Source organism: Sturnira hondurensis, unplaced genomic scaffold (genome assembly GCF_014824575.4).
Source record: "Sturnira hondurensis isolate 20B ecotype Veracruz unplaced genomic scaffold, ASM1482457v3 Scaffold0021143, whole genome shotgun sequence".
Classification (NCBI taxonomy): domain Eukaryota; kingdom Metazoa; phylum Chordata; class Mammalia; order Chiroptera; family Phyllostomidae; genus Sturnira; species Sturnira hondurensis.
Window position 1 is genome coordinate 8197270 of NW_028093774.1, and position 132081 is coordinate 8329350.

The 132081-nt window shown below is 52.6% G+C and overlaps 2 protein-coding genes across 7 annotated transcripts; one reads left to right on the forward strand and one right to left on the reverse strand.

Moving 5' to 3' along the window:
* Window positions 1-1099: 1099 nt before the first annotated feature.
* Window positions 1100-28763, forward strand: GPR68 (G protein-coupled receptor 68). 3 transcript variants are annotated; one of them, XM_037031534.1, is made up of 3 exons: window positions 1100-1215; window positions 11210-11368; window positions 26380-28763. In XM_037031534.1, the coding sequence occupies exon 3, from the start codon at window positions 26510-26512 to the stop codon at window positions 27599-27601; it is 1092 nt and encodes a 363-aa protein (XP_036887429.1). In that variant the 5' UTR covers window positions 1100-1215; window positions 11210-11368; window positions 26380-26509; the 3' UTR covers window positions 27602-28763. The 3 variants fall into 3 exon arrangements, with proteins under 3 accessions (XP_036887429.1, XP_036887428.1, XP_036887430.1); XM_037031533.1 differs by lacking the exon at window positions 1100-1215 and adding an exon at window positions 10486-10695; XM_037031535.1 differs by lacking the exons at window positions 1100-1215; window positions 11210-11368 and adding an exon at window positions 18556-18980.
* A 3507-nt stretch (window positions 28764-32270) lies between these two features.
* On the reverse strand, window positions 32271-76325 carry DGLUCY (D-glutamate cyclase). Of its 4 annotated transcripts, XM_037031489.1 has the most exons (12): window positions 76185-76324; window positions 72927-73086; window positions 70997-71195; window positions 68315-68465; window positions 67270-67392; window positions 64526-64729; window positions 59604-59864; window positions 55656-55755; window positions 51890-52038; window positions 45124-45243; window positions 41466-41617; window positions 32620-32804 (listed from the first exon to the last, which is right to left on the reverse strand). In XM_037031489.1, exons 1-12 carry the CDS (start codon window positions 76285-76287, stop codon window positions 32655-32657), a joined length of 1872 nt encoding a protein of 623 aa, XP_036887384.1. In that variant the 5' UTR covers window positions 76288-76324; the 3' UTR covers window positions 32620-32654. The 4 variants fall into 4 exon arrangements, with proteins under 4 accessions (XP_036887382.1, XP_036887381.1, XP_036887383.1 ...); XM_037031487.1 differs by lacking the exon at window positions 41466-41617 and having other exon boundaries at window positions 32271-32804; window positions 72966-73086; window positions 76185-76325; XM_037031486.1 differs by lacking the exon at window positions 41466-41617 and having other exon boundaries at window positions 32271-32804; window positions 76185-76325.
* Window positions 76326-132081: the final 55756 nt, after the last annotated feature.

Genomic DNA, 132081 nt, shown 5'->3' on the forward strand with positions numbered 1-132081 from the left:
CGATGTCTGTGATGTAAATATTTTCACCACGTCCAAGTTCAAGCTGCCAAGATGGTGTCACCAACTACAGAGGTGGGAAGAGATGTGTGGTGTCACCCTGTTATACACTGTCACCTTCAGACAGATATGATAGCTATAAATAACCCCAAGAGACTAGATAATCATACAATAATTACAAGCAGCAAGGTTTGAGTATTTATTACCTTTGTTTTTAATATAAATCATTTAATAGCACTTTACGTAAGTTCGTTTTTAATGATGGCTGTGTTTAACATCTGGCTTGTGAAATTCCTGGAAACTCACCGGTCTGCTCTCGCAGCCAGAACAGTCTGGCTCCATCCAGCCCAGCACTCGGTCCTTTAGGGATGGGCTGGAAGGGAAGGGACAAATGAGAAGTGGGCAGAGAAGGTGCAGGCGGAGGGCCGAGCAGCTGGGCCCTGGGGGCTTCCGAACCGGGTCCTTGTCGGTTCACGTTGGCACAGCGAACTCCCCACACCAGGCGCACAGAGGCCACGTGGGCGTGTCTGGAGGCTGGACACTGCCCGGGCTTCTCTCTCTCCCATCCTCCCTCCTTGCCCTCCCCCAGTGGGCAGGGTGGGGAGAGAGGACCTGGGGAGACAGAGAGATCTGGGGCCTGGGGAGACCGGCACCCCCCCATGTGTGAGGCAGGAGCCTTGGAGGGCGGAGGCGCCTGGCAGGGCCGGGGAGGTGCCCGGGGAAAGCTCAGAAATGCCATCCCCTTTCCAGGCTCGAGCTTTCTGGCCCAGCCCACTGAGACAGGTTCACAGAGACGCTTCGTGCGTGCAGTCTGACCCGGCAGAGGCTAAACCATCTGCCTGCGCCTCTCCCTCCTCGCCCCCCCCCACCGCGAGACCCCAAATCAACAAGGGGGAGTAAGCCTCTGGGCCCCTCCGTGTTCCCCGCCGGAGAGCGATGGCCCTCACGGGCCCTGCGGGAAGCCGCATCCTCCCAAGTCCTCTGGGGCAGCTGCTCTGCGCCCGCCGGGAGCCCGCCCCTGCATTGCCTCCGGGTGGCGGCGGCGCGGTCAGCCGGAGCCACCCTGCACCACGCCCCCGACCGGCCTCGGTGCGGCCGCCGCCGCCACCGCCGCGTGGCCATCCTTCCCCTCGCGCTGGCTGGCAGGCCAGGTCGGGCGGGGCTCAGCCAGCGCGGTCCATCCGAAGCCGGGATTCTTGCACCCGGGACCTGAATGAGGTGAGTGTGCGGGGCAGCTCTGCTGGGGGAGAGGCTGGGTCAGTGGAAGTGTCAGCAGGGACGACAGTGGCCAGGTGGGGAGGCCCTCTGGGGAGGTGGGGAGACTGCGCCTACAGCAAGGCCGACTGCTCGATGTTCCTGGAGCGGAAAATTCAAAATCCAGCCCCTGGTACAAAGGCCTTTGTGGGGTGTGGAGGAGGAGAAGGGTGGGGGGGTAGGTTCCCAGTCATTCCAGGGTCCAAACTGATCCTGCTTTTGGTGTCCAGGGACCCACCAGCACTTGGGTGGCATTTGGGGGCACAGCAGGCCAGAGAGAGTTGTCCTGCCCAGGGTCTCTTGGGTGGGGGGCAGATCTCAAAAGTCCAACACTGCCCAGGATCCCTGGGGACAGGCCCTGACTTTCGGAGACGGCAACTGAAGCCCACAGAGCAGCACTGCCCTAGGGGTGCAGGGACCTAGCCCAAGACAGGCTCCCCTGGGCTCCATGGCCTCTGGGCAGGTTGAGGCAGTGCCCTCCTGCCCTGGGGGACGGGGCAAACGAACATCTAGGGACGCCTGCTGGTGCCTGGCACTCCTCCTGCGTTAGCCCCTTCAACTGTCTCCATCAGTCCCTTCCACTCATCCAGCACACGGGCCCCTTGGTGCCCTTCAACTTCAGCCCCCGCCTCCAGGATGCACAGGGCTCCCTTATCCACTGCATTAGGCACACCGGTCACTGCGAGCATTCCCAGGGCACCTCCTAGTCCCCTGTAGGTTTCAGTTTAGCAGTCTCCTCTTCCAGGAAGGCTACCCCGACTGCCCTCCACCCCATCAGGTGCTCTTGGACTTTGGGTTCCCACAGTATGGTCCAGTCATAGCTGTTGTCAGAGGATTGTAATTGCTGTGTTAATCCGAGTTTTCCCTTCTAAATCAGAGTTTCAAAAACTCCACATTCCCCGTTTCATTTTATTATATATGTAGGGCAAGAAGAAATTTCCCCCTACCTTCCTGAGTTCTTTAGGCTAGTCTGATAATGGAATCTGCATGAGACAGATTAACAAGAGAATGTAAAGGGTCTCTGTTGCCTTTGGCTCGAACTAACCCACATACCCCAGAGGAGGGAAGGAGAGAGGGATGCATGGGCCACAATGCAGCCGGCCACCACTGTGGTCCTCATGCTGCTGGTCACCTCTTCCCCCAGCCAGCCTGCCCTGGCCCTGATGCCCCCTGTGTCGCTGCCAGGGGGAACCATGCCACAAGCTCCCCACAGGTCCCCTGGGACCTCCCTGCTGCTGCACCCCTGACATGGGAGCCAGGGCTCCAGCACCATGTCCTCTGTGTCCCCTGAGCTCCCGACCCTCCTGGGTGCTCAGCTCCTCTCCTCCAGACCCACTTAGGCACCCATGACACGTGCATGTGTCTCCTGCCTTGCTCCAGCTTCCTTCCCTTCCTGTCCAAGAAGGCACTCGGAGCAGATTACTGTGTCCCGGGTCCAGTCAGCCCTGCCCCTTGCAGCAGCCCCGCTCCCAGCTCCATGAGAATTCTGTGGGACCTCGTAGCAGCTCAGTGCTCACCCTCTGATCCCACTCCGCCCTCCGTGCTACTGAATGTGTGTGTTGGGGTGGGAATTCGGATGTGGAAGTCCCAAAGGAGTGACCGGGCCCAGCGCTGAGGGGCACTTAGCGCCTCTTTGCCCGCCGCTGGGCCCAGGGGGGCATTCGGCGGCGAGAGGAAGAACCCTGCCTCCTCACTCGTGGCTGAATCACACTTAAGTTCACTCATGTGTCAGAGGCAATTGTGTTCCACTCCCAGAAGTGGAAACTGAGTGCCCCCTGCCACAAAAGATAATTAAATGAAAACAAAACATAGAACACCAAGCAGCGCTATTAAATTATAATTAATACCTGTTACAAAGGGAGATTAGCGAGAATTAAAGTCGTGCTCAAAATGGACAAGTATCCAACTGAGTGTTCTCCTCAGTGTAATAAGACAGATTAAGAAGGAATTGGGCTGGGAATAACAAGCTATATGGCTAAACTCCCCTCAGTCCTCACCTGCCGAGTGTAGAGCGCCACACGGAGCCCAAAGCAATACAAATCAAAGCTTTGGTTTACCTGCATCAGCTGAAGGGTCGCTTCCTCCAGGAAGCCCCTCCAGATGTGCCTCCCTTAACAAGCTGCACTCCTGCTGTCACACTTGTTATGTCTTATTGTAAAGGCACATTGGCTTCCACCACAGAGCGTAAGCTCTGTGAGAACAGCCACCAGGTCTGTCTCACTCAATTCACCATCCAGGTCCCCACGCCCAGGGCCTAGAGCCAGACGCTGGATGAGCAGATGAAGGAATGATGAACGAATGGCTGGGCCCCTTCCCACTGAGCCTTTCCTTCCTCCTCTTCCTCCTGGTCCAAACCCCATACCCTCCATCCTTCCAGGCCCTACCAAGGGTCCAGCTCCTCCAGGAGGCCTTATGTCAGCCAGCGGAGCCGGCCCTGAGCTCTCCTGCCCCGAACAGTCCATCTCTGGCCTGTGGCCAGGGGACATTCAGTTCCACGGCCAGGGTGTTTCTTCACCTCTCGGGGCAAGCAGTGCATGCGGCACAACCATGCCTCTGTCCCTGCTGTGGTGACTCACTGTGGTTCTTCCTTCAAGGATGCAGCCGTGTTGGGTCTTGGCAGCTGTACGAGTTCCTTTTGGTGGTTGTAACAAATTCCCGTAAACTTGGTGGCTTAAAACAATACGAATGTCAGCCCTGGCTGGGTGGCTCAGTTGGTTGGAGCATCGCCCCAAACACCCAAAGGTCGCAGGTTCCATTACCAGTCAGGGCTCCTGCAGAGGGCAACAGATTTCTCACATCGATGTCTCTCTCTCTCTCTCTCCCCCCACTCCTTTCCACTCTCTAAAATCAGTAAGTATATCGGCAGGCGAGGGTTTAAAAAAAACACAAGTTTATTACCTTACGGTTCTGGAGGCCAGAAGTGGGTCTCGGGGTGTTGGCTGAGTCTTTCATGGCAGCCGGAGGAGAGAACCCACTGTCTTCCCAGCTTCTAGAGGCGGCCCGTCTCTCTTGGCTTGTGGCCAACCCCCGTCTTCAAAGCCAACAGTGGCTGGTCACCCCTTCCCCGCCCTGCATCCTTCCAGTGCTCTCCCTTTAGGCCACGCGGTCATCGGGCCCACCTGCGTCATGCAGGATAATCTCCTTAACTTACCACATCTGCAAAGTCCCTTCTGCCANGAAGTGGGTCTCGGGGTGTTGGCACAGCTGAGTCTTTCATGGCGGCCGGAGGAGAGAACCCACTGTCTTCCCAGCTTCTAGAGGCGGCCCGTCTCTCTTGGCTTGTGGCCAACCCCCGTCTTCAAAGCCAACAGTGGCTGGTCACCCCTTCCCCGCCCTGCATCCTTCCAGTGCTCTCCCTTTAGGCCACGCGGTCATCGGGCCCACCTGCGTCATGCAGGATAATCTCCTTAACTTACCACATCTGCAAAGTCCCTTCTGCCATGTAAGGCGACACATTCACAGGTGCAGGCTAGGATGCATGGACATCTTTGAGGGGGCCGTTACTCTGGCTATCACAACAGTTGTCACAATAGCTGTCCCTCCCTGGTAGTCAGAGGGTGCCGTCACTGGCGGCACATTGACAACAGCTGGCATCCACTGAGCAGCCCCTTGGGGCCAGGAACTGCTCTGAGCTCACTACCCAGCACCCCAGGAGGCAGGGCCCTGCCGCCCTCCTCACATTACAGGTGGGGTGCTGAGAGGTGAGGTCGGTTGGCAGACGGCAGAGCTTGGATGGGAACCCAGGCAGTCTGCGGTCCCAGGCTACGCGGCCTTCCCAGCACCATTGCCACCCCCGAGGCACTAGCTCACGGCCTGGGAGCAGGCAGGGCGAGGCCTGAACCCGGCCCATGGGGAATTCCCCAGCGTTTCTGGACGAGGCCCTTGTCTGGTTCACCCAGTCCTTGCCAGTCCGCCCTACCACCCACCCCTGTGCGAGGCACCCACACTGATCCAGGGGGACCTCAGGGAGCTGCGAATGGTTCTCTCTGGAGGCTCCGGGCAGGCACGCCTGGAAGAGCTCCTGGGTGCTGGACACCACTCATTCCGCCTCTGTCCTCCACCAGCATCCACACACCAAAGAAACAGGAGCCCCTTGGCAGGCAAAGTTAACAGCACATTGAAGAAAATAAACCCCAGGCCCCAGCTCAGCATCACACAAGCCTGTATACCGGAGCCGGAGGCACACACAAGCCTTGCACAGGCCGGGGGTGAAGAGGCTACCCCAGCATTTGCTGAGCACTGCCTAGAACAGTTCTTAGAGGGTTCTTAAAATACTCATTAACTCACTGACTACTGTGAGATATTATTCCCAACTCCACAGATAAGGAAACTGAGGCACAGAGAGGTCATAACTTTCCGAAGTCACACAGCCAATGTAAAGAGCCAGGACTCCAACCATTCTCCACAAGCAGGAGACGAAGGCAGAGGCTGGTCAAGGCTGGCTGAGCAGCCCCAGCCTGGACCCCGCCACCCGGCCTTTGTCGGCCAAGCCCCGCTTTGTACCTTGCCAGCCCGACCGGCTCCCTTGGCACCTCCGAGGCTGCGCTCCTGGCTTCTATGCCAACCCACTTTCCTGAGAGCACCCTTATGTTTCATCCTTACACTGATCTTCCTTATTAACCTCACATTGTTTTTAAAAGATTTCATTTATTATTTATTTTTAGAGAGAAGGGAAGGGAAGGAGAAAGGAAAAGAAACATGGGTGTGCAAGAGATACATCAATGGCTGTCTCTAGCATGCCCCCAACTGGGGGACTGGCCTGCAACCCAGGCACGTGTCCTGACTGGGAACCAAACCAGTGACCTCTTGGTTTGTAGGCCAGTGTCCAATCCACTGAGCCACACCAGCCAGGGCCATTATTAACCCCATTTGAAAGAAGAAGAAATTGAGGCTCAGGGACACTACATAATTTGCCAGAGCTCTAACAACCAGAAAGCAACAGATTTGGGACTCAAGGCTAGACATTCAGATGTCACCTCCTCTCCCAGCTGCCTCAGCCTGAGCAAGCCCAGCCTGAAGGCCTCCTCAGCTCCCCAGGTGTGTGTGCTCATGCTGTACCTGGGCTTTAGCTGCCCCTCCACTAGCCCAGGAATTTCCTGCCTTCCCGTCCTCATTAGTCACGTCCGATCTGAGAGCAGTGGGTTGCCCTGAGTGGGAGCGGAAACACTGCCCCGTTAATCAGTCCAGTCTTCTGATTAATCAGCTCAGGCCCTCACCTGCTGGAGTGTGGTTAACACCAGATAAAAATCGTGGTCAGAAAAATCCTTCTTACTGCCTGAAACTGGCCTGGGAGGTGCTCGACCCCAGGGCGGGTATTTCTCAGAAGGAAAGTGTGCACCTGAACGAGGGCCAGGAAGCGCACAGGCAGGAAGCGCAGGGTGGGCTGCAGGCGGAGGCCTGGGGTTGTGGGGGAACAGAGATGAGCTGGTACCAGAGCCTAGTGAGGAAGTAGGATTCATTCCGTTTGGCGGATAAGGAGGGATTTCCTCTGAGGCTGGCCAGCTGTGCTCATTGGAAGACTGAACTGGGAAATCAGTAATTTTTGTTTTCCGGTGGAGCATCTGTGTGCTCTCTAAAGCACACGCACATCGTCTCCATCAGAGAGTTTGCAGGAAGTGGTAGGGCCACTTCCACAGAAGGTGGGGTCTAGGTGGAGAGCAAGGGGCACAGTCAAGCAGGGTGAGAGAGGGGAGGTCAGCACACGATGCTGTTCAGAGGTGTCCATATGGTTAAAAGAACCAGCTGGGACGGCGTGGTGCCCTGGGACTAGCTGGCGTGTGGAGGAGCGGTTACCATCCTGAGCCTGGGGGGAGGAGCAGGGAGGGCACTGCAGGAGTGGGACTGTGACAGGAGCTGGAGACTTCAGTAAAGGGTGGCAGCCAACCTGAAGCCACACTGGCAGGTGGATAAATACTCCATCGACCCCTCTCCCCTCCATCCTCCGATCCCAGTGAGCGCTTCCCATTGGCCAAGCCCAACAGAAGCCAGATGGCAAGGGGACCGGGCAACAGAGTCGACAGAGTAGGATGGGGAAGGGTGAAGAGTGGACCTGGGCGAGCCCATTGAAAGTCCTGGCACACGCTGGCCTGGACATCAACCTCTTTCACCCACCTCACAGCTGGCAAGAGCACCTGCCTTGTGCTTCCCCGGGCTCGACAGTGGGAAATGCAGATGCCATGGCCCAAACCCCACAGAGGCTGGATCAGAAGAAGTGACATCAATGCCACTCACAGTGTCTGGAGAAATTCTGACCATGTCTCTGCAGCCTTGCCCGGTGTGGGGGACGATTTTTGTGGGCAAGAAAGACAGTTATTAGTGTAGCGTCTCAAACCAGCATTCCATGAACACGGGCCATAATTCACCATTCTCTAGGTCCAGGAAGGTTCTGGAAAACAATCTGCACTTTGTTTTACCTTAGTGAGCTGTGTGTTGTTTAAAAGGCCAATGCCTGGTTTTGTTTACAAAATAACACATTCTGCTGCTCCTGCCAAGGACTGGACATCCTGACACCAAGACACACGGCAATGAAATGAACCTCTTTACTTGTCCAAATCTCAATTTTCCAAGGGAAAGCGTGGCCAGAGGTGTCAGGCCTGCAGTCCACAGGCCAATTCTGGAGCTTTAAGTAACTGGTATAGGCACCGTGCTGTTCTGTGTCCAAAAAGTGAAGCATGAGTGAAAACGGAGCTTGTTTGAGTGGAAGAGTATTGAGACTGTGAAAAATTCTAGATATGTTTGGGCACCTGTAAACAGAGACCGTCAGCTACAGAAAGACAGGCAGGGCCCTGGCTGGGTGGCTCCGTTGTTTGGAGCAGGGTCCCGTGCACCAAAAAGTTACAGCTTTGATTACCAGTCAGGACACATGCCTAGGTTACAGGTTCGGTCCCCAGTTGGGGTGCATACGGGAGGCAACTGACCAATGTTTCTCTCTCTCAAATCAATAAATATATTCTCAGGTGAGGATTGAAAAGAGAGAGAGAGGCAGGGAGACAGGGCCACCCAGTGCTGCGTAGTGTCCCCCTCCCTGGGCTGTATAATGTGACCGCCCTGGCAGGACTCATTTTGTAACAAGCGTTCCACAAGACAGGCACTGTACCCGAGTCAGAATTCTGGATCTAGCAACAGATGATGATGGGCTTTTGAACCCCAGCCCTCTTTCCTGGGGGGATGGGAGGAGCAGGGCAGGGTCACTGCAAGTGGCAGCTTCACAGTCAGGACTCCGTTCAGCCCTGGCTCAGGTGCTCAGGACCGAGCAGCCTGAGCTCTTCCACTGACCTCAGTTTCCTGATCTGTGAAGGTGCGAGAAGAAAACTACCTGTTGGGGTGAAAAGAGATGACTCATAAGCACTAAGGACACGTAAACATTCAACAGATAAGTGCTGTATATAAGAGAGCATTTATAGGACAGTAATAACAGCTAACATGTATTGAGCCCTAATATGTGCTGGGCGTTGAGCTAAGGGCTTTGCTTTATTTAACTCATCGAATCATCTCAGCCCCCCTCTGGAGCCGTGTCCTGTTTCACACACAAGGCACCCGGCACAGAGAGGTTTAGGGGCTTGTCCCAGGTCACCTTACTGTAGGTAGCAGAGGTGGGATTCAGACTCAGGCACTCTGGCTTTCAAAGCAAACTCTTTAACAACGACTTTCAGTTCAGCAACCTTTAAGAAGTACATGTGCATTTTTATGGCATGAGTAGTTAATCCAGAACACTCTATTTGTGAATATTTTGCAAGAAGGAGAAATTTCAAAACGAGGACCAGCAGAAGAGGCTGAGCCAGCCCCAGAGAAGCGCCTGCTGGGAGGTTGCTAGGCGAGTGCCCAGCAGGAAAAGCTAAGTTCCCTGCCTCCCCCATCCATCCGCTCCCTCTGCCTCCCCTGCTGGGGTATCTTCTGCCTTCTTGCCCACTGTCCATTTCCTTCCAGAGACCCCCACCTAGGGGCCCAGGCAGAAAGTGTGGACCTTTGAGCTGCCCAGAGGAGCCAGCAGAAAGTGAGGCGAAGATCTCTGTCTTTACCCCCACCCCGAAGCCCACACTCCAGCTGCCTCCGTCCCCAACCCCCAGCGATCTGTCCTGACAACCAACCACTCACTTCCCAAATGGGAATGGGCCCCGGCTCTGCACCAGGCACAGGTTGGGAATGAAGACCGTGCAGAGCGGCAGCTGTGGAGCAATGACCTCAGTGGGCAGTACAAAAAAATGCTGGGAAGGGAGTCAAGCAGCAAGGAGGGCTCAGCACAGATCGCTGGGGCCAAACACAAAGGCTCCAAAGGGGAAGTGACTTTCCCCGTCTTAAAACTGGGGCAGGATTTCAGGCGCTCCTGTGAGCGGAGAGGGACGCATGAGTATCTGCAGATGTGAAAGAGCAGAAGGTGCTGAGGGCACAGCTCTGGGTGGTTTAAGATAGGATGCAGGTGGTGATGATGGCTGTGGACTCACCTGCCTGAGTTTGAATCTCGGTGTTTCTACTTATTACCTGTGTGACTTTGGGAACTTCCTTGGCCCCTCTGTGCTTCATTCCCCCAGGTGAACAATGGGAATAATAATGGTGTCTACCTCACAATGTAGTGAGGATCAAATGAGTTCGTGCATTTAAATGCTTAGGACAGCACCCAGCACGGAGCACTCACACACTGGGAGTTGTGAGTGTTGTTACTATTATCTGCGAGCTCGTGGGGCAGAGGGGCCCTCGGGCTTCTGGGAGTTCTCAACAAAACCAGCAGGAAGTCCTGTCCTCAGTGCTGTCCCTGGCCACCTCTGCCGCAGGCACACTCGCACCTTGGGAGGCACCAGGGATCCAGGAGGCGGCAAACTGCCTCCTACCGAGGTGCAAAGAGGTGGAAAGGGCCTGAGCAGCAAGGGGGCACCGCCTTACTGAGTAGCTACGGATGTACTGAGGCTGAGAACACGGAGAAAAGATTGCTTCACGTAATCCTCCCCCAGCTTCGTACCTAGGGGTTCTGGATGTGGCTGGAGGACCCTCTGGTCCCTTCACAGCGAGGCCCAGTCGGAGTCCACTCTGGCAGCTGCAGAGCCTGTCCCGGGAGCAGGATGGTAGTTGGGGGCGGTAAGCGCCATGGCTGCAGGACAGGTCTGCACCAGCGGGGTTTTTCCGGCCGGCGCCTAGCCCATGGCCTGCGGTCAGGGTGAAAGGCGGGGCTCAGAACGGCAAAGCCGAGTGCGCCGGTCGGGGGCGTGGGGGCGTGGGGGCGTGGGGGCGTGGGGGCGTGGGGGGTGGGGGATGCCGGGAATCACAGCACAACGAGGGCCCGCGGTCCAAGGAGTGGGAAGGCCGGGGCAGAAGCGGACCGCCAAGCAGCCCAGGTCACCCCTCACCCCGCCAGTAGCAAAAGATGAAATGCCCACCCAGCTTGCTGTGTCGGCCATAGGCGGGAACTCAGGCGACGAGCGGGGTGACTTCGGTTGGCCCCTCACCGCACAGGTATGTCTCCCCGAAGCCAGTCCTCTTTCTCTTGTCACTCTCTCGGCGGGGCCCCGGGCGCAGCAGGCCGGGGAAACTGAATGCGTGCAGTAGCCAGATCCCGGCGCCGACAGCCGGCTCTACGCCTTCCCCAGCTGGGCCCCGTGAGCGCGCGGAGAGAGCGCGGGCCTGTGGCCCCCAGGTGCGCGCGCGCGGGCCAGGTGCAGGAGCGTGTGCGTGTGCACGAGCCGAGCGGTGGCGGCCAAGTGCGGGCGCGCCGGGAGGGGGCCCAGCGGGTGCGGGGCGACGGCGGGCAGACGCGGCCGCGCCGGCGCGCCCCCGTCGCTCTTCCGGAGGGGTGTGTGCGCTGTGGCTGTCGCCTGGTTTAGCAGCCACCCCCTGGGCTGGCTCCGCGGCCACCTGGTAATTACTTCCAAAAAATTGATACATAAAATAAGACATTACCCAGAGCTCCGCGGCACAGGTGACCCAAACATTTTCTTCCCGGCCCTCAAATCCGTGGGTTCCCTCTTAGGACAAGAGCAGCTGGTCCGGCAAAGGGCCCTGATTCCGGAGACTCCAACGAGCGCCTCTGCAGCAGAGGGAGGACAGAGCTGCCCCGCGATTGGCCGCAGGAGCGCCGGGTGGGCTCGCTGGTTGGCAGACCCCCTGGCCAGCCATCGTGCGGACCCAGGTAATCCTCAAGCCGGCGAGCGATGATGCTGCGTCGAAAGGGCGCAGGCAGGCTCTTCGGTTTTTTAGCGGTGGGCAGCGGAGAAGCTTGGAGCCAGTGGCTTGGGGCCGGTCACTTGCTGGGTCTGGGCCCCCGTGAAATGGAGATAAATACTAGCTACGGCCACCTCACACAGGGGGGTGTGAAGACAAAACGGATGTGAGGACAAAACATGTGAGAATGGTCGGAACTATACAAATCTGGGATAATGTGGTCATGCTTTGCTTAACACTGTCCCCCTTCAGCTTCCAAAACAAGGCAGGGGGGAAAGGAACTGAGTTGAACAGAGGAAGCGGGGCTGGAGCATTGCGCTTACATTACACTATGGGTGCATTAGACGCTATCTGCCCTTGAGAGTTCCGTTCCAGAACCACATGGCTTGGGTCCAAATCTTGGCTCTTCTACTTATTAGAGCTTTCAACTTGAGATGATCCCCTACCCTCTTTTGAAGCTTCAGTGTCGCCTGTGATGGGCATGATAGTAGAGCCCACTGCCTAGGGTGGTTAGGGGACCATGCTGATAAAGGTCTTGCCCTGAACGCCTAGCAGTGCCCCCTAGAGGTTAGCTGTGCGTGTTCTTCATACTCTCAGTATGTTGCGCCCTTCCCGGTACCACGCACTCTGTAGGGAGAGAAACAGTGGAAAACAGGTTTCATCCTTCCTGGCTGGCTGGTCTCAAACAAGATACCTCACTTTTCTGGGTATCTCATGGGAAAAATGGAGATGATTATACACACCTTGCGAAGTTATTATAAAAATTAAAATCACATAACCTTATGAATGAATACAACACATAAGCCCTTCAGTGATTTTGGAGGAAAATAATATGTTCCAGTTATCCAGCTATCCATAATATCTCTGTTATGTTATCTATTGCTGCATAACACACCATTTCAGAAGGTAGTGGCTTAAAATAGCAGCGCTCATGTATTTTGCTCATGAATCTGTGACTTGGGCAGGGCTGGGGGGGACGACTTAAGTCTGCTCCTTGCAACATCCGCTGAGACGGTCCTGCTGGGGTGGGAGGATCTTCCAAGATCACACATGTGATATGTCAGTTGATCCTGGCCTCACTGGGGCTGTTAGCCAGGGCCTCAGCTTCTCTCAATGTGGGGCACTCTGGGAAGCCTCCTGGGCTTCCTCCCAGTGGGACCCCCCCAGGTTTTAAGAGCAACATCCCAAGACACAGGAGGTGGGAGCTGCCAGTCTCTTTAGAGCTGGACTCAGAAGCTGGTGCAGTGTGGCTTCCACGTTATTCTTCTGGTCAAGTCGCCCCAGAGCCCACCTAGATTCAAGGGGAGGGGACTTCACACCCACCTCTCAATGAGAAGAGCATCAGAGGATTTCCAACCATCTTGAATCTACTGAACTTGAAAGTCTTCCCCTTTTGCTTCCCCCCCCAACCCCCGGGTGCCATGGCAACAAGTTACGTCATCTTTGCTAGAAAACCAGCTGAGATACAAATATGCCTGCCCGGTCAGGATCAGTTTCTCTGGTGCAGACACCTGGCACGATGGCTTCTCCAGTGTCTATCTCCCTGGAACCACGAGGCTTCAGTCCCCAGCTCTGTCAAACCCAGGCCTATGAAACGAGAGAAAGAAGCCAGGGAGAGGGTAATTTGGATTCGGAAAGCTGGATTAAAATCCATTGCAGGTGGCCCCGGCTGAGTGTAGCGAGCATCTCTGCAGCTCTTAGTTCCCTGGAGGAGTCTGTTTGTTTCTCAGGAGGACCACTGCCTGGGTGTTTGGAGTGGCTGTTGTCATACATTAGCAGGTCATTAATTGACGGGTTGGAACACTCAGGGTGGGAAGGCGGGAAGGCAGGCCCGTGGGGGCAGCAGGCCTACGGTCACCATGGCAACCTTCAGGCCTATGATTTGCGCTTCCGGCAGCAGAGCAGAAAGGATGCCCCAAGCTGCTTGAACCTCCTCAGACAGACCACAGACTCTCCAGAGAGAAACCAGCATCTCTCTTTTAGCAGTAGGTTTCCATTGCAATGCCCTTTCACACAGAGCTACCCACTCACACGCTCAGAGTCAAAACCAACCAGCCCTCTTCCTGTGGCCTCCTCCCATATCCTGACTGTCTCCCCAAGTTCATGAGCTCCTAACTTCAGTGTCAACCACACTGGCCTTCCAGGCAGGCTGCAGAGGTAAATGGAGTTTAGGCTCATGGATTCATTCCTACATTCAACACATTTTTGCTGTGCATTTATTTTGGCAGAGAACCGTTCTCCCTGGCAGAGAACAAAACAGGTCCATGTGCTTCTTCTGGGTGGAGCTTGCTGTGTACAGGGGAAAGATGGGCATTGACAGATAATTGTACAGATTCCAGTGCATTGCATTGGCAATGGTTAAAATACGATGAATCTGGCCCTGGCCCGTGTGGCTCAGTTGGTCAGAGTGTCCTCCCATGGTCGAAAGGTTGCAGGTTTGATTCCCAGTCAGGGCACATGCCTGGATTGGGGGTCCAATCCCCAGTCCAAGCGTGTTAAGATCCTCAGTCTGGATGTGTATGGGAGGCAGCTGATCAATGCTTCTCTCTCTCGTCGATGTCTGAAGCAATTAAAAATGTCCTCAGGTGAGGTTGTGTGTGTGTATGTGTATGTATAGTCTGTCCAGAAGTTATCCAGTCATATGAATGAATAAGTAGAGACTTTATTGAAGAAGATACAAGAAACATTGTATATAGGACAGTGACGCCTCAGTCCCCTTCAAAGTAGGCACCTTGAGACCTCACACAGTTCTCCCAATCACCATCAGCTGTCCCATTGTATTTTCCTGAATCTCATCAATGGTCTAAAATCTCTTCCCTTTCACACATGACTTTAGCTTTGGAAAAATCCAGGAGTTGCAGGGCACCAAATCTGGGCTTTGTGAGTGCGGCTGAGTCACCTGGATGATTTGATGTTTCACAAAAAAACTCTTCACAAGACATGCGGAGTGGGTATGTCATCATGATGAAGCTGCCAATCACCAGTTGCCCATAGCTGGGGCCTTTTGAATCATCCAAAGAGTTTCCATGGAGAAATGTTCAAGCTTAATGCAGAAAACTTGATGCAGATTTGTTGCTCTATTTACTCAGCCATTTTGGATGTGATGGCCACACAGTGCACATGCTCACTCAACAGCCTCTACCACCCCCCCACTGACTAGTACAGCAAAGTCATTGTCCTGTATGCGCACTCCAATCCACTCGCCTCGGCTGCCAGGGTACATCGATGTTGTGCAAACCATTCTTGTCATGTTAACAATGGCTGGACTTTTTCTGGACAGGCTATATATACACATTTACACACATATGTATTAAAATACAATTATTTTGGACCTTGACTTGAACCCCAGCTCTGCCACTTACCGGGCAGGCCCAGTGCGAGCACAAGGGTCTTTAAAGGGGGAAGCTGGGGGCAGGACGTGTAGAGTCATAGGAGTGACCGTGGGAACAAAGGGCAGAGCGCAGCGATGTGAGAGGGATCGGTCGCTGCTGGCTTTGAAGACGAAGGGCCACAGGCCGAGGAATGCTGGAAGTCTTCAGAAGCTAAGAAAGGCACAGAAGTCCTCTTCTCCGTCAACTATCCAGAAGGAACACGGACCTGCTGACACAGGTTTTAGCCCAGTGGGGTCTACATTGGACTTTTTGACCACCGGATGGTGAGAGGAGAAATCTGCGTTGTCTGAAGCTGCTGGGTTCGTGGTGGTTTGCTCCAGCAGCAACAGGAAGCTGATGAGACACCCAGGAGCCCTGTCTCTGAGGTCAGACGGCTCTGCTGTTCTCAGCCCTGAGCCCCTGGGCAGATTGCCGGTGCTGCCCAAGTCACAGTCACCTCACCTGTAACACAGGGACAGCCCTGCCTCGCAGGGTCGATGCGCAGGTGGGAACAGGAAATGTTTGGAAAGCGGGCAGCACAGCACCAGGTACAAAGCACGTGCTCCCCAAAATGGCAAGGACTGTGCTCCTTGGTCCTAAGTTGCTCCCGCCTGTTCTCTAACCACAACAGGGCCACGGTGCCAGGCACTTTGGGAGGCTCTCTGCTGGCCCTTTCAGCCATCCTTAATTCCCACCTGGCCACTTCTGAACAGTGTGGCACCTTGTATCAGCACGTGCTGAAGTGTAAGGCCCAGGGAAAGTCCAGGTCGGCCTTCAAGACACAAGTCAACGGAGGCCCCTGCAGACAAATAGCAGATGGCTCATTATAGACACTCCTTGGGCTTGTCAGAGCCCTTGAGATGCCCTAAGGCCTGGCCCCCACCAGCTCCAAATCAGAGGAGTAGCCATGGGGGAGAAGGTAATGCGCTGTAACAAGCGTCTTGTGGAGTTGGCCGGCCCACCCTTCACCTTTTCTAGGGAGAGTCAGGCTGTGGGGTGGACCATGTAGCCTGAGGGAGAGGTGCTGCTACCACCATCCTCATCATCACTGCACCCTCACGAACACTCACTGAGGACCTACTAAGTGCCAGGCACTTGTTGGAGCTCATCTTTCTGACTGTTGCAGACATCCTTTGGCTATCCAGGAGTGCAGTTTCTCAAGGCCACATAGCCCGGCACTGGCAGCCCAGGGACTTGACCTCCACAGTCAGGCCCAGAGTCTCTGCTTTTAACCCCCAGCCTGTGAGCTCAGGGTTGTCACCATGTGCTTGTGCCTTGCGTGGTGCCCCCAACTCAGGGCAGACTCCAGAGTCCTCCCTGTGAGGACAAGGCCTGGGACTCTGTTGCCCTCAAAGTAGCCTGCAGAACATTCCAGAAAATCCTACCAGCAATTCAGAGCCCAGGTCCCTGGAGCAGATGTTTATTTGTGGGGTGGGGAGTAGGGAGCACAGACAGGGACACCCAGGGCTCAGGCAAGCCTTCTGGTCTGTCATCCCAGGGGGCGTCTGCCATGCTTCGTGACTGCTGTCCTGGGGCTGAGAGAGAGGCTAGGAAATGAACTTGGGGAGTGGGCTCAGCCCAGTATACACTCTTCTGTCTTCCCAGGAGGGAAGGGGGCACAGAGGTGGGCCTGGCAGCCCCTGGGAGGCTACCGCACCCCTCAGGGCTGGAGCGTCCTCGCCTGTCACTAAGGGTCCTTGTCTGCTCAGTGGCACCACCAAGGTTCTGGCACTTTGGGCCTAAGGAGAGAAGTTTAAACGGGGAGGTGGGCCGGGGAGCTTCTATTCAGGCTATGTTTTTTATTACAATCTCACTGCTTCTACTTAGGTGCAGGTTGACTCAGAGGTTTGGGGGACTCGAGGTTCTGCGTCTGTAGGTTGCCGCAGGCCACTGCCTGGTGCTTGTGTCTCAGCAGCTTCTCATCCTCCCTTCCTGTTTCAGGTTAGAGATGGAGCCCAACACCAAAGTCAAGCACAGCGTGGGTTGCTCTTTCTCTTACTCGGTGGGCCTTTCACAGCGCCCATGCACCCGGCCAGTTGGAATGAAACTGAGTGCGGCTTCCTCCCAGGTGCAGCCCCCCAGGGCCCAGTGGGGAGTGAAAGGGGGTCCCTTGCCCTGGAGAGGGGAAGGTTCCCCCTTGCAGATGAAGTGGTGCATACTGTTGGCAGAGGGGGCTGGACAGCCTGGGGCAGCTTGGGAGTCTTGGTGGGAAGGAGAGGACACAGTGTCCTCAGCCATTCTTCCAGGTACAGCGAGGGCGGAGGCTGCCTGTGTGTGCGTCGGCTGCCCTGTAGAGAGAGCCAGGGCGCTCTCCTTGGCCACTGGTCCTGGGGGAGCCAGGGATCCACCACGAAGTCAACCCTTCACTCCTAATCCATCCTTTTGTGTGATGTCGGGAAGAGCCAGCCGCTTCCACACTCAGAAACCCGTGTGTCTCTGTGAACACCGCCGCGCTGCGACAAGGCACAGCCTGTCGCTGTAACTCACATAGGAGACCACTGAAAAGGGCCCAGGCCCGCAGAGGGGTTTCTCCCGGGACCCCTACTGATATAGCCCCCCGACAGGAAGAGGGGCTATCACTGTCTAGAGCAACGTGTTCTCTAGAGAAGACAAGTCTTGCAGACCACAAAACAGAGTGGGGAACACGCACATCCTAGTGACCCCCCACCCCCGTGTGTGGTGGATGTTGACTCCCTGGTCCTAGTGGCGTACCCCGTGAGCAGCTTCAGAGGAGGGAGAGGGTCCTGCCAAAACGCGTGGCTCCTGCAGTGTGGCAGCAGGTTTTTAGAATCCCAGCTCCATCGCTTAGCTGTGAGACCCTGACCGAGAGCCTTCGCCTAGCTGGGCCTGGTTTCCTCCCTACCTGGATGGTGAGGAGGCTGGGCTAGGGAACCTCCAGGGACCCCATCCTCCCTGCTACGCTGACAGTTTAGCAAATGCTCCCAAGAGCCAGAAGACCCCATGACACCAGAGCCCCGTGCTTGCTCCCCGCTCGGGGCCACGCTGTGGAAAATCACTGATGCTGCCTTATTTAGGACCCGATGCCCTGGCTCCACTGGTCTGCAGAACAGGATCCAGCCCCCCTGTGACACGTACATCAGCATTTCTGCCCTTGGCTGCCCGCAAGCAGTGTCCAGGGTGCTTTGAAAGACCCAGGTGCTGCCGGCATATCTTCAGGAAGTGTGGTTTCATTCATCTAGGGTGAGGCCTGGCATCAGTATTATTTTTATAAGCTCTCCAGGTTTTTCTAAGGCACCTGGGACCCACTGACCCAGATGTTGGTTGCTGGTGGCTGGAGGGTAAGAGCCTGGGGCAGGAGTGGAAACAGTCAGCTTGCCCCTGTCCCTGCCTGTTGTCCTGCTGTTCTCTCTGGGGTCCACCATGTACTCGAGTTTCCTGAGCATCAGCCTGTCTGCGTTGCCCCTGTGAAGGCCCCTGGCGCTGGGGTTCAGTTGCCTGTGTCTCCTCTCCCAGGATCCTGTAGGTGCTCAGAGGGGGTTGATCGGTAGGGTTAGGGCACCCCACTTCTCCTGCATGCCCCCCAGTTCCCAAGGTCCCCTGTCCCTACTGCAGGCTTTAACATTCCCCGGAAGGTTGCTCAGTACGCCTCAGGCGTGTGGGAAGTAGACGGGGAGGGTGGAGGAAGTGGTCCCGCCACCCTCGTCCTGCAGCTGCCTGGCGGGCAAGTGTTCCTGGGTGGCTGCCAGCCTGACACTGGATCAGACTGACAAGTTCACATGATTCTGCCTCAGCCCAGGAACCAGCAGCCTCCAGCCGGGGTTTTCTAGAGGGAGCTGGGAGGTGTGGCTGCGGGAGATCGCTGGAGGGGGAGCGTGGGTCCTAACTGAGGGCTTGCTGGCAGGGCAAGGTGCTTCTCAACTCCTCCCTCGGGCCTCCCAGGAGCCTTTGGAGGAAGCTGAGCTGTTTGAGGTTTGGGGGCAGAGCTCAGCCGTGAACCAGAGCCACAGAGGCCCCAGGATTCCCGCTGGGGCAACTCCCTTTGGCTGCCGCTGTCTGCCTGTTCCTCACCGGCTGACAGGACATTGCCATCCTGGGTTCCAGAGGCTGAGCAGGTGGGGGTCAGCCAGGCTGTTTCCGAACATGACCATGGCCCATCAGAGGGCCAGGAAATCAGTCCAGTAGCTCAGGACCTGCCTGTAGGGAAACAAAATGGGATAGCTGTGATCAGAGTGCGTCGCAGACAGTGGGGTGAGTATTGCCTCAGGGAAGTTTGTTTCTGGGTGCTTGTGTGAGTGTGTAGAGCGTGTGTGCTGGGTCACAGCGTCCAGTGCATTTCTCGCTGTGGTTTGTGACCAGAAGAGCTCAAAGGCAGTGAGTTGGTGCCTCCGTGCCTGGGTTCTGGATTCAGATCCCCCTGGCTCACTGTGTGAACTTGACCAACTGCGTTAGCTTCTCTGGGCTGCAGGCTCTGTGACGGGGGTTGGCAGTGCCAGCCCCCACCCGAGTCACCGTGACTTTGTGAGCCCAGATGAAACTGAACTTGGAAACAGTTACCAGGCCTTTAGGCATGGAATTCTGTCTTCTTGTTGGTGGAGCAAGGCTACCTGGGGAAGTGACAGGGGCCAAGGAAAAATGCTCCCCGGTTTCTACTCCCACCCCAGGGGGAAGTATGCACAGCCTCAGAAACACACTCTTTTAGGAAACGGAACAACCTCGCTCAGGGAGTGTGGTGGTCCAACCAGATACAGGAAGAGGAGCTTGGCTGGCAGGAAACTCCCTGCTCTGCGGGCTCCCGCAAGCTGCGCCGCTTGGCCCCGTGAGTAATTGTCTGTGCGCCCGTGTGCACCCCGTGGAAGAGACAGTGACAGATTAGGTCACTGTCTGTCCCGGCCGCCCACCAGCACAGGCAACTCCTCCTGGCTTGAAACACGTGAAGGTTCTTATCTTGTGTCAAAGTGGCCCTTCCTCTCCTTCAGGGCTTAAGTTCCCTTGGTCACTCAAGTCCTCAGAGACACCTCTGTGCCAATGAGCCTTTGTCTAAAGACTTACCTCTGGGTGTCGGGCTGCCTGTGTGTAGTCTGTCTGTTTCTGAGCTGAGCGGTAAAGTGTCTGAAGTACGTGCAGTGGCTCCTTGTGTGGGTCCCTGCACTGGGGGAACCACAATGGGCGAACCAGGTTTCTTCACTAGGTGCCGAGGAAATGTTTGGCCGTGCAAAGCATCCTCCAGGTGCAGGGGGCTGGCCTGGGACTAAGCCTAGTGGCTCTCGTGGTGGCATCTCTAAGGACTGGAGCCTGGCGAAGCCTGGAGGTGGAGGGTGGTTGCTCAGGATGATCAGGACAGAGGGAGTGTGGTGTGAGGGCAAGTGTGGGTCGGTCTGAAGTCAGGACCTGGCTAAGCACACTGTACCGGTCGGGTCCGGAGCATGTCGGTCCATCTCTCTCTGAGCCTCGGTTTTGTCTCCTCGTCTGTAAAGAGGTCCAATGAGAGTGGGGCTGGGAGAGCCGTGCGTGGCCCAGGGAAGGCTCTCGGCAGATGGGGCTTGGCTCTCCCACCCCACCTCCATCTGCACATTTACAGATGCCTCATCTGTAAACTTTTGCCTCATCCACTGTGTCTTTGATTTCTGAAGAGCAAGATGCCTATGGAGTCTGGGCAGACAAGGGCCACCCCTGGCAAGGTGTAGTTTCCGCTTGGGGGTGCCTGTCCTCGGGGACTGGTGGCAGGGAGGGCTGGCCGTGACAAGGCCTTGGTGGATGAGCAGGACCTCTGAGCAGCTCAGGCAGCTGGAGCAGGAGGCTACAGAGATTCCTCCTTGTACCTTTTCTATTTCTGTTAATGAAACCTCCACTGTCCCAGGCCCGACTTCAACCCTCCCCCAACCCAGCCATCTGATAATCTGCCAACCCATCTGCCCACCCACTAACCCATCCCTCCATCCAGGTACCCGTCACCCATCCAGCTGTGCACACACCCACCCATTTGGCCATTCACACATCTGCCCACACATTCACTCATCCACCTGCCCCTCATCTGTTTGTCTGCCCGTCCGTCCACCCATCTCTTCACCCACCCATCCATGTAACACACCACTTTTGAGAGCTTATCAGGACTGAGCACCGAGGCCCATCTCAGATTTGTCCTTGACTGTTCTCTGCCACCCTCCTAGTTAGTGCTTAGTTACCACAGCTTCTTCTGGTCTCCTCGCGGGCCACGCCCTCCTCACACCTAGCTCCAGTCATGCCGAGCTACTCTCAGTTCCCAGACAGAGCCTGCTTTCCCTCTCCTGGATTTGATTTGTTGCCCAAGTTGCTTTCACAGGCAGAAGCTGCCCGCTGCTTGGGCAGCCCTTCCCCCTTCTCCCAGCCTGGGCACCGCATGCTGCTCAGGAAGGCTTTTCGGGCTGGGCTGGGTCGCTTCCACGGAACTCCCTTCAGTCCTGTGCCCTCCCTGGGCGCTGGTTGGCTTTTCTCCTCTCCCACTAGACTGAAAGCAACTTCAGCTGTACTAGGAGATGGTCAGTGCAGCACCCTTCCATGTTAGAGAGAATCCATAAGGATTTGCTGTGTGAATGAACAAGTGAATGGGGGAGTGGATGGCTGGATGGCTGGATAAATGGACAGATAGACAGACGGACCAATGAACAGACTGGTGGATGGTTGGAAAGCCATTAGAGGGGTGGAAGCAGGGTTTGGGATTTGGTTAGATTTTCGTTTCAGAGGGTGGTGAGATATAGACAGGGATCCCGATAGGGGGCCGAGGCACGGATTCCAGGGAGGAAGTCTCAACCGAGCCAATCTGGGGCGCAGGTCAGGGAGCTAAAGAGGAGGAGGTGGATGTGGGAAATGTTGAGGAGTAGGAAACGGCAGAGCCGGATAAGGAAGTGGATGCTGTGGATGAGGATGAGGGAAGGAGCTGAAGGCCAGCCGTGCAACTTGAGTGACCGGGCAGGCAGCAGACCAGTGGAGGGAAGGACAGAGGCAGGACGGGCCTCACTGAGCATGTCCTGTGTGGTGACAGGAAGCTGCCTGTGTCCACCTTCCACGCGGGAGGGTGGTGAGGTCGGTGAGGTTTGGGAGCGCTGAGAGTGTCAACGGGGTGGAGCCCCCAGAGGAGCCTCTCACACGGAGAGCGTGAGTGGAGGGGGAAGCACAAGCCAATGGTACATGTGAGCGAGGGGCGGTGACCAGTGAGCTCCACCGTCCACTGCCTCCAGCGGCCGTCACTTGGGTGAGTGACGAGATTGGAGACTCCCTGAGGGTGGGAGCTGCTGCTTCTGTACCCGGGCCCCCGTGTCTGGTCCGCTGCCGTGGGCCCTGCAGATGCTCCTCGGATGCATGCTGATTGGCACACAGAGGTGCTAGACTGTCGGGCGAGCCAGTCCCTCCCTTCTGGCCTCAGTGTCCTCATCCCCGAATGGGGGCAGTAATCAGGTTGCTGTGAAGACTGGGCAGGAGCGCAGATGTGAAATGCCCTGGGAGCTGTGAGAGGTCTCACAGAAACGGAGCAGAAGTCCAGTCACCGTGTTCTGAAATACAGCGCCCGTCCCTCTGTTTGGAAGACCTGAATCAGGCTGTCAGTTTCCCAAAACCTGTGTCCTGGTTCTGACCACAAGATTCCGTTGGGTCTTAAGTTCCCCTTGTAGCCACCTGTGCTCCCCAGCCTGGCACTCAGGTAGGACACTTAACCAGGAGCAAACCCCAGACCTTCTAGACCTTTCCAGTCCCTTGCTACTCGGTGTGGTTCATGGGCCAGCAGCCCCAGCATGAGCGGGGAGCTTGCATCAGATTCTCCAGCCTTGTCTCCGACCCACTGAGTCAGAAACTCCGGAGGTGGGGCCTCGTAATCTGCTGTAACAAACCCTCCGGGTGACTCAGCTGCACCCAAGGTCAAGAGGCACTGTTTAGAATGTCAAAACCCTCTTTTTGCTGGAAAGTGAACGCAGGAGGCACTTTAAACACAGTAAATGCTGCTTCTTTGCCCTGCGGGCCTGGCTATTTGTGACTTTGGTCACCAGACTTCACTTATTGTTGGCCTGGGAAAGCAGGAAATTGGAAGCCACGGGCCTGTGCCCCTGGCCACACTGCCTGGGGACACGCTCACACTGGTAAACAGCAGCTTGAGGGCCGGGGACTCCCAGGGGATTCTTAGGACCTGACGTGTCCTCGCGGTGACTCCGTTTGCCCTGTTTCACTGACGTATGGGGGCCTGTGCGTATGAACAGACGTCTTCTTCCTGCTGGTGGCTTGTATCTGGATTGCGGAGACCCTGAGGTCCAGCTGGGTGGCCCTGGGGACATTTTGGGGCCCCGGGCTGCCGTCGACTTCCTCATAGATAAGCCAGGTGACCTGCTGGCCCCACAGGTGTGGGCGTGGGATTCACGGACAGGAGAGCTGGCCACAGGAGGGCAGGTAGGGCCAGCTCCTGCCTGACGGGGCTGTTGGAGGAGCCGAGGGGTCACAGGTCTCAGCTGCCCCTTGCCCCCTTCCTCTAACTGTCAAAACATGACAGCAACACAAAACACACACAAAAAGAAAACCCTGTGCACGGTGGGTGGGAATGTAAAATGGTGCAGCCCCAATGGAAAACAGAAGGACAGTTCCTCAAAAAATTAAAAATAGAACTACCGTATGACCCAGCAATTCCATTTCTGGGCACACACTCCGACCCCCAAAGCAACTCTGAGAGCAGGCCCTCGGACAGGTGACTTGTGTGCCCAGGCTCGCGGCAGCGCTCTTCACAGCAGCCGGAAGGCAGATACCACCCAAGTGTCCACTGACAAGTGAGCGGAAGAACAAAACATGGAATATACACATAGGGAAATAACATTCAGCCTTAAATAGGGAGGAATTTCTGATGCATGTTACAGTGTGGACGAGCCTCGAGGACATGTGCTGCATTAAATAAGTCCGTCACAAAAAAAGACAAGTACTGTGTGACCCCACTTGTCTGAGGGACCTAGAGGGGTCATGTGCCCAGAGACAGGAGGCCAGGCAGGGGGTGCTGGGGGCTGGGGGCAGGAGGGAGTGGGAGTCCGTGTGGAGTGGGGCAGAGTCTCTCGGTGGAGAGGCTCTGGGGATGGGTGGCGGGTGGTGGTGGTCGTCCTTCCGTGTGCATGTCCTTAAGGCCAGAGAACTGTACACTTAAACACAGTCAGCGTGGTCAATTTTATGTCATGTACATTTCACCACAATTACAAACGATGATGGCAAGAGGCAGCCCCTCCACCACCATTGCTGAAACCCCAGGCCTGTGTCCTGGAGAGGACGGGGGTGGGCCTGACTGGGGGTCCTTGTTTTCTGGGGACTGAGGGGTGGAGGTGTCTCAGGTGGGGACTGGAGGTGGCAGGGAGGCAGGATGCGGAGCAAGGAGACCTGGATTCTAACACCAGCGCCTCCTTCCTCAGGCTGGCTTCAGCAGGTCACCCCACCCCCACCCCCGGGGACCTCGGTTTTCTCACCTGTAAGACAGGGAGGTAGCTTTCACGCGTTTGTCCAGAGGGATTCACGAGTGCATGTGGTGTGCCAGGCACTGTGCAAGGGGCATGAGGCCTCTGCCGGGGTGGACTTACGTTCTCCTGGAGGACACGGTCCACAATCAGACAGGGAAACACAGAGGACAAATGTCAGATGCCCATGGACACTCTGTGGAGCAGTGGTGGGATGGTGGGATGGTGGAGGAGGTCACTTTAAGCAGGGCATCCAGGGCAGGCCTCCCAGGGGAGGAGGTGGCATTTAATCTGGCAGCAAAGGCGGCAGCCCTGAGGGGAGGTAGAGGTGGGGCAAGGTGGGGCAGCAGCGGGGCTGGGTGACCGGGTGGCACAGGAAGCCGGCCACGTGGCTGGCGTGTGGTGGTGGGCGAGTTCCATCCTGTTCGGCCTTGCGTGCCCCGTGAGGAATGTGGGTTCTGCCACAGGTGTGGTAAGAAGCCGTCTCAGTGGGTTGTGAGCAACCCAAGGAAGAGGAGGGTCCGCTCTGCGTCCTGGCATCGCGTGGGTGACGGTCCGGGTGTGTGTGGGAGCCGGGGCGGGGGTGGGCTTGGGTGTGCAGAGGGCCGAGGGGAGTCCAGGTGAGAAGGGGCAGCTCTGGGTCAGACCCGTCTCCTGCCCATTTTAGAGACTTGATGAAGCTACAGACCCTTCCCCCAGGGAAAAAAACCGCACATGCTTATATAAGATTGAGCATTTGACTTCAGGGGAACCCCTCAAGTTCATCCTCCATGAACCCCAGGCAGGGAACAGCTGGACTGACGTCCCTGAGCCCCTTCCCGGCACACTGCACCCGCTTCCCACTGCTCCACGAGCTCTCAGGGGCTTCCCTTCTGGTGGGAGAGAACCAGCCTCACTGCGGTGGAGGGAGGGCGCAGGGCGGGGCCGATCTGCTGCCACCGCCAGGCTGCCAACTCAGACCCCACCCGTTCCGCGTCCCAAGCTGTGTTGTGGGCCATGCGTTCTCGGGGTGGGGGTGGAGGTAGGTTCTTGGACGGGGTGAAGAACCTTCGACATTACAGTGACTTGCCATTCCCCCGAAGGGCATGGTACGTGACCCATGAACATGGTGTTTGAGGTGTTAAAATTTCACCGGGGGGGGGGGAGGGGAGGGGGGAAATGTCTGAAAAGACTCGAGAGGATAATTGTGGGGAGGGGGGTTGAAAGAAATCATGATTTAGACACAGTCAGATTCTCCCCCTGAACAGGAAGTGTTAAATCAGCAGAGAAGCTCAAGCCTTTGACTCTGATGTGTTAGTTTATACAGGAGGCTCACAACCGAAAACCGTAGTCCATCTTGGTCAGCGGTGTTTGTGTGCACAGCCGCCTCTTGGCTAAGTTCTCAACAGCGTGAGAACACGAGTGGGAGAGACGACCGCCTCTCACTCCACCTCTTTGCCGGTAGAAAAGCAGTGCCACGCATTTTGACATCCGTCCTCTTCTGTGGCCCCGATACTGGCTCTGAGGACAGGCGGTTTTGTCCCCGGTGTACAGAGGAGGAAACTGAGGCTCAGAAAGGGTAACTGGCTGGCACGGCCTGTAAGCGGCTGGCTGTGGCCTGGTGCTCATGACCGTCGCTGCCTGGCCCTGTGTTGCCCCCCTCTGCTGGGTCCCCGAGCTCCGTGGAAGAGAGGAGGGTTAGCACCTGCTGAGAGATACCCAGGAATCCGGGCAGTGCCCGAGGGCAGCTTGGCCATTGTTTCCGGCCAGAGCACTGAGGGATGTGGGCAAGGCGGGGCCTCTTCTGCGCCAGGTGGAGAGGCCCCAGGAGGGACTGTGGCTTCGGCGTGACCTGGTACATTCTGGTGAGCAGGGGGGGGACAATGGGCACGGCGCTCGCTGCTGTGGAAGACAGTGGCTGGGCCCCCCCCCTGTCGCACGTGCAGCAGGTTGGAGTTGACCTTCACCTTCAGCTTTCCTTGGAGAGCTGGGCTCAGCAGGGGCTGTGCTCACAGGGCCAGGAATATAAACAAGAGCAGGAAGCCAGGGAAGGCAGATGGGGAGACCTAAGCCACGCTCTGAGGTTCTAGTCCAGTTGGAGCTGGTCGGCTGGGCCATCCTCTGAATTAAGTGAGGCCCTCAGAACAGCACCCGGCACACAGTGGGTGCTTTATACATGTTATCTCCTGTTATTCTAAGCCTTTCCCACCTTTGGCTTTCAGAGGCTCACTCACCACCAAGGGGGCCCAGCCTCTGGCCCAGCTTGAACCACACATCCTGTGAACACCATGGCAGCAGAGAGACGGGCCCATCCCCTGCACCCGTGAGCGGGGAGCCCCTTCCGGCCCAAAGATGGGGAACATCACAGCGAACGGCTCCTCGATGAACTGCACCATTGACCACACCATCCACCAGACGCTGGCCCCGGTGGTCTACGTCACGGTGCTGGTGGTGGGCTTCCCGGCCAACTGCCTGTCTCTCTACTTCGGCTACCTGCAGATCAAGGCCCGGAACGAGCTGGGCGTGTACCTCTGCAACCTGACGGTGGCCGACCTCCTGTACATCTGCTCGCTGCCCTTCTGGCTGCAGTACGTGCTGCAGCATGACAACTGGCTGTATGGCGACCTGTCCTGCCAGGTGTGCGGCATCCTGCTCTACGAGAACATCTACATCAGCGTGGGCTTCCTCTGCTGCATCTCCATCGACCGCTACCTGGCCGTGGCCCACCCCTTCCGCTTCCACCAGTTCCGCACCCTGAAGGCGGCCGTCGGTGTCAGCGTGGTCATCTGGGCCAAGGAGCTGCTGGCCAGCGTCTACTTCCTCCTGCACAAGGAGGTGGTGGAGGACGGGAACCAGCACCGCGTCTGCTTTGAGCACTACCCACTGGAGCCGTGGCAACGCGGCATCAACTACTACCGCTTCCTGGTGGGCTTCCTCTTCCCCCTCTGCCTGCTGCTGGCCGCCTACCGGGGCATCCTGCGGGCCGTGCACCGCAGCCACGGCACGCAGAAGAGCCGCAAGGACCAGATCCAGCGGCTGGTGCTCAGCACCATGGTCATCTTCCTGGCCTGCTTCCTGCCCTACCACGTGCTGCTGCTTGTGCGCAGCCTCTGGGAGTCCAGCTGCCAGTTTGCCAAGGGCGTCTTCAACGCCTACCACTTCTCCCTGCTCCTCACCAGTGTCAACTGCGTGGCCGACCCAGTGCTGTACTGCTTCGTCAGCGAGACCACCCACCGGGACCTGGCCCGCCTCTGTGCGGCCTGCCGGGCCTTCCTTACCTGCTCCAGGACCGGTGGGCCCAGGGAGGCCTTCCCACTGGGTGCCCCCGAGGCCTCCATGGGGAAAAACGAGGAGCCTGAGTTGTTACGGAAGCTCCACTCAACAACCTTTCAGGCCTCTGACTCACCTGGAGGGGCAGGGTCGCCCACAGCCAGGCTGACCTAGCCAGAATCCCCCGTGTGTGGGGTAAGTGAGGGCTGAGCTTGCTGGCCAGCCACCCCCCACTTTCTGCTGGAGGGAACGATGGGCCAGGGTCACCAAACCCTGGGCCTGGGCTGCTGCAAGGCCTCTCTGGTACCCGGGGGCCTGCTGGAGCTTGCTGAGCCAGCCGGGGTGCGCCCTCTCTGCTCAGGGGCGTCTTCCGTTGCAGCTGGGCTGCTGGCGGGAGGAAGGCAATGAACTGTCAGCTCCAGAAGGTTTGCAAAGGGGAACTGGGGTGGGGAGTGCAGAGTTTGAGGGGTGCTGGGAGATGGTGTGCACCTGCCTTCCAGTGCCACTGTGTCACAGATGACACCTGCCCAAATGCACAGGCAGTGCATCTGAGGAGGTGACAAAGCTGTGTGGTCATCGTCAACCATGGAGCCCCTGCCCCTCCACGGAGGGAGCAGAAGGGAGAGGCGCAGGGCCAGGAGGCTGGATGGGAGGAGCTTAGTACCGCCCCAGGGACCTGCCCACTTTCACAGACGTGCCAGCACTGTGCCAGGCCTCCAGGTGTCCAGGAGGATGCGGTCGGGCCAGCTCTCACCTCCCTGGAGTCTGACTCCCTCACAGAGTCTGGGCAGGGCCAGGGATGGGGAGACAGAAGCTGGTATCAGCAGAATGATTCTGGAATCTGCTAAGGGGAGGGCCAGGAGAACATCTTCAGTCTTTCTTCCCCTCCCTGTACCCCACCCATCAGAGAGACCAGGCTGGGTTGCCACGAAGTGGGGTACCAGGGCTACACGTGGCTTTGACTGGGCAGCCCCCGCCCCAGCTCCTTATGGCGGGGCTCCCATGACCTGAGGAGGTTCTCTCCCCTCCCTGGAGGAGGAAGCAGCCAGGTCTGAAGGTGGCTGAAATGGCCACACAACCAAGACCCACCAGGGGGCTCTTCCTGGGACAGCAGCACCGGTCAAGTGCTTCATGCCTCCTCCCTCCAAACTTCCCCCTGGTTGGACCATAAACACCGGTGTTCCCACCGGGTGGGACTGGAGGAGCTGCGGGCGGCTCTGCTGACTATCAAGAGTTGTATTTTTGAATTGTCCCTTTGTGCCAAGGATGTGTGTGGGGGACTGTGGGATGGATCTGTGTAGCAAACTTGAGTCTGCAAATAAAGCGCCCAGCTGCGGCCAGAGTGTGCTGTGCAGTCCTTCTGGGGAAGGAGGGTCTTCTACCGCCAGGGGACCCAGGGGGTCCCCCAAACACCCGACAGAGTCAGGAAGGAGGAGATTGACTTTCTCACAGCAAACGCGAGCAGAGCGGTTAGGGGGGTTGCCTGTGACCACCCAGCAGTGTCCAAGGCGGACAGAGCCCCGAGCGAAGTAGGTCTTCCCCTCTTCCTCCTGCGGTTCTCAGAGTGTCTCCAGCTCTTCTTTGGGACTCACTGCAGATCCACTCTGGGTCTTAACCTGGACACCTCCCCTTTGGGGACAGAGCCCAGTGCTGTGGTTTGGAGAACATCACTCTTTCTGCCCCTGACACACGACCCCTTCTGTGACCCCGAGAACTCCGGCCTGTCGTGAGTGGGGCCTCCATCAGACCGTCCTCCCTCCCTGGGGAAGGTCAGTGAGGCCGAAAGGCCTGTCTCGGTCACCTCCCAGGGTGGTCTTCGCAGCGTGGCTGCGGTCCAGGGAGGTTGACATCTGCTGACCCCCCGCTGGAGCATCTTCTTGCTAGTCGCCGGCTCCATGTTTATGACTGCGGATTAATTGCATCTCATTAAATGTAAATTCAGTTTTAGTCACTTCATGCCTCTCTGGGTCAGATTCCCAGAGCCCTGAAATGTTTTGGAGGAGCTGTCCTTCTTCCAAACAAACTGAGGAAGGACATGACTGGGGTTTGAGACTTCTCTCATGCGAGAACGGGGACGGGGGGAAGGGTCCATCTGGTTTGGGCAGAAGGCAGCAGATTGCTGTGTAACTCACCAACGTTGCTGAGCCAGATGAGGCTCACCTTCCTGTTTATACACAGAGGTCTGTGCATTGACCGACAAGGGTGGGAGGAATTTTCAGGGCCGAGTCTGTCCCCGTCCGCTGCTCTCCTCTCACTGGCCCAGCCACGGGAGGGCCAGAGCCTTTCAGAAAGAAACTGCTTTTTGCAGCTGGGGATCACTCAGTCTCCAGGAATTCATCTGGCAGGACAGTGGTCTTTGATCACTATGTCCCTGGGGCCACAGCAGTGCCCTGTGCTCTGGGGACATACATGATGGGATTTCGAGTCCATTTGCTTTAATTCAATACCTATCAGAAGGGCGCTCTGAGGTCAGACACTGGGTATCAGCACTGGTTTGTGCTGCAAAAGTCATGGGAACCAGTGAGTGATTTCCTGTATGTCCCCCATAACCATGGTCCAGTTTTGCAACAGCTAGCACCAAGGACACCACTCCCACCCAAAGCTGGGAAGAAAATTTGAACTCCCAATGAGCCCGAGTGGGACCGCTTTTCCCACTCTGAGCCGCCTCCCCCTGACAGGTTTTAAACGCTCACCTTCCCCTGCCTCATCTGAACAGAACCTGCCACTTCCAGTGTGATGCTTGGGTCTGAAGTGAGACTGAGTCTGCCGGACCTAGATCGGAAGGGGACCATTTGCCCACCTCACTGTGCTGCTGTTGATGCGTGGGCTTCTCTGGCCAGCACATCCCATCACCGACGCAGACTGAGTTCACTGGGACTGCGTTTAGGCCACGTCTTCTCCGTCCTGCCTAGGGCGGTGGTCTTGAATCTCAGAGTATGACCTCTCTGCGGAGCTGGTGGAACCCACACGGAATGGGCGGGAAGTAGCAAATGAGGGGTTTGGACTAGGTGGGGCTGGCGGTTGGCAGGCCCTGTGCAGTGAGAGGCAGGGAATGACCCCAGGGAATACCCAGCCTGCTGAGTGGGGGAGCCAAGGAGCCCTGGCCCCCATAGCTGGCTTGCTTGCCTTCGAGTCCCACTTGCAGGCGCTGCGGGGTGCATGCACCTCCATGTACTCAAGGTCACCCACAGAGCATCCCCAGGCTCTGTTTCCCAGGAACCCCCCACCCCCACCCAACATTCCTGGAGATGCCCAGAAATGCTCACGTGCCCCTGAGTCCATACTGGCAGGTGCTCCGCCCCATCTCCAATCCCACCATGCAAGGACAGGGTCACCTCTTGCCCTCCCGTAACCAGCTTCTCCAAGTTGCTGCCACACAACTCCACACATGGACACAGTCCCTTCCCGAAGCATAGCCAAGACCAGGACAAACCTGAACAAAACTTTACTGAAGCCTTGAGCAGGAATCACATTACGGAAAAACGCTGAAACTGGATCCTAGAACTCAGAGCTCTGGTGCTCCCGGGGCAGGGCCCAGCCAAGGCGTCTCCTCCTGGCCTTCCCCTGCCCCTCGGCCTCTGCTGCGGGGCCATGGATGGGCCTGCCCTTGGATGCCTCGCTCCGGAGCTGGCACCCACACTCTCAGGCTTCCCTGGGCTCCACCCCAGTGTCAGCCTTTTCCCCCCCGAACAGCTTAATCTTCTCCCCAGGAGATAACCTGTTTCGTGGGCATGCCTAGACTTCCCCACGCTGGCACAGAATTCTGCTCTTACTGCTGCAAAACCAAAGGCACATTAGTGTCTCTCCCCAGAATCTGAGTCAGACAAGAGCTAGAAGCTTCACCAGAGCGATGTTTTTTCTCTCACCTAGTCGTCAAGAAGTCAAAAATGCCGGGACACTCTCAATCAGATTCCCCCGTTACCTGGAGCTCGGCAGTCTCAACCCAGGGGCAAAAAGTGTAATTGGAAGAGGCCTGGCCAGGGAAGCGGAGGGCAGAGGCAGTTCAGGGAGCTATGACACGCTGCAGATGGAGGGACTGTGTGCTCATGGGGATGAGCGCACCGGCTCTGAGGCCATGGCGGTGGGAGCACAGACCACAGGTGGGAACTCTCCGCTGCCATGACAGAGGGAGGCCTGGACATTGCCCACCCCGGCCAGGTCTGCCAGGGGCTTCCCCACACCCCACACAGGGAGCATGGGGAGTTAACCCAGGTGGATCCACTCTGCACTTGGTCTTTGCTGCCGACTGTATCTACAGCACGTGCTCCGTACCTTACAACAAGTGCCCGTTTAAGAATCGAACGAGACGTGTTCAAGAAAACTAAGCAGGCTCCAGAAGCACACGGGGCCCTAGCTGGGAAGCAGGGCCAGCCCCTGGGTGAGCCAGCGTGAGATACTGGCGGACTGGCCAGTGCGTGCACGGGATGGGATGCAGTGTGTGGCTCTGCTTCTGATGCCGTCGGGAAGCGTGCGGTGGGAGGCTGGAAGGAGGCAAGGACAGGCCGGCCAGAGCTGCCCAGGGGGCCTCTGTGGGCGGCCGAAGTCCCAATCACCCCTGGTGCAGCCCCCGGTTCCTGGAGCAGGCATGCCCCCCTCTGCAGGCCCCAGGCTGAGGGGGAGCAGAGGAGGAGGAGGGGAAGAAGTGTCAGGCTCCGAGGTGGGGGTTTGGGAGGGGTGGGGGTGGAGGTAGGCGAGGGGAGGAGGGGAGGCCAGGATGGTAAATGTGAGGTGGAGGGATCTTCAGCCTAAGTAAACAAAATGCTATTGGAAAAAGAGAGCATGTCAGACTTATAGATATTTTGTTAGTCATGGTGCTGAGAAAACCTTTAGTAAAGCCGCAGAGTTTCATGAACATACACCACACGTGTGTGCATTTTACTACTTCATCATTAGCCTGGGGGCTGTTCCCGGCCTGGTGACGCCCACGCCTCAGTCTCCGTCGGGGGCGGGTAGAAGACTCTCCGAGCGCACCACAAGGGTGGCCGGAAGAAGCCAGGGTGCAGGAGGGTTGAAGCCATTGCCTCCGGCACCTTCAAACAACGTCGGAAACTGGAAACCCCAGAGGAACGGTGCCTTGGTCCAGCCACACTGCCCCTCCCAGGGCGCGGGCAGGAAGTGCCCAGCCCAGCTCTCCCAGGGCCGCATCTGTGGGCAGGCGGCCGCAGGAAGAAGCTGGGCCCGCAAGGGCTCCTCCCCAGACGTGGCCACACGCATGTAACAGGGAGAGTCACACGTGTGCCGTGGTGACATCCAACAGCTTCTGGATCATCTGGGCGTGGGTGCCGTGGAAGGGCAGCCCATCCCCCTCCATGCCCACGTTGCCCGAGACGCCGCTGCGGAGTTTGTGCCGCACCAGGATGCCCAGCATTTTTTCTTCCTGGAACACAAGGAGGCAGAGGGGGAAGGCGAGAGGGGGGAGGACAGAGAAAGCCGTACATACACGGAAGTGGAGGAAGAGCACTGGACTTGACATGGCCTCTTTCTGAACAATCAAGTGTGGGTTAAAAATGCCACAGCCACTGGGAGACTCATAATGAACAACAGCGGGGGCCTACAGCATCAGGCTCCGTCGCTCTCCCGCAGGCCCCGAACCCGCCGTCTGGAAGGGGCCGCTCTGGGTAGTTTGGGCTGTTTCCTCTGCCAGTTACCTTCATGTAACCAAATAATAAGCTTTTATGAAAACCTACATCTTCTTAGCAAACACTAAAGATTCACTCCTTCCGCAGGTGCCGCGGGGGCTCCGTCCTGCCAACCTGGCTCTGGCCAGCTCCGGGTTCCCTGCCCCCGGCCTTTGTGCCAGGAAGGCCCCCATTCTTCCTGAGAGCCCATGGTTAGCCCCTGGGGGGCACGGGTCAAGTCCTGTTGCTGTCGCCTTCCAGAAGCTTCTGGAGCAAGCCGGGCCATTGAAAAACTGCAGGCCCCTCCTGACGCCGCAGCCCAGGGCCCAACAGGCAGAGTGGTTCGGGATCAGAATGGACCCTCGTCTTTCCTGGCTGAAGTTTTAACCTCATCTGTGCCTTCTCATCTGTCTGGTGGGGAGGTTGATGATGACAATGCTGCCACCTCTAGAGGGCTATTGTGAGGATTAAATGAGATGATGCAAGCAAAGCACCTAGCAGGGTCCTCAGCACACAGTGGGTGATCACAAAATGAGGCTGATTTTCACTGGCAGGACAGGGTTCCTGGCCTGCAGCCCAGAGCCTTCCTGAGGGACGTGATTCTCCTCCTTCTCTTCCCCTCCACTTGTCTGAGCCACCAATGTGTCTGTGCCAGCTGAAGAGCCTAGTCCCCCTGAGGAAGGTGGGTCTTACATAGAGAAACAGAGAGAGAACAGTGCCAGTGGGGAAGAAGTCAAAGTCATCTCCCCGCTCTCCCCCCTCTTCCTCCTCCACTAAAGTAAGGAGGGGATGAGACCAGGGGACCAAGGCACCGAGAACAGGAAGACGTGAGAGGTCTGAGAAGGCCTCCCACCTTCCTGCTCAGGCATTGCTGACTCATTCAGGCACCTGTCGAAGTTTTATTGGGAACCTGCAGTGTGCCAGGCCCTGAACCAGTGAGACAGTGGTGATGGAGGCGGGGTCCCGGCCCAAGGGGGTCCCAGTCTGGATGGATGAGTGCTCAGGCAGGCACAGTCCGCCACAGGGCCCACAGCACAGGGCAGGGCACCCAACCCCTTCCCTGGAGAGACCCATGGAATCCTGTTCAGGAGGAGGGGCAGCTAGGACCACAGCTGACAAAAGATCAGAAATGAGCCAAACAAGGGGCAGTGAGAAGCACTCATCGCTGAAAACTTTTCAAAACAATGGAGAAAGCATTGGCAAATGGGGAAGTGCCTCTGTGCCCGGCTGGCTAGAGAACCAGCATTCCTGCTCTGCCCAGGGACCCACGGTGGGAGGGGGGCCAAGAGCATTTCCAAAGAGCTGTTGACCCAGCAGCCCCCTCCAGGGGCCACCCAACCCAGAATGGCATTTCCTGCCCTTTGTTCGGGCTTTTTTCCCATTTGTCTTCTCACTGGCTCACATCCTCCCTTTGGGGGGACTGCTTCTGGAGCCATTGGGCCATTTCCTCCCAGCTTGCTGCCTGCCCCCAGCATCTGTATCCTTCGGGGTCCAGGGAAGGCCTAGTGGTCCTCAGGGTGCACTAACCAAGCCCCAGGAACCGGCTGGCACTTGGCCTCTGAGATCCCCAGGGGTCAGCTGGGTCACCAGTGACTGCCCGAGAATTTCCCAGGAATCACCACCTTCCAGAGGTGAGCTGGGGGTGGGGAACAGAACTGACCAGGGAGGGACTGGAGGCAGGGCGTCTAGAGGCAGAGCATCGGGCTCAGGCAGGGAGCAGAGGAGGGACGGTGGGCAGAAGAGAGGCAGAGGGGACAGGGCTTGGGGCCTTGTTCCCTGGGGATGGGGAAAGAGGTCCCAGGTGACCTCCAGTTGAATGTGGCTAGTCACTGTGGATTCCCCGCCTCCCCGGGGGCGGGGGAACAATGGTGGTCACAATTAGGTGATGTTGCTATTCACAGTGGGGGGGCCATGTCCCGTGTGGCTCAGTTGGTTTGAGTGTCCTCCCATAGACCGAAAGGTCATGGGTTCAATTCCTGGTCAGACACATATCCAGGTTATAGATTCGATCCCCGGTCGGGGCCCATACAAGAAAGCAACTGATCAATGTTTCTCTCTCTCTCTCTCTCTCTGTCTCCAAAGGCAATGAAAATTGTTTATCCTCAGGTGAGGATAAAAACAAAACAAATTGGGAGAAAGGGGCTCCCTGGGGAGCTGGAGCTGTTCTGCATGTGGCCTTGGTGGTGGTGACACCGTCCAGTGAGGGATTCTGTGGGTTAGGCCAGTTGTACCTCATAAAAAGGTTACTTAAACAGCGGAGTGAGATGAAAGTGTGGAAGAGGATGGGAGCCCAGGGGGAAGCCAGAGGCCATGTCCCTGTCCTTCTGTGTCATCCATCCATCCGTTATCCACTCCCCCATCTGTCCATCTGTTCATCCACCCAGCCAGCCGGCAAGCCAACAGTCCCTCCCTCCATCCTTCCTTCCATCCATCCATCCTTCCTTAGTCCCTCCCGTAAATTGTCACCAGTTGGCTCCTGGTCCCTGCAAAGGTCTGAGGAATGCTCTGCAGCTATTTGTTCTGCCTTCCAGTACAGCCCAGGGCACAGCCAGCAGCCAGGGTGGGCAGGGTGTGGCTCCCTGGGCTCCTCAGCATGGTGCCCCCTCCCATTACAGCTGTGACCAGACTGCCCCCAATATGGAAGGCCCAACTCACAGAGCAGAGCTGAAGGACATTCCTCTGCTCCTAACCAATCAGGCTTTGCCACCATCTCAGGCCACAGCTCTGCCCAGCATCTCCTGTGACCCAGGGACTCCCAGGAAGTGACCCACTGAACTCCAGTATGACCGTTGTAGTCATTCTCCTAAACACTGTACCACCTCATGTCCCTGCACCTTCCTGCTGCCCAGAAGGCCCTTCCCTCCCTCCTCACCTGACTACTAATATCCTGCTCTTCCTCTAAGATCCAGTTGAGTGCCACCTCCTCCAGGCAGCCTTCCTTGAGCTCTCTGAGTGCCCGTTCCTTGTGTCCCCTAGAATCTTGCTGTGCCATTTCCAACCTGTCTCCTGAAACTACCTTTTGTGTGTTGTTTCCCCTGTGAATCCTGAGTTCCCTGCCCAGGGGCCAGTCTGACCCCTCACTGTCTCACTGGGCAAGCCCCAGGCCTGACCCAAAGAAGGGGCTCAACAAACATATGTTTGTACTTTTGCTTTAAAAATGTTCCCTTTAATTTCAGGGGAAAAGGGGAAGGGTTTACAGGAACTAGTATAAAAGATACATGGGCAAAAACTAAGGGGGGTGGAAATGGGAGGGAGGTGGGGAGGGCTGGGGGGTGGGCTGGGGTGGGAGTGAAAAACAGAAAACTGTACTTGAACAACAATTAAATAAATTTTTAAAAACACGTTCCTTTTCAATTTTCTTTACAAGGAAATTATTCATACATTTTTGAACAACTGGGTGGAACCTCAGAAGGAGGGTTTTCCATCCCCGGGGTTGAGTGTTTGAGCTGTGTGCATGTGTTGGGCTGGGTTCATGCTTTTATGTCGGCGTGAATCAGAAATCATGTGTGAGGCAGCACCCCGAGTGGGTTTTTTTTTTTCCACTTCAGATCCAAGAAGTGCCAAGAAAGCAGAGGCCCTCGGGGTCCCTCTGGGCCAGACCATTTCCCCAGAAAACATCCCTTCTACCCTGGAGCCCAGCTCTCCCTCCCACCCCGCATGGCAGCCCGGCATTACCAGGAACCGACGACGCCTTTCCCAGGAACAGGGAGCCTTCTGGGCTGTGTTGGGAGGAGCCCAGAGAGTACGCAGTTAGAGACACCCGGGCCCAGACCTCAGCTCTTCCTCTTAGCTGGGTGGTGCCGGGCAAGCCACCTCCCCCGTTGGGGCCTCATGGCCAGTGCAGGCAGGTGTTGGAGAGAGACAGCGCTGAGGGTTTAGGTGGGAGGTATAAGCAGAGGGAGAGACGGGCAGAAGGAAAAGGGGATCAGAAAGGGTACAAGACGATGGAGGGAGACAGAAAAGAGGAAGTGAGAGCCCTGGGTGCTCCATTTCGGCGGCTGCTTCCGCTGAGGAACTGCCTGCCTCAGACTGTCTTCCCCAGACCAACCCTTGCCCAGGACACTGGAAACCGACCCCCTTCTATCCCAGAGTCCCCAACGGCGGTCCCTGCAGCAGCAGCAGCAGCATCACCGGGAAACCTGTCGGAGACTTGGATTCTCCAGCCCACCTCAGACCTCCGGAGTCGGGAACCCTGGGGTGGGCCCCGCACACCCTGGTTTAACAACCTATGAGGTGATTCTGATGCTTTTATAGTTTGAGAACCACTGTTCTAATAAAGCTTTCATTCATTCACTTTCCCATCCACCTACCCATCCACCCACCCATCCATCCATCATTCCATCCACCCACCCACCCATCCATCCATCATTCCATCCACCCACCCATCCATCCATCAGTTCATCCACCCACCCACCCACCTACCCATCCAACCAGCTACCCGTCTACCCATCCACCCATCCTTCATCCGCCCATCAACCCACCCACCCACCCACCCATGGATCCAACAAGGATTTACTCAGCACCATGTTTCCCTCTACTGATTGTCGGGAAAGCAGATAACAAGAGACCTGGTTCCTGGCTTCCAGAAGGTTTGATTTTTTTTCTTTAACATTTAGGAATCTATGCCTTTGAGGGGACAAGACTGGGAAAGTGAAGCCATAAGTGCTGTGAGACGGTCTCGGACTGACTGGGCAAGGCCTCGGGGTCAGGGGGCAGCCTGACACAGCAGGAAAAACCTCTCCCTACACCCTGACCTGGGCCCTACGTCTGAAAGCTCCCTCCTCACAGAGCGGGGCAGCTCTGAGATGAACAAGTTCTTCTTACATTGGACCAGAGTCTGCTCTTATAACTGCTGCCTTTGATCTGCTTTCTGCCTGTCCCCCTCCCCTGGGAAGCCATGTGGGTGTGTGACCCCCCAGTCTCTTCTCCTCCAGGGCAAACACCCCAGCTCCTTCCATTGTTTCTCAAGGCATGTCCAGCCCACCCATCCTCCCTCCTGCCTGTCCTCAGGTGAAACTGGCATCTCACAGGTGAAGTTACTTCTGACCTGGGATTGAGGTGTAAACTCAGGGCTTTGGCCCCATTTTCCCATGATCCAAATTACTCTGGAAAATTCCCACAGAGAGAGACTTCTGGTCAAGATGGAGGTATAGGTAGATATACTTTGCCTCCTCACACAATCAAAAGAAGAACAACAAGAAATTTAAAAAGCAAAAATAACCAGAGCTGTCAGAAAATTGAACTGTATGGAAGTCCAACAACCAAGACTGTCAAGAAGAAACATTCATCCAGACAGGTAGGAGTGGCAGAGACAGGCAGCTGGGGCAGAGAGGACTTGTGGCAAGGTGGCGGCTGGCAGACCAGTAGCTCCATATTTGCATGCAGATAAACTGGGAGGAACAACTAGAGAGCAAGACTAACCGCACAACCCAGGGTTGCAGTGAGGGGGGGGAAGCCTCAAACCTCTGACTGAAAACACCTGTGGGGGTTGAGGCGGCAGCGGGAGAAACTCCCAGCCTCACAGAAGAGTTCATTGGAGAGACCCACAGGGTCCCAGAACATACACAAATGCACCCACTCGGGAATCAGCACCAGAAAGGCCCAATTTCCTTTTGGGTAGTGGAGGAAGTAACTGAAACCTGGCAGAGGGCTGAATAAGTGGTGTTGTTCCCTCTCAGACCCTCCCCCACATACAGAGTCACAATGCAATGACGTGGGTTTCCCCACCCTGGTGAATACCCAAGGCTCCACTCCTTACTACATAACAGGCACACCAAGACAAAAAAGAAAAATGACTCAAAATGAAAAAACAGATCAAAGCTCCAGAAAAAATACAACTAAGTGAGAAAGAAATAGCCAACCCAACAGATGCACAGTTCAAAATACTGGTGATCAGGATGCTCGGAGAAATGGTTGCGTATGGTCGCAAAATAAAGGAAAGAGTAAAGGCTATGAAAAGGAAAGTAAAAGAAAATGTACAGGGAACCACTAGCGATGGGAAGGAAGCTGGGATTCAAATCAATGGTTTGGAGCAGAAGGAAGAAATAAACATTCAACCAGAACAGAATGAAAAAATAAGAATTTAGAAAAATGAGGAGAGGCTTAGGAACCTCCAGGACAACTTTAAATATTGTAACATCTGATTCATAGAGGTGCCAGAAGGAGAAGAGGAAGAGCAAGACATTGAAAACTTATTGGAAAACAATGAAGGAGAACTTCTCCAATGTGGCAAAAGAAATAGACTTCCAGGAAGTCCAGGAAGCTCAGAGAGTCCCAAAAAAGTTGGACCCAAGGCACATCATCATTACATTACCCAAGATTAAAGATATGGAGAGAATCTTAAAAGCTGCAAGAAGAAAGGAGAGAGTTACCTACAAAAGAGTGCTCATAAGGATATCAGCATATTTCTCAAAAGAACCCTTCCAGACATGAAGGATCTAGAAAGAAGTATTCAAAGTCATGAAAGGCAAGGACTTACATCCGAGATTACTCTACCCAGCAAAGCTATCATTTAGAATGAAAGGCAAATAAAGTGCTTCCCAGATAAAGTCAAGTTCAAGGAGTTCATCATCACCAAGCCCTTGTTATATGAAATGATATGACTAAGAAAAAGAAGATAAAAATACAAATAGTAAAATAATAAACTCATAACTATCAATAATCAAACCTAAAAAAAAACAAAAACAAAACAAAAAACAAACTAAGCAAACAACTAGAACAGGAACAGATTCACATAAATGGAGATCACATGGAGGGTTATTAGCAGGGGGACTCAGGGGAAGAATGGGGAAAAAGATACAGGGAATAAGAAGCATAAATGGTAGCTACAAAATAGACAGGGGGAGGTTAGGAGTAGTATGGGAAATGGAGAAGTCAAAGAACTTGTATGTATGACCCATGGACATGAACTAAGGTGGGGGAATGATGGTGGGAGCAGGGGTACATGGAGCAGGGGAATAAAGGGGAGAAAGAAGGGCAAAAAAATTCCCACAGAAGGTGCCCTTTGGAGGCTGAGGCACCCCCAATTTCTTTCCTGGGTGGGTTCCCTGGACCTGCTTGGCACACCAGGAGACGTGGACTGGGGCTGGAATCAGAGTCACTGGGGCAGGGCCTGCTCCAGGAGAGCCTGGGAACTGAGCCGGAGGAAGGTGGCAGAGTCTCCAACCAGCTCAGGCTCTGGGGTAGAATTGCCGGCTCCGTGCCCAGGGCTGACCTCTCTCCAGCATTTTCCCCACTGTCTGTGTGAGGCCACAGAGGTCAAATGTCCATCCACATATGTGCGGTGCCCGCCCCTTCAGCACTGGTCCACTGCCGAGTGCCCTGACTGCACACAGCCCTTCAGGCAGCTGGCCCTGCAGTCAGCCGGACGGGCTCACGCAAAAGTCACCCAGGGGGGCCCCATTCCCTTGCTCGAAGCCCTTGCACGCTCCCTATCACTTCTCAGTGGGACTCTCCGTGAGGAAGGCAGAGTTTCCTGGATCCAGCAAACGTGATCGCTGTCTGCCCTGGGGCTGATAATGACCCCACACTATTTGGAGAATCCAGTGAAACCACAGATTCTTGCCCAGAAAGATTCAGGTATGGAACAATCTCACAAAGCATTTCAAAGAACCCCTAGGCCCCACTTTGCAGACCCTGGGCTCAGAAGCCCCCTCCCCTCCAGCGCACCCCCTGCCCTCCCCACCCCAGCACTGAGCTCATCTTCCTCGCCCAGGTTCTTGTTTCCACCACGCCTCCTTTCCGAGGTGCCTCGCCTTCTGCTGAGTTCATTCTGTTCAGCCTCCAACCCCCAAGATCCTCTCCCCACCCCAGTCCCCCCAACCTTAGCATGTTATGGGGTGGCTAATGGTCCCATCCCACCTGAGGTTTTAGTGTCTTGGCTGGATGGTAAACCTTGGAAGGGGACAATGGGGACACCCACAGCTGCAGGCACACCTTGTTCTGTTGCGCTTCACCTCCTTGCACCCTCAGAGATGTTGTGTTTGTTCACAAACTGAAGGCAAGGCCCTCCAGTCAGAAGATCACGGCTCACCTTACTGCGGCACCTGCTTTACTGCGGCAGCCTGACCTGAAACCGAAACATCTCCGAGGTCTGCCTGTGCATCCAGCTCACCCAGCGATGCTGCTAGCCCCCGGTGTAGGGATGAAGGAAATGAGGCTCAGAGAGGTTAAGCAACTGGCCTCAAGTCAACCTAGGAGGAAAATGGTCTTTGGGATCAGGTCTGCCATAACAATTTAGGATCATGAGTAGGTCAGAGGTCACCCCACCAGTGCAGCTGGGACACCTTTGCTTCTAAGTTCTGCCTCGGGCCGTGGACGTGCATTGGTGCTGGCCCGTGGGCTCATGGCCCAGAGCAGCAGGCCAGCTCCTCGCCCAGGGGGAAGTCACTTGCACGCAGTGGCCGGTGGGGGGGTGTTACCTTGTCGATGGATGGGAGCACCTCAGTCCAGTTCTGTTGCCCGGGTGCTGTGGGGGGCCCAGTGGCCCTCCTCAGGTAACGTCCATGGACCTCACACGAGTTCAGGATGTACAGAGCACAGGCCAAGGCATAGCCTCCCCAGTTAGAAACACCTAGACCAAAAGAAGGTTTCAGCACAGACCCGGAAAGGTCATGCGGTCCCCCATCACCCTGCCTCTAAGCATCAGAACGCGTCTCAAGAGTGGCCCCAGACCAGTGGCCGCAGTGGCACCTGGACCTCACTGGAAACACACATCCTTGGGTTGTNTCCAGTTCTGCTGCCCGGGTGCTGTGGGGGGCCCAGTGGCCCTCCTCAGGTAACGTCCATGGACCTCACATGAGTTCAGGATGTACAGAGCACAGGCCAAGGCATAGCCTCCCCAGTTAGAAACACCTAGACCAAAAGAAGGTTTCAGCACAGACCCGGAAAGGTCATGCGGTCCCCCATCACCCTGCCTCTAAGCATCAGAACGCGTCTCAAGAGTGGCCCCAGACCAGTGGCGGCAGTGGCACCTGGACCTCACTGGAAACACACATCCTTGGGTTGTAGCCCGACCTGGGCTACTCAACCAGAAACTCAGTGGGAGAGTGGGGAGCAAGCTGGGTTTTACCAAGCCTTCCACGAGATTCTGATTCAAGTTCAAGTTTGAGAAGCTTTGCTCTAAACCATCTGGGTTATGTACTGTTAATGACCATCAGAGAAAACGATCCAGGCGGTGAAAGAGGAAGCCATTCCAGGACGCCCCCTTGTGGCATGGCTACCCTGAGACCTTGGGTGGCATGGAAGCCTGTCCTCGGCCGAGCAGGTACCAGCTCCATCACGCCGTGTGATCGCACCTCTTCCTGCTCTTGATGATGACTCCCAAGTCAGCCTCCTGTCCTTCCTCCATGGTCAGCCAGCCCCAAAGGGCTATTTCCCATTTGGGGGACTACCTCACTGGCCCTTCTCTGAAACCTGCTGGAGTTAGTTCTCGGCCTGGTTGAAGAAGGATGGATAAAGGACCCGCTAAGCTCTAGGTGCAAGAGGATCGGAGAAGAAAGAGGACCGTCCAGTCAGGGCAGAGAGGGACTGGGCACACAGCCATTGGGCAGGGTGGCACAATCTGTGAACGAGATGTTCCCAAAGGATTAGGGGGGCACTGAGAAGGGCACTCATTCCGACTGACTCGGAGAAGATGCACAGAAAAGGCTCGTTCAATAGGGGCCTTGCAGGCTGGGTAGAATTTGCCAGAGGAAGGGTGAAGGCAGGAAAAACCCAAATACCCATGGGGTACAAAGGCAGGTGGCATGACGCTGAAGGCACCTGCGTCAGAATGTAATGGGGCAGATCACATGATAATAATACCGTATTCCACTGCTTCTGAGATGCCCATTTTTTGCTGTTTACATCTCTGTAATTGAGGTGCCCCTGGTAGTCAATTTCATTCTATGGTTATAAACGACAGGCTTCCCTTTGTTAGAGGGACATAACATAACGGTGATTCTTGTCATCAATGGTCCTTTATAGACAATGGAAGAAAGTAACGTGATTTGATTGAATGCTTGCCGGGCATGGCGCTGTTCTAACGCTTTTCATGGATTAGCTCCTGGAGTCCTTATAATAAGCCTGTGAGGCATGGGTGTTATAACCTTCATTTACAAAGCTGGGGAACAGGCACAGAGGGGTTAAGTCTCTTGCCTAAAGTCATACAGCTTGTAAGTGATGGGTGTGAGATGTGAACTCAGGCTGCTGCCTCCGGAGCCCATGTTCTTTAAAAAAAATCTTTTTAATTGTTAACTGTGGTTAAAAAACCCCATGCAACATAGGATGGACCATCTTATACACGTTCAGGTGTGCAGCGTGGTAGTGGTGGCTATATCCATTGTGCCACTCGAGAGCCGACACTCAACCTCTATGCGAGTGGAAAATAAAAACATATTTGCGGCCCTGGCTGGTGTAGCTCAGTGGATTGAACATGGGCCTGCAAACCAAACAATCGAGGTTCAATTCCCAGTCAGGGCACATGCCTGGGTTGCGGGCCAGTTCCCAGCAGGGGACTCATGAGTGGCAACCATACATTGATATTTCTCTCCTTTCCTTCCCTTCCCCTCTAAAGATAAATAAATAAAATCTTTAAAAAAAAACTTAAAAAAACATATTTGCAAAGTAACGTGAAAGGGAAAGAGAAGTGCTTAAAGTTCGCATCTACCAGGTGGCTAGGATATAAAGTGGGTGTGCGCTGGGTGTGCACTGGGCGTGAGCATTGGAAGCTGATGTGCAAAACTGACAACGCTGATGGTTACGGTGAGATTTCCGCCCCCTTCCACCGCCCGTTTCTACCTGCCTTTTGAAAATGTCTATAGTATGGTTGTCACATCTACTTTGCGGGGTAAAACAACTAAACCCAGGCTGTGTTAGCCCTACATGGGTGGGTCTTGGGGTGCAGAGTAGGGATCAAGGACATCAGGAAAGGGGACCGGGCTTGAGCCCACATGCAGGGCCACTGACCTGGGGTGCAGTGACCTGGGTCCCACTGCGCACTGTCACCTCAATGCTGGCTTGGAATGCAGCCCCAAAGAGGACAGGAGGGCACCCCGTTAGGGCCAGGGCACCGAGGGCCAGTGGACCCTGTCAGGCCTGACTGTAGCCGGTGTGACAAGCCGCTGACCTGTGCCAAGTCTGCTCCATCCCCGAGGTCCGGGGTGGAGGGGGACGGAGTCGAGCAGGGCTGCCGTGCCTCCTGATTCACTCTCCTGGGAGGTCCCTCTGCCTGTTGCCCCCAGCTCACCACAAAAGCAGCAAATCTCTCTGAGCGCCCAGCCCAGGACCCTCCAGAGGTTTCCCCTAACCCTCACAGAGAGCCCTTGTTGGGGCGCGGCCAACCAGGCTGGGAAATAAGAGCTGCTGTCGGCCTGCCTGCCTGACTCCCCAGCCCTTGGTCTTTCTCATGGACACGAGCTGACGGAACAGACGCAACTCTCTGCCTTCAGGTCTGGCAGCTGCCAGCTGGAGGGGCCCCTGTTCATCCCTCTCAGCCCCAAACACACAGATGTTCATCCGAAGCTTTCCTTCCAAACAACCCTGTCCCCACTGTCGCACGGGATCACCTCCTCTCTTTAGGGGACTTGACCTGCTGCTGAAGTCACCACATCAGTGATGCAGTGGCCAAGCCCGTGGGGTCCGATCAATTATAAAAGAACCTGCCTTCTGGGTGGCAGATAAACTTGAGGAAATCTGACGACTTCCAAAGAAATTTGCCGAGGGCTCCCTTCCCCTCCGACCCCAGGCCCCAGGATAAAGGAGACGGGCAGATGGTGGATCTGCCAACGGCAGGCAAACTCGGGAGGGTGTCTTGCGCCTCTTCTGGGTGTGCACCCTGGAAAGCGAATAGAGAGTGGATGCCAGAGACACAGGCTATGTACATCCTTTCAGCTCTCACTTGCCCTCTCTCCATCATTGGTGGGCGTCTCTTCTAGGTCTTTTGCCCATTTTTAATGGGGTTGTTTGTTTTCTTATTGTGGAGTTTTAAAGAGTTCGTTGTGTCTTTTGGATAACGAGTTTCTGGCTGGCCAGGCTCCAAGCCAGGTCCATCTGCCTGGGCAGCCAGGCCCGACTGGCCAGCCCTTCGAGAACACTCACCAGCGATGACAGCAAAGTCAGCCTCCACGTCACAGGCGATGACATCCCCATTTCGTATGTGGCTCTTCACGGCCTCCTTGACTTTGCCCATCCCAAGCTCATTGCCTCCGTCCCCAATCCCTGGAGGGAAGACAAACTGAGTCAGTGCACAGGATGAGGCCAATGGCGGGAGGTTTGGGGGCAGGGCCGCCACTGCACGTGTGCCTGCTGCTTCTGGGAAAGGACTGGGGTTGGCTCTGGATGTATTCCAGACAACCAGGAGATGGTGTACTTCTCCTTTAGGTGTTCTAGAAACTTCTCTAGCTACAAATGAGTCGAAGTTTGGCACTCCCCAGAGCGTGGCTATGTTCCTTTCTGGGTCTCTCTCTCTCTAGTCACGAAGGGCATGCCCTCTATGTTGGCACAGGTGTGGGGAGGAACTTCCTCTCCTTTTGTCAGCGGCTCTTGCCCAGGGAGGGGCCACAAGTCCCTGTTCCCATTAGTGGGACCAGATGGCATTCTGCTGGCAGAAGTGAACTGGTATGGGTTTTTTTTAAGTCAATTCTGTAACTTACTTCCAAGGCTTCTGTTTAAAGAACATGAAATGCATGTGTGTCGGTTAATTTTGATCTACACCAACAGGGGAGGGGGGTGGCCTCATGGGAACGCAGAGCCTGGGGGTGGCTGGGTAGCATCCGAAAGGGACCACGGTCTAAGGGGGCAATCTGTCCATCAGCACCAGGGGATTCGTTAATGAGCATAATAAATGCTGGACTACGTGTGTTTGAATAGATACATGTTAGAAGTTGTTTAACCATTGGTGAAATTAATAGTGTTCAAAATAGGTGACCTGGCTAAAAATAACCCACAGACCATGCCCCCCCACCCCCCTTGCAGGAACACGATGGAAAAATCCGACCAGCCCAGCAGCCTGTCCCCTCTGAGGTGGTGCTCTAGCACACCATTCGGTCTCCGGGGCCGGGTGTTTCTGGAGCATTCCGCAGATTAGAGATCCGCTGACTCTGCCTGTAGAACACGGACGAAACGGCCTCAAGATCACTGTCTGTCTAAGCTGCTTGTCTGAGTTCCTCAGCAGCAGGGCCAGGCCTCTGGGCCTCCCGAGCCTTCAGAGTGTTGTGTAACCAGGCATCAGTTAACACGGACGCACTCGGAGAGCCACGTCATTAGGTGACCTCGTTGTGCGAACCTCAGAGCGCATGGACACAAAACCGAATGGCCCACTGCCCCTGGGCTCTGAGGTGCGGCCGTCGTCCCCAGGCTACAAGCCTGTGCAGCGTGCTGGTGTACGGAATAGTGAGCAGTTGTAACACAATGGTATTCTCGTATCTGAACATAGGAAACATAGAGTATAACGTGGCATTAAAGATAAAAAGGCGCACCCGTCCAGGGCACTGACCACGGACGGAGCCCGCAGCACTGGAAGCTGCTCTGGGTGAGTCTGGAGTGGGTGGGAGTGACTGCGAAGGGCCAGGACGTCCCTGGACGCGACTGCAGACTTTGCAGACACTGTTCTCTTGGGCTACCTTAAATGTATTAAAAATAGTTTTCTTTCTTCAGTAATACATTTGTTAGGTAATTATAATGTTTTTACTTTACAAATTTTACAAATGCTTTTATTTTTTGACCCTTTTGTAATACTACTTAGCTTAAAACACTCATACAGTGTTCAATGGTACAAAAATATTTTCTTTCTTTACACCCTTATTCTATAGGCTGTTTCCTATTTTTTTATTTTTTAAATTTATTTTTGCTTCCTAAACTTGGTTAAAAACTAAGGCACAGACACACACGTCAGCCTAGGTCTGCACAGGGTCCACATCAATACCCCCATCTTCTGGCTCCACATCTGGTCCCTCTGGGAGGTACCGGGGGCAACAGTGTGCATGGAGCTGGCCTCTGCTGGGATGACAAGGCCTCCGTCTGGAATGACCTCCTGAAGGACCTGCCTGAGGCTTTTCTGAGGAGGTCTCCCTCTTTTCTGAAATATGTCCAAGGTGGTTGGCTTGGCTTGTTCCTTTTTTCCATCGTAGATTTGCTTGTAAGCAGATAATGCACCGTGAACCTTCCGGGCCTTTAGTGAAAACCGCTCATCGGTGGGGTCCATGTTTGCAAACCTTTTAAGGAACTTGTCGAGGTCTGCAAACGCTTCTGCGAAACACTTCACTATTTATTTTCTTGGGGGTTCTTCTTCTTTTCCTTCTTCTGCAGGTTCCTTTTCCCTTGCTTCTTTAGCTCTGTGTTCCTGCTCCAGTTCCAGCCACTCCGGCCACATCAGTCAATTCCTCAGGAACCACCGCTGGGGCTCCTCAAGGCCAGCCGCACCACAGCCAGGTTGAAGTCATTTGTCACCTCAACTACAACCTCGGTGGTGTTTGCAACCTCCACATCCTTGGAAAACCCTCTGACGTCATGGACAAGACTGTCTTCTTCCAGATGCCATTCGTACACTCCTTGGTGACATCAGCCCTCCCCAGGCAAGGTTCTTGGTGCTGTCACAGATGCTGTCACCCTTCCGGAACTGTGTCGGTGTCTTCCTGGGTCGCAGCAGTAGCCCGGGCAGAGGTCCTCCGTAGGCAGGAGGCCATCAGAAGCTGCTCTAGCTCCTCAATCTATTGTTTGGGTCCAAGAGGGACTGTTTGGAGGGAGAAATACTTTGATATGGGGATGAAGATCATCAGCAAAAGGAGGGTGTCTGGGAGCATTTCCAACAATAAGCAAAATCGTAAAAGGTATGTTCCTCTCTAAACACGCCCGTACATTTAGCTGATGGAGAAGTTCAGGAGGGCATCTTGGAAGAGGAGCCGGGTCATCCATGGCTTCCTACTGCTCCTGCAGTGCACTGGCAGGTGTGTGCTGGAAGGCCTGGGCTCTCCCTGGCCGCGTCACAAAGGGATTCAACGTGTAGCCTGCAGCATCGCCACAAGGAAGACTGTGGTCTCCTCCTTAAAGCCCTGAAACTGGCCTTGACTCAGCCTCCTTGTGGATGAAGGTCCGTTCTGGTGTCCGTTTCCAGAATAGGGCGGTTTCGTCCACATTGAGAATATGCTCTGGCAGGCAGTCTCCCCCCCACCCCCCCCGTCAGCTTGTCTAGAGTTTCCAAACACTGCTCAGCTCAGCACTCCCACGCTCACCACTCGCTCTCACGTGATGCAAGGAGTGATGGTTCTCGAACCATTTTGGTCACCTGGAGCTCACAGTAAATTCACCGTCCTCGGGTCCAGCCTTTTCTTTCAGCATTGCAAACAAACTTTCTGCTTTGGTCGCGATTGTCACGGTGCTGGGAGGGACATGCCGCTGTGTCTGCTCTGTGATCCTGGTCGTTAGAAATTTCTCCACGTCTGATCTTGGCCCTTCTCGAAGTTGTGTTCTGCTCATAGCCTTTGGTGGCACAGACCCTTTCGCAGCTTCTGCCCCTTGGTTCTTGTTCTTCTCAGTCATGGCTCTGGTGGAACGGGACTCACCTGGCAGGCGAGCAGTGCCCACTGCTGAGTTTCCACCTGCGTAGTCCTTGACACTTACAGTGACGTTGCTACATCAGTCACTCAACATGGCCTCTTACCAGCAACATGAGCAGCGATTTTGTTCACTTAGGGCTGGGATGATCCAAACACAAGATTAAATCAAGCACAAGGGGACGTGATGCGATCCAGAGACGCAATAAGCATGAGACGTACGAGGCTGTGGCCAGTGTCACATGGCGTTCCGCTTCACAGCAAACTTTTTATATGGAAAGAGTGCCTTCTGAAGTGACAGTAAGACATAGCATAGTAACGATATAAACCAGTAACAGTCGTTCAAGATCATAAACAAGTAGCATGTCCTGTACATGACTGCACGGGCCACACGCCTGTGCTTCCAGCAGTGCTGCAGGTGTGTTCCTGCCAGCATCGGCGCAAACTTGGGAGTAATACAATGCTCTGCGGCATTAGGACGGGTGCGATGTCATTAGGTGACAGGAATCTTTCAGTTCCACCATCGTCTTCTGGGACCACCGTGGCCCACACGGTCCCCATTGACTAAAACTTCATTATGTCTCTCTCGCACAATTGCATGACAGCATTTGCGTCTGTTTCTAAGACTTGGGTACGTGGGAAATTCACCGGAGGTCAGTGTTCATCGCAAGATGGTGGGGAGGGGAACTGGAGATGACCGCCTCGGGCATCAGAGACCTGGACACGGCCAGGAGAATCGGCCGGTTGCGAGTGGCCATATTCCCTAGGTCCTCGCCCTGGGGGGTTTTCTCAGCACCGTTTTCCAGGTCCAGGACAGCCCGCCGAATGAGGGGCAACAATAGCAGCACCTAGCACTGGCATTTAGTCTGTTTCTGCCTCTGCTCTTTGGCATTTTTCAAATTTCACCCCGGCTGTGCCTTTTTTTCCTTGCCGAGCTCCAGAGGGGCAGGTCAGGGACAGCAATGCACGGTGGCGTCTTGGTTCCATTTCGGTGCTACACGCACACAAGGCAGCTGCCTGGGGAAGCTGAGGAACGGGCTGTTCACGGAGCAGAGGAGAGAGGGGACATCTGAGGGGTAGCCTTGCTGGGCGGGGGCTGTGGGAAGGCACCACTTAAGCCCCCAAGTCCCTGAGAGGTGGGCAGAGGTCCATGAAGGCAGGGCCGTGAAGGTATAGTCAGATCCACCTGCTTGATCTGGGGTCTCTGGGAGCCCACTTGGGGGGTCTGCGCAGAGCGGGGTCTGTGCAGCGTGAACTCAGAGACCCTTTCCTTTTCTGTCCTGGATCCTCCCCCCAGGCCCTCGTCAGGGGTATCCAACCTTTTGGCATCTCTGCGCCACAGTGGAAGAAGGTAAGTTGTCTGGGGCCACACAGTGATACATTGCACGACGTAATCACCAAAACATCTCTTAATGTTTTAAGTAAATTGACGGTTTTGTGTTCGTATTCATAGCCTCCGGCTGCTCCCACAGCCATCCTGAGCCACGTGCTGCCCACAGGCCGCGGGTTGGACGCCTCTGCGAGGCCCTTGGCCTGCCCTGCCCAGAGAGACGGGAAGCACAAAGCCAACTGCTCTGTGGGCGCCACCCCTGCAGCCTCTTCTGGGAAGGACCAGGGCAGGTTGGCAGACATTTCCTACTCAGCCGGAAGACTTTTATCGTCTCATCAAAAACCTTAAAAGCCTAAGGTGACTAATGCGTTGGGGAAGTGCTGTGGAGTGTTTGAGAGAACAGATAAGCATAGAATGGCCAATAGGCCTTACTGACCACCACTCCCCACCCTGGGGAGGAGGAAGGCTGGGTCTCCGTAGGAGTTACATGCAGCCTTTCAGAAATCCACGGATTCCATGGAAAGCCTGTTGGGTACGGTCTTGGGAGTCTGATTCGCCCAGCAACACCAGTGGGCGGGGTAGCCTCAGGAAGCCCCGCTAGGCCTTAGTTTCGGATGCGCTATACCTGCCTGGTCTGCCCTACAGGGTTTTAAAAAGGCTCAACAATGCAAGAAACGTGCAGCCTCTTTGAAAACTAGGAAGTTCTGTGCTTTACACGAATGGTCACACTATGATATTGTTAGCAATCAAAATACTGCCCTACTCAGATAGTTAACATATTTAAAATGCATATGCTTCATAAGGTTGTTGTTGGCAGTCAGACAGACATGAGCGAAGTCGGCACACCTGGCCATGTATGGTCACCGAAGCAGACAGCCCTGGGTGCCTAGCAATAGACAAGTCTGGGAAGACAAGGGCCTCACCCCCGGGGGGACCTTTCCTCCCCTAGTGTGTCCCTGGTCCCACAGTTTAGACCTCCCTGACCTTTCATATTGCTGGTCACTCGGTTTAAACCTCTTAACTTTTCCTCTCTAAGAATAACATCTAGGCTTCAGCTGCGCTTCAGCCCCAGGCCCAGAAAACCAGCAAAACCAGACAAATGACACCACAGTAGCCTCAGGACCTGCAGCAATGACTAATGACCCCCTGCCCTGGCGCCAACTAATCACTGCAGATCACGACCCTGAAAAGACATACTTGGAAAGCTGATAAATGTTCTACTGTGACCCTCCCCTGAGACTTCCTCCTAAGATTCCCACCTGCAAGAGAGAAAAAAAAGCCCTCAGGACAAAGGACCAGGTGTGCTTTCCTCTGGGGGGTGTGCCTGTGTCTTTCTCTTCCCCGTCTTCTCCCAATAGGCGGCATGTCCTAAGCCCTAAGGGACCCCCTGAGACATGCAACCAGGGGAGCAGTGGGTAGCAGCAGCTCACCCCAGGTTGATCCCCTGAACCCACCCCACAGCCCCCTGCTCTCTGACTTCCCAGGGAGCTAAGGCAGCCCTGCCTGGGCTCTGCTGTGGTTTCTTCTGTACTCGGCCCTTCACCATTTCTCTGTTCTGAGAGCTTTTGCCCTGCTTGCTTTATTGCACTTTGTCTCTTGACTAAACTCTTTCCTTCAAGAAGACAAGAACCGAGGTCTTGCCAATAACAAAATGATGCATAGTACACAGGGCACATTCACTTACATGACCAAAACAATATGCCATGCCTTGGTTTTCTTATTATTATCCTATTATTAACTTGAATATTTTAAAGTTGGGAAAATAGGACATGCTAGGTTAAATGGCATTTCCCTTTGTTGCTTGCAGGAATGCTGGATTTCTGAACGGTGATGTAGTTGTGTGTAGGGACCATGATCAAGAAAGATCATCTCTGAAGTGGAAACCAACGGTCCCCATATAATTCCTTCCTGTTCATGTTCAACAGTCAATAGACAGGCGCTCAGTGCTGATGTTCTCATGGAATTCCTAGTGCCCCTTTCTTACCGGTTGATGAGATTCCAGGGATTTTCTGGGCTGCAAGGAACAGATCGTCAATAGGATCAACCAAATGCTTGATGTTCATTCTCCTCGCATTGTAGTAGTTGCCAGTGGCAGCCCTTCCTGTGCGCTCTATCGCCACCAGGTGGCCGAATCTGCCAGAAGCAAGAGCACCGGGGCCTCGTGGAGAGTGTGCCTGCTCTGGTGCAGAGTCCTGCCCTCATGTGTTTGTGTGAAGGATGCTTCATCCTTTCTCTGATTCCTTCATTCCTACAGAACTGGGCTGAACATCTACTATGTGCCGGGACCTGTGCTGGAGGCTAAGTTAGCAGATCATGGTAAGAACTGATAGAGGAATCTTTAGCAATTTATTAGAGTCAGAGGCTTCGAGAGCAGGAAGGCTGTTGGTCCGGGTCATGACCACAGACCATGCTGGTGCCCTGCCCAGACCTCCATTAACCAGTGGGGGAGCCAGTGCCCAGGGGTTTGGGTGTTGGCTGCTGCTATTGGCCCACAGCTGCCCTCTTCCAAGATCCTGTTCAGTTTACAGATACAAAGAGACCAAAAAGAAATGGAAATATTAGGCCAACGAATCTACCGCAAGATAAACTTCTTGAGACAGAAAGAGACAGAGAGACAAGGGGATAGAAATGCCGGCCGCAGAGTCAGATCATGCAGGTCCTCATGCCACTGGGTCTGGGTAAGTTGCTTAACCTTTCCAGGCTCATTGTCTGCATTCTGTCACGTGAGCTGACAACGTGGTCGTCCCTAACCGTGTTGAAAGCGTTAAGAGAGCAGGTGCATGAGAGGCGCTCAGCATAAAGCACCTACTCAGTGCTGGGCAAGTGCTCCTTGTGGCAGTTGCGGCTGCTATGACTGTTATCAGGAGGAGCACTGTTTCGAAAATCCAATTCAAGAGCATGACAATTGCACTTGTATATCTCTCTAAATCCCCTCCCCACTCCACAATGAGTTCTTCAGAATCTTAACTCTGCTGTGGAAAACAGTATGGCTGTTACTAAAAAAAATAAAATAAATATAATTACCATATGATCCAACAATTCCGCTTCTGGTATACACCCAAAGGAATTGGAAGCAGGGAGTCAGAGAGATATTCATGCACCCATAAAACTAGCAGCTGTGTTCACAATAGACAGGAGGTGGAAGCAACCCAAGTGTCCATCAGCGGACAAACAAATAAGCAAAATGGGGTATATACATGCAATGAAATACTCAGCCTTTCAAAAGACAGAAACTCTGATATGTTACAGCATGGATGAATCCAAGGACATTTTGCTAAGGGAAATAAGCCCGCCACAAAACAACAAATACTATAGGATTCTAAGAAGTCCTTAGTATAGTCAAATTTATAGAGATATGAAGTGGGATGGTGGTCATCAGGGGCCGGGGGCAGGGAAGAATAATGTTTAATGGGTACAGTTTTAGTTTGGGAAATGAAGAAGTTCTAGGATGGATGTGGGGGTGGCTGTACAGCAACGTCTATGTACTTCATGCCACTGAACCGTGCACTTAAAATGTCAAAACAGTCACTTCTTAAATCTTCACTCCAGGATATATTTATTGATGAGAGAGAGAGAAACAATGATGTGAGAAAGAAACATTGATCAGTTGCCCGATGTTTGCACCCCAAGCAGGGCTCAGACCTGCAATGTAGGGGTGCACCCTGACCAGAAAGTGAACCTGCCACTTTTTGGTGTAGGGGACGATGCCCCAACCAATTGAGCCATCCAGCCAGGGTACAAAAATGGTAAAATTTTATATTATGTATATTTTACCGTAATAAAAAAAATTCTAACCCTGAAAATGCTTTCTCTGAACATGGGTTTTATTTTTTATTTATTTATTTATTTATTTATTTATTTTTAGAAGTTCTTTTTTAAAAATATTTTATTTATTTATCTTTAAGAGGGGAAGGGAAGGAGAGAGGGAGAGAAATATCAATATATGGTTGCCTCTGCCGAGGACACACAATGTATCGTGTGTCCCCTGCTGGGAACTGACCTGCAACCCAGGCATGTGCCCTGACTGGGAATCTAACCGTGATCCTCTGGTTCACAGGCCCGTGCTCAATCCACTGAGCTACACCAGCCAGGGCCTGAATGTGGTTTTTAAAAACAACATCTGCATGCTGGTCTGTGTCCTTAGGTTGAACTAGAACTCAGCGCCATCGCACACGCGCGGAGGAACAGGACGCTGGGCAGGGGCTGAGTGTAATCCCGAGGCGCCTGCGCAGTGTGGGGAAGGCAGCCACTGGGGCGCAGGCGCAGCGGAAGAGAGGAGCTGACCTGCGTTTCCCGCTGACCCATGGCCGCGGGCGAGATCAACAGTTCAGCCCAAAAGCGCGGAAAATCCTCTGCTCTGGAAGGAGAACACTCTGGGCCTTCCCCCAGGAGAACTTAATGACATATCTTGTGTGGGTGGATTTTTTTAAAGCCCTCAGGGTCCATTTAGCTACCGTGGGAAGTTGGTCACTCTTGGGAAGCCTGCTCCCCGGGAAAGGTCGATGCATCTTCGGGGGGAGCAGAATCCGCTCCCCCTGCGGTCAGGTCTGCCACCTCCCTCCACAAACGGAGCAACACCTGTTATCCGGCAGCAGGGGCCTGCCCACGGGGGCCTTTCCACAGCTTCTCCGGGGGCAGCCAGAGCTCAGGTGCATGCCAGCCATTCGGGAAATATCGGCAGGTCTCACAGATGCCTCACACAGTCCCACCGCCTTCAGTGTCCTATGGGCTCTGCGGTTGAACTTGTCCTCGGAGACGCGGGGTCCTCCCTGTGAACACCTGACTTTGCTGTGAGCTTCTATAATAGCTTATGCCCTCCAGGCCTAGAAAAGTAGGGTTTTTAAAGTCTCCGCGGACCCTCATTAGTGGGTTGTACAATAGATGAATTAGGTCTGGTCAGCCTTTTCTGAAGAGCAGGTGAAAACGGAGTAGAACAGAACAGAATAGAACAGGTCGGAGTACATTGTGTGTATCAAGGGTAACCAGTCTTTCAAATTTTTTGTTTGAATTATGTGTATGTGTGGTTTGCAGTGTGAAATGTATTACTGCGGGTTGTTGTCAAAAAGGGTGCAAAACACGACGCTGCAAGTTATGAGATCGGAGGTACACCCTACATACAGAAAGGAAGTGTTTTTCGAAGTGTTTAGCCACGACTGGTGAAAAACACACACACACCTGCGCATGCGCAGCTTTGCAAGCGCTTGCCGCAGCTGTGCAGGGCGTGCAGCGATGCTTTCGTTTCACTTGGCAAAGGTGCCGGTTGTCCCCCTGCAGTGAATTCACTGCTCTCCCATGGATTGTGACCCAGTTTGAGAAGCCGCTGATTTTGGTTTTTATATCTTCTTCTCTCTCTGTCAAGAAGACATGCTCTGGACCCTGCTACTCAGAGAGACCCTCTGTGAAGCCCACCACGCACCTTGAACCCCCAGCCTTGTTGGTGAGTCTGGCCCGTTGGAACCCATGGGCTCATGGCTCTGCTCTCTCTGAAGGGGAGCCCTGACCCGTGTGGCTCAGTGGGCTGGGTGTCGTCCCGCAAAGCCAGAGGTCGCCGGTTTGATCCCCAATGGGGGCACATGCCTGGGTTATGGGTTCTGTCCTCCACTGGGGCACATACGAGAAGCAACCGACTGATGTTTCTCTCTCACATTGAGGTTTCCTTCCCTCTCGCTCTCCCTGCCTTCCCCTCTTCCTAAAAATAAATAAGTAAAACTTTAAAAATATATGAATAAACTGGGATCGGACCCACATACCTAGGAGACCTGGGGTCCCCATCACTGCAGAGAAGTGCCTGGGCAGCTCCCGCTGACCCACCTGGGTAAGTTAATATTGGGATCTGCATCTTCAGAACACCTTGAAAAGAAAGGCAAGGAATGGACACATCAGTCTGGTGTGAATTTAGGGAATTCCTGTTGGCTTTTCAAAAGCTTCTTTGGAAATGATCATTTCTGTTACCGAATGACATTTGCCTGCAGAATACTTTGTTAGGTACGCCCAACCCTCGACCCAGAGGAAACTTCAGTTTATTTACTGCTGGTCCTGAGCAAACCCCAGGGTTGGCGGAGGGCGAGGTGAAACCGGGCTGAGCTCACCAGTATTGCAGGCTAGCAACTATGCTCCTTGTAGATGCCACATAGCACGTGAACACAGACCTGTTCTGTCATCATGATGCTGGGGACACACGTAGATGTCCATGGTGATAGTGAGCCAGCCCTTTGTAAGCAGCTGACATGCATACTCCTGTTTAGTTTTCCGAACAAATCTGCATGGTGACCCCCATTGCACAGAGGAGGAAAACTGAGGCTCAGAGATGCTATACCCCTTGGGTGAAGTCTAGTATGTAGGTGGGCACCACAATGCCAGTTCCCACCCAAACAGGCGGCCCAACAGAGCAGGGAACATAATCTGTCCCCCGGTGGGCTCACAGGGTAGGCAAAGCGGAGGCAAGATGAGACGTCGCACCTGAGCTACAAAGAACCGATTTATCAACATGGTCAATTTGTATTCAAGACACGGAAGAAAGGACTCAGCTTTTCCTTCTTAAAACATCTCCTAGGCTTCCATCAGAAAAAGAACTGGATCCTTTTCATTAAAAGCTCAAATCCCTTCTGTTTTCTTTGTCCACAGGTAATGAAAGTTCTGTAAAATCCAACATAACAATCACACTTGCTAAGCCACTGTGTGGACAAGCCCAAGTCTGAGGTCAAGTTCAACTTGAGGCCTTGAGCAGGGTAAGCAGGTGAGCAGGAGGGCAGAGTAAGTGACTTCTGGGAAAGTGAGTGACTGAAAATACCCACCAAACCAGGTCTTAGATGGCAACGATGGCCAGTCTATTGGCAGCGCTCAGCACAGCGGGCTGTCCCTTCTCCTTAATGACAACACAGCTCCTTGGTTTTGCTTCTTTCTCAATGCTGCCTTGTCTCGGTCTCCTTGCTCACTCCTCCCCCTTCCCCGTGACCCCCTCCATGTGGACATCCCAGCGTCCTTTCCTCTCTCTTCACTTATTCCCTCAGTGATCCCACCTAGTGTCTTGGTTTTAAAAGCCAACAATTTGCCAACCACACTCTAATTTATCTTTCCAGCCCAGACTGCTCTCCTGAACTTGATTCATAGATCTAAACTGCCTGCTTAACTTCTCTGCTGTGCGCCTAGTAGGCATCTCACACTCCATCACCCAGGCTCCAACCGGCACTCTTTTAAATGTTGGATTTGTGGTAAAACATACATCACGTAAAAGTTACCATTTTCAAGGGTGCAGGTCTCCGGCATAAAGTGCACTCATGTTGTTGTCTGGCCGTCGCCATCACCCATCAAGTTTTACATCTTTGCAAACTGGAACTCTGTCTCCATGAAACACGAGCCCCCACTCCCCTCCCCACAGCCCCTGACAAGCACCATTCTACTTTTTGTCCCTACGATTTTAATTACTCGTGTAAGTGGAATCTTACAGTCTTTGGGTCTGGCTTATTTCACTTAGCCTGATGTCTTCAAGGTTCATCATATTGTAGCATGTGACAGGAGCTCCTTCCTTTTAAAGGCTGAATAATATTCCATGGCATGGATAAACTGTGTTTTGTTTATCCATTCCTTCATCGACAGACACTGGGTCGCTTGCATGTTTTGCCCATTGGGAATAATGCTGCTGGGAATACGGGCATGCAAATATCTGAGTTCCTGTTTTCAAATATTTGGGCCATATATCCAGAAGTGAAATTGCTGCATCATATAGATGTTTTCTATTTTTAATTTTTTGAAGAACCACCATATTACTTTCCACAGTGGCTGCACCCCTCCCACCGACCGTGCACAGGGGTCAGCCTGTTCTACCCACCATCTCGCTCACCCGGTTCGCAGCAGCTCCACCCCTTCAGTTACCCGTCCAAACCCTCAGAGCAACCCCGATTCTTCTGTCTTGCACCCCCTCCCATCTGCCCGGGAATCATGATTCGACCTTCAAAATGTTCTAGCTAGTTTCCACAATCTCCACTTGTACCATTTATCTGTCTGGGTTCCCCCAGAATTAGACTCTGAGACAAAGACTTGGGTGCAGGTGATTTATCAGGGAGGTGACCCCAGGAGGCAGGTGGGGTGGGCAGGAGGAAAAGCCAACAGGAAGGTTTGTGTCTTTTCCAGGTCACTGCTCTAGGTAGTTGGGACTCACTTCCATCAGGACTTGGGTGTCTCCACAAGATGGGAGGCAGGGTACCAGCTCCTGCCCCCTACTGATTGAGCCCCCCACTAAAGACTTTAGCCCCTAAACTTCCAGCTGGAGGGGTTTTCACAGCTTTGGGGAAACCCTGCAGGGCGCTGGCTCCAATGGGCTGGTCAGGTCAGTGTGACTTGGAGCTTCCACCCTAGCACAGCTGAAGTCACAAGGGGGCCAAAGGGACAGGCCACAGGGCACCACTCACTCCAAGCCACCCTCGTCTCCCACTTGCATCAGCCCGGCCAGTCTCCTGTCCCCACCATTGTCCCTCTAGCTTCCCGGCTGATCCTTTAAAACCTAAGCTGGAACATGTGGCCCTCTGCCGCCTGGTGGCCTCGAGGGCTTCCCCTCCCCCCAGAGTAAAAGGCCAGGTGCTCCCAGTTAATCTCTAGGCCCTTCCCGGTCTGGCCCCTGTGACCTTTGTCCCCCTCACCCAACCTCACCCTCCAGGCCAGTTGGCTGGCCACTGCCCTCTCTTCAGTGCCACCTAGTGGCCTCTGCCCTGCCGTTGGTCACAGCCTGGCACCTCCTTTCTCCAGCCAGCCCAGCCTTGCTCCTTCACCAACATCACACCTTGGTTCTAGTGGCACCTTCCCCACGGGGCCTTGTCTGACCATCTTGTTTAAGATAGCTGCTGCCGCCTGGGCTATATATGTCTCTTACTTCTTCTCTATGTCGTTTATGGTCCATCACACTGCATTAGGACAGGCACCCCACGCGCAGTCCACTGATGGGTCTCGAGAGCCATAAATAGTGCCTGGCATGTGGTAGGTACTCAACAGACATTTGTTGTGTGACACCAAGTCTGCACATTCAGACACAACGTTTTCTGACACTCCTAGCCCAATGGTGCTCTAGGGCATGCCTCCTGGGGCTGAAGCCCTTGTCAGGGGCTAGAAGGAAGTGGTACTTCCTGAAGACGCATTTTGAGGGACACATAGGGACAGGTAGGGCGAGGCAGGTGAGACTCGCCAGGCTTAGGGCTCATGCCTGCACAGCATACAGGACGGAGGACAGGCGGGGCACCCGAGCCTTGCATCAGCAGCGCTTGCAGCTCAAGTGCCTGCCTGGATGCTCCGGGAATGGGGCAGTTTGGGGCACCCCTTCCCATTGGGGCCAGAGGGGGCGCTGTTGTCTGGGCCCCTCAACCTCTCTGCTCTCAGCTATCCTATGCCTGATGCCAGGGGTCCACGGGGGTCCTGGTTTGCTAAGGGTCCTCTGTGGGTCACCCTCACCTCTCCTAGGGAGGGCGTCAGGTACCTGGGCCCTGAGGCCTGATGGACCTGGGTTCAAATTCTGGATCACCATTCCCATCTCAGTAAATCACTGGACCTCTAAGAGCCTCGGTCTCTTCCTCTATCAAATGGGGATAATATTGCTTATTCCAAAGAGCTGTTCTGAACTTTAAGGACTGAAAACGCCCGGTGTCAAGTGCATAGCAGAAGTTCCACAGATGCCCATTCCCTCCACCGTCTGCCGCCATCTTACTGCTCACCTTGCTCAACAGCCTCCTCAACAAGCTTCTCGAACAAACTCAAGGCTCTCTGGTCCACAACCATGGAGACACCCTTCTCCAGCGCCTGCAGGAAGGCAGCCAGAGCCAGGGCTCCCGGGGGGCCATCTCTCTCCTCCGGGGACTCGTGGTTGAGGTGAGTGGGGAACCCGGTGGTGATGAGCACCGAGTGGGCGTGGGACAGCGACAGGGAGGCCCTCAGCAGCTCATCGTTGCAGAGCAGGTGCCCAGTCCCCCGGCTGCCTGAAGTTACACACAAAACAAAACCACAAAATAGCGACATCGTGTTTCAAGTAGAAACTTAGGCAAACTGTAGTTTGGTCTTTTGTCTGTTTCAGAGGCGGATTTGAGGGACATGTCCGAGACTGGCACTTGTTCACCAGAACGTACTCTCTTCTCCCGCCCCAGTCCTGAGGACAGCTGGGTCAGGGTCCGAGCAGCCTCTCGGTTAGCTGTGGCCCGGGGGCGAGGTTCTGTCTGGGTAACAACCGTGGAGCGCTTGAAAGGGAGTAAGAGCAGGGGTGATGTGCTCCACCTCCTGGCCGCATACCTCCCGTGCCCTCCTCCAAGCTCTTCCCTTCCTGAGGGCCAGGATGTTGACAACTGGGGACCCCCGGGGGTCTCACGGTTTGATGGCAGAGCTGCTGGGTCCCTGCGTGATGGGGTGCAGGAGATCTGTCTTCCTGCTGAAGTGGAACAGTCACCCTGGAAGCCCCACCCCGGACTGTTGCGTGAGAGGCATATATTTCTATTTAATTTGAGTGAAGCATCTTGGGGTTTACTATAGCAAACCCAAATACAAGGAACATGGAAGGAGGAAGGGGCATAGTACTGTCTTAGTTGGGGATCTCCCCAAAAGAAGACCCTAAGATGAGGGCTTGGGTGCAGGTGCTTTCATGGAAAGTGAGCCGAAGAAACGAGTCAGAGGGAGAGAAGCCACGGAAGGGTGGGTGAGCGAGCAGGTGCTGGCCGAAGGCCCCCGGGCTCAGTCCCGCTTGAGATCCTGTAAGAATTGGCAAGGAGCGCACCCGAGGGCTATCCCCTCCAGGGACAGGGAGACAGGGCACTCACGCACTGGCTCCTGTGCCCTACTAGGGGAGGGCTGCTCTTCAGGACACTGACACCCTGCCTCTGCTGGGCTGTGCCTGCGCTGGCCGAGGGGCAGAGAGGCCCCAGCCTAAGGTGGGGGCTGTTGTTCTGGGCTCTCCCCACTGCAGCTGGGGTCTGGGCAGGGCCCCAACAGCATCCGCCACAGCTGCCCCCAGTGGCTGCCACGCCGGTCCCAGCCAGGCAGCACTGCCTTCCGACTCTCATCACACACCATTGTGCCTTTGTCTACACTCAGGTCGCCTTGGAGCATATCTGTGCCGTGTGAAGGCAGGACGTGACTCAGAACTTCCACTGTGGCTGTGGCTAAAGTGTGAGGGGGGCCTAAGGGACGGGAGGGGATGTCAGCTTGCATCTGAGGTACCTGGAGACCATGAAGGAGCGCAGAGTTTGAATTCCTCTTATGGAGGAAAAGCTCCCAATTTAGAATCTGGAAACCTACATCCACGTCCAAGTGTTGGCACATCGTGGCTGTGTGACCTCGGCCTTGTCCTGGCTTGCTCTGAGCCTCAATTTTCCCACGTGGAACACAGGGGTGGCCCGGGTGGAGGGAGGCTGTGGGAAAACAGCCCCGCATGCTTTGCCAGTGGGAGTGGGGATGAGGACACTTGTCTGGAGGGTGGATGGGAGCTCAGGTTTGGACCCTGGAGCCAGCAGTCACTTCTGGGGACGTGTCCTAATAAAGGGCTCGTGGGTATGTGGCACGCACGGTCAGAGGATGTCCACAGCAGCACTGCTTACGGTGTCAAATGGGATAGTCATAACGTCGGTGGGACATTTGTAAAACGGAATTCTATGCCAAGAAAAGATTGTTGTAGAAGACTAATAGCATGGGAAAATGTTCACCGTGTATGAAAAAGTTTTAAAAGTCAGGTTCTAAAATAGTATCACAGCATGATTCACAGAAATATCTCCATATACGTACGTACATACATACAGACATACATACATATGTATGTTTTGCAGGGGTGGGCAAAAGTAGGCTTGTAGTTGTGAGTATGCCAGACACAGAGTTAATAAAGCTGTTGTAATAACCACAGCCTGCACATCTCTTCCCTGAGAACAACCGGACACCTGCTTTGTGCCCCCCGGCCTGTATATTGTTTTTGTTTGTTTCAGTCTTATCATTTCAAGACCAAAGACGAAGGCTTTAAGAGCAAACATGACATTGTAAAATTAACAATGGTCAGCTGGGATGGGATACTGGTCATTGCCTCCTTACTTCCATATGTTTATGCAATGAACACAAGTTGCTGTTGATCCAAGGGAGGAAAAATAGTATTTTGAAAGAGAACAGTTGGACTGTAACCTGTCTCATAGGGTGTGAGCACCCCAAGGAGAAAGGAGGAAAGAGAGAACCCCGTCAACGTTAATGCGGTCTGTCCGCCGGTGGGGGTTTTATTAGCCGTGCAGACGCCGTTATTGGAAACCTTGTATTCCTTTATCATCTCCAGGCACCTCAAATGACAGCCAATGTCGTCTCAAACATGACTGAGTAGCTCTATTATTATGCCCACGGAGTACTGCTCAGTCCACTGCCATCCATCTCGTATCTGCCGTTTAATGCAGTGGGACTCAAGAGCATCTGTTGTTCTCTCTGGAGGATTAACAGGGTTTCTTTATGGATGATAGTGGCGCGCCCAGACAGCCATAAATCTGCCGGCCGAGCCTCGTGCTCAGGCTGCTGGGCCGCAGAGCGGGTGCTGTGGCCGGCCTCCCGGGTCGTTTTCATTAAGCCGCGGAGGCTCTCCGCAGTGACTTTACTTCATACTTCACAGTTGCTTTTTTTAAAGTCTGAGCTAATGGCAGAGTTAGTAATTCGTCTTCCATGATCCTTGTGCTGAGTGGGAGAGATGTCAGTATGGGTAAGAATGCTGGTGAGAAAGGATCGCAGAAATTTTTTTTAATGTCAGCCAAGGACATCCGCTATGTAAGAGACTCTAGCCATGCACAAAGCTATGAGCATTGACCTGCGTATCTGTGTTTGTCCTAAAATGTGCATCTGGGGGCTGTGGGGTCCCACATGTACTCTGTGTCTGTATGTTAAGGAAATCATGTTCCCTGCAGATGATTGAGTGGATGAATGAGCAGATGAAAGACCTAACACACGATTAAGCAAAGAGCCCTGCCCTCTGGTTTCGCAGGAGCCCTGGTTACTGTGGACCCCTCTGTGACCTGGGGGTGGGGCAGCCTGGGGTCCCGGGCCCAGGGAAAGAAAGATCAGCCGTTTTCCAGGCTGGTTGGCACTGTCAGATTCTGGGCTGCAGCGCTGGCCAGCACAGAAGGACGCCCAGGCTGTCTGCTTGGTGGCCCCGTTCAGGTGCTGTCCTCTATCCCAGTGTCACTGTCACCCGCTCTGCCTGGGTCTCAGGAGTCTTACCTGGACGGTCCCCAGGTGGGTCTCACTCCCCTGCTCTCCACAGGGGCCCCACCCCCATCGGTCCAGGTATCTGCTCAGGAAACGGCGTCAGGTGGGCCAGCGGGGGGGCCATGTGCACCTCCTTCAGACAAAGTACAAAAACGGCCCGGGGCTAGAAGCACAGCCCGTGCGAAGGGGCCGGAGAGGGGGTGGGGTGGGAGTCAGGAGAGGCTGGGGCCTGCTTAACTGCCTGGGACGGATTGTGACATAGCACTCAGACTCCATCCCAATGTAGCCAGCACTACTGACCATGGCCTGAAGGCAGCAGGCCCAGGTTCAAGGGCTGCCCAAACCATCCGCTCCATCTACTAGGTATGGGGTTTTGGGCAAGTCTCTTAACCTTATACACCTCGGTTTCTTCAGCTGTTAAAGGAAGTTCAGCTGCCTCGTAGGATTATTGTGAGAATATAATAAGATGAAACATGGAAGTGCTTTTAGCATATGCCTGGTGCAGAGTGAGTCAGTAGATAATACCTATTATTACCATTACCTATCAGAACCCTGAGAGGGTGGTATACTTGTTATGACTCTTGTTACACTGGTGGAGAAACTGAGGTGGAGAACGGCCGTGAAGTCGACACCGTCCTTCTCTGTGAGCCTTTATCAGAAAAAAAGAAAAAGACAAAGCCCTCAAATCACCTGTGCACAGTGGCGCCCTCTGTTGGCCACCTGGGAATAGGAATTCGGCTTTTTGATAAAGATACCCCAGGAAGTTGAAAGCCCCTCAACCAGCTTTCAGCAAACCTCGCCCTAGTTGGAACAAGGAGACCTTGTGGGTCCCACTAGCCTGTCCCTATCTACAAAGCCAGAGGCTTATGAGCCACAGAAGGGCTGTTTACTCTGAGCTGCAATTGCAATGTACGTGTTGGCTGCAAACTGTTGAGGCAAACCACACAGGCCCGCCCTGCAACGGTCCCCAGGAGGGGCAAGCCAGCCCCCACCCTTGCCCCTGCTGCCTGGTACAAAAATTCTTTTCTCTGCCCAAGCCAGGGCAATGGCACAACAGGGGATAATCAGGGCCCTCGTGGATGCACGGGTGATTTGTAAACGGTGGCCCTTGACTGCCTGGGAAGCAGTCTACCCTTTTTTCTTCTCTTGCCAACTCCAGTTCAGTCTGGCAAAGTGCGCGGCCGCTAAGCTCACCTCCCAAACTCCCTCACATGTTCAGGGTTGAACATTTTGGAAAAAAAAATAAAGAAAACAAAAATCACCCATAATTCCACCACCCACAGATCATGGCCCTCGGTACTTCAGGGCATTTACTTCTAGTCTTTTTGGGAGTCCTGTGCAGCATAAACATTTCTAAAAGCCATGCCGTAGATGCAGTCTTATGCTGCCTTTTTCACTGCACATCACGTCGTGGTGAATTGCTCCTTACCCGGGTCTATGGCAATTCTAGTCTCTAGTTCTCTGATCTTCCCAACAGCGGACGCTGATGCGATGCTGTAGTGCAAAGGATCTTGGGAAATGCAGTGGGCCTCTGGAATTTGGGCCGGGGTGAGACAACCGGCCGGAGCCTCCGTGTCCTGCAGGTCAGTCATAACTGCGCAACCCGGGGCGCTGGTGAACGCCAGCGGGGTCTCTGAAACACACAACAAGCTCGGCTGAGCCCACCCTACGCCATCCAACCCAGTCCCTCCTGGTCTAGCCCACCACCGACAGGCAAGACAGCGCCATGCACTGTTCTGCCACCTGCAGCCCTGACAGTGGTGGTTGGCACCAGATGCCAGCTTATGGCTAAGTCAAGTTCCACTGAGACAGGTGCCTCCGATTTTTAGGGAAGTGAAGATGGGGCGAGTGTGAGAAAAGAGCGGGAGGTAGAGCCACTGCGACCGCTGGGTCCCTGGGAGGGTCCCTCGGTATAATCCCAGGGCCACTCTCCCCAAGCGTCAAGCTGTCTCGCTTCCCTCGAGTGAGTGTTCTTTCTGAACGTAGCTTCTGGTTTTCACACAGCACTTATATTTTGCTTTGGTGTATGCTAATTTTGTTCCTAAAAAAAAAAACCTCTCCCCTCCTCAATGATGGGCTGCACAAGGCACTCTGGCAGAGTTCTTAAAAACATGGCTGAAGTGTGGCAAACACCCCTGAGTTTGGGTTGTGACTTTATTCTCTAAACCTGCTGCTTCGGCTGTAAATGAATGGTAATTGCCTCCTGTGCTTGTCGGAACCGAATTGGAGGATGCACCTGAAAGTGTTTAGGGAAGTGCCCGGTCCAGTGTGAGCCCTTGGAATGTGACGGTTTGCTTCCTGAACCAGGCAGTGTGTCTCTGTCTGTGTCCTTGTGCTTGCCCATTAGGTGCTTCTTTCTTACTATACTTAGCTGACATCTTCTGCTTTCTTGAGTGTCTTATTCTCTTGAGTGCTTTAACCCTACTCGGCTTCGTGTTCCCAGAGATGAGGGACCCTTGCCTGTTCATCTCAGGATCCCACGTAGTGCCTTAGAGATACATAAAAAGTGGCTAGGAAATGTAGGTGTGGATTGAGTAAACAACGTCTTGGATTTCACAGAAAACAGTACAAAGTCTCAAATGCAACAGAGAGCCAAAGTCAGCCAACACTTCCAAAGGAAAGCCTACTGATGGATGCATGAATCATTCTCACTTAACTTTTAGACGTGATGTTTAAGGAGAAGAACTAGAGATTTCGATGAATGCAATTAGTGTTTTTCTGTGTGTTGGGCAGCACCTGAAACGGGTCACTGTAGAGGCAGGCGGACGTCAGAGCAGTCAGCTCAGAGCACAACAGGGGTCTGCCCCAAGGGGGGGGGGCGGCGGTGTGCAGCAATTCATCTATCACCAGTTGAAGTTTACATATTGGAGCTTGACAAGAGTTAGGTGAATTAAAAGGACTCCAGGCTGGTCTGAGTGCAGTGGTGCCTACAATTAATTGATCGCAGCCAGTTACAGATTTCTTGAGCTGGCTGGTGTGGATTGAGTGCGGGCCTGTGAAGCAAAGGGTCGCTTGTTTGATTCCCAGTCAGGGCACATGCCTGGGTTATAGGCCAGGTCCCCAGTGGGGGACACATGAGAGGCAACCACACATTGATGTTTCTCTCCCACTCTTTCTCCTTCCCTTCCCTTCTCTCTAAAAATAAATAAATGAAATATTTAAAAAAAAGACTCCAGGCTGTCCTTGGCTTATAATGCCCCTTCTTCTCATTGTGACCAAATGTGTGATCACAGAACTAATGGGCTGGAGTGTCCTGGGACCTCCAGGGCAGGGGGACCCCCACCACAGGGCATCCCGTAGGGCTACAACAGGATAGGGGTGAGGCCACCACGCTGCAGGGTATTCACCACCTGAGTGTGGGTGTGTGCACGTGTGAGCACACACACACTTGGAAATGGCCACAGCTCCATGAGAACCACGTCTTATCTCAGGCAGCATTTGTTCCTGAGCTCAGGGCCATGCCTGGTACATAGTAGGTGCCCAACATATTTATGTTAAATAAACAGAATCCCATGGGTCAGGGGGATTCACGCCTCACCAGCATGTCAGAGACGTATTTTCCTATCAGGAGGCCATTCTGATGGCTCAATCTCCACGCATGCTTTCAAATAAATTGGAAGTGGCACTCAGTGCTATGATCTGCAGAATCTTCCAGGGTCTATGGCAGTGGGCGGCAGTTGTTACGTTTTCATGTTTCTTGCACGTCCCGCCCTGACTGTGGTGGGGGGCCAGTGAGGGCCTCCATGTGTCTCTTCACGGCCTGATCACCCTTGGCCTTTGAAAACCTGTGCCGGCCACTCTGCGGCAACGCCACGGGGAGTGGTTCATGCGGTTGCCTTGCCTATTGTCACCTCTGCTTTCAAAGCCACACCGACCTCCAAAGTGTCTCAAAGGGTCAATCTAGAGGCCACAAGGCGACAAGCCTTCTGCAGAGAGAAATGTATTTAGGCAAGACAGGTGGGACCTGAAGGATAAGTGGCTCTGGGGGGACCCATCCCTGGGGTGAAGAAAAGGAAACAGAGTTCAGGGACATCTTTGCCGTGGGCTGCAGGTCTCTGTTACGTGACATGACCCTTTATATCGATGCGCTGGATAAGCCTGCCCTTCCCAGAACTACAGACCCTCCGGGGTCCATCCTGCTCAGAGTGGTAGCCCCCCGGAGCCCAGACATACTGCAGCCGCTGACAGCTTCGAGGCTGGTCAGGTGGGAGGGCCAGAACACCGGGACATCCCCTGGCCGACACGCCTCGGGATCCCCGTAGTCAGGTTTGGAGAGGTCTTGGATCCCCAGCAGTCCTGCCGACAGAAAGGGAAAATGAATCCCGCCAGGCCCTGCACTGGCAGCTACTGTCTAAGCTGAACGTTTATGGTTCTTTCCCAGGGGGCTCTAGCCCTGGGGCTGCTGTGAGTGGGGCGGAGAAGGATGGGGAGGAGCACAGGAATGGGGCTGAACAACCCGGGATGCTCATTGGCTGCGAGTCCACCTGGAGTGGCCGGGAGCCTCAGTGCCCAAACTCGGTCACCAGACCAGCAGCAGCAGCCCCCGGCCAGCCACCGGGTGTTGCTCACAGGACAGCAAAGAGGGGTGTTACTCGTGAGAAGAAAATCAGCAGGTGCTTTGCTTCGGGTGGTCCTGAGATCATTTGGTGAGGAAGGGGGCAGGGCTGGTTGTATTTTTACAGAATGTCATGCTTTGTCTGATTTTGTCTGTTCCACAGCTGGGTGAGTCCAATTGCACTCAATGCTAACTCACACCCGAGGCGCAACCCTGAGCTCCCACCAGGCCCTCTGAGAGCCTCCAGGAGGCGGAGGCAGCATCCATGCTTGGATCTGCTCACTCACTCTCAGATTATGTTTTCTCAAATTGAGTTCAGATGCCGGGGATTCGTGGGTTTCAGTTCAAGTTAACATTTGGAACAAAGCCGTGTCCTACCCGAACGTGCCACAGAACGAGAACCCGGATTAGAGGCTGCTCTGAGCTCAAATCTCAAGACAAAGGGCTCTGCTGCCACGCTCCACCGTGGGCTCCCCTGACCCTGGTTTACTTGAAGTTCACAGGAGCTCCTCCCTATTCTGCCAAGGGCGCCTGGGAGCCCAGCACTGTTCACACAGCCATGGGAGGGCAAGCTATGGGAGCTCGGGAACACCGCACGTTCCCGTCTCCTTGAGCCGAAGTCCAAGAGCAGCTGTCAGAGACATGACAAGCGTGGGCACTGACCTGGCTCGCCGATGTGAACGGGTTGTGCCTGCACACCCCTCGTGGAGCAACTGGCCTGCACTAGCCTTTCCAGCTCGTCCTTGGGGACGGGCCTCATGGTGACCACCAGAGGGCAGCAAAAGCCAGTGACGGCAACACAAGGCACAGTTGTCTGCCAAGAAAACAAGTTGAAAAAAATGTTAAAACATAGAATTGGCCCCGATCAGAGCCCTGAGAACCAAGAGTTCAAGGCAGGGAATAAAGTAGGTGGGAGGTGCCTTACAAAACACATCTACTCTCAGGTGACGGGAAGAGGGGGACGTTCGCTGGTCACTGTTGGTCTAACACAGAGAATCTTAACTCGGCGTGGGCCGTGGGCCCCTCGGGTAGTCTGGTGCAGCTGCGGAGCCCCGTCAAGGTGATGTTTCTAACCACATAAAAGGGAATACGTGGGGCTACAGAGGAAACCAGTTACATTGCAAAGGCAGTTGTCAAATTACGAAGACACGTGGCAAAGCACTATGTATGAGTCTTCATGAACGGGTTCAGGAACGAGACGACAGAGCCACCTTCGTGATCTTGATGTCATGACCAACACACAGGATATTTCCTTTGTCACCGAAGGAAATGCTCAGTGTCAGTTTGAGGCTATGAAAACGAAAATGTGATTTTTCTTCCCCCCCCCAAGTTCCTGGACCCTCTGAATTTTCTTCATGGGCCTCAGTGGCCAGCAGACCCCAGGTGCACCCCCTGGGGGAAGTGGGGCAGAGGGGCACGAGGGCGTGGGAGGCACCAGGGGTCCTGTGCCTCCCAGGCCTACACAGGGGTGGAGGCCTGCACCCCCCAGGCCCCACNGTCACCAAAGGAAATGCTCAGTGTCAGTTTGAGGCTATGAAAACGAAAATGTGATTTTTCTTCCCCCCCCCAAGTTCCTGGACCCTCTGAATTTTCTTCATGGGCCTCAGTGGCCAGCAGACCCCAGGTGCACCCCCTGGGGGAAGTGGGGCAGAGGGGCACGAGGGCGTGGGAGGCACCAGGGGTCCTGTGCCTCCCAGGCCTACACAGGGGTGGAGGCCTGCACCCCCCAGGCCCCACTGGGCCCTGCCTCACACTCTGGTCTCAGTACAAGCTGCCCAGGATGACCTGTGTGACTTTCTGGTCCCTGCAGTCGGGCTTAGGAAAGATTTCAGACCTGGCCCGGATGATAATCTGCTCGGATGGCTTTGGTGCCGCCCGAAGGGCTTGCTGCCAGCGTTCTGGCCACAGCCAGATGCAGCCTTGGCGTACCTGCCAGGTCGGCATCGGGATAACAGCACTTGGAGGAGGGCACTCGCCAGGGACACTCTCAGGAGGCAGGCAGCGATCCCCGAAGCGGAGGCGCCTCCTTCCTCCCTTTGAAGCTGCCACCCGACTCCCAGACGGCTGCCTGGCATTTCTCCCAGGAGCCCATTAAACTGAAAGCTATTCCGGAGCTGCCAGAGGCAGACCCGCGTCTCCGCGTCCAAGGGGCCGTGAAGAGCGCCTCTGTGCGAAGCACCTGTCGATGGCCACCACTCCCCTAACGACGTTTTACAGATGCCAGCCAGGAGTCTGAGCTCCGGCCTGGCTGTGGGACAGGGGAAAGTCCTCTTCTCTCTCTAGGGGCCACCGTTTCCTCATCTAAGATGAAAGGTTGTGTGTGGTGGGCCCCGGGGCCCTCCCAGCTCTCACCTGCCATGTTGGGGGTGTGCTCCGGGCAGGACCCTGCCCCAGGACCTGCCGGCAGCTAGGGTTCTGCCTACCTGCCTGAGACATGTGCTGATGTACAGGGGGTTCTGTGAACGTTCTCCCCTCCCTACCATCGAGAAAGCCACCTACTTCACACATAAGGAAGCCACGCAGGCATCTATTTCACACACGCAAAGCAGCTTACGCCGTGGGCAGCCTTGCTTCTCATCAGAGAGGCAACTCAGGCCTCCCGGGCAGGAGCCCAAGATGAAATCTCCAGCCCGACTCCCCCATAAAGAAACCGGAGCTGCCGACACAGACTGACCCCGACTCAACCCAGCCAGCGATCGGGGGAATTCCCACCCTCGCACACGTGTCCTAGAAGGGGTCAGTGGGCTGAGGGCCTCTGGTTCTTTCCCCATGACAAACAGTGGGTAGAATAAGGCCTCAGAGGCACCACAGGGAGGCATGTGCCAGGAGAGGTGACCACCCTGTGACTGTGACCACTAGTGGCCACCTCTAGCCAAGAACACAACCCAGCTTCCCTGACAGAGGTGTACCCCAGTGGTTCACGACCTGGCCGAGGCACTGCCACTGACCCTGGGGCACTGACCCCACTGGGCACACTCTTACTGATACCAGGACGTTTGAGCCAGGGAGGGTTTTCCAAAATCTCTCTGAGATCCCTCAGTTAAAGGAGCCGCCCAAATGCCTAACAGGCTGGTTTGTGTAGCTGCAGCAATGGGTCCACAGGGCTTGATTCATGCTCCCAAGGCCATGTGGGGTGCTCACAGCAGTCCCAGGGCAGGCTGCTGGCCCCATTTTCCAGATGAGGAGACACTCTTGGAGAGGCCCTGAATCGCCAGCTGGAACAGTGGCCGAGCTGAGGCCAGGGCCTGGGTGTCCAGCTCCCTGAGCCAGTGTTCTCTCCACCCCAGGAAGATGCAGGGTGACCACGTTTTCACGTCACTCTGCCCTTGTGGACTGTGTCCCTACCTTATATGCAGCCCCGTGGCCGTGGCCTGCTGGGTGTCTTCTGGGGAGCCCCCCTTTCTCCAAGGCCTCTTCCAGGGAGAAGCTGCAGCCCAGGAAGAAGGCCACCGTGTCCCCGAGCTGCTCCCAGTGCCCCTCCAGCGAGGTCAGGCTGCCCATGCAGGCACCAAACTCATACTTGCGGAGCTGGGGACGATCCGTCCTGGGGGCACAGGGCAAAGTTCACAGAACCCCCGATTCAGTATGGCCTTTGACCATGCACTCTTAAGAAGAGCATAAAGTCAAGGAACATGTATAAAGGACGCAGGGACAAAGACAATGGAGGGGAGAGTTGAATGGGGGAGGTGAGGGGTGGGTAGGGCAGGGGAGAGTGGTGGCAGGAAAAATGGGGACAACTGTAATGGAACAATGATTTAAAAAAGGAAGAGGGAGAGGGAGAAGGAGACACCTGGGGCTGAAATTATGGGCACTAGGTCTGAGGTGGGCACATGGCTTTCAGCGGGGGCCATGCTGGCATCCTTCGAATCTCGGTAGATTGGAAACTATTGAATCAGCGCGTGTATCACGTAGTCCCGCCCCCACCCTATTATGTTTCCTGTAACTTCAACCAGGGGCCAAGCAAACCAGCAAAAAACCAACGGTGGTGTCTTCTCTGCCATCGAGGCAGGGCCCACAGACCAAGGGGACAGAGGCCACGTGTCTCAAGGGAGCGCTCAGTGCGGGCAGTGGTGAGGCCATCTCCTCCCTCAGAGAAACTCTTCTGCAGGGGCGAAGGACTTCGGTTACAAGCCTGTCGTGCGTTCACCCCAAAGCCATTTGCTGCGTTGCCCCTCCGTGCCAGGTGCAGGCCTGCTAGTGGCCGCAGTGATGGAGAAGACACGGCCCGTAAGAGGCTGGAACCCTCTGTTGGCAGGTGAGACTCCATCGCAATCGCATACTTGCAGGACAGAGCGTGAGCGTTCACAGTCCAGGTGGGGAGTGAGGCAGGGACTCGGGAGACGTGGCCTCTCCCGCAGAGTGGAGGTGCTGGAGTTGGGTCCTGAGGCATGAAGAGGAGCTCGCCAGCTGGACAGGGAGGAGAGCCAGGGCGTCTGCTCCAGGGGTCCCCGAGTGGGTAGTAGGGGGGGTGCTCGGGAAAAGGTAATGGGCTGCTCAGCCCAGGTGGGGTCTCTGAGGGGCCCTCCCACCTCTGAATTCTCAGAATGATAACAGAGTGTTCTCTCTGAGGGGCGGGTTGGGGCGATGGAGTGTCCGGGTGGGGGTGACCCTGCTCTGGGGCCAGGTCACTGCAGGTCTCCATAGGAGGCTAACCTGTGGGCTGCAGGAGCGCATGAAGAACGTAAACGCGGGAGTCACGTGACCAGGCGTGGCATCAGGAAAGTCACTCCAGTGGGACAGCAGGAGAGGGGTGGCATGGGAGGAAGGGAGGGCGAGAGTGGGGGAGGAGACCAGTCCCGGCGTCCTGGGGGGTGAGGCGTGGGAAGGTGGGCGCCTGAGCAGGGTTTGGCGGGACAAACAGGCTCCCTGAAGCACGGGCACAGAGCGGCACCTGTTGGGCCGTTTACGGTCTGTGTTCAAAGTCTGGGGGAGCGCTGCCCACAGCGTTAACCGTGCAAGTGCGTGTGTGTCCTTCCCAGGCCTGTGCAGACAGGTGTCTGGCTTTGGTGAGGGGGCGGGGCAGACGGTAGTATCATTGGGATTTGTCCAGGGCTGGGCTGTTTTGGTGATCCCGGAGATTTTCCCTGGGTCAGGGGTTAGATAGGAGTGGGGGTGGGGCGGGGGAAGGGCAGCTCCCTCCCAATCAACAGTCCTGAGCGAGGCTCCGTGCTGGGCACCGTGGGGTCCCGAGGCCAGAGGCCCCTGGCGACAGAGACACCTGGCTGTAGCATCTGGCCACTGCCGACCCTTAACCCCAGGAACCCACAAGTTTTACCTGGTGTCTAGGACAGCACCCAGGGCTGAGGATGCCCACCCGCCTGGCTCACTTCGGCCCAGCAGGGGCAGAGGGCCGCTGTTGGTCTGGCAGAACTTCTCAAAGCCCAGGGCGAGGGACTTGGGCAGGAGCACCATGCTGGCGGGCCGTGGCCCTGGGGCTGGGGAGAGGAAGAACGCACTTGGTCAGCTACTCCCTGGTAGAGCCCTCTTAACATAACTTTTCACACACACGGAAAAATGCATGTCAGCGTGCGTTGTCAGAAAATGAACAGCCCCGCTGTAACCAGCATTCAGGTCAAGAAACAACACACTGTGAACACCCCAGAAGCCCCCTCCTGCCTCTGGCAGCAACCTCACCAGCCCTCCCCCCACAGGGGCAGCCACTACCCTAACTGCTAGCATCACAGGTTACTTCCCCTGCGTTTCACACGACGGAACCATGCAGTGTGAGTCTTTTGAGTTTAGTTGCGTTCCTTTGCAATACGTTGGGGAGAACCATCATGTTTTTGTGTGTGTTGATTCAGTCTCATTGCTGTGTTATATAGTCATTACCACAGGTTACTTACGCCCTGAATGGCAGGAGGGCATTTGAATGGCTTCCAGTGTGGCTTCCAGTGTGGCTTCCATGATGGGGCTGCCATGAACATTTTAGTACATGCATTTCGGGGTTCACATTCCTGTTTGGCATACACCTAGGGCCATAGGGTGCATACATGGTCAGCTTTGATACGTACTGCTAAGCAGTTTCCAGTGTGGTTACGATTTTCTATCCCCACGCACAGTAGCACGTGAAGTCTTGGTCCCGCCATGCACCATCTCTCCCATCCTCAGCATCGCTGCCCTTTCTCGCTCCAGCCATCCCGGCAGGTGCGTGGAGGCATCACACTGAGGTTTCATCCTGCACCACCCAGGAGACTAAGGTGAGTGCTTTTCCGTGGGCTTCCTTGGCCAGGTGGGTGTCCTTTCTGGGAAAGAGACTGTCATGTGTTTTGTCTGGGAAGACCCTTGACTGAGCAGGCTCACGGAATCCTTGATTTTCTCCCTGAAGACACAGTCTTAGCAGAGCTACAGAGGGAGACCCCGCTTGTGTGCCATGGCTCCTCCAGTGGCAACCAGCCCCCCTCCGAGGTCTGAGGATGAAGGGTCTGAACCCCGACTCTGCCTCCCACCAGCAGTGTGACCCTGGGTCCCCCGTGTTCCCACAGTAACAGGGCACAAGTCTACGAGCTCCCTCCTACGTGCAGGTTACCTAACACGCAGGGTCACAAAGCAGGGGTTGGAGGTGCACTCGCTCCGTGGACCCTTGTACAGACATTTGAAGTTGTGGTGCAGGAGAACTATTTCATGCTAATAAGAGATGTTTGGGCTGTACCATTAACAGCACAATACTAGGGAACAAAACAGTGGGTTCATTGTATTCCCCTTGACATAAAATCGATGAGAGAAAGAAGAGAAATATATCCACATGTTAATCACGATTATTTCCAGGTGACAAGGGTGGGTGATTTTAATCTTCTTCGGACTTTTCTCAGTATTCTAAAATTTATGCAATAGATAGGAATCATTCGATCAGAGAAAAACATATTTAAAAAGTTATGTTTAGCCCTGGCTGGTGTAGCTCAGTGGATTGAGCTCGGGCCTGCAAACCACACGATCGCGGTTCGATTCCCAGTCAGGGCACATGCCTGGGTTGCAGGCCAGGTCCCAGCAGGGGACTCATGAAAGGCAACCATACATTGATGTTTCACTCCTTCTCGCCTTCCCTTCCCCACTAAAGATAAATAAATAAAATCTTTAAAAAAAAAAGTTGTGTTTAAAATAAAGGATATTTCCTTTAAAAAGACCACCCCAAAGGAGAGCACACTTATGCTCTTCTAGAGAAGTAGCCCCGGTGCAGTTCTTCCAAATGCCAGGTTTGCTCTGTCAACACACGCACCTCTCTCTTCCGCCGTAATATTGTCAGCGAGTGTTCCATGCTCAGTGTGTGCCAGGCTCTCTGTGGTAGGTAGTTTATCTATGTTATCCTCTGTATTTGACATGTGAGGAACAAGCCGGTGCGTGAGACAGCCAGGATGCAAACCTGAGTCAGGTGGCCCGTGAATCCCTCTCACGTCACCACGGGGCCATGGGCACGAGACGTCGCTAGGCCGGGTCCCCCACCACCTCCAGCGCCCCTCCTTGGTGACGGTGGAGTGCAGCAGGGCCGCCGTCCTCGGGGAAGAGCCCCGGGCTGGCCCCTGCTCTCACCGCTTGGAATTTGGGATCTCAAACCTGCAGCGCCGGCCAAAGCTACCGACGGACTTCCAAAATGAGGACACACTCGACCCTGCCAGCTGCTGAAAGCCCGAGGAGGCCGACTGCACGTCTCAAGCAAGCCCAGCTGTGCCTCTGAAAATAGTCTGGGGGGAGGCGGGAGGAACTGCGCCAGCCCAGAGGCCTCGCGTCCCCCGGCCAGCCCCTTCTGCCCTCCAGAGCCCGTTGGGAGAGCCCATTGGACTTTTAATGCCGTAAATCAGAGCGGTATTATGTGCACACAACTTCCGTGTTTCCTTTTTAGCTGAACGGACTTCAGAGCCACTGCGTTTGGTTTCGTTCATCTCCACTTCTGGTCAGAGAAAGTCCCTGAGTTGTCCCCATTAGTAACAGGACGTGGAGCAGAGGACCGCGTGGTGTCTTTTTGGAAGGGGCAGTAGACCCGGGAGGAAAAGATTCTTGTTTTGGTCTGATGTCATGTGCACATGCCCTTGGGTTGTGAATTTTTGCTGAGACTCAGGCCAGTGACAACTTTGACATGTTTTCTCTTGCAGGATCTTTTAGAGCCTTGGGTGTCGCTGCTGGGAGACAGTAGGGAGATGGGTGTCACCCACAGAAGGTCAGACCAGCATCAGGGGACTTGGCCTGAACCAGAACCAGATTAAAATGCTGCATTAGCAGAGGGCACTTTTCCGGAGAGAACGCCCTCCCATGATCGGCGGCCGTGGGGGGCTCTCCCTGTGGAGCTGTGGCCACCGAGCGGAGCCACGTGGTGTCAGACCCCCCAGTGTGAACAGGTCTTCACACCGACTCTGGCCCGAGCGCCAGTCCCTTCTGGGAAGCTGGCTGGGCACCGGAGCTAACCGCCTCTGCTCCTACTGTCGGTCTCCCGTGCAGAAGCTGATGTCTCAGGGATTCCTGCGCTTTATGCAGCTGGTGTTTTCAAAGTTTCATGACCCAGAGAATTCTTTTCCTCTTTTTCTAAACACCAGGCACCACTCACCCCCAGCCACGCTGGACACGTTTCTGATGTTTGGTTTCTTTCGTAGAAGCCAAAGCCTCACGACAGAGGGCAGGCGGGACTTCAGGTGGTGTGTGCAGGACATCACGCTGTCCTCTGACAGGCTGCGGAGAGTCTAGGAGAGGGGGCAAAGGAAACAGACGAGAAAGCGCAGCTCCCCTAAAGGCGGCAGACTCCCCCTGCCTTGCCACATCCCTGCCGGCCCAGAGCGGTTCCTGGCCCTGCCCCAGATGGGTGTCGGTTGGGGCCAGTTCTCCCTCGTCCCCAACCCCTTCAAGTCTCAGTCTCTAATGAGAAATTCCTGACACTTCAAGACCTTTGCTTATGCCCTTCCCCTGGCCTGGAATGTCCTCCCTCCCTCTCAGAAGGCCTTTGCGTTCCTCAGCACTGGTTCAGAATCTTCCACCTCTACGAAGAAGCCAACAGGTGCGCGCCGGCTTAGGCTGAGGCTCCTGGGCCCTCGGAGCATTCTTTGAGGCACTAAATTTGGCCTAAATCACAGTTGACCTGATGTTCTACTTGACTCTGAACCCTCTTTCTCTTTCCCTGGGAGATCCCACGTGCCTCAGTCTTGTCCACAGGCCTCAGAGCACACAGTATACAACAGAAATACTTATGCCCAAATGAACAAATGAATGAATGCCATGTGCAATCGCAAAGGAAATAGCAGGCTGAACTTCCTGTCTACATGTGACATCTATTGTTATAATTAGGCCTCCAGGAGGCAGAGATTTTGTTTCTTCTTTATACCCTCTCCCTGCCCCCACTGCCCATGCACAGACTTTTGGTGACTGAATAAAACAGGGTGTGGCAAAAGTGGGGTGACAGTTGTGAGTACACAAAACAGATGTATGCCTGCATTGTTATTTACTAATTGTTGTGTTATTTATTTGTATTACAACTGTAAACCTACTTTTGCTCACCCCTGTATTGTCGATTTTTCAAATACAGAGATGGTCTCAAAGTTCTAGGAAATTAAATTTAGAAAGGAATTCTGTAAGTTGACTTCTTATGTGCGAAAAAGAGAGGTTTCAATGCACTCGCAAAATCCAGGTCACACTGTGTTGGCCTCCAAGGCACAGACCATGTCTTCTCCATCGAAGTGTGCCCCGTGCCTAGCACAGCGGCTGGCACAAAGATGGGAGTTCAGTGAGCGTTTGTTGAATGACTGACTAACTGTAGAATGGATGGAAGCACAATTCAAAGGCAGTGCCCACCACGGGCTGTGGACAGGCCTGATCTTCTGCTCTCCTTTCTGTCTAAGAGAAGAACCCAACGGGATTCTAAACCACCAATGCATGTTTTCAACTCCAATGTCAGAGCTAGAAAACTGGATAAACCCCATGGCCACTGGAATGAAGAAATTGAGGTCATATGAAATCTCTGACAAGCAAAAACATAAAAAGACGGCCCTGGACGGGCAGAAATGGATTTACGACCGCCAGCGAGAGCTTTCACGGCTGCAGGCACGAAGGCTGTGGGCACATCCAGGAAAGGACAGCTGGCACTGCCCGGCCAGGGCGGGGAGCAGGGAGGGTCCAGCGAGGCTGGGTCCCACACCCCAGTGGAAGATGCGGAGGCTCGAGCAGCTGCTCTGGGAGGTAAAGCCTGTGCCTGCTGGGCTGGCAGCGTGCGCCCAGGCCTGGCAGACCTCACTGCTCAGCCAGACAGCCCAGGCGTCGCCTAAGACCCTGGGTATCTGCGGTCCCCACTGTGGAGGGCTTAACGCCTCAGCCCGGCACTGCGCAAGGTCAAAGACAGAACCGCTCCATAACCGTGTGGGGACAGTGGCCGGACCCCTCTGATAATTGTCCTCACTTCATATCTGGAGGAAAGAATGAAGTTTACCCTAAACCAGTGAAATGGAGACCCCACAGGTACCCAGTAGCCCTCACCTCGCCCCATTATTACTGGACAGGGTGTCAGGGGCAAGCTGGGGACTGTTTTCAGATCAACTGTGGCCAGAAGACCAAACTCTGAGGATGAGTGCCTTTGCTTTGCTTTGCTTTACTTATTTATTGTTTCAATACGATTCAGACGGATCTACGTCATTCCTGTAACAACGTTGCTCTCCTGGCCTGGAGATAAATGAGTGTAGCTGCAACCCCTGCCCTGAGGACTGTAGGCGGGGAGTGTGCCAGGCACCCAGATGTCACCCACACACAGGCCGGGTGGGAAAGAAGGCGGAGAACCCCTTCCTCCGGGAGCCATCCCCTTGAAGGCAGAGGTCAAGCAGAGCATGAAGGACATGCTCATTGGTTCCTGCCCCAGAAGGGCTCTCGACACGCCAACCCAAGAATGCGCAGGCAGATACCGAATGACAGCAGCCCCGCCCTGTGCGGGGACCCGCTTTGTGCCAGGCCCTTCACCCTCACCGGGGCACAACCATTGGTTCTTCACCGCCACCCACCAAAGTCATCGTTAGTCCCATTATAGACCAGGAAGCCGGGGCTCAGGGAGGTCAAAGATGTTACTGGAAGTACCATGACAAGGTAGTGACAGAGCCCAAATTCAAAAGCAAGTTTAAATTCATGCCTGCTTGATCAATGTCTACCTATCCACGTCTGTGTATCTGTCCATCATCCATCCATCCTTCCATCCTGTGGTGTTAATAGGAACGATATCTTCAGTAAAAATAGTGGGGACCATCCCCCTGTCCCCCACAGGATAGTTCTGAGGACAGAGGCTCTTGGGTCCCTGTTTCTTTGGGGACTGAACCTTGGACTTCTAGGCTTTCCACCTGGGTCTCGAGTGAACCCACACCTTGGGGTTCCAGGGCTTCTCTCATGCTCCTCCCTGACAACCAGACACTCTTCTCTCCCCTTCCGACCTCTGAGCTGACAAGGCTTCCACTTCTCCCCCTTTGGGCTGGTTGCTGGGGCCAGGGGGCACCGAGGAAGGTGGCCTGAGTGTGTGCCCTAAACAGAGCGGGGTGGGGGCTTGAATGGTGCTTGGGGCCCAGTCCCAAGCTCCCTCCCACTGCATGCCCACCCTTACCACATTTCCAGTCACACAATTCACCGGGTTCAGACATAATCCACCACCCACATGTTCATTCGCCAGATGGCATGGCCCAGAGCACGGATGCCTGGTGGACCGTCTGAATCCTAAACCTGCCTCTGCCCTTGGGAGGGGGTCACGAACCTCTCTGTGCCGAGTTTCTCAGCTGCAAGCAGGGACTAACCACAGCATGAACCTCCCTCAGCTGTGGTGGGCTGGAGTCAGCTAACACACGGGAGGCTCTGAGAGCAGTTCGGGCCGGGTCCACGGGAAGCTCCTGGAAACTGTGCCTGTGTTTACTACTGCCCAGCGTGCCGCCGATGCCGTGGAGAAGAAGACAGCCACAGCCCACGCTCACGGGGCTTTTCTTCCCCGGAGACAGACATGCACCACATAATTACCACTGTGTCCGTCTCCCTGGGAGAGACAGGAAGGTAGATAGGTCACTGTGACACCATGTGTGGAGCCCTCCGGGGCCACGAGGACTACAGGGGGGGCTGGTGGTCAGACTAGCAGACAGGTGGGGAGGGAGGGTGCTGTAGCGGGGGACAGCATAAAAAAGGCCGGGAGGCACGTGGGGGGCACCAGCTTCCTGTCCTGAGGAAGTACATGGTGCAGGGGTGGAGGAGGGAAGCAGGGGCCGGGAGGCTCAGCAGAGCCAGCTCTGGAAGGAATTCGGATCTATCCCCAGAGCGATGGGAAATCACAAAGGTTCTCAGCAGTAGAGTGAGCAGGTAAGACTTACCATCTATGAAGGGGATTTGGGCTGCAGGTGGGGGGCAGACTGTAGGGCAGGAAGTGTGAAACGGTGGCGGATGAGAGGGGAGAGGGGCCAGGCCAGAAAGATGAGCATCCAGGACATCTCCGTCCCAGAAAAGAACCTTGCAGGAGAGAAGCTGGCGTGACCCTTTGCGTGCCCTGCTGGAGCAGCCAGGGCTCAGCACATCCAGTTGGGGCCAAGGTTGGTCTTGTGGGGTGGGCACAAGGGATCACACAGACATACACGCCAGGGAGAAAGTTCTCTGCCTCCCGTCAGTCCCACCAGAGCAGAGCTTTGGATCTGTTTCGTTTCTTGCTGTTTCTCTAGTGCTTACCACAGTGCCCGGCACGTGGGAGGCACCCAATAAATGCCCGCCGTGGGGAGCGTGGACAGAGCAATTGACACCCACAAAGGCAACCAAGGGGAGGCAACCAGGGAGGTCGGGGAGAAACAAGGAGGCTCAGAAGCCAAGGGAAGCAAGTGTTTCTGGGAGGCATTTACGGTCCTGGAGGGCGAGGAGGGTAAAGCTGGAGCATCCATCAGAGTTTACTCCTCCTGCTCTCCCTCCTTTCCTCCCTCCCTCCCTCCCTCCCTCCCTTCAGTGTCAAAGCCACCACAGCTCTGCCAGCCAATAGGCATGGGAGCACCTTGTGCGTGCACAGGATGTGACCTCGAACAGTACAAAAAGTAACAGAAGACACAGTCTGTTTCCTTGACCCTCAGAGTTGAGCCAAGATCACATTATTCAGAAGCACAAGCAATTCCCGGTATTACGAGAGTTCCTTTCTGGTTCCTGTAGCTGCTTCCCGGATCACTCGCCCAGAGTCCCACACTTGACCATGGAAGAACAGAGTAGGTGGGAATGCAGACCTTGTCTTCGTTCATTAGTTTTTGTGGTGGGAGTTGTTCAACATTTGCCAAGGCGGTTGCTGGTGGCAGCCTACACGCCGTTGCAGATTTGCACAATGGATGTTGCCATAGAGGAAAAAGGCATCCTAACTATGTCAAAAAAAATTTCATTACAGTAACAAAGACAAAAGGTTGGGCAAATGCTGGGGGTATTGTGAATGGATTAGTGTGGTTTACTTAACAGGCTGATTACAAGTGTTCCCAATATGCAGAGGATTGCTAACAAGACAAGTATTTTCAGCCGAGACCAGTGGCGGTTCCTTCTCCTTCCCCTTCCTGAACAACTCAGTCCTAGAGTCAGGAGGTGGAGCAGAGCACGGTGGGTGAGTGACGGTGCACAGGACGGCCCAGAGCAGGGGGTCAGAGCCCAGGTGCTGAGGAGGACGGCCCCAGGGATGTCCTGTGGTGTCACAGCCTGTTCAGGGGAAGGAGGAGGGATTCCTCAGAGGGCAGAGAGACGGCAGCCTGGCATGTGGTGCAGGAGGGTAAGCACTGTGTGTGTGCGTGTGCGTGTGTGTGTGCATGTGCGTGTGCTTGGGGGAGCAGCATTTCCACAGTAGTGAGCACATCTAGTGCCCGTATCTTGGATTCCAAATACCATTTTCCATTAAAATAAGTCACGACTCCTCAGAGACATGGTTGGCCCCACAGCTGGGGCAAGGAAGTCAGAAGATGAACCTGAAACATCTTGTCCTGTCAGAAAGTGAGCGCGTGCCCAGAGAAAGATGGGCCCCACGGGAAGGGCACGGGCCGAGGGGCCTCTCTCTGGTCAGACTGGGGGCGACAAAGAAAGTAATGATGGGGATGGAGTTTAATTCACTAACTAAAATAGGAGCCCATACGTCCATGTGGACATAAAAATTAACTCAAGTTAATGAGGAATGGGATATTCACACAGCTCCAGAGTGCCTCCCGGTATAAAAGCCTTTTGATTACAAAGAGGAAACGACTAACTTTATCTTAGAAAAACCTGGTAGATACCCCCTTAATCATGTGATCGGAGTTAACGCCATTAGGATAGAAACAAATCAGAACGGTGAGTCCCTTGGTGGCGGGTGGGGACAGGGCCGCAGGGTCACTGCTCTTCAAAGCGATATTCCTGCCAAAGAGGTGTAACCTGCCTCTGATCTCGAGGACACATCAGACGAACGTAACTGAGGGGCATCCTACAGCGTCTGTCGTCTTTGAAAGGGTCAAGGTCGTGAAAGTCACGGAAAGACTGATGGGCTGCCCTTCCTGGTTGAGGGAGATTAAACAGACGTGACTGAATGCGAGAGTGATTCCAAGCTGGATCCTCTGGGGACAGAAGACACCATTGTGATAACTGGTGACACTTGGGTGGGGTCTGAGGATTTGATGGCAGTAATGAACCTGACCCAGTTTCCTGTACTTAATGGCTGTGATGTGGTAGGAAAACCACAGGAAATTACTGGAAAATGACAGGGCACCGGCAAAACGTATTCTCAGAGAGCTCAAGAAATAAAGAGAGGTTTTTCGGTACACTTTGCAAATTTTCTGTCATTTGATGGTCATTTTAAAATTTAAAAGTGATAAGAAATAAGTTATAGAAAAATTAAAGAGAAGAGAAACAAAGTGTGGTATAGCCATATAATGGAACGCTGTTTAGCCTCTAAGAGGAAGGAAATCCTATCGCAACGTGGATGGACCTGGAAGACACTGTGCTAAGTGAAACAAGCCAGACCCAAAGGGGCAGATGCTGTATGACGCCCCCTAGGGGAAGTACCCAGAACAGTCAAAGTCATAGAGATGGAAAATGGACAAGTGGGTGCCCTGGGCTAGGGACAGAGGGAGGTGGGGGGCTAGTGTTTAGTGGGGACAGATTTTAAGTCTGACAGTGAAATAGTCCTGGGGGTGGATGGTGAAGACGGTCACACAACCGTATGGGTGTCCTCACTGCCACGGGACTGTACACTGGAAACTGGTTAAGACAGTAAATTCTGTGTGATGGGTATTTTACCACAGTAAGAAGTAAAATGTACATTAAAATACTGAACGGTGAGCGTAAAGGTACTGTCATGTTAAATGTTTTGTTTCAAAATGCTGGTGTGAACAGTGACACAGGGGTTGGTGTGTGTCTTGAGTTAAACATCAAACATTCTCTAACTCAGCTTCCCGGTCCAGCTCCTTGGGAAGGAGCGCATCTTGGCGCAGGAGGGTCTGATGTGCACGCTTCACACGGCCAAACGGTGACTTTACGACTTTGTGAAATGTGGGGAAAACTCTGCCAAATGCGGCTGCAAACTGTCCTTTCTTAGAAAGTTGTGGGCTATTGGAGAGCCTCCCTTTCGGAGCGAATCTGCTTTTAGTTACTTGGTCCAATAAAGCGATCCAACCGGTGGCAGGACTCCAGGGTGTGACGCTGTCACGGGCTAGCCAGGCAAGCCCTTCCGATTCAGTGTGCTGGGCCTGTGAACATGGAGCAGGTGCGTTGCTTGCTTAATCCAGAGGTTCCGCAGCAGCCGGCCGGACTGGAAGCCGGGCCACGAGCCGTGACCCATGGATCCTAAGGGAGGGGAAGGGTCTAACGCTGCTAAGAGTAAAATGTCAAGTCCCATGGTCCTGTGGGTGAGTCCTGGGCATCACCCACGGAGGTGCTTCCATGTCTAGCTAGCCTTCCAGTGCACAGCACACCCAATGGCATGACTCGTGAGCCTACTTCCAGGTCGCTGTGAGCATCTCTCCCTGGTTGGAGGAGCTGGAGGCCCATGGACTTCCACCGCTGGGAAAGGGCTTGCCTGGTGGTGACGGCCTGACACACTGCCTGCATACGTAGAAAAGCCGCTGAGCTAGCCAGCAAAGCACCTCTGCACTTCGGGCCTTGGTCTCTTCATGTCAGATGGCAGACATGCCAGGACAGACGTTTCCCCAGGGCCTTCCAGTTGTATGCCTCTCACAACCTGTGAGTACCTAGGCGGTGATTGATGAGTCGTTGGCGGTAGTAACTCAAAGTTGTCAAAAATTATCTTGTAGGGGGTATATACGTGTGCTTCTTTGAGAGTAAAATGAACTCTCAGCTGGTCAGTTCTTAGGATTGTTGATCTCAGGACCATACATTAGTCCAATGTAGGTTGCCCTGCTCTGTGGGAAATATGCCATTGAGAGCAGCGATGTCTAGAAACCAATATACCGAATAGAGCCCCATTACAGACAGAAGTGGCTATTAGGGGGCAGATCTAATAATACATGACCTTTCACCTTAATCCTCTTTTTAAAAAAGATTTTATTTATTTTTAGGTTGAGGGGAAGGGAAGGAGAAAGAGAGAGAGAGAGAGACATTGATGTGCGAAAGATATATAGATTGGTTGTCTCTTGCACGCCCTCAGCTGGGGACCCTTGCCCATAACCCAGGCATGTGCCCTGACTGGGAATCAAACCGGTGACCTTTTGTTTCGCAGGCCGGCACTCAATCCACTGAGCCACACCAGCCAGGGCTCAATTCGATCCTCTTATACTAGACCTAATATAAGACACGTTCAAAGGGTGTGTCTATATGAGGGTGATGTTTTGGAAGACATAAATTTGGTCTAAATCCAACTAAAAATGCATGAAGCTTGGCCGCGTAGGTTCATTTATACGTACCCCTCAACCCCGCCGCAGAGATGGCTGCTGCTTCTGAGGGTCTTCCCACCCACTGACACTGCATCAGAAATGGCTGAGTCTGGACCCGAGTCTGCTCTGCCCCGGGTTTCCGAAACCACAGTCTCGGATGCAACACGCCCTTCCCTGCTCTGCTTTCTGGGTGGGATCCCCTGAGTTGGGATTTCATTTTAGGAGTATTCCTGCCCAGAAAATGTCCGAGACTCTGCCCTTACCCCATGGCTCTGGTTACCCGTTGCATAAACCCGGTGACACTTCCCCATCCAGGCAGAATGGGGACAGTGGACTTCCCTGGGAGGACAGGAAGACTCAGAGAGAAGGACTCGAAGAGAGGGTGCCGTTGGGGAAGGGTGTGCCTTCAGGGGCCTCAGGCAATCGCCGTGAGAAAGCCAGAAGCCTCAAGGGGCCATCCTGTAGGGCCCTCTCCCCTGCTCTGGGGGTTGGGCCCTTTGGGGGTCCTGCCGTAAGGTAAGCCAGAACACCGCAGAACCGGCTCTTCCCAGCGTGCATGCGTTTCCATGGGAACAGCTCGGCAGCCCTGCACCAGGCGGGCTGCTGGTATGCTCCAACTATTTCTATGGCACCGATCACCATGGCACCTGTCTGCTCTGAAAAGCACGGGGCACAAAGCAGAGGGGGCAATCCACTACCCGCGCCCCCCTGCCACTCCCAACGTCAGCTCTCCTGCAGGCCTCACTATACCTCTGCCCGCCGCTCCCATGGACCTTATCCACACCCAGGTTCCGTGTTTTTTTTGTAGGTTTCCTTAAAAAAATAAAAGGTTTACTATCAGCATCACACAGGGGGGATGTGTCCCAGGCTGCAGGACGGAGCCCACACAGGAAGTGTCTCCTCCCAGGGTTTGTTCAGGGCCTCTTAGATGGTATTTGGGGAAGGGGGATGGTGGGGACTCGGGCAGGAGGACACCCATGTGCACATGACCACAGAAAGGGCCCGCGTTTATTCCAACAAAGGGATCACGAGGGCTCCTGGGAGCATCTGGGACCTTCTCTCCAGGGCAGGATCCACAAGCCAAAGAGCCCCCCGGAAGGGTTTCCTTACGTAACAGCAATCGCCCTGCCAGTGTCTGGGGTCAGACAAACTTGAGTTCAAATCCAGACTCAACCAGTTGACATCCAAGTGGGATCAGCGGTCACCCTCTCAGAAGTCAAAGGTATTCATCTGTAAGATGGAGATGAGGATACACAACCCACAGGGATAAACCACAGGCTGTGACCTCAGCTTTCACGATGTCCCTTGCTTTCCACATCTGTAAAATGGGAAGAACAATCACACCTGCCTCATAGGAGCTTTGCGCTGGTCCTCGGAGACTAAGTGTGTGAAGCACTGAGCAGAGTGGGGAGGGTGTGAGGAGGGGGAGGCAGCGACGATGGCCAGGACAGCAATGCCCAGCCGCCCTGCTTCTCCCATCCCGACGTCCTGCCCCTCGTCCCGGTGGGGCAGGTACCTGAGTAGTCCCCTGCCCCCAGCTTCCTACACTCATCAAGTCGTTGCCTATGAGACATGTAACCAAGGACAAGCTCGTGCTCCGAAGCAGGTGTCACCATGCCTAGGGGCATCAGCTCGGGGACTTGCTATGACACACTGGACCATGGAATTCTCACAAACTGGAAAAAATTGCAACATGGTTGCCTGCCTGTGCATTTTGGAATCAAGCAGGCCTGGGGGCTCCAGTCTCCCTTCTCCCAGCTCTGAGCTGAGTAGACTCTGGACAAGTCACCTAAACTCCCTTTCTTCCTTCATCTGCGAAACGGGGTGATGCTCCTGTCCCAGGGAAGGTTGGGAGCCTGGAGAAAGAAACTGCGGGGAAAGCAGATGGTAGGCATCCGGCAACTGTGGACTGCCTTCTCTATTCACCCCTTGGAGCATTTTAAGGCAGAGTAAATATTTAACGCCTAAAGGATTAGCCTTCATAATAGAAGGAAACAGGCCCGTTTCCTGAATTTGCTGGCGCTGCTGCTAAAGGCTCCACGGTGAAACCGCCGCCCCTCCAGCGCCCCCACCGCCCGCTCAGACGCTGCTTCACTCGGCCTCCTCGCAGGAATGCTGTTCTGGGCCCAGCGGGACTGCGGCTCACTCACGCACAGCTTGCTTGTTCCTTTTCATGGCACAAAATCAGTTTCCCCGTGGCGAATGTTGTGCCGTCTCCCTGCCAAATCACACCCCCCAAGAGCGCCCAGTTTCCTTTAGGGGAGCTATGTGCTTCCAAAACCTGGACTCTGCCCCGGGGTTCTGGTCATGGAGCCTGCGACCTAATCCAATGCTTTGCCAATCCCAGGCAGGTGGGAATTGGTTCATGTGGCCTAGGTTGCTTCAGTCAGAATGACTGGCAACACTTCCTGAGAAGAGGGGCCAGAGGTCCACAGGGCTGCAGACAGGAGGTCTGGACGGCTCGCACAATTTGGCCATCATGAGCACACCGACCTCTGAGGGGCACCTGTGGAAAGCGCCAGAGCCCTGACGGCCTGATGAATACCGAGATGGAACTGCCTCTCAAACGTGCCCCACTTGTGCATTTCTCGGTTCCTTGAATCGCGACCCTCCATTGGTGTTCGAACACACTGGGGTCGGTTTTCCGTAACATTAGAATAAAAGCACCTGGAACTCTCTCCTCTCTGCAGAGCCCTCGCCACACTGAGAGCTCAACTTTCAAGTTAGGCCTTGAAGAGTCACTGAATGCTGCTTCTTCCTCTCTCCCGGCCACCGTGCGCTGTTAAGGATGGGCCACGTACACGACCCTGACAACCAGACCCTCTGAGATCAGCACTGTCTCTGTTTTTCCGGTAAGTGCGCTGACACCCCAAAAAAGGAGAGGCCATTTCTCCGGAGCTGCATGTGACCGACCAGGGCTAGAAATGAGGACCCTGGTGACGTGTCGGCTGTACATAAGGTTTGGTTTCTTTTTCTAAATATTTAGGTCTTCCAGTTCCCCAGTTGGATTATACATTTCTGGAGCCCAAGGTTATTTTTTTCTTCCTATTTTGACCATCCATTGTAGTGACTTAAAAAGTGTTTGTTACCACGCGGTCAGCCGAGGCTCCCGCAGCCAGCAGCCCCCCAGCCTGGGGCCCGACAATGCCCGGAGGCCTGCCACGTGCTCTGAAAAGTACCAGGCACTGGGCGAAGTAAGGTAAGTGCTTGACATATATAATCTCATTTTTTAAAAAATGGCTCATCGTATTTACGTTATTCTTGGATCCAAGGGCAAACGGCCTTTCCCCAAGCCCAGTGAATGGAACCCATTTGGACTGGGAGTGGAGGGACTCATGAGGGACAGACAGGGCCGTGACCCCTTCCAGTGGCAAGTGGCACAAGGCTGCCTGGAAAGGGTGAGGACTCTGGGTTCGATTGTGGGCGCCAGGTGGGGGGCCTCACACACGTCCCTTGTGTGCGTGTTCCTCCGATTTCTCACTCGTCAAATGCAGACATAATCCCAGCACTGCTCTGGGAGATGCAGTCCCATCGGTGAAACACCCAGGACAACGCCGGGCAGAGTTTTGTTTTTCTCCCACTATACTTCTCCTTCCCTGGGCACCACCTAGTAGCTGGTGCTCACTGGCCCCTTCTCCGCAGATTACGGGCAACCTTACCCAGCAGCCGAAGAGATATGTGGAAGCTCAAGAAAGCACGGCCGCCAGGTGGGGGGAAGTTTCCATCCCATTCCTTGCCAAACACAGCTTTGCTGCTGGGAGGCAGAGTGAGCCAAGGAGTGAGTGTGTGTGGCCCAGGCGGCTCTGTTTCATTACAGACTCACTGTGTTTAGATTCTCAGTCCTTTCGCTTTGATCTCTGCCTACCAAGCCACGAACAGTTCCAGACCAGACAGCCTGAGCACCAGGTCTGACTAATTAAGAAAGGAAAGGGGGCGTGCCCACATTTGCAACTGAGATGTGAGGTTGTCCCTCAGCACTGCCCACAGCGGGGCCTCCCTTAGATCTTAGCCTGCACTTGCTCAGGGCTCTTTTTCGGTAGCGGGAGGGGCGGGCGGGGGTGGAGGGGAGTCACACCTCTGTAGGTGAATCTGACTGAGCTGCACTTTTCTGGGCTCACATGTGGGTGGGGTCAGGAAGCCTGAGGGACCACGAGAGAGGTTTCATTCTATCACCTCTCCTAATCTCTTTCCTCCAAGAAGACCCGCAAGCCCAGCATTTTGTTCCTCCCCAGAACGAGGCTGCTGGCATTGAAGAGTTACCGGCATCTGCTGGAAGCAGTTCAGTTTCTGTTTACGGGAGGCTGCGTTCTCAAAGCAGAGACGTCCAGAACCCCTGTGCCAGAATCCTCGCTGAAGACGCAGATTTGTGGCCTCACACAGTTCCCCCTGAATTAGACTCTACACAAGACGGTGGACCTTGGGTAGCCGCTAAGAACATGGGTGTAGAGTCAGATGAATACGGACGAACTGCAAGCTCCAGCTCCGCTCTCTGCTCCCTGGGACCTCGGGGAAGGCATTGAACCTCCGTGTGTCTCAGTTTTATCACTCGTGCAAAGGGAAGGCCGAACAGTCAAGGAACACGGAGCTCGTGGTTGTTATATGCATGAAGTGAAATAATACATGGTTAGCAATACTTGGCACATGGTGGATGTTCGATGTACGATAACTATTCTTTTTCTATAATACTGGTACTCAAACAGCCCTGGGAGCCTACTGTTAGGGTGGGTGGGGATAGGAGGAAGCTTTGGCTGGACTTTACCAAGACTGGACTTTGCCAAGGCGGACATCCTCACAGTAACCTGAGTCTGAGGAAGAGACCACCAATGCTGTATTGCTGCTTTGTTCAGAGGGCACAAATCCTCAGCTCCCACAGGGAGCCAACGAAAATAAAACCCCACAACATCCCCTGCTTACCGGGTGCAACTTCCCTGGCCTCACTCTGCAGACTGAGGAACTTCGCCTGGGTGCAAAAACCCCAATAAAGCTCTTTATTGCCTACTTTATGGCTGATTGGCATTTCTTTCTCGGCGGAGCCTAATAAAACCTCTCACCTACGACAAATAATAAACTCGGCCACCCACAACCAGAGTTAAGAGCCTGCCACAGTCCTTTCCACTGTACAGGTTTTGAGAAACCTTCGAGACCAGCAACCTGACCTGAACGCACCAGGAACCACAAGAACTCCACGGGGACTCAACGTCTGATCTTCCACACACGCCGGCCAGGAGAGGGCAGCAGGGGGCAGCAGAGTCCACCTCCCCCCTAGCCCTGAAGGTCTCAGGCACCCAGGTGTCAGGACTCATTCTGGAGGGCGCAGGAGTGGCAGCGTGGGTTACCAGTGGGTGGTGGCTGTCTCTGACTCTCGGTCTGACTCACAGGTTACTCGCTTTAGGAAACCACACCAGCACTGCTACATTGCTGGAAACAACAGAACTTTGTTGCAGTGTAGATATTGGGAGAACGGACTAAGCCAGGGGTTGGCAAAGCGTTTTTTGCACAGCCTTTGAGCTAAGGATGTTTTTTACACTGGGAGTCAGTGGAGAGGAAGGTCTCTCTGTGAGAGGCATGAGAAACAGTGTCCGGCAAAGCAGTGTGGAAACCTAGAGCAGAGAACCACGGGGGCAGAAGCATAAGGTGTGGGGGTTACACCAGTACCCACACTCCAGAGGGGTGGGGTCAGATCAGGGAGGAGAGCAGCCACGCGACCGGGAGTGTGGTCGTCCTTCACGACTTCTGCCTGGGCATTCGGTCATGGGCGCAGAAACCGCAGTCTGTGTGGACAAGTCTGTCCAGAAGCGGCCGTGCAGGGGGAGAGAAAGGGAGACTGAAGAGAGGAGTTAGATGGAAACAGGGGGCTGAGAACAGGGTATTTTTCAGACGGGAGGGATCGTGCCTGCTTAGGCACCAATGAGAAAGGCTGGCACAGAAGAGGCTGAAGATGTGAACAGGACAGAACAGTGACTGGAAGAAGGTTCCGGGGGAGATGGGAGGGCGTCCAGCACAGGGGAGGCTCGGCTGTGGCAGGAAGACGCCTCTTCTCTGGCACAGAGCGATGGCGAAGAAGAGTAGGAGGGATGCTGCATGGTCACCAGGGAGGACCCTGAGAAAGTTTCCGGGGATGGGGGGGCTCAATTTTGTTCAATTTCATCAATGGAAAGGATGGATTCCGTATTAATGACAATGAGATACAATGGAACAGAGGTTAAAAGAAGAATTGAGCCCTGGCCAGTTGGTTCAATTGGTCGGACCATTGTTCTGTACACCAAAAGATTGTGGGTTCGATTCCCAGTCAGGACACATATCTAGGTTGCAGGTTTGATCCCTGGTCAGGGCACATTCAGGAGGAAACCGACTGATGTTTCTCTCTCACAACGATGTTTTTCTCCCCACCTCCCTAAAATCAATAAACATATTCTCAGGTGAGAACTTAAAAAAATAGAAGGCTTAAGAAAAGAGGGGCTGTCGGGAGGAGATGCCGATGGCAGTGGGACAGGAAAGTATCTAGGGACAGTGGCAAGGGTTTCTAGGCAGCCCTGGGGACCCAGGACTGTGACGGGCCAGCAGTCAGCACCCCAGGAAGGAGCGGGGCAGAAATGCCCCAGATGTGGGGCTTGGCTGGATGGGTTCACACAGACCGATAGAGTGACATGCAGGGTAGAGAGGAAAACCAACCAGCATCAAATGAAGTAGCTCCTGGTTTGACAGTGGAAGTCCAAGTGTTTAGCAGGGGGGTTCAAGGTCACCTCTGTATATAGAGTAGGTTCCCCCTGCAACAAAGAAAGTGGCTGGAGGCAGATTTAATGACATTGGAAGGAGTGAGTGAGTGATAAAATAAATGGGTTAGAACACACAAAACAGAAACAGACTCACAGATGCGGCTGCCAGAGGAGAGGGTGTTGGAGGGACTGGGTGAGAAGGTGAAGAGATTAGAAGTGCCAACTGGAAGTTACAGGGATGTGAACACAGCCCAGGGGAAACAGTCGATAACATTGTAATAACTATGTGCGGTGCCAGGGGGTACTTGGACTATCAGGGGGAACTCTTGGTAAAGTATGAAGTCTAACCATTCTGCCGTGCACCTGAAACTAATACAACGTAACACTGAGTGTCAACTGTGGTGAAAAATAAAAATTTAAAAGTGAACGGGTTTAGTGGAATGGAGGAAGGAAAGTTCTCTTGTGTTAGGGAGTCAGAAACCTTATGCTGTGAGACCCCACCCACCAGGGGTGGGCAGTCTCTGACCAGTGGGACCCTCAGGCGTCACTCTGGCTGCCAGGGTCCACAGTGACCACAGCTGCCCATCCCTCACTCTGTCTGGCCCCCGCTCACCCACAGAGCCCTGGTGTCAAGGCTACTCTGCATGGGGTCCTATTTCCAGAGGACGCAATGAAGTAAAGGGTGGCTGTTAAACTGGTCCTGGGCCACAGAGGGGCAGGCCCCATCTGTCATGTTAAATTCTATTAGGAAATCACCGAGGATGGAAACAACCCAGGCGTCCATCAGCGGGTGATTGGACAAACAGAGAACTGGAAGCTGGGTTCCTGAGTGACCCTGTGGAGCAGAGCTGTTTACGTGTCCAGACCATCTACCTCTTAGCTATGGGGTGAGAGAGAAATACACTGCTCTCCTTTCTGAGCAAATGTGTTTGGGGTCTTTCTGTTAGCATTTCGCTCGTACCCTACCTGATACCGCGTGTTTTCCGAAGGTACACAGAGTGATCATTTCTGTACTGACAGTGATATTTATTGGAAACTTACTCCGTGCCAGGCCTTGTTCTCAACACTTCGCAGGTATCGTTATCTCATTCAGTCCACACAACGCTCACTAGGTGAGGGCCGTTATCCCCATTTTACAGAGAAGGGGTCCCAGGGAGATTCCATACTTCTCCTAAAGACTCGTAGCTATTGAGTGGCCTAACCAGCAGGCAGACAAGAATTCTGGTGGAAATCATACCCGTAGCCACCACGTTTATCGAAGCATCACTTTGCAATTCTGCAGAGTCAAAAGGACACAACTTAGTTTTCCAGAGAGCTGTGCCCTGATACCTGTCTTCAGAGTCACTGCACAACCAAGGCAAGTCATTTGTCATCTCTATTGATCGGTTTCCCCTCAGCAAGCCCCGCAAGGGGGACCCACGTGACCGACCTCACGGAACTGCTGGGCGGATGTAGTGAACTCATGGACGTTTAAGAAAAGCTTTGAAAGCTGTACGTATGGCATAAGGTAAACATTGCTTTAGGAGGGCTGGGAAATCCTTAAAACCAGAAATAACAAAACGCACTCCATGTTTTTACAATGCAAATACCATCTAGCAATTTGGCAGGTCGCCTGGAAAGGCTGCCGAAATCGGTCAAGGGGAGGGGTATGCCTGGTTTCACGCATCTGTCGCCCTCAACTGAGAAAAGGGGAGGTGAAATGAAATAATCGACAGAGAGCCTACCTGTGTTTGTGGTTTGCACTGGCATGCACACACGCACGTACACACACATGCACGCACACGCACGTACACACACACAGGATCCAGAGAATCGTTACTATCAGCTGCAGGAGGAAGGCAATCTTCGAGGGGGGAACTGTGGCTGGGGAGTGGGGCGGGGAAGGCGAAGACCTTCGGTGCGAGTGGGGGCCTTGGGGAGCAGGAGCTCGGGCATTAGCCGCCCGCTGTGCTGGGGGCCTGGTGCTGACTCGCCTTTCAGAGTCACGCGTGAAATTTCCCCATTTCCCAAGGATGCTGAAATGTGTGAATAAAACATGTCAAGGGCCACCAGCGGCTCTAACCCTGCAGCCAGAAGTCACATCTGACTCTTTAAGGGGCTTCAGCAGGATTATGTCCCATCGGCAGCGCAGCTTTCTCCCAGCTCCCCCCACCCCCACCCCCCCGCCCCCTTCCCCTTCCTGCTGCCTCCCCTTAACTCTGCCCTTCCGGAGAAGCCAGCTTTCTCTTCGCTTTGTACTCTCGGACCTCTTCCCCGTCCTTCTAGCTTGCACCCAGTTATCTTGAAGACACAAAGGAGCTTCCCTCCTCTGCGTGCCCATCAGCGCCCGCGTTCTCCTTTCTGCCAACGCAACCTCAGCCTGCCACCTGCCCTCAACGCACCATAACCTTTGGGTGTGTTCTCATGAAGTAAGGTGGACCGCAACTAGCGCTCATTGTCCGGGATGAAGGCGGGGTCAGGGAGGCGCAGATAATGCCAGAGAGGAGACGCCCAGAAGTCACGTGATTGTGTCTTTAGAGTCTGGTGGTGCACAGGTCAGAAGCACGCTGCTGTGGCCGCTTGCACCGCGTCGTTTCTGGTCCCCCCAGCATAGACTGAGACAAGCAGCCCTGCAGTCTGGACGCGGCCTTGAAGCACGTTTACAGAGTCGGCCCCCGGGTGGAGGCGATGGCCTGGTGCTGCCCTACCTCTGCCTCGTCTCCAAGGTCCCTGCCTGTGTCCTCTGGGGGCCCAGGAAACGTGGACCGGCTGGTTGCCCTGTGGCTGTGGCAGCCCGGAGTCCCCTCACCCCCACTGCCACCTCCTATTTTAATTATTAGCTTCATCATCTCGTCCCCAGCAAGCTCCTGTCCCAAAGGTTGACAGGTACCTGACAAGTTTCAGTTTCACTTTCTTGGCCTTCACATGACCTTGGGGGTTCTCGGGAGCAATGACATGGACCACAAGGTCCACACAGGAGGGAGGACCAAGAGGAGAAATGCTCCCCACACCTGAGGTGCTGCCCATCATCACACGCTACCTGTTGTGAGCTGAGCCCTGACTTTTTTTCAAGGAAACAGAGATCCCTGCCCCTTGGAAAACTTCAGGAAATCTCCTGCTTGCTCATTGGCTGTGCCCCGCCTGGAGGGTGGGCTCTTTGCCGGCATTTGGGTCCTCAAGTAGGAGGGGTGTGGGGATGTGGTGGGTGGGAGCTGGAAGGGCAGGTCTGTGCTGTGTCCCTGCCCTCCCGACTTACTGTCCGTTTGGGACCTCTGCACCAGGGCTACACACAGTTCCTCTCTTTGTTCCCACGGCTTTGCAGAATGTGCTTCCCTCAAAAAGGCGTAAAGGTCCTCTTTCCTCTGCTCTCCTGCGCCCCCGGTGGGGGGGGGGGTGCTCTGCAGCGCTCGGGGCTGCAAGCCCAGGCCAGTCCCAGCACCCACTGTGGCTGCCACAGCCTGCACTCATGTGGCCTGTATATTGGTGGATGATGGCGGGCAGCCTCCTTGGCAGGCGGCCAGCCCCAGTTCTTAAAGCCGCAGAGCCTCTGGCAGCTGGGTGGACCCTGCAAGCTTGTGCCCCATCCTTCCTGCGAGAGTTAGCCTGCCCTGCCTGGAAATGGGGCAGCGTAATGCCAGGGCTTGGCTGACGTCACTCTGGGAGGTTGGAAAGATCCCGACACCAGGGGCACAGCCCCAGAATTCCTGATGTAACTGACCTGGGCATGCAGCCTGGGCACCGAGTTCTCTCCAGGCCTCTGTTTCCTTGTCTTCGTCTTGGTCAGAGGTTGTGAGGACTAATGGAGATGATGGGAGTGAAGCATTCGAGGAGCGCCTGGCACCCAGGCTGCGCCCAACAGATGCGGACTCTTAGGATTCAGCTGGATGCCTCCTTCGAGGGAAAGACAGGGTCTGCTTTCTCCTGATCTGTCTCCCGCCTCACAGCTACCAGGACTCCTCTTCTGCCCTGGGGAAGCCCAAACGCCACAGGAAGTCATTCACGGGTGCACCCTGCCCAAGCCTGTGGCTTTACCTTTCCTGCCTCTTCTGAATCTTGTCACCCCCACCTCAGAGCACAAGTCACACACCTGAGCCCACTGTAGGACCTCCCTGTCAGCCCCAGCCCCTTGCATGTCCCTGCCTAGGCCTGGCTCACTTTCTCTGCCTTCTGTTTTCCTTTTCCATAGGACTTAGCAGAGGTGTGACTTTCTTTCCTGGCTCCCAAGTACAGGTGAGATGTCCCCTGTGTGTTCCCACAGTACCCCATGCTCTTCCTCCTAACGCCCTCTCACCCCCAAGCTCGATCTGTGTAGATTTGCTTCTCTGCCTCTAGTGGCTGGGAGCTCAGAGTGGGCAGGGACTGTGCTGCTTGCCACCTCATGTTTAATAATATTGGAAGGAGTGAGTGAGTGATAAAATAAATGGGTTAGAACACACAAAACAGACTCACAGATGCGGAGAACAGACTGATGGATGCCAGAGGAGAGGGTGTTGGAGGGACTGGGTGAGAAGGTGAAGAGATTCAGAAGTGCCAACTGGTAGTTACAGAATAGTTGCAGGGTTGTGAACACAGCCCAGGGAAACAGTCAATAACATTGTAATAATTATGTGTGGTGCCAGGGGGTACTTGGACTATCAGGGGGAACTCTTGGTAAAGTATGAAGTCTAACCATTCTGCCGTGCACCTGAAACTAATACAACGTAACTCTGAGTGTCAACTGTGGTGAAAAATAAAAATTTAAAAGTGAACGGGTTAGTGGAATGGAGGAAGGAAAGTTCTCTTGTGTTAGGGAGTCAGAAACCTTATGCTGTGAGACCCCACCCACCAGGGGTGGGCAGTCTCTGACCAGTGGGACCCTCAGGCGTCACTCTGGCTGCCAGGGTCCACAGTGACCACAGCTGCCCATCCTTCACCCTGTCTGGCCCCCGCTCACCCACAGAGCCCTGGTGTCAAGGCTGCTCTGCATGGGGTCCTATTTCCAGAGGACGCAATGAAGTAAAGGGTGGCTGTTAAACCGGTCCTGGGCCACAGAGGGGTCAGACCCCATCTGTCATGTTAAATTCTATTAGGAAATCACCGAGGATGGAAACAACCCAGGCGTCCCTCAGCAGGTGATTGGACAAAACAGACTATACACACATACAACAGAATGTTGTTCAGCAGTGAAAAGGGGTGAAATCCTGATGCAGGCTATGATACGGGTGAGCCTTAAGGACATTATGCTGAATGAAATAAGCTAATCACAAAAGGACAAACATTATCTGATTCCAGTTATATAAGATGGCTGGGATAGGCAAATTCATAGAGCCAGAAAGTAGAGTAGAGGTACCAGGATCTGGAGGAGAGGAGAATAGAGAATTACTGTCTAACGTGAACAAACCTGTGTTCAGGATAATAAAAAGCTCTGTAAGTGGACAGTGGTGAAGGTTGTATCACATTATAAATGTATTTAATGCCACTGAATCATACACTTAAAAACGAGTAAATGGTTAATTTGCATGTTATGAGTATTTTACCATGGGGAAAAAAACTTTATTAAACTTTATTCGAGCCTTGGCTGGTGTGGCTCAGTGGATTGAGTGCAAGCCTGAGAACCAAAGAGTTGCCAGTTCGATTCCCAGTCAGGGCACATGCCTGGGCTGTTGGCCAGGTCCCAGTAGAGGGCGCATGAGAAGCAACCACACACTGACGTTTCTCTCCCTCTTTTTCTTCTTCCCTTCCCCTCTCCCTAAAAATAAACAAATAAAAACTTAAAAACAAAAACTTTATTAGGAATCCCACTGGTGACAACATTCTGACCTGGACCCTCAGGGAACGGCTGTTTATAAAGAAGTAGAGCCTCAGACATGAAACAGGCCTGGTCTTTCCCGTCTGGGTTCCCGGAGGCCTAACACTGAAATGAAGGTTAACCAGAGTGGATGACCAGAGGCAGCAGGAACGCCAAGTATTTACAGTTGGTTTCCTCAGTGGGTGAGATCCAAGCAAAACTGCTAAGGGAGACATATTACAATATTCAGAAAGCATCAGAGCATGTTTTGGGAAAGAAGAAATTGCTTGTGTCAAAGGCATTTAGAATTATAATCAAGCTATTGTTCACAATTGCTTAACTAAAAGGAGGCCTCCTTAAAAATACACAATTAAAAACGAAACCCAGGTAACTATTGTATGCCAGGTAATTACAGCTGTTTAAGAGTTAAGAAAAGGAAAAGCAATTGAAGGAACTCGGTGGGTGATAGAAATAAGAATTCAAAGAGGTGCTTCAACCCGAATTAGATGAGAAATTTTCAGATTTCGTTGCCTCCAACAATAGTGGGGCTGGGAGAGTCCTCCTCAAAAGCTGGTTTGGCGTCTGGTTGGAATCAGTGTTCCTCAAATGATTGATGAGAGATCAAAGTTCATGTCTCGTTTCAGTTCCACTGGGCTGGAGAATCCCGGCCCTGCCTGAAACCTCAAGGCGGAACTACCAATCAGCGGCCACCAGCCATCAGCCAGCACCCTCCAGCGTCTTTTTGCTCATGGTGAAGCCATCCCCAGAAGGTTTAAGGTAGGGCAGGAAAAAGCAAGTTCCTGTCTGCTGGGTCCACAAAGGTAGCCGGGAAGGACTTGGACTGAGGTGTTCAAGGGTCTCCAGGCTGGGTCTCCAGCTGGGTCTCCCCTTTGCTGGGTCACACAGCTTTCTCTTTCTGCCAAGAGCATTTGCACCTCTGGTCTCCTTTCTGGTTGGCCTCTCCAAGGGAAAAGAGGGAGGGGGACATCGTTGAGTATCATAAAAACCTTACTCCTGAGGGGTGAGACCTCCAGGGTCTCGGGGAGCCAAGGCATGAAGACAGCCAGGCCTCTGAGCCCCTTCGCATCCAGGCGGGCACATAGGGACAGGCTTCGTCACCTCCCTATGGGCAGGTCTCAAGTCAAGCTTCCTTCCAAATCCAGTCACAGAATTATTAGGTTGTCTGACCTTCCCAGTAGACTTGGAGCCACTCTGCTCTGGGACGCATGCCTGCTTTGTTGCCTGCACCTCTCCTGTGCCTAACAGGGTGACCAGCTCCTAGTAGGTGCTCAACTAGTGCTTGTTGACCGAATGAACCAATGAGAGCCAGAGGAGATGAAAAGGGTGTTCTGAAATATTTCCTGTGGGTCCTAAAAATCAAACGTGCTCCCATATTTATTTTATTTTATTCCCAGGTGATACTAATAATAGCTACTACCATTTCCAGCCATACTGGTAACTCTAGTAGCTGTTTACTGAGTTTTTTCTATATGCCGTGTTCACGGCTTACCTAACCTAGGGGTTAGTTCCGTTTAACCCTGACAGCTATGCTCTGGAGCAGACACTACTACGCCCACATCAGAGATGAGAAAGACGAAGCCTAAGAAGCTGGTTCCGTGTCCTTCCCTCGGCCGTACAGACATCAGGTAGCAGATGACATCAGGGATCTGAACACCGCTGGGTCCTTCCTGTTCATAACCGCATTTCGCCATCAGGCAAACTCCGTGAGTTGGGGCTCAGAGAGGTCGAGCCACCTGCCTGTTTCCACAGCTGGGAAGCCGCAGTCAAGCTTCAAACCAGGCTCTGATTCCTTCCAAAAGAATGTCTTCAGGGCTCAGGAGACAATGTCGTTTTGAAAAACGACTGGAGGAGTCCATTGAGTGAGGCCACCAGGGTGAATCAGAAGCAGAGATTTTGGATTCAATTGAACGGAAGATTAGAAGTCCCTGTTGAAGTGGCGGCCCACCTCCTCCCCCGCTACCCAACTCCGGCTTGGTGCCCATTGAACGTTCCTGCCCGCCTGTGTCTCAGGAAGTTACCTTCCCACCCAATTCTCCCAGCCTAGGGACACCGAGATGGATTGAATCCTTTATCTAGGGCCAACGTCTGGGCAGGGGACGGTTTCCTGTGACCTCATAAATGCCCCTGCCTTCACAGGGCCAGGCAGGCGCTCAGCCAGCCTCCCTCTCTGCAGCATCGCTTGGTGGCCCTGCACCGCGGGGAGTTCCCGAAAGGCTAAGCAACCTTCGCCTCAGTCTTAGGAACAGAGCAGCCCGTCCATTCTGGGGCAGGGCAGAGGGAAATCGTGGCCCCTTGGAGTGGGGCCCACCCAGTGGGAGACTCAGTGAGCACGGCCCAGCTTCAGCACAAGGCACCCGTAGCTTTCAGAGTTTTCAAAAATCATGCCATTGTCACGGTAGCACTTCCTGTTTGACACAAACTAACCGTCTGAAAAAATGGAAAGAGGCAAAAGGCTGGCATTCACTGCAACTGCTTGGCTGGTTGGGAGGTGTTGGCTCCGGGACGGTGGAGAGGCCAACGAGACCCAGAAAGGTAGGGTCTGCCAGCTTTCCTTTCCTCGGCCTTCTGCCCCGGCGCCCCAGGCCTGGGCCACCACAATCAATTTCCGACTGGGCCTGGCTCTCCGGTCTCTTCCCTTCATTCTCCACAGGGCTTCCGGAACAATCGTCCCAGATGGCACTTTGGCGACACCATCTGTTTGCTCCAGACCCTTCCATGGCCTTTCCACGGACCACAGAGTGAGGTCTGAAGACTCGGCCGTGCATCCACAGGCCTCCTCTAGCGACTGCCAGCACGCGTCACACAGACTCCGCTTCCCGGCCTGACACCAGCGCGAAATTTAAGAGGACTCCAAATAACCCGGGAACCAAGGCAGGAACCTAGTTTTAAAGCTAGGAGTTAATGCTATACAATGTGTGATGGATGAGACACAGAATTTCACATAGAGACAGGGTCAGCCCTTGCTCTTACTCGCTTGCCTCGCTGGCCTGTCCCCTGTCTTCCGCCCCTTCCCTGCCCAGCTCCCTGACCCCTTCCGGCCTGCTTTAGTTTTTCATGGCACTTATCACCATCCGCTGGGCCACTTTTCCTTCGTTTCTCTCCAGTGATCGAGCTGTTGTAGAATCAAGGCTGCAGGAGAACAGAGCCTGCTGTCCGTCTGTTTCCCACCCAGCTCTACAGCCGAGAACAGGGCCTGGTTTGGGGCACCCGTCCCTCCGTGTTTCTGCCCTGTGTGCCCACTGCGGGTGAGCTCTCTGGAGCAGCACTCCCACCTTGCGCCTCACGAATCCTCAGCCTTGGTGCCTGGCACATGGCTCACACTCAGGCAGTGTGTGTGCGTGTGTGTGTGCATGTGTGTGTTTAACTTAGACGGAACCCCTATCTTGATGTGATCTAGTGAGTCCTCAGAACCCATTCTTGAGCTCTGGTGAACAGTAAAGATATGCTATTTCTTCATCACACAGTACTCATCGAAAACAACAGCATCTAACATGACTTAAACTCTCTACCATGAGATGTACTCGGATTTCCTTTTGGATTTCCAGTAAGTGCAATTATTATTACCCCCGTTTTACTGAAGAACAAACTGAGGCTGCCAAGTAACAGAGAAGAAATTGTTGCCATGGACACATAGCTGCGAAGCTGAGAGCTAGGACTCAAACCAGATAGTCTGGCTCCTGGAAATGACAGGAAGCCCCTGGCTGCACCCTTAGGCAGAGAGAGGAGGGAGAAATATGAGTAGAAAGCCCGGGACTGAGTCAGGCAGAGGAGGAAGGTGCAAAGGAATGGCCCAAAGGTAGATGGGAAACCAAGACAGAGAAGTGTCCAGAATCCAAGAGAGAACGGCTGGGTGTGAGGAGCACTGAAGACAGTTCCTCAGACTTGGCACCATGGAGGTTCCTGGAAACCGGGGCAGGAGCAGTCCGCATCAGCCTCCCGCAGCTGCTGCGCTCCTGACATTGGACACTGGAGGCGGGTAACTCTCTGTCCTGCTCATGCTCCTGGTCACCTGCCCCCCTGGCCTCTGCCTGCTGTGCACCATAGCACTCCTCCCTCCGGGTTGTGACAACCCCACATGTGCCCAAACCATGCCAAGTGTCTCCTGGGGCACAAGAGCGCTCTGGGTTGAGAACGACTGCTCTGCAGAGTGGCGGTGGGGAGGGGCGGAGAAGCTAGATTGGAGTAAGCAGAGGAGAGAATGGGAGGTGAGGGGGAGGAGGAAGCCAAAAGGAGGTGGGAGCTGGAGGTGGGAGGCAGGGCCAAGGGTGGTATTGCTGTTGTTTTTGAAACTCATAATGTAGGTTTTAAAATACATATGTAGTATGCATGTACACTTACACACACATGTGTAACATGAGAGCAGTGGGTCTATAGGTTGGTGGCAATGATCCAGGACAGAGTAAAAATTTGCTGATGAGAGAGAGAGAGAGAGAGAGAGAGAGAGAGAGATGGACTAGACTAGACAAGCAGTAGATGTGATATTTTGGGACAGGCAAGAAGGAATAGGATCCAGGCCACAGGATGAAGGATTCACCTCTGAAAGGAGTAGAGACACTCACTCCAGTGTAAGAGGAGAAAGGGAGGCCTGTGGCAGAAGTAGGTGTAGGAAGGTGTGTACATTTGGTGGTGGCAGGAGGAGGGAGTTCCCATCTGCTGGCTTCTATTTTACCCACCAAGCACGCGGCTCAGGCAGCAGCAGGGCTGGGATGGGGAGCAGGGAGGAGGAGGGAGGAAAAGGCACAATCCTTGTGTTGGAGCAAAGCAGGCTAAAAGGAGAAGAGGGTATAGGCTTGCGAGGCAGTGTGGATAGCCCATGTGCAGTCAGAGGCCAGGAATCTGAAGTGAAGCCAGCCTGTGTGGTGTGAGTACTCTCCAGCAACTTCATCTGCACTGGGGACAGTGTGGAGCAGGTGCATGAAGCCTCAGGGCCTGGCAGCAGCCTGCCCAGGCCGCCTGCAGGAGTGGGCCCCTGATGTTCGCTTGTTCTTCCATCAGCCGAAGGGAAACGAGGTGGTATCTGTGCTCCTTCAAGATCAAAAGCTGGAGAGCCGTAGCAGCCTCTTGTCTCCAGGAGCAGACGCACCAGTCTCCCAGCCCATGCCCAGTTCTCCACCCCCACCACAGGGCTCTCTGCGCATGTGCCTGTGAGCCTCCCCTGCACCCACCAAGCTGTAACTGAGGTCCGCCAACCCTCCCCCGCCCCCCAGCAATGGGTGCCCCCCCCCCACAAGTCATACCTGCCTCCCACACCCAAACGCAGCTGCCTTTCGGCTCCTGTCCCCAGTCCCAGAGAGAGGGCAGCAGGTAGCAGCATTGATTGCAGGTAGGACTCAACATGCAAAATTCTACATGTTATGATCTGCTCATCTTAAAATGAGATAAGTTCTTTCCTAGACATGAGACAAAGGGAAATCTGAGTTTGCCCCAACACCTCCTCCTGGAATCCCTCCATCCTCTTCCAGAGAGCTTGAAAAAGTAAGAAAGCCACCCAGAAGTCTCGAACACCGATCTCTTTATTGGAATCGGAAAGCCAAATATGAGCAGCGGTCTCTGGTGGTTATTTCTCCTTGACTCAGTGCTTCGATAAGCCAGCTTTGTGATCTGTGTGGCGTTGGAACATTCCTCGTGCGTTAAGAGGTGACCTGCCCTCTAGCCAGAGACTGGTTTTCAATGTCCTGGTGCAAATGTCTTACCATTGTAACAGCACCAGGAATGCTGGCTGCGAGGCAGCCTGAGGTCACAAATGTGACCTTGCCTCAGAATCCCACCCAGGGCTCGCTGGGCCCTGTCCCCAGAGTTCCTGATCCAGTTGGCCCAGGGGAGGGCCCAGGAGCCAGCACCAAGGGTCTGGGGACACCACTTTCTAACCACGGAGAAGATGGGGGCTGGTGGGAGGTTTGAGTTTGAATCTCGGCTGCGTCAAGCTCCGGAAGCCTGGGCAAGTTCCTTCACTGCTCACTTACAGAATGGGGCGCATCCTGCACACCTGGAGAGCTTGTTTGGAAAAGCCAAGGGAAACCATGCCAAGTCCAAGGCCCCAGTAGGCACCCAGTAGAAGAAAGTGGTGGGTTTTTAATTACTATTCTAACACACCACCGCAACTCTCAGTTATTTGGATTAGGCACTCGAGACAAGAGCCGATTGGCCTCAGGAGTCATGAGGAGGTTACTGATTTGGTAATCTCTCCACCCGCTCTTCCTCCTCTTCTCCACATCCAGGCACCAAAATAGCCCCAACACCCACCAAGGCACTGCCAGAGATGACATTTCCAAGCGGAGGAGATAACTGATCACTTTCAAATTTTGTAATATTTTAAGTACTTTATCATTAAAATCTGGGTCAGGGAGAAAAATGGCTCGGGCTCACGGATTGTTAGAGCTGGGAGGAAACTTCAAAACCACTGAATTTTCTGTGAAAGGCGAGGGGGTTAAAAAAGGTGAGGAAACCCAGACCCAGATGGGGCGGCCACGGGCCGAAGGTGACACAGCGAGTCAATGGCAGGTGCAGACGTGCAGCTCAGTCTCTCACATCCTGATCCTCCGCCTGGGAGGTGACGGCGGGGGGAGGTCATTGCCAAGCCAGGTCAACAGACCCAAAACGTACGCTTTCATAAATGCAGTGGCAGACCCCTCAGGCCGGTGGGGAGACCCAGAACTTCTGAATGTGTATGATTCCCACCCTGAAGCAAGGGTTATACCTCCTTAGAAGAATGATCAGAATCTCTGACAAAGAAGGGAGATTCTTATGCTTATCAGCAAAGGGCGTGTGTGTTAAGAACAACTCTGGGAACACTGACCCCACACTGACTACATCACCTCCTTTCTTCCTTCGGTTTCCTGTACGGCAGGCGGGAAGGCAGACCAGTCTCTGCTCTGACTCTTCCAAACCGACCCCTGCTTCAAGCGGCTTCGCTTCCTCCACTCTTCACCTCTCCTCCTCCTCTCACATGACCCCTGATGCAAAGAGAGCCAGCCCTGTGCCCAGGGCAGAACAGGCATCTTTGACTTTTATTAACTTCTAAAGGTGAATACGCTGAAGACTTATTTGCGTTGGATTTCCTCTCATTCCATGATTCTCCACTGCTGAAGAAGCTGGTGTTTTGGGGGGTCTATCGCTTGCCCAGGGTTCCATCACTGCTGCCCTGGTTACAGAGATGGCCCCTTGCTCTCGGCCAATAGGCCAGTGCCAAGCATACCTAGCACGTACTGGTCGCTGGACCACACGGGTGAGTCAGCAATCAACAAAATGACATTGTCCCTGTCCTTGAGTGTGTCCAGGCTGCCTTCTAAGAAATGATGTCTCTTCAGCAAGAGGGCAGGCATGGTCGGGATGAGATGGCACGGCAGGGTGCTGGAGCTGGCTCATACAAGTTTGTAAGAGCTGATTGTCATATTTTCAGGGAGTCTGTGAGCTAGTGGTTAAAGAGAGCCATTATTAACAATTAAAGTGCCCTGGCTGGTATAGCTCAGTGTATTGAGCACGGGCCTGTGAACCAGAGGATCACGGTTCAATTCCCAGTCAGGGCACATGCTTGGGTTGCAGGCCAGGTCCCAGCAGGGGACCCACGAGAGGCAACCATGCATTGATATTCTCTCCCTCTCTCCTTCCCTTCCCCTCTAAAGATAAATAAATAAAACCTTAAAAAAACAATTAAAGTATATAAACTTACAATAAAATAAATTACATTAAAGACAAAGGTGATACACACTCAGAACTCGTCACTTCCTAACCACGTCATGATGTTCTGCGGTGTTCTTGAGATGCTACTGCTGGGTAACAGTGCCCTGCTGTGAGGGGCACTTCCCAGCCCCTCATTCAGCCATCATATTTGTAGTTTGACATTGGCCATGATGGGAGCACTTACATCACAGAAATCAGAAAATGCTACAGACTAGGACTTTTTCCTGGAGAGCTGGCTGTTAAACATATACTAGCATACCAACCACCGCATACAACTGACATAGTAACAGACAGAAGAACCAAGTGCGTAATTTAGAATATTTGGAGGGGGTCACTCTGAACTGGTCCCTGAATGCTAAGGAGAGAGATGGGGCGATGATAGTGGTGAGGCAACTATGTCCATACTCGGGTCTCGCTTACGCAATTCACCTGTTAATTATTTCTAGTATATTCGCAAAGTTGTGCAACCATCGCCACAGTAAGCTGTAGAAGACTTTCGTCACTGCAGAAAGACGGCTCTATACCCATCAGCAGCCACTCCCCAGTTTTCCCCAACTCCCTCCCCTGCCTCTAGAAACTTAAGGCTCTTTTTTAAGCTGACACAGAAACTAGAACATGTATGAGTTAATCTGGGACAGCGTTTCATGGTTCACACACTCCACGCCAGTCCAGAATTTTAGCCAATATCCCCAGTGTGTGCTCAGTAAAATTGCTTGCTGCTCATCGCCGACCCACCCACTGCAAGTGGGCCAACTGTTCTCCCTGGGAAGGTTGAAGGAGGAAAAAGTTCATACAGGTGAACCCAGCTGTCATTAAAGCCAGCCCCAGGTGGAAGGCGCAAGCAGCAGTCTTGGTGGTTGGGCAATTCAGAGGCACAAGCCAGGCGAGGGTGCTCACCTCAGGAGCAGGTAGGGCCCAGAGCTTTCCAAAGGCAGACAAGCCTCTGTGCCGTGACCAGTCCGCAGGCCTCTCTGAGAAAGCCCAGAGCCTGTACCACTGTCCAAACTGCTCCATCGTTGACTCGGTGGCCCGGGAGGAGTGGCGAGAGGGTCTCACACCCCAATTTTCAACAGTGCATTGCTCCACAAGTTCAGTTGGCTACTTGTGCAATGCAACTTGAGGGTGCGATGAAGACTCAAAACATATGCCCTCCTATCTCAAAATATGCTCACCACAAGCCCATAATAGCACCTGAAATCCCTGTCTTGGAGCCTCTGAGTCATGCCATTACCCCAGAGGCCACAGGTGAGATTCTTGTGATGGGGGCTTGGATGGAAGGGGCTCTAGCACCTGTAGGTAGATCGACTCTGGTTAGAGTCTCGGGTCAACAAGATCTCACCTCAGGAAGCAGGTATCGGCTCCTTTGTGCAGGCGGATGTTGGAGATGTGAGGTGTGGATGGAGATGGGGAGCAGCACGGGTAGTTCTAGGTTATAAAGATAAGAGGGTGCATTTTGGGAAAAGGGGGGCCCAGATCAGAAGCGGGGGAGGGTGGGCTGGACCAATGGAGAGTACCACTGAAGAGTAAGAAGAAGGGCCCCAGCATCTGAGAGAAATCTGGGGCACCAGTCCCCACCCACCCCCCGCCTTGATTTGCATAGCCTTCTTTTTCGCCTCCCATCCCACACTAGAAATAATTGCAAGTTTTTCTTCCTCGCCTTTGTTCTCCAGCTGTTGCCACATTTTTGAACTAAATGTCTCTTTTGAAACCCACAAAAGAAACGGATTGAACTGTGTGTATTTTTTAAAAGAGGCTTGACTCCGCTAAGAGAAAAACACTCCCTTGCAAAAGAGAGAACATAGAGTGCACCTAACACTAGTCACTTTCCTTCACACGCAAAGATGTAGCTGGGAGCACACCCTTATGGGGCTCCTGCGTGTCTTGTGGGGCCAGGGGTGAGGTAACAAGTGGGGGCCAGAAGTAGAGCAGTGCCTGTGAGGATCCCAAGAACACGGCCTCCTCCCCGTGCCGCCCAGGGAGCAGGATTTCCTAACACGTCTCTTGGCGACGCTTCAGGCAGGGGCGGATTAATATCCTAGCAATAATCACTGTGTTTTGTGGTGCTGTGGAAAGCCGTTCTAGAAGGCAGGACCACCGAGGAAGGGCACCTGCTCTGCTGCTGCTGCTTGTATCAGGTACACTTTCAGGGGCGCCACCTCAGAAAGGGAGGAGATGGCCAAGTTCCATGTGACAGGGAGAGGGGACAGGCATTGCACACCTCCTCCTGTGTCTGAGGCTCAGAGGGAGTGGGCTTCATTACAACTTGGGTGGACCCTTTTTGAAAAATTGCACATCCTTCACCCTGACACCCACGCGGGCCAGAGGATAACCCAGTCTGGTGAGGTCACAGCCTGACCCCTCCCCCCAGGCCTTTGAGGGTCCCAAGCTCTGCCCTGGGTGTCTGCGGCCCCTGCTGTTCTTTCCGAATGGTCCCTTGCCCCTCAGATCCTGTTTCCATGTGGGCTGTTGCTGCTATTTTAGTTTTTTTCCTTGTTTTTTAAAAAATTGTGGCAAAATACACATAACACAAAATGTACCCATTTTAAAGCATGCGATTCAATGGCGTTAAGTATATGCACCATGTTGTGTGACCACCAGCACTACCCAGTTCCAGAACTTCCCAGCACTCAAAACGGAAAGCCTACCCATTAAGCAGTCATTCCCCATTGCCCCCTCCTCGCAGCTCCTGGCAACCACTAATCTGCCTTTTTTGCTGTGGATTTGCCTCTTCTGCATGTTGTATATAAATGGCACCACATAACACGTGGCTTTTTGTGTCTGGCTTCTTGCATTCAGCGCAATGTTCGAGGCTGAGCCATGGTGCAGCGCGGGTCAGTAATTCATCCCTTCGTGGGACCGGTGACAGTCCATTGCATGGACAGGCCACGCTCTGTGCAGCTCGTCCTGCTGATCTGCGTCCCATCTACCCACATGGAAAGCTCGGCCCTTCCTCCAGGTCCACAGCAACCCCTGCTCACAGTCTCCCCATGGGGATAATGATGCTTCGTAGCTTCTGGACGGGCTAAACCATGCACAATAGGTAAAGTGACCAAAAGCACCTAGCAATTAGTGCCCAATGATATATTGTTAATATTAACGGTCTATGAAGTCCTCCTAACCCCTTTTCTGTTGTATCTGTCCCTTTGTTTCACAAATATCTTACATGTCAGCGAGGTGTAAGAGCAGCAGAGAGAAGATGTTTGAGTTAGGTACTTGCAAGCACTGCGCTGAGTGCATACTCCGGTGGTCCCCAGTCTGGGGCCAGGAAGCCCGGGGTCCCTGCTATACGGTCGCAGCAGGGAGTCCTGAAGGACACCTGCACGGGCACCCTGCAGCGCTCAGTGGCCGCTCTCACTCTCCCGCGCACACACAGGCTTGACGTTTCTCAAAGGGGCGTGGTTGTCGTTGGAAGGAATGGAAGGTAAGTCACGCGAAGCCTTTCCTCACCCCGTGACTTCTCCATCTAGCGCCACTTCCTGTTTGAGACCAGAAACCACCAGCCCACAGCAAAGCTAACAGAAACCAAAGCATTTCAACTCCCTGGGGAGATCAAGTGGTTAACAAGAGTTTATTGAACATCTCCGTGAGTTTGGTACTATCCTAAGCACCATGGCGCTATTCATATCCCTCAGGATATGAATAAGCAGAAGGGTAGCTCCCATCCTGAATTCTCTGTAACTGAGAAGACCAGATTCATGGGCCAGTGTAATTAATAGTCAAGAATGTGTCCCTAGGAGATCAACTGTTAAATTAGTCACATGGGTAATAAATGAAATCCACGTGGGCTGAAGTCCTCAGGAAGGGCTTCCAGGAGGAATCTACCATGAAGGAAAGGCAAGGTTTAAAGTGGGCAGGGGGCTCCGGGCTGCTAGAGACAGGAATGGGTGAGGAGGAGAGGAGTATAGATACCGGCCTGCTGGAGTCCAGCGTTTGATTTGGGAGACACAGTCAATTTCTGTGGGTAGGCGGTCAGAGGACGGGGCACCCGAGTGGCAAGGCGGACTGATGGGAAGCCAAAAGCCATTGTGGCTTCTGAGCAGTAGAGGGCTGCAGAAAGGCCGGGTCCCAGGAAATCAGCCTGGCTGGGGCAGGAGAGCCGGGACCCAGGGACATTTGTTCCAGGCTCCATCGTTCAGGGACTCCACCAGGAATGGAACAGGGGTCTGTATTCACCATGGTCTCTTATGACAGGGCCTGGGTGCCTTTGCCTTCTGTACCTACCATCTCCTGCACAAGACATGCCAATGTGAATTGCCTGGATGGACTATGGGCCTTTGCCCAGCTGATGGCGCTTTTGGCATTATTTCCAGGTTCAAGGAAAGGCCTGTCTTCTGGGAATGGATAAGTGGACTGGAAATTTGCCAAGCTGGCTTGATAGACGTGCAACCCTCTGAAAAGCAATAGCCCTTCATGTGGTAAAGTCCTCTGGCCACACCTTCCTCCCACTCTTCTCGAGGGCAAAGGGTAGGAGGGTAAGAGGACATGTGCTTAGAGACGCCAGAGTAACAGGTGCATTTACACCTGCATATGCGGCCTTGGGGGCAACCCTGAATAGTCCCTGACAGCTCACAGTAAGTGACCCTAGAGGACAGGGACATCCCCACCCTCATCGAGTGCATTTCCTGGAATTCTGATAAGGACAGCATGGAGGAGACAGCCTGGCTCCACAGAAGGTGTGGGCCTCTCCCTCAGTGTCTGCTTCTCCCCACCTGTCCTGGAGGGCTGACCTGTGTGATCCCTCACACGGCACCAGACGTGTCTGCAGGGGCTGAGTCATTAACCCTGTGGCCACTATAGCCACCGGTGCACGTCATAGAGCTACTGCCGGTGGCTCCTAGTGTCCTAAAGAGGCCAGACCTCCTGCAGAGCCTGGGCGGGAGACAATGCCCAGCCTTCAGGGACTCCTTGACCTTGGCTCAGATGAGGAGTGATACTGGCTCCTGGCATGCGTGTGGCTTTATAGGTTGGAAGCCCCCTGTCCCTGGGGTGTGCCTATGTGTATGTGTGTGTTTATCTATCTGTCTTCACAGGACTGGAGGCTCTGGGAGTTGAGGTCCACTTGTGACCTGTAGCATCCCCTGCTGAGGGCAGTCCTGTGGAAAAGGGGCCTCTTCTTCCCCTCCCACCCTCCCTGACCACAGCCCACCACCCTGTCCTGGAAGCACAGTTCTTCCCTGGGCCAGCTCTGCCCCCGGCTCCCACGTGGCAGCAGAGGCGCGAACCCCTGCAGCATAACAGTGCAATGCAACCCCAGAGAACACAGCCCCCAGAGGGTCGCTCAGCTTTTCTGGTTTTCACTGGGAGAGGCAGAGACTAAGTAAGGTCCCTGGGGTTTGGGACTTACTCTGGAAACACAGAGGGGAGGAGGCTCAGAAACATATTTAAACTGCCATCTTAGGTTCCCCAGCTCTCCACACACAAGAGGTGAAGCGGAACATAATGCTTCGAGTCACTATTTATTTCACTTGTCACGTGTCTTTGACTGTAAATTACATGAGGGCAGGGTGCTGTTTGCTGCTTTGCTGTGACCCAGAGTTGGGAACAGCACTTACGCCGAATGCTCAGTAATTACTTGCAGCTCCCAGCGGGGCCCTGTTCTCCGTTTCTGGCTTGTGTCCTCTGCCTGGACCATCTTCCTCTGGCTCTTTGAAGGCCCAAATCTTCCTCATCCTTGCACACCTCACCCAGCTGTCCTCTCTCCAAGGCACCTCTTCCAACCCTCCCTCCTCCTCCAACCCCCACCTGACCTCCACCTGCCAGGTTCCAGGCTCCTCCCCTGAGCTGTCTTGAGGCCCAGATCACACTGTGCTGCTGCAGGCTGGTGAGAGGTCTGTCCCCACCACCAGGCCCTGGGGGGGGTGGGGGGGGCGAGTCCTGGGGGGCCGCACAGCCCCTGGCACACAGAAGGCAATCAATCGATCAATCAATATATGCTTTCTAAGTGGACAAAGATGATTTTGTAAGCAATGTTTGATTCTAGGCATAGATCCAATGAATAACACATTGGCTGAGTCCCTTGAACTTCTCTGAGGCTTGACTTTCTCAGTCTGCAGTGAGGACAATGGGTGACCGGATCAGCTTACACAAATATTGGAGCGCATTGCTGGACTTTCTCTGTGATTCTGACTTTGAAATTTGGGTCCTGTGAACTGTAGCCACCTGTCGGGTATCCCTGTTTTAGACCCCGTGATCAGATCTGCCCTTGGTCAGGGGGAATTTACAGGTTCTTTATTCAAAAAGGTTTACTGTTCCCCAGCTGGAGTGGCTCAGTAGTTTGAGTGCTGGCCTGCAAACTGAAAGGTTGCCAGTTCGATTCCTAGTTGGGGCACACGCCTAGGCTGTGGGCCAGGTTCCCAGTTGGGGGTCCACGAGAGGCAACTGATTAATGTATCTCTCACACATCGATGTTTCTCTCCCTCTCTTTCTCCCTCCCTTCCCCTCTCTAGAAATAAATAAAATCTCTGTTTTTAAAGGTTTACTGAGTACTATGGACTGAATGTCTGTGCACTCCCACAATTTGTACATCAGAGATGGGGCTTTTGGGAAGTAATTATGTTTACACGTGCTCACATGGTTGAGACCCTGGTCTGATGGGATTAGTGTCCTCATGAGAAGAGACAGACACCAGAGAGCCTGCTACTTCTCTACCATGTGGGGACACAGAGGGGAGAAAGTAGCCCCTATAAATCAGGAAGAGAGCCCTCACCCAATCCCAGCTATGCTGGCACCCTGACCTTGGACTTGCAGCCCTTGGAACTAGGAGAGAATCACTGTTGGGTAAGTGCCACAGTCTATATGGTATCTTGACGCAGCAGCTCCAGCTGATTCAGATGCATTGCCCTTGGGGGCCGCCCACCCAACCTGCTGGGGGATCTGGACAAATACAAGGTTGGGACCCATCAGAGCTATGGACGCAGTGCTATAGGGCTTAGGAAGTGAACCGTTAGCTCTGCTGGTGAAGGGGCATTACAGAAGTGGGCTTTAAACAAGCCCATAAAGAGAAGCTGGCATTTCCCGAGCAGAGGTCAGGAGGGAGGAAAGCCTGAAGGGATGAGGTTTCACAATCTATGTAGGGGAAAGAACAATCAACAGCTTTCTTAACTTCAAAATCATACCCCAGTGTCCTTGATAATCAACATCTCAGGCCCTCTCTTCATAATATTTGACACAAATATTAAATGTGAATACAGAATAAAGCAAAGCATTGTTTTGCTTTGCTGTCAGTCTGTATATCCTCACTCCAACCCCCAATTCCAATGTGTTCCCCTGGGTGCCCCTCTCTGCTACCACGAGGGAAATAAGCCCATTGGTTTGCATGGAGGGCACTGCTGGCAAGGAATATAAATCGGGAAGCAGTGTGGTGAGGTTCAGGAGGAACCCTTGGCGTCAGGGCCGGGTAGAGACTGGAGCAGACAGGGCAGTTATGAACGTTGGAATTATCTTAGGGGGTGAATATTAGTCCTGAGAGTCAGTGGGGATGGATTAGAGACAGATGAGAGGACAGAAATGTTAAAACTTAGAATTGAGTGGATGTGGGGCATGCAGGAGCACAGGGCCTTGACCCAGCTACATCATTCATTCATTCGTTCACTCAACAGTGTGTATTGCTAGTCTTAATGTGTGCTAGAGACTGTGGTAAGCACTGGGGACACAGAAAAAACAGTGCTGGGAAGCCTCCTATTTCCATGGAACTTGCACTCTAGAGGGGTAAAGACGGGTCACAGACAAGCAAATAAGTATGCGAACACGGTCATTCTTGTTAGTGGTCCATACTAGGAAGACAGTAGAGTTGGTTGAGGAGATGGAGAGGGATGGGGAGGGGCAGGGTGGGAGGAGGTATGGGAGTCCTGGGAAGGACTCTGAAAAGGGACAGCTTAGCGGAAGGCAGAACATCGATGCTTCAGCTGTGAGCCACGGGAAGAAGATCTGGAGGCAGAGCATCTAAGGCCCGAAGGCAGGAACCCGTATTCCTCACATACTAAAAAAAAAAACAACTTAAAGGAAAATATCGTTGGCATCCCCATTCTCAAGCTGACATAGAAGCAAGGAGACATTTCCTTTCCCTAGGAAGGAACTTCAAGCAACACACTGCCTTGCTCCTTCTACTATTCTTTCAATTACAGTTAGCTTTCAGCATTATTTTGTATGAAGTTTCAGGTGTACGGCACAGTGGTTAGACAATCACACACTTTACAAAGTGCTCCCCCTGATATTTCCAGTCCCCACCTGGCGCCATACGTAGTTATCACAGTATTATTGATGATATCCTCTAAGCTGTGCTTTACATCCCCGTGACTGTTTCATGAGTACCAATTTGTGCTTCTTAATTTCATCATCTTTTTCACCCAGTCTCCCAACTGCCCTCCCCTCTGGCAACAGTCAGTCCACTCTCTGTGTCTAGGAGCCTGTTTCTATTTTGTTTGCTTGTTCATTTTCTCCTTTAGATTCCACATATTAGTGAAATCACATGGTAATTGTTTTTCTCTGACTGACTTATTTCACTGAATGCCCCTCCTACTCTTGCTTGCCCACAGCAGGACATCTGGGTCAGGATCTAGAGACTCACGTTTTCTAGATCTTTCTGTTTGTTCTGTAACTGTGAGGTGACCACAACCCTCAACGTGGTGAAGGTGAAGGTGTAAACATGCTCAGGGTAGGCGGACAAACAGGGCTCTTTCCCTTATATTGTTCTCAGCATGTAGATTTGTATTGAAAGTGGGGGATTCAGCACACGATGCCTGTAGATAGTTCTGGAAAAAAGACATACAACTTCATATCTCCAACAAAGTTAGTCAAAGGTCTGTGTTGGGCATGATAACACCTATAGGTAATGTGAACTTCAGTGGGGTCCCTCAGGTACATGAAACATAAAAAACATAGAAGAAAAATACTAGAAGAAAATATTCCAAAATAGCAGCAGAGGTTGCCCCTAAATGGGTAGATTAAAGCTTATTTTTCCCCATTTCTTTATTACTTTTCTATATGCTCTACTTTTCTTCAGAAAGCATGTATTACTTGAAGACCAAAAACCAAAACCCCAAAATGTCTCAAATCCAGAAACTTCAGTGTGGCATATATCTTGCTTATTTGGGGCTACCACATCCTCCAGGGTACAAAGTTACCTTCTCTTCTAATAACTGCTACTTTAATCCTAGTTGTTGAGGTCAATCTTGTGTTTTAATAAAAGAGGTATATGCTTGTTCACAGAAAGAAAGATGGACCAATTCAGTGAATGAATTAATGGAAGGATAGAGGGAGAAAAGAACTCAAAAGACCCACTGGGTTCATTTTATTCTCCCCCAATACAGTAATCTTACCATAAAAAATTAAATTCTAAAACCACACACAAGTTTTCATTTTCAGAATTAAAGCAGACAGCCGTGAAAGTAAATGCAAGCCAAGGCTATTCAATTCAGTTTTTCAGGGCAACTCAACTGCATACCACTCAAACCAGCTTTTTAAAATATGATATCACCTTTATTATTTTATTATATTTTGTTATGCTAGTACAGTAGTCCCTATTTTTCCTCCCTTTGGCCCCCTCCACCAAGCACCGCCCACTCCCTCAGACAATCAATCCTCACACCATTGTTCATGTCCATGGTTCATAAGTGTAAGTTCTTGGCTACTCCACTTCCTGTACTGTACTGTACACCCCCATGGCTATTCTGTAACTACCTATTTGGACTTCTTAATCCCCTCACCTCTTCACCCTTTCCCCACACCCTCCTCCTGTCAGGCAATCATCAAAGCACTCTTCGTATCCATGATTCTGTCTCTGTTCTTCTTGTTTGCTTAGTTTGCTTTTTGGATTCAGTTGTTGATAGATTTGTATTTTTTGCCATTTTATTGTTCATAGTTTTGATCTTTTTCTTACATAAGCCCCTTTAACATTTCAAATAATAATGGTTTGGTGATGATGAACTCCTTTAGTTTTTTCTTGTCTGCAAAGCTCTTTATCTGCTTTTTGATTCTAAATGATAGCTTTGCTGGGTAAAGCAATCTTGGCTCTAGGTCCCTGCTTTTCTGACTTTGATTATTTCTTGCCAGTCCCTTCTAGCCTGCAAGGTTTCTTTTGAGAAATCAGCTGATAGTCTTATGGGAACTCCCCTGTAGGTAACTAATTGCTTTTCTCTTGCTGCTTCTAAAATTCTCTCTTTATCTTTACCTTTGGCATTTTAATTATGATGTGTCTTGGAGTAGTCCACTTTGCATCCATTTTGTTTGGGATTCTCTGTGCTTCCTGGACTTGAATGTCTATTTCTTTCATCAAATTAGGGAGTTTTCTTTCATTATTTTTCAAATAGATTTCCAATTTTTTGCCCTTTTTCTCCTCCTTCTGGCACCACTTTGAAGCAAATGTTAGAATGCCTGAAGTTGTCCCAGAGTAGTATTAAAAAAATACTATCCTCTTTTTGGGGGGGATTCTTTTTTCTTCTTCTTGTCCTGATTTGTTGTTTTTTGCTCCCTTATGTTAAAAATCATTGTTTGATTCTTAGTTTCATTCACCCTGTTGTTGTCTCCCTATACATTGTTCTTTATTTCAATTAGTGTATCCCTCATTTCTGCTAGGATCTTTTTCCTGCTGTTGAGGCCCTCACTAAGTTCCTTGAGCATCCTGATAATCAGTGTTTTGAACTTTGTATCTGATAGATTGCTTATCTCCATTTCGTTTAGCTCTTTTTCTGGAGTTTTGATCTGTTCTTTCATCTGGGACACTTTCTTTGTCTCTTCATTATGGCAGCTTTCCTGCATTTGTTCATCTGTATTAGGTAGAGCTGTTATAACTCCTTGTCTTAGTATCGTGGCCTAATTAGTAGGTGCCGTACAGGGTCCAGTGGCACAGCCTCCCCTATCACCCAAGCTGAGTACTTGAGGTGCACCCTTCATGTGGGCTGAGTACACCCTCCTCTTGTAGTTGAGCCTTGGTTGCTTTGGCAGGTCAATGGGAGGGGTTTACCCAGGCCAATCAGCTGCAAGGACTGGCTGTGACCACTGAACACCAACCTCTGCCCTTCATGGAGGATCAGCTGTGTGGAGGCATGGTGGTCGTGCTCTGACATGGTCTGTAGCTGTCCACTGGGTGTGCAGGCCCTGAGGTTTCCTGGGTGGTGCAGACCAAGGTCGGCCCCTACCCGTGTTTTGCCCACAGCCACCCTGCCTGAGCTATAGAGCAATCTGAGATGGCTGGTACTTGTGCTGAGCTTGGAGATTCACAGGTGAAGCCAAATTATGAATCTAGGCTGGATTCTGCTAGTGTGTGCCTGGGGCCACTTAGCAAGAGTTAGGGGCTGGGGACTCACTGAGGCCAGTTGTTGCTTATTGACAGGATTTAGAAAGTTGTGAAGCAGAAGCCAAGAGCAACCATTCAAATGGAAAGCTACCCTTAACAGCTGTAAATTGGGTGGGACGGAGCCTCAAGTAATCTCTAGGGCTAGGGAAATAGTGTTAGCCAGGTTGATGGAATCTCAGATATGGCACCTCTCTGCTGGCTCTGTGGCCCTGCCTGCCTTTTCTGTCTGGGAGAAAGCTGTACCCTAGCCCTGGCCTTTATGCCAGACACTTTGGTTCCTCCCTATATGCCACTGGTGTCTCTCAAGCTGCTACTCCCGTACTGGAGCTCAGAGGGAGGGAGTCTGAGTAAGTCTGTGTGGGGGTTAAGAGAAATGGGTCTGTAGCACCCATTTCCCTCGGGAGGTTGCCAGAGGTGTCTGCCTGATGTGAAGAGCCCCACCTTTGACAGCCACAGACCTCACCTGTTTGCAGGCTCCAGATGCTCGCCAGCACTGCACAGCTGCGCTGCATTAGTCAGAGTCACGCCCGCGTGGGTTCTCAGCTGAGTCGGACTGAGCAGAGGTCGAGCTTTCTGGGTGGCCTTGGTCTAGTCCAGCAGAATTACGTCTGTGTCGCTACCATTCCCAGTGGGAACCACTGTGCAGTGATTCTTTAATGGCTGCATAATCCTTCATCATAAAAAAATATAATTTATTTAACCATTACCCTGTTGTTAGGCAAACACCATTTTCCAATTGTTTTCTCATAAAAATAGCTTCAGTGAACATATTTGCACATGAATCTTTCTGCCACTCAATATGAAACGTACACGGTAACAGTGAAACTGAAAGGCAAAGTTAACATCGCCTGGGTGGTAGGTAATCTCCCCACCCAAGGAAATTTAGAAGTGCCTGCTCTTCTGACAGCTGAGCTGAGTTAGAATTCAGGGTGACCTTGACATCTCAGTCAGCTGTCAGTTTCTCAAAACATGGTAAGGTGTAAAGGGGGTCCCCTGGGAGGAGACCGGAGGAGTCTCCTCACTTAGAGGAGTTCCTGAGAACCAAGGTGAGTCCCTGTCTTCCGAAAGTGTTGTCATTTGGTTGCAGGAGTCTGCTTATTTCAAGGACTTCTGATGACAGGTTCACTTTCTTTTCTACTGTATCTTGTCATTTCGGGCGTCTTGTTACTTAAATAGCTTTAATTAAATAAAATAAACTGCAGTCCGTTGCATCGGATGGGGTGACTGGAATTTCACCACAGAGAAACCTTGGGATATTCCGCAGCTTAGTTTCCTGCGCACTGCGTGCAGTCTGAATGCATCCCTGGTTCCTCCAACAGAGGCGATGCATTATCTGCTGTCACAATACCACCTCCTTGCCCATTATCGCATTGATTCCCAGAACAACACTGCGGTACAAACGGCTACTTTCATTATCCCAGTTTTATAAATGGAGGGGCTCAGCTCAGTGGTGTGAAATGGTTTCTGGTCCATTTCCCAGGCCCCAGGCAGGCCTCCGGCTAAAAACTGTCCCTTGTCACCAGAGTGTGCAAAGGTAGCACAGCAGTAGCTGTGCAAGCTGCAGATGACTTCTCAGGGGTCCTGATCTTGGCCTCCCTCCCTGCCCTCTTCAGCACCTGTCCGTAGGGTGCAGGAGTCCTTTCGATGGGCTCTTGGCTCTGTCACCCAAAACCACAAAGATTTCTTTAAGCTAAATGACCTGAGAGCAGAAAAGGAGAGAATCCAGCCAGCTTAGAGTCTGAGAAAGGCAGCGGGGTCAGATTTTAAGAGAAGTAGGAAACGATCACCAGACCCACTTCCCAGAGTGTCTGGGGCTGGGCAAAGACCAAATTCTTGCTTTGTCTCAACCCGGTTTCTGTGATTGGCTGCTGGGGTCGTGACATGGCTTTCACTTTCTGTTTCAGGTGTTCTTTGTCACTTCCAATGTCTCATCACAGCAGCTGGCCTTACAGTCACAGTTGAACTTGAATTACTTGCCAATATTTTAAATCATTGCCTAATAATAGTACTTAGCAATCTGGATTTTGATGTTTCTTGAAAAAATTGGAAGGCTAGACTGTCGCTGGCCAGCATCCCTGCTTGGCAGCAACTGGCTGCAGCTGCAGAGTGACGGCCCCCTGGAATGAGACGTGGGCGCCGCCTCCCCAACCCTCCTGCACTGCTGCGCTTTCTCCCTCTGGCCTAAATATTTCAGTGTCAAACGTCCGAAGGAAAGAATACTATCCTAAGGCCCCGTAAGCACTTCAAAACGGACAAATCTTTGATGTCTATTCCCAAATAGTCCCTAATCTCTCATTTTTCTTTACCAGTCGTTAACCATGCAGTTGCTAGGATGCTGTGGTTAGTGGCAGGAACCTCAGGTTTGGCATCAGAGAGCGGGTTTGCGTCCAGGTGCTGCCATTCAGTAGCTTTGGGTGCCAGGGGAAAAAAAGTCAGTCTAGATGGGTGTTTCCCCAAGTGGGGTGTCACCTTCCAAGGACCAGCAAGAGGCTTGGGGACCACTGTCTGGAATACACACGGAGAGACGTAGGGCTCGGGGAGGCTGATCTTCCCGGGTGAATCTCAGAGGAGCTCAGATGTGACAGAGAATGTGAGCTACGGGGCTGCTCACAGGGGGATGGATGGAAAGTCTGCTTATGGAACTGCTGGGCCTTTCGATCCCACCCTATCCGTGAAGTCTCTGTCACCCAGGAAAGCTACCGTCAGATTCCCTTCTTCAAAGAACAAAATTTTTAAATATCTCTGAAGGGGGTAAATCAGCGCCTTCTAGCATTTGAGACACCCAGGCCTTTGGTTCCTTCCTGTCAACAAGCTCCGATGCACAGAACTCCTAGTCAGTTTTTTTTCCTACTTCACTTTTAATTAAGAATAGAAAATGAAGACTCTCTAGAAACTCAGGAAAAGACTCCATAATAAAAGAGAGGCTAAAATAAAGAGGAGGGGAAAAAACACCTTAGCCCTGAAGGAAGCAGTCATTTTGAGGAAGAGAGCTCAGATCAAAACAAACTGAACTAAAAAGCTCTGATTAAAATATTCAGAAAGACTCACGAAACTATTTCCTCCGTAAATTAAGAAGAAGGGGCTGTCAGGACAAAGGACAAACAAGATGAGCTCTTATAAATTAAACCCACGACTGTTAAAGTTATAAAAGAGCCAATGGAAAGTTTGAAAGATAAAATGACAGTACTTTCTCTAAACATACAAAACCAAAAGAAAAAGATTTTTAAAAAAATATATTTTATTGATTATACCATTACAGTTGTTCTATTCCCCCTCTTCATTCCCCTCCACCCACACACTCCCTCCCTCACCATTTTCCCCCACTTAGTTTATGACCACGTGTCTCAAGTTCTTTAGATTCTATATTTCCCCTACTATTCTTGCCCTCCCCCCTATCTATTTTCTACCTACCATCTATGCTATTTTCTGTACCTTCTCCCCCCTTCTCCTCCTCCCACTCCCCTGTTGCTAACCCTCCATGTGTTCTTCATTTCTATGGTTCCACTCCTGATCTAGCTGTCCTCTAGGTTTGCTTTTGTTTTAGGTGTGGTTGTTAATAACTGTGAGTTTGCTGTCCTTTCACTGTTCATATTTTTCATCTTCTTTTTCTTATATAAGTCCCTTTAGCATTTCATATAATAAGGGCTTGGTGATGATGAACTCCTTGAACTTGACCTTATCTGAGAAGCACTTTATCTGTCCTTCCATTCTAAATGAAAGTTTTGCTGGATAAAGCAATCTTGGCTGTAGGTCTTTGGATTTCATGACTTGGAATACTTCTTTCCAGCCCCTTCTTGCCTGTAAGGTCTCTTTTGAGAAATCCGCTGACAGTCTGATGGGTACTCCTTTGTAGGTGACTGTCCCCTTATCCCTTGCTGCTTCTAGGATTCTCTCCTTCATTTTAGTCTTGGCTAATGTAATTATGATGTGCCTTGGTGTGTTCCTTCTTGGGTCCAACTTCTTTGGGACTCTCTGAGCTTCCTGGATTTCCTGGAAGTCTATTTCCTTTGCCAGACTGGGGAAGTTCTCCTTTATTATTTGTTCAAATAAGTTTTCCACTCGTGGCTGTTTCTTTCCCCCTTCTGGTACCCCTATAATTCGGATGTTGGAACGTTTAAAGATGTCCTGGAGGTTCCTAAGCCTCTCCTCATTTTTTTGAATTCTCATTTCTTCATTCCTTTCTGGTGGGATGTTTCGTTCTTCCTTCTGGTCCATTCCATTGATTTGAGTCCCAGTTTCCTTTCCATCGCTATTGGTTTCCTGGACATCTCCCTTCATTTCAATTAGTTTAGCCTTCATATGTTCCTCTAATTTGTGACTATAATCAACCAGTTCTGTGAGCATCCTGATAAACAGTGTCTTGAATTGTGCTTCTGAGAGGCTGGCAATCTCTTGGTCGCTGAGAGTTATTGGCTCTGGGACTTTGAGTTCTTCTTGCGCCATCTTTTGGGCTGTTCGTGCCTGTTCCGTAGCAGGATCGGAGCCCTAAGGTGTTCACCAGAGCAGGGCAACTCAGTCGCTGGGTTGTGATGCTGTATGTGGGGGCGGGGTCAACGAGGAACAATGGCGTCTGGTCTGCCTCTCCTGCCTCGGCCCCCACAGGTGCGGCAGCTGCCACCGTCACTGGGCCCAAGCGTTTTGTCCCACTGCACGCGAGTGTGCCACCGCCGTCAGTGTTCGCCCTCTGGGGCCTGCGTGGTCTGTCTCACTGTGCGCGAATGTGCGACCGAGGTCAGTCTGCCCCACACCCTGACTGGGTCCAGGCCCCTTGCGCCCCTAGGTCGGGGGATCTGTCCTGCCTGACCCAGCTCCACTGCTGGCTCCGCCCCTCTTACTGTCCCCGTTGAACGGTTAGTGGTTGTCGGACTTCTGTATAATTCAGTTTTCTGGTCTTTGGCTGTGTCTTTGTTCTCCAAACCTTTGTTGTCTTCAAACTTGATTGTGGGAGAAGGCAGTGTTTCCACCTATGCCTCCATCTGGGCCGAAGTCTAGAAAAAGAGATTTTAAAATCTCTTTTAAAAGGTAATACAAGAGGAAAAAAAAGACATAGAAAACAAATACAGGAGGCCTAACATCTAGTTAATTATAGGTTCTGAAAGGAAGAATAAAGGAAATCAAGGGAGAAAAATATTATCCAAAAAATGCTATAAGAGAATTTTCCCACGCTGAAGGCCATACATCTTTAGAGAGAAAGAGCCTATTGAGTGGTAAACGTGGAGTCTGAAAAAAAAGACTCATCTATTCACATAATCTGATTTTTTTAGAGCATCAAAGGTAAAAAGAGCAATTGAAAGATTTCCAATGAAAAAAGTCCCCGATAAAAGAATGAAAATAATAATGAAAATTAAACAGACATCTCATTGGCAAGACAGGAGGCTGGAGGCAATGGTGTGATGCCTTCAGCGTGCTGCGGGGAAAGTGATTTCCAACCTGCGGCGTCACACTCAGACTGTCATCGGGTGTGAGTGTGGAATAAAGATCTTTGGGAACAAACAGGGCTCAGAGAATCGACTTCCCACATGGTAGTTCTTAGGAAGGTACTTGAATAGGCACAGAAAAAAAACAAAAGTGTAATTTAAGAAGTAGAAAGATACAATCTTGGAAGACCTAAAACTGACCCCGGAAAGCCAGAAAGAGAAATCCCATATCATGTCCTTGGCTATACAGCAGAGGACAGAGGGCCCCATGTGGCGGGGGGGCGGGGGGGCGGGGGGGGTGCTTACAAGCTCAGCAAAATACCTGATGGAATGAAAAAGCTGGGGGTGGGGGGTGGGGTGGAAAATGAACTACGATAAAGGAAACAAGAAACAGGATAAAAGAAAGGTGGTCTAGATGGGCAAATGTAAAATCTAAGGGGGGAAAAAGTTGTACCATAAAAGGAAAAACAACTCTTATGTAAACACGTCTTGAGAGAACAATATGTACAGAATCACAACAATGTTAATGCTGTTTAAGTGATTTTTTTCCTCAAGCTGAGGTTTTCTTTAAAATGCAAGAGAAGTGTTTCTTGAAAATACTGATGAATAGAGAAAAAGGATACGTGCAGTGTTCTCTTCCCACTAGTCAGCCAGCCTATCCAAGGACAGGGCCACACACAGTGGGTAAGTGCTTTCACTGTGGTTTAGTGGTAGATTATCTGTGTCCAGGCTACGTAGAGATTCCCCGTGCGTGATCTTGGTTCCGGCTTTCCACCTTCATTGGACATGAACAAGGGCTCCTGCTCCTTGGCCACAGCCAAATCCCTGGGGCCCAAAGTTCTTTGCCTGGCATCATTTACAATAAATTTCCCCTCCTTTTTTAGTCACGGTTGTTGATTCAAGACTCTTCCCACCCTTGGCACACGGGAAGCGGTTTCTGTGCCAGGGCTTTCCTGCTCTGGGGATCTTGTGGCATACAGGGACCCCCCACATCTGGAACACCCCTCAGCACCTCCATGTTTCTGAGAAGATTTAGAGGTGTCTGGATTTGTCGTAGACCTGAGAGGCAGAACTCTCTGGCATGACACCCAGCCTCTCGCCTGGTCCATGTTGGGTGTGCCAGAGCCCATTTAAGTGATTTTCATTTGTTAAGATCGGTCTTTGGAGAAGTAACTACGCTAGGAAAAAAAATGTAAATTCTTAGTCTTCAAATTGCATATGGCAGAAACTGGGAGGCAGGCGGGGAAGAGAAGTTAGGGATACTGCTGCTGCACTCGCCTTAGCAAGTGAGCAGTCAAGAGAAGCTGCTGTGACTGGATGGGTTGAAGTGCATCAGAGTAACCCAGGTAACCTACAGAGAAACAAAGAAGTTGTGTAACTACATGAAAAGAAGAGGAAATGCTGCCGAAAATGAGCTTAACCCTCATTTATCAGGAAAGGAGAAAGATAAGGTATAAAACAAATCAACAGCGGTATGAGTATATTATTTAAAGACAGAGATAACACCAGATCACCTAAAATCTGAGAGTGAACGCGATTGTTTCTACAGAATGGGGCTTCGAGAAAGCTGAGGTGGGACGGGGTATTTTCAGTGCTTTTATCTGCTCGGCCTCCCACGGGGCTGTTTTCCTGTCCTCCATCCAGCCCCTGCCCACCCCTCTCCCCTTCATCTCCAGATTTTTGGCCCCAACTTGTCTGTTTATTCACTTAAAACCAAGTTTTGGCCCTGGCTGGAGTGGCTTACTGGATTGAGCACAGGCCTGCGAACTGAAACATCGCTGGTTCGATTCCCAATCAGGGCACATGCCTGGGTTGCAGGCCAGGTTCCCAGTAGGGGGCACTTGAGAGGCAACCACACATTGATGTTTCTCTCCCTTCCCCTCTGTCTAAAAATAAATAAAATCTTTAAACAAAATGATTAAAAAAAACAAGTTTTGCTGTGGTTGTGTAACAAGTCAACTAGTGTGACAGGCATAATCTGATTCACAGTCTCCACAAAGGTCTGATCCCAAACTGGAGTCTTCCAGCCATTACGCCAAATGGCCCTTTTCTCACAGAGCATGTGGAGCTCCTGCAGATATCCCGAGCTCCGCAGATCCAGAGGGAGTAAGGAACACAACAACGGGGTGGGGATGGCACAGCATGCTGAGGACGCTGATGGCGATGGTGCTGATTCTGCATGTCTGGCATGGGGAAAGATGTTTACTGATTATATTAGTTTTCACTGCTGTGCAACAAATGACCACAAATTTCACAGCTTGAAGAAAACACCCATTTATTATTTCCCAGTTCTGTAGGTCAGAACTTGCTAGATCAGACGGCTTCCTTGTTTCAGGTCTCACAGGCTGGAATTAAGGTGTTGGGCAGTCTGGGCAAACATCCACTCTCAGGTTCATTCAGGTGGTTGGCAGCATTCAGATACTTGTAGTTGTAGGGCTGAGGGCCTTGCTTTCCTATTGGTTGTTGGCAAGGGGTTGCTCTTAGCAACTGGAAACTGCTCTCAGGGTCTCTCCATGTGGCTCCCTCCATGTGAAAGCCAGCAACAGGATGTCTCTTCTGCATGATTGGCTTTTTATGTTTTGAATTTCTGACTTCTGCTACCAACTACAGAAAATGCTCATCTTTTAAAAAAATATTTTATTTATTTATTTTTAGAGAGAGGGGATGGGAAGGAGAAAGAGTGGGAGAGAAACATAAATGTGTGGTTGCCTCTCATATGTCCCCTACTGGGGACCTGGCCTGCAACCCAGGCATGTGCCCTGACTGGGAATCGAACTGCGGTTCTTTGCTTCATAGGCCCGTGCTCAATCCACTGAGCTACACCAGCCAGGGCAGGAAATGCTCATCTTTTAAAGTGCCCGTGTGGTTAGGCCCACCCAGATCATTGCCTGATTTAAAAGTCAACTAGTTAATACATTTAATTACATCTGAAAAATCCTTTTTGTCATGTAACATAACATAGTCATGGAAGTAGCACTGGGGAACAAAGATTATAAGGGCCGTTTTATTGTTCTACCACATTACTCAGAAAAATGACTATTATTTTTATGTATCTGGTTTATGGTAAAAAATAACATAGAAGAGTACACAGAGGAAGTTTTTAAAAATATGCCCAAAACCTCACTTCCCAGAAACAGCTATCAGTGCTTGGAATATATTGCCTTGTGTACAGAAACGGAGTAGAAAGACCAAGAGACAACAGCTGCATTTTACTCTGCAAATTACTTTTAAGTAAAATGGTTACAATTAATTTTATAGAAAATGAAACTGAAGTGAAACAGGAGATGCTGAACTTCAGCTAAATGTTTCTCTACTACCAAAATTATCCCTTTAAAAAAAAACTAATATAAAAATTATCAAGAAGTTGGATTCGGGCTTGCTTTAAAAAGCTGCAGCTCATGCATCTTATTATTTAGAGTGATTATTTCCCTGACATTAAAGATGAGTAAATTGACTCACTTCCAAGTCCTCGCACTGCCCTTCCCCTCACTTCCCAATTTTGTTAGGGACATAATTACTCTTACAGGGTAAGAGTTTGTGATGTTTACATTTTGTTCTTAAACTATAAATTCCACGGCTGTTTAGTCTTAATTCTGTGCTTACAACAATTCAAAACTCATCTTCAGGAGTTTTTAAAAGATCCTCCACTCTTCTTTCGATGTTGATTCACCTGGGTTTCAGTAGAAAGAATTTTTTTTCGAGAATGTGTGAACCCTGAGTTCCTTTGTGCTTGCCATTGGCTGCCAATAGTCTTCACATTTCCAAGACAACTGGGTAGAATGTAAAATTCATGCATCATGCCCTCATGCTTTTAAGTTTTGTAGACTTTGCTTTGTGGTCATCTTTTTATCCATCATATTTTATGGTTGATCCCTCTGCACAAATTTCACTTCAACGCAGGGTGTGCTTTCTGCCTGCTGATTCCAGTCTTCTCTCAATTCAGTTGCTTCTGTGGCTCCATTTGTTCTGGGAGCTTCTGCAAAAATTGCTGCTTTTCACATCTTGTATCTCCACTGTCTATTTTCCATAGCTATCAAATTTTTATAATTTTTGGCATTTCTTTGTTCTTTTCGGTATTGTTCCACTGTGTTTTCACTTGAGTTCATTCTATTTTGGGTTCGTTCTAAAGCAGCTTTCCTTCCTCGTGTTCCGCCACTCTGTTTTATCCTCTTTGGTTCCTTTATAATTCCTAATCTGTACCCTTGAACCTCCTCTTTAAGATTTCTTCTTTCAGGAGGATAATGTTGAAATCTCTCCGATGAGATGAGGAATCTTTGCTAAGTAACAGCATGGGAAGGGGTGGAGGAAGGACGTTGAGGCACATGGGGGCTTTGCTTTGGTGTTTCCAAATCTGTTAACTTCCTGTCTGTGAGAGACTGTCTCTGAACTTCCTGGGGAAGATCCTGAGGCCCCAGCAAGGCCCTCTCATCCAGTCTCTCGGGGTTATCATCCAGCAACTGCCTTTGGGACCCTTCCACCCTCTCATCTCCAGGACATGCCTTTGGCCTGGAGGCTAGTTCATAGCCAGTAGAAATAAATAAACATCGGCCTGGTTTCTCCTCGATACAGACCTCCCCAGTATCACACTGGTTCTTCGTAAGAACACTACCTGTTTTTCTGGTAGGGTCCTTGGATCTTGTAACTCAAATTTCAGTCATTTGGATACCACTTCTTCAATTTTGCCTCTTTTCTATATATCACCCTGATTATAATCAATACTCTTCTTTGAGTCAATTCCCAATTTTTATTTGTTGAAAAACATGGCATATCACCATCCTAAGTGAAAAGCCAATATCACTTGCCATAAATAGGAAGTAACTACCAAAATAAATGCAGTGAATAGTTTTAGTGTTAAAACAATAGTAAGTTCCGGCTAAATACAGTTGTCTGCTGGAGGCTGAGTCTGAGGCCTGTATTTTCTGGGTTAGAAAGAGAGATGGGGGCAAATCAGAGGGAAGGGAAAGACCAAACCAAGACTTTCAAGACGGGCACCAGACCAAGACTTTCTTGTTAACGAAATCACAAACGAGAGAGAACTCTGAATGAATCATTTTCACTCTGCTACGATTAAACGACTGTCTGGCCTTGGCTGGTGTGCCTTGGTGGATTGAGTGCCGGCTTGCAAACTTAAGGGTTGTTGGTTCAATTCCCAGTCAGGGCACCTGCTTGGATTGCGGGCCGTGTCCCCAGTTGGGGGTGTGCGAGAGGCAGCCGATCAATGTGTCTCTTGCACATCCTTGTTTCTCTCCCTCTCTTTCTTTCTCTCTTCCCCTCTCCCTAAAAATAAATAAATGAAAGCTTTAAAAAATGACTATGTAACACCTAGACTTATCTCTTGTGTCCCCAGTGATACAAGTGCCCCTTGCTCTTGGGAAACCCCAGTCCAAGCCAAGGATCAATGACTTGGTCCCTGGGGATAGTGGCACTAACTTCTAAAGAAACCTGTTTCCTGCCCAGGGCTGGAGGCAGTATATGCTTGCCCTCAGTGTTTCGCCAATTTTGGTAGAGTTTCACAGTGTTTGATAGGCATGCTTCATGGTTTGTGGTCTGAGGTTTTGCGAGTTTCCTTGTTTCATTAAAAACAGGACTTTTTCTATGTTTTTGCCTTGTTTCGTTTTTCGTTGCTTCCGGAAGATTTCAGGGTGGAGGGTTAGGGAGGAAGAGAGTAAAATATCTTTACTCTCTTTATCTGAAGATATCTGTGATGTGCGTGCCTCTAAAGTCTCTCCCAGCTGTGCACTCGTGGGCACAGGTCCCCGCGCCAGATCTCAGACCAGATCTTCCCACTCAGCAGAGGGCTCCGTATCCGCCACAGTTGGGCGTTTCTGAGCTCTGTAGACACTCTCTGGAGCAATGGAAGGGACACTGAGAAACTGCCTAAATGCTACCACCCTCCCTCCCCGCATTTCCTCCAAGTTTGTGAACTCAAGGTGTATGTGTGCCTTCCTAACATTTTTTTAGGGGGAAGAGTGGCCATGTGTCACTTTTGGCAGTGGATGAGTGACTTTCAAGAGCACGAACGCTCCCTAACTGTCGGTCTTTGCATTCTGCAGCGTGTCCCTAGATGACCGGGTTCTGTATCACACAGTGAAGGTCCCGACAAGGTAAAAAACAGAATCCAGACGTGGATAATGTCCTTTTTGACTTTCTGAAAGAAGCTCTCTCTTGTCTGAGCGTACATCTAAGTGTTCTGATGGAGCCAGATAAAGGGTGGCACGATGCGGTGAGTTTCCGGCATTCCCTAATTCTTATAAATCCAAAGGTGTGGAGCTTCCTGCTCCTGTTGCATGAAAAATGAGTTCATGAAGTCCCAATGGCTCACACCACCAAGGCCTCCTCCCGCTTTGCTTCAGCCCTCCCCCCTCCCCCCCATGCTGAGGACTGATGAAGCCACAAAGCATGGCACCCTAGACACAGGCTCACAAGATCAAGGGGTGAGGTGGGGGCCCATTCTGGTACCAGGGACCAGCAGGCCTGGAAAAAAGGCAGTTTCTAAGGGGGAACAAACATATTGGCAAGCTTTTTTCTTTATCACTCTTACAGCCTTAGCAGAAATCTGACTTTCCCTTTCCAAGCCATTTCTTGGACAGATCTGCCCTCCCTACTTGTCTGTCTCTCAGGGAAGGAGGGGCTGGTGATGTTTTTGCTCAATTCCAGCAACTGCATCCAGACTATGTCCTTTGTCTCATGCCCTCCAAACCTTTTCTTCCTTTGATGCCAAGCCATCACCATCTGATCAGCTAAGCTCCCACCCATTTTACATGGTGTGTTAGTCCCTGATTTATCCCTTTTCTTCCTACCCTATCTGGCATCACCACTACCTCTGAAAAGTTGCTGTTGTTTTGAAACTCCAACCTGCTCCTGCCATCCTTTCCTCTAGGGGTTGTACATTAGCGTTGTACATTGCCAAGCTGGCTCTACATTATAACCACATGGGAAACTTTAAGAAAATATCACGAACTCCAGGCCCCACCCCCGACCGATTAAGTCACACTTTTCAGGGGTGGGAGTTTTTGTGTTTGTTTTCAAGTATCCCAGGTGACTCTGGTGTGTAGCCAAGGCTGAGAACTGCTGTTTCTGCTGTTTTACTCATTCGTGTTAACAAGCTCCTGCTCCCGGACTCCAGCCTATTCTTGCAGGCCAGCTTTTTTCTTGGCTTCACCGCCTGCTCACTCAACTTGGGCCCTGGGGTCAGTAATTTTGACTAGGTTGTTGCCCAGCCCAGAGGGGGAAATGTAAGTTGCTAGGAGAAGACATTTAACTATCCTGATTCAGGCTTTCTAACTCCACCTGGGCCCGCAGTGGGAGTCGGCAATTATCCCAGTTAGCTCGCTATGTTTATTTCCCACAGTGACTGTCCTGAACTGTTTCCACTGTCCTCAGTTCCCAAGACGATCTCCTCCCATCTCCCCCATCACTCAGGATGGGGCTCGAGTCTTTGAAATAAACTCTCTGCAACAGGTGTGCACATCTGGGTGTTTTTAAACTGTCTACAGGTGAGATCGGCTTATAGGGCTTATTCCTGCTTTACTGAGATTACACCCTAAATTGGCTCCTCTTATTATACCTACTCTTTAAATATAGGTTTCCAATTCATTCATTCATTTATATATTAAATGACTCATTCAACAAACATTTACTGAAAGCCTTCTTTGGTCTAGAGATTATTTTAGATGCCAGGGATACTGAGATGAGATGACCAAGACACCCTTACGTCTACAAACTGGTCCATGCTTGTCTCCAGCCCCTCCTCTCTCTCTCCTTTCCTGGTGAAGGACTTGGGGTCTCCTTCTATCAAAGGCAAACCTCTTGGCCAGCTCAGGCTCCCAGCCCTGACCATTTTTTTAGAGATTCTCTTTATTAGTTCTCCCACCTCTGCCCCATCTATCTATCTCATCACATAAAAAAAACAATCAAATAGGTCATACCCATTAGGATATCACAGTCATAACTGCTGTAGGCAAGACCCACCAATGGATGCTAAAATCATTGGGTGAAAGTTTAAGGACATTTGCATACTAAATGTATCTCAAAGGCCTGTCAGTATTTGTTAATTATAATGGGAAAAATAATAAAGTAGAGAAAGATGGCAAAGGCCACCTTAATCAAGTGTTCAAGGTGAACATCTTAAGTAGTAAGAATATAGACTCGTAACCCTGAGATGCTGAGTTGATGAAAAGCCCATCACCTCTGTGGTATTCTTGCCAAAAATGGTCATTCCAACTTAATCATAAGAAAATGACAGACAAACCCAAATTGAATGGCATTCTACAAAATACTTGACCAGGACTCTTCAAAAGAGTGCAGGTCATGAAAGCAACAGAAGACTAAGGAACTCTTACACATTGGAAGAGACTAAGGAGCCATGACAACTAAATGTGGTGTAGGATCCTGGGTTGCATCCTGGCACAGAGAGAGAACCTGTGTCCATTCCCATAAAACATTATGGACATTGAAATTGAAATTTCATGTGTTGCAGTACACTCTTCTCCTTTTAATTTTTCAACCATTTTAAAATATAAAAACAATTTTTGCAGAAAAAAATGGTGAAATCTGTAGAGTCTAAAGTTTATTTAATAATGCCGTACTAATGTTAATTGCTCAGTTTTTGACGATTGAACATAATATTAGAGGAAGCTCGGCAGAGGACGTGTGGAAATTCTGTACTGTTTTTGAAACTCTTTTGCAATTTTAAAATTATTTGAGAATGAAAAGTAAAGAAAAACTCCCTGGGTCCCTACAGGCCTTCCTTCTCTATTTTCCTTCAGAGAAAAACTCCTTGAAAAAGATGTCCACACACACTGTTTCTCTTCCACTTCCCATTTGCTCTACAAAAACCATCTTGGATATTGTCCCCAGTGGCACCCAAGTTGGCAAATACATGGGATCTTTCCAGACCTCACCTTATGTGACCTCTCAGGGCATGTGACATAGCTGACCACTCCTTCCTTCCTGAAACACTTTGGCTTCCAACATAAAAAAACCTCTTCAGGTTTTCTTCTTACATCTTTGGCTCCACCTCTTCAGTCCAACATCTGGATGTTGAAATTTCTTAGACTTCTGTCCTGGGCTCCTCTGCTCTCCTTCTGCCCATTCTCTTCCCAGGTAATCTTACTCACACTTTTGGCCCCAAATACCCTCTATATGCCAATGATTCCTAAAGTTATATCTCTACCCCGGACCCCTCTGCTGTTCTGCAGGTTCATACACCCACATAGCTACTTAACATTGGCATTGGATATTTAGAAATTAAACTCTTGAATCTCTCTCTGATGTATGCTTTTTCTTTAATTCACCCGTCTCTTTAAATGGTACCACCATCCTTTTCCATCTCCCTAGTTCTTCATGCTAGAAACTTATTATTTCAAGCACTTCTTTACCCCTCATCCAGTACATCCTATAATTCATGAAGTCCAAAATATATATCTAGAAACATTCTATTTCTTTCCATATCTACTGCACTTCCCATCATCTTTTGCCCAGACTACAGTGACAACCTCCTCACTGGTCTCCCTGTCTCCTCTCTTGCTCCCTCCAGCCCAGTCTCTAAACACTAACCACAGTGGCCTTTGGAAAATACTACCCTGATCATATCATTTCCTTGTTTAAATTTCTTCCATTGTTTTTGACTTCACAGGGAAAATCCCCCCAAATATAAATCCTACTACACACTTTGTGACAGGGTATCTCCCTCACCTCATCTCTTGCTTTCTGTGTTATGGCCCTACTGGTTTTCTCTCAATCCCTACAATATAATAGGCTCTTTGCCTGTCTCAGTACTTTGCACCTGCATGTTCCTAGAATTTTCTCTCCCCAGCAATTCGCTTGCAAAATCATCAAGGTAGGCTAGACTATGCTTTCGTAGCAAGCAACCCCAACAATGCAGTAGCTTATGCCTAATGAGATTTATTTATTGCTCACATGACAGTCTGGTGTTGGTCAGCGTGGCTCTTCTCCAGGTGGAGACCTAGGGGTTTAGGGTACTTCTAAATTGTGGCACCCCTATATTCAAAATGTGGTCTTTGTAGTGCTGTGGAAAGAGAAAAGAGTGTAAGGGATTATCCATGGGGTTTTCTATGCCAGGTCTGCAAATGGCACATATCACATCTGCCCTCACCCACTGCCCAGATCACAGTCATATGACCCTAGCCTAACTGCAAAGGAAAAAAGAAAAACAGCCACTGTACTTCTCCTGTGTGTCCAGGAAGAGGAAATGAGATTGGTGAGCACCGGGCCAGTTTCTGCCACATCCTGATGAAAGACTACTCATCTTTAAGAATCAGTTTAAATGGTACTTCCTTATAAAGACCTTTAAGCTCCTCTGACCTAAATTAGGTCCCCTGATAGATTCTACTTTTGCACCCTCTAATTTTCCTTTATGGCTCGATCACAATGGAAAGCTAACACTTCTTTATGTAATGACTTAAGATTTATTTCTGTTTCTAGACTTTAGGCTCTATGCATGCAAGGATCGGATGTTTTGTTCCCATCCTTTGGCAACTACCACAGTAGTTGGTATATAACTGGTGTAAAAGTGACTGAGTGAATCAACAAACAATTGCACAGTTATTCCCTGGCTACATATAGCACACTACTTGTGGGGGAGAAAGACAAATAAGTAGGCGCTCATGGTGTAGTGCAGCGAGTTTCAACCAGTGCCCCACGGCAGGCACGTGTTGCACCCTAAGAGGTACACTGGTATGACCTGGTATGACCTAAGAAGTTGTAGAACATGCAGTGCCTCACTATTTAGTCATGGGCGCTAAT

Excerpts from the sequence above, each read along its gene's own strand:
- DGLUCY (XM_037031486.1), bottom strand. The coding sequence starts at position 76,287 with ATGTCCTGCACACACCACCTGAAGTCCCGCCTGCCCTCTGTCGTGAGG. Across the intron at positions 67,393-68,314 it reads CGTTCACATCGGCGAGCCAG|GACTGCTGGGGATCCAAGAC; the intron begins GTCAGTGCCCAC and ends TTCTGTCGGCAG. Across the intron at positions 52,039-55,655 it reads GGGGACCCCAGGTCTCCTAG|ATTCGGCCACCTGGTGGCGA; the intron begins GTATGTGGGTCC and ends TGCTTCTGGCAG.
- GPR68 (XM_037031534.1), top strand. The coding sequence starts at position 26,510 with ATGGGGAACATCACAGCGAACGGCTCCTCGATGAACTGCACCATTGAC.